Genomic DNA, 121896 nt, shown 5'->3' with positions numbered 1-121896 from the left:
AAAAGAGGGGATATATGTGCACACACGGCTGATTCAGTTTGTCTTACAGTAGAAGCTAACACAACACTCTAAAGCAAGCTGAGCGCCAAATAACCGATCCTTTTTGCACTGCGGTGTTGGAGAAGACTCTTGAAAGTCCCTTGGACTGCAAGGAGATCCAACCAGTCCGTCCTAAAGGAAGTCTGTCCTGAGTTCATGGGAAGGACTGATGCTGAAGCTGAAACTCCAATCCTTTGACCACCTGATGTGAAGAGCCGACTCACTGGAAAAGACCCTGATGCTGGGAAAGACTGAAGGCGGGAGGAGAAGGGGACGACAGAGGATGAGACGGTAACTCGGTCCTAAATGAGCGCATCGGCTGTCTATTTCAGGACGCGACCCAGCCAGCTGCAGAGCCGCCCCGAGAGGGGCCCCCAGGAAGAATCCTGGAGCGGGTTGCCATTTCCTTCTGCAGGGGATCTTCCCCACCCAGGGATTGAACCCAGGTCTCCTGCATTGGCAGGCACATTCTTGGCCATGGAGTCGCCCACGAAGCCTTTAGAATGACTTTTTTTTTTTTAAGTCTTTTATTTTATTTTATCTTTTTAAGTACAGTTTCCCAGGCAGCTCAGTGGTAAAGAATCCACCTGCCAATGAAGGAGACAGAGGTTTGATGCTGGGGAAGACCCCCTGGAGGAGGGCATGGCAGCCCACTCCAGTATCCTTGCCTGGAGAATCCCGTGGACGGAGGAGCCTGGCGGGCTGCAGTCCACGGGGTCGCAGAGAGTCGGACACAGCTCAGCGACTGAGCGCACGGCTGACTTAGAACACTGTCTGTTTCTGGTCTACGGCAAACTGATTCACTCATGTAGACACACATTTTTTTTCAGATCCCTTTTGATTATAGTGTCTGACATGATATCGAATATGATCATCTGACTCCCCGAGGTGTACCATAAATCTCTGTTGCTCATATATTCTACGTCTAGCACTTTATATCCATTAATCAATTTACATTTCACACTTTCAACCCCAAACATCTAAATTATCCCACCTCTCCCACCCACCCTACCTTCCTTTCCCCACTGGTTAACCATCCTTTTGGAATCTAAAAAAATAAAAGGAATTTGTGTACCAACAGAAACGGACCAACAGGCGCAAATAGCTCACATTTTTCCTGAGGTGTGTAAAATCCACGTGTTAAAAATGACACAGATGTGTCCAGATCATTTCTAGCCCCGATGCGTTTTTTTCAACTGGCTGGCTGTCAGTTTCCGGGTCATTTTCCAGTAGGAAAAACTGGCTCCCCAAGACTTCCGACCCCAGCCTCTTCAGACTTTGTGACCGCACAGACTTTTCAGACCCTTCCTGGGGTGGTCCCAGGCAGCCCAGACTTCTGACCGACCAGCTTATAAATCAGGCTTCCCAAGGCCCCCCTCCGTGGGGCTGGGTAATTGGCTAAAATGGCTCACGAAGCTCACGAAAAGACCGGAGTTAAAAAACAAAACAAAAGGCTTTGCCGGTTTGCGCAAAGAGCGTATGACTCAGCTGGTTTGGGTGGAGAATTCCAGGGGAATGGGAGGAATGCACACCACATGTATTAGGGGGTGGGAGAGTGGAGGGAAGGAGCCTTCGAATCTGCACGTCTGGGGATGGCTCCGGATTCCCATCACAGCCGCTCAGCGAAGCTCCTCTTTCTGGGCGCCGCGCGGTGGACCGAAACATGTCCCCAAGGACGTCTGCGTGCCCTCCCCGTGTGGTGGACAGAGTAACATCCCCAGTGACATCCTCAATCCCGGAACTCATAAACAGGTTGCCTCTGACACAAGGAGGTTAACAGCCGGGACGAGTGCCAGGATCCCGAGATGGAGCCTGGGTCGTGGACCACCCGCCCCGGGGATAAGGTCATCACAGAATCACACGGAGACCGTATGAACTGTTAGCGGAGAGATTCCTGCCACGCCAAGCCCATCATGGAGGTCCTGTTGCAGAAGCCTCTGGAAGCTCATTTCTTTCTAAACTGCAGCTGATACAGGAAAAAAAAAAGGAGGACGTATTCTGTCTGCCAGCAGCAGCAGAGGCAGGGGAGATGGTGTTCCAGTACCAGCGGCCAACGGCAGTCCAGACACGTGCCTGTGATGAAGGGATGGGGTTCCGGGAAGCGCTGAGAGGTGCATTAAGTGTTCAGAATTGCAGGCATCCAACCACCCCTCCAGCTACAAAAGCAGCTTTGGAAAACATGACGTTATCTTCTAGAGTAAAAAAAAAAATGTTGTTTAGTCGCTCATTCATGTTCGGCTCTTCATGACCCCATAGACTCCAGATGGCCAGGCTCCTCTGTCCATGGGATTCTCCAGGCAAGAACACTGGAGTGGGCTGCCATGCCCTCCTCCAGGGGATCTTCCCGACCCAGGAATCAAACCCGAGTCTCTTAGATTGGCAGGCAAATGCTTTACCACTGACTCCCTGGGAGGCCTCGTTAAAAGAACAAAAAGAATGCTATACAAATGCTCACAACAATTTAAAAAAGCTTCATTCGAAACAGTAAATAAAACATTTAAGAAATATTAAAAAAAAATATTAAAAAAAAAAGTCGACAGCTTGTAGAAAGTCCCGGGTATGGAGACGCCTGGAATTCACAGTTTCGCCGGGGCTTCCGAGACTTTCTCCACGGTTAAGACCTCTTCCTTGTCATCCTTTCCCGTCTCCTGTGTAAACTTCTCCCATAGTATCTGATGGGGGAGAAAGGCAGGGATGTCAACTCCCCAGGAGCCCCCGGGGGAGCCATGGATGTGGAGGGTTTAGACAGAAACAGGAGCTGGGTCTCCGAGCGGGAGCTCGTCGTTGGCCGATGAGCTGGGGGATGGACATCTGAGGCTCGGGTACCACACTCGCTGGGACCACACGGAGCTCAGAGCTTGGACAGAGAGTGTCGTGGGGCCCTAGACCTCCCTGGGAACCCACCGGGGTGTTGAGTCGGTGTCCGTAAGAGGGACGCTGGCTGGCTCAGAGACCCAGGTGAGCAAGCCGACACCCGGTTGATACGACGGCAGGCCGTGGAGGAGGCGGACACAGTCCCCGCCTCCAGAAGACAGGCTCGACAGGCGCACCCAAGTGGAGGGGAGGGTTTCCCTCCTTGGAAAGTGAAAGTGTCGGTCGCTCGGCTGTGTCCAGCTCTTTGTGACCCCGTGGAGTATATAACCCGCCAGGCTCCTCTGTCCACGGGATTCTCCAGGCGAGAATACCGGAGTGGGTTGCCATTCTCTCCTCCAGGGGATCTTCCCCACCCAGGGAATCGAACCCAGGGCTCCCTCATTGCATTCGGATTTTTTTTTTTTTAACCATCTGAGCCACAGGGGAAACCCAAGAATACTGGAGTGGGTTGCCATTCCCCTTCTCCAGGGGATCTTCCCAACCCGGAGACCGAACCGGGGTCTCCCGCATTGCGGGTGGGTTCTTTACTGTCTGAGCCACCAGGGAAGCCCTACATACGGGATTGGGGGTCGTCTCTTGTCTGCTATCCTTCTTCATCCTGTGTGCTGCCCCCCTGAAGATCTGGCTGGACCCCTTTCAGTCTATCCATGTCTCTCTCTGCCACCCCCATCTTCCACTTCTCTCCTCCCCCTTCTCCACGACCTGGCTAACTTCCCCGGACACAGCTTGCAGACAAAACCCCCAACCACCCCGCCGGAAGAAAGTCAGCAAGCAGGACACGGGTTTCCAGCCTCCTCCTGTGGACCCCGCTGGCCGAGCGCAGATGAGATCCTGGGCTCACCGTTCCCCACCTGTCCGTCCTGGCCCCCCGTCGCGCTCACCCCGGACATACCTCGTGGTCGATCGGAAGGTTATCGTTCAATTTATCTCTGATCTGTGGAACCGGGGGGAATAACCTGTGGGTCCTGACGAACCTGCGGAGATGAGACACGAGATGAAGAAAAGACCGACAGGCCCACGTTTTCGTCCTGGCTCCCAGAGGAGATGCACTGTCTTATTACGTGCAAACACGCCTCTGGACTCACATCTCCACAACAGTTTCCTTTCGGATTCTCAGAAAGGGAGACTTCCCCTGAAGTCCAAGAGTTAAGACGTCACCTTCTAAGGCAGGGGGTGTGGGTTCAGTCCCCGGGGTGCCGACGCGATCCCTGGTCAGGAAGCTACGATCCCACAATCCTCGCAGACAAAAAAAATAGATAAATAAAACGGAAGCACTACGGTAACCAATTCAGTAACGACTTTAAAAATGATCTACATGACGGAACATTAACACAATGGAATAGTACGCAACCGTGAAAAAGAATGAAATAATGCCATCTGCAGCAACCCCCGTGGACCGAGAGTGTCGTACTGACTGAAGTGACTCAGACAGAGAAGGAGAAATATCGTGTGACTTTCCTTACATGAGAAACCTAGAAAGAAATGATGCAAAGAGACTTAGAAAACAGAAAGAAGAGATTCACAGACTTACAAAACCAACTCATCGTTATGAGGGGGTGGGAAGATGGGGGAAGGGACAGTCAGGGAGTCTGGGATGGACATGGACACACGGCTGTGTTTACCATGGAGAACCAGCAAGGACCTGCTGGACAGCCCAGGGAACTCTGCTCAATGCTCTGTAATAACCTGATGGTCACCAGGGGGGAAGGATGGGGGAAGGGATAGTCAGGGAGTCTGAGATGGACATGGACACACGGCTGTGTTTACCATGGAGAACCAGCAAGGACCTGCTGGACAGCACAGGGAACTCTGCTCAATACTCTGTGATAACCTGATGGTCACCAGGGGGAAGGATGGGGGAAGGGATAGTCAGGGAGTCTGGGATGGACATGGACACACTGCTGTGTTTAACACGGAGAACCAGCAAGGACCTGCTGGACAGCACGGGGAACTCTGCTCAATACTCTGTGATAACCTGATGGTGCCCAGGGGGAAGGATGGGGGAAGGGACAGTCAGGGAGTCTGGGATGGACATGGACACACGGCTGTGTTTAACACGGAGAACCAGCAAGGACCTGCTGGACAGCCCAGGGAACTCTGCTCAATACTCTGTGATAACCTTATGGTTCCAGGGGGAAGGATGGGGGAAGGGATAGTCAGGGAGTCGGGGATGGACATGGACACACTGCTGTATTTAACATGGAGAACCAGCAAGGACCTGCTGGGCAGCCCAGGGAACTCTGCTCAATACTCTGTAATAACCTGATGGTCACCAGGGGGAAGGATGGGGGAAGGGACAGTCAGGGAGTCTGGGATGGACATGGACACACTGCTGTGTTTAACATGCAGAACCAGCAAGGACCTGCTGGACAGCACAGGGAACTCTGCTCAATACTCTGTAATAACCTGATGGTCACCAGGGGGAAGGATGGGGGAAGGGATAGTCAGGGAGTCTGGGATGGACGTGGACACATGGCTGTGTTTAACATGGAGAACCAGCAAGGAGCTGCTGGTCAGCACGGGGAACTCTGCTCCATGTCACGTGGCAGCCTGGATGGGAGGGGAGTTTGGGGGAGAAAGGATGCGTGTTTATTTATGGCTGAGTCCCTTTGTTGTCCACCTGAAGCCATCACCACATTGTTCATCAGCTATACTCCAATACAAAATAAAAATTTCAAAGTCCAAAAAAAAAAAAAACAAAACGGAGAGACATTAAAAAAAATATAATGATCCACCAAAAAAAAAAAAAATCTTAAAAAAAATCACAGAAGGACGGCTTGCAATCCTAGACTGTGGAGAATATAATAGACTGTGCGGACGTAATTAGGAAAAGCCCCGAAAAGTCTTTCTAGAACCTTCATTCACTGTCTTTGAAGAAAAACCACTGACGGAGGGAGAAGGGGACGACAGAGGATGAGATGGCTGGATGGCATCACTGACTCAATGGAGATGAGGTTGAGTAAACTCCGGGAGTTGGTGATGGACAAGGAGGCCTGGCTGCGGTCCACGGGGTCGCAAAGAGTCGGACGCGAGTAACCGACGGAACTGAACTGAACTGAACATTCGTTGTCTCAGGTGCAGAGACGGCAGTGGTGGTGTGTGCCCAGTCTTGAGCAGCTTGGAGGAATCCACACTCTCTGCTGTTAAAAGGCAGGGAGATTTATCCAGCCTTGAAAGCCACGATTCCAGACGGACCAGTTTTCTGCGGATGGCACGTATTTTCAGGGCTATTCCATGGTCCCCAAGTGTCTCAGTGGTGCTGAACGACCGCCCGGGCATTTATTTTCATTCTCAGAAGAAGGAGGCAACCCTGTGACATCACAAGACGCTGTGCTGAGCAGAACGGTGGCCCGAAGGATCCACGTGAGTCCTGAAGCCTGGGAAAGGGAGCTTGCTTTGAAACGGGGTCTCTGCAGAAGTGATGGAGTGAAGGGTCTGAGATGAGGCCCTCCTGGATGGGGGTGGCCCTAAACCCAGGGACAGGGTCCTCATAAGACACAGAAGAGGAGAGACATGGACACAGAGGAGAAGCCTCATGGAGATGGAGGCAGAGACGGGAGGGAGGCGGCCACCGGCTTAGGGATGGATGCCTGGAGTTCCCAGAAACTGGAAGAGGCAGGGAGGACCCTCCCCTGGAGCCTCCAGAGGGAATCGAGCCTGGGACACCTAGACCGCAGACATCTGGTGCCCGGGGGCTCTGGGAGGATGGATGTCTGTGGCTTTAAGTCCCCCAGCTTGTGGTCAGTGGTTCCGGCAGCCACGGGAAGTGACCCGGCTTTTGCTTAAGATCAGTCCTCGGTGTTAAAACGTGACATGTGTTCCCGTCCCCACAGCCCGTGGTCGCGTCCCGAGAACTGCGATGCCTTGCAGCGACTTGCAGCAGGCGCTCAGGGTCTCCCCTTGTCTCCGGGGCGGGCGGGGAGTCTGAGCCCAGGACGCCCCACTGGGGCGCGGGCGGGGGTCGCCTGGTGACAGAGACGTCGCGAGTGGACGCCCACACGCCCTGCGGGAGGGTCTCCCCGTGAGCCAGGTCTCCCCGTGGCCTTGCAGAGCACGCAAGCTTTATCCTGCACGTGCCGGGCTTCCTTCCGGGGCATCTGAGAGAGCCTGCCTGATTGCTGAGCTCACAGGACAGGAAAGACGCGGGCAGGGGTCCCCGTGGTGGGGGAGGCTGGCTGCAGCGGCCGGGGCTGAGAACACGCTGCGGGAATACAGAAGTCTGTCCAGCAGGGACATTCCGAGAATTCCAGAGGCTCCAAAAGACCAGAAGGCGGGCCTTGGAGCACAGCTGAACTGTAAGGGGGCTTTCCTGCTGACTCAGATGCTGAAGAATCCGCCTGCAGTGCAGGACAGTGGCTTCGACCCTGGGGTCGGGAAGATGCCCTGGAGGAGGGCACGGCAGTATTCTTACTGGAGGCCACTCCAGTATCCCTGCCTGGAGAATCCCACGGACAGAGGAGCCTGGCGGGCTCCAGTCCACGGGGTCTCAGAGCCGGGCACGACTGAGCGACTCACTCTAGCAAAACTTCATCTACCTCTACAAGCATTAAACCAGCTGCTTCTGCAGCTGCCGACCTTCAATCCTCTCCTCCAAGGAGTTCCGGGTGGAGAGCAGAGATGAGACACTCTGTGCTCTGGAGGAAATAAAAACCCAAAAAACTGGCAGGACAGATCTGCAGATAGTTAGATATTCTCAAGGGCCCATTTTATGAGCCCAATGCTTGCATCTCCTCATAGCTAGACAAGCACTGAGATGCTTCATGGTGATGTCCGCTCCCCGTGACTAGCAGAGACCTTCTGCATAAATATATATGCTTGATTGCGTGAACTCCCCCTTCAGCTGCTGCTGCTGCTGCTAAGTTGCTTCAGTCGTGTCCGACTCTGCAATCCCATAGACGGCAGCCCACCAGGCTCTGCCATCCCTGGGACTCTCCAGGCAAGAACACGGGAGTGGGTTGCCATTTTCTTCTCCAATGCATGAAAGTGAAAAGTGAAAGTGAAGTCGCTCAGTCGTGTCAGACTCTTAGCGACCCCATGGACTGCAGCCCACCAGGCTCCTCCGCCCATGGGATTCTCCAGGCAAGAGTACTGGAGTGGGGTGCCATTGCCTTTTCCGCCCCCTTCAGCAAAACCACACATATGCCAACCTGCCTTCCCTGCCTCTTTGCAGCAGCTGCTCAGAGTGATCTGAGGCTCTGTCTCCGGGGCCGCAATCATTCATTCGTTCCTTTGTCCATTCAGCCGCTCAGTCGTGTCAGACTCTCTGCGACCCCGTGGGCTGTCGCCCTCCAGGCTCCTCTGTCCATGGGATTCTTCAGGCAAGAATCCTGGAGTGGCCTCCAGTAAGAATACTGCCACGCCGTCCTCCAGGGGATCTTCCCGACCCGGGGACTGAACCCAGGTCTCCTGCATTGCAGGTGGATTCTTTACCATCTGAGCCAGCGGGGAGGCCTGCGGTCCTAATTTTGCCCCAGAATAAAACATAAAACTCACAACATTCACACTGTGCAATTTTTTTAAAAGTCAACACTGTTCTCCCCAGACACATTTTCTTCCAGAAAACCCACACGGCGGCTGGGACCGCCTGGGGGGTTTGCAGGCTGCCTTCTCATCTTTGTGAGCAGATCGGGGGTCGCGTGGGGGGGGTGACTCTAGAACGGGCACTGGCCCCTCCACTGACCATGGGGGTTAGCTGGCCCGGGACTCCCCGGGGTTACCTTTTGAAAAGGCAGCTGAGGGTCAGGCCACAGACGAGAGTCCCCAGGACCACCAGAATGTAGACGTGCACCAGGCTGGACTCAGGTTCTTCGGAGCCTGGGGAAGACAGAGGCAGGGGACATGCCGGGGACCCGCAGGGGAGTGGGAGGAGCCGGCATCACTCAGCCAGCTCACGGGCTCACGGGCTCGGAAAGACGCCCGGCGAAACCCAAAGTGTCAGTCCCTCTGCCACGTCTTACCCTTTGCGACCCCACGGACTGTAGCCCTCCAGGCTCCTCTGACCAGGGCATCGTCCAGGCAAGGATACTGGAGTGGGCTGCCATGCCCTCTTTCCAGGGGATCTTCCCGAAGCAGGGACCAGATCCAGGTCTCCCGCATGGCAGACGGATTCTTTACCGTCTGAGCCAGCAGAGAAGCCCCATAAGGAGAAGGGAAATCTACGAGAGTACCCTAACCCGGAGCTTTCACAGAAAATGTTTGTCAGACAATAGACTGCACATTGCCCACAAAGGTCCGTCTAATCAAAGCTACGGTTTCCCCAGTATTCATGTACGGATGTGAGAGCTGGACCATGCCAAAGAATAGACACTTTTGAACTGTGGTGCTGGAGAAGACTCTTGAGAGCCCCTTGGACTGCAAGGAGATCCAACCAGTCCATCCTAAAAGAAATCAGTCCTGAGTATTCATTGGAAGGACTGATGCTGAAGCTGAAACTCCAATCCTTTGGCCCCCTGATGTGAAGAACTGACTCATTGGAAAAGACCCTGATGCTGGGAAAGACGGAAGGCGGGAAGAGAAGGGGACGACAGAGGATGAGACGGGTGGATGGAATCACCGACTCGATGGACATGAGTTAAAGCAAACTCCAGCAGAACAGTGATGGACAGGGAGGCCTGGCGTGCTGCGGTCCATGGTGTTGCAAAGAGTCGGACACGACTGAGGGACTGGATGACAGATGAGACACGAGCCCAACACCACATTCAAAGCACCTAAAGCGCGCTTGGAACACAGCAACCTAAAGACCACTCAGTTTAAAAATGGACAGAAGAAAGGATGAATCGTTGAACAGGATGAACAGTTCTAGGCAAACAGCTGTAAGCCAAATTCCCTCCCATTTGGTGAATTTACTGCAATATTAATTCTTCTTTTAATATTTATTCCTTTATTTGACTGGGCTGGGGCTTAGCTGCGGCACGTGGGATCTAGTTCCATGACCAGGGATTAAACATTGGGAGCACAGCCTCTCAGCCGCTGCACCGCCAGGGAATTCCCTATGGCCTCTGTTTTATTTTTAGGTCTTTTTGCCTCAAGGCATGTGAGGTCTTAGCTCCCCAGCCAGGGATCCAACACACATCCCCTGCATTGGAAGGCAGATCTTACCTGCTGGACCACTAGAGAAGTCCTCTCCCATCTATCCTTAAGCTTTAATTTCACGTGTCATTTAGAATAGGTGCTTTTTTCAATAAACTATTTTCCTCTGTCTGTATTAGTCGCTCAGTCGTGTCTGACTCTCTGTGACCCCATGGACTGCAGACCACCGTTCCCTTCTCCAGGGGATCTTCCCAGGCCAGGAATCAAACCCAGGTCTCCTGCATTGCAGGCAGATTCTTTACCAGCTGAGCTACAATTCACAGCTAAGAATTCCTCTGTCCATGGGATTTCCCAGGCAAGAATACTGGAGTGGTTTGCCATTTTCTTCTCTAAAATTATTTTCCTAAATAGGGCACATGTTTCATCTGTGGATAGTCAAAAATACAGTGAGGAACTTCCACTCTATCAGAGTGATTATAACCTGATTGACACGTTCACTGTTGCAATATTTCTCACTATACACAGATAAAATGTGAGCTGTTAGGCAAAGCAGTATCTTTTCTTTTAAGCGACACATCAATTGTCAAAACTGCATGTTACAGATAGCAGGCGAAACAAACAAACAAAAAATCACGTGGAGGTGAGCCAAGTCTGTTTTAGAACTGTATTCTGGGAAAAGTCAATTTTTATTTATTTTTTTTGGCCCATAGTTTAAATTAAGGCTTCTCTGGTGGCTCAGACAGGAAAGAATCTGCCTGCAATGCAGGAGACCTGGGTTCGATCTCTGGGTGGGGAAGATCCCCTGGAGGAGGGCATGGCAGCCTACCCCAGTATTCTCGCCTGGAGAATGCCATGGACAGAGGAGCCTGGCGGGCTACAGTCCGTGGGGTCGCAAAGAGTCAGGCACGAGGGAGTAATTTTCACTTTCCCTGACTGGGTGTCGCTGATGCCAGGGGAAATGCCACCACGGGCTCGTGGACGGGAACGCTTCGCTCAATGGCTCAGAGAAGGACTCAGCACGCCGGGACCTGCCCGGGGATGCTCTCGGGACACCTACCGAACTCAACGGGCCGGCTCCAGGCACCCCAGCGGGCCTTCCGGGCGTCCGCCGTCCTTATCTTCACGGTGTGTTTTGCTTTGGGTCCCGGTTTCGGAAAGCTGTACCTATTCCCCGAGTCACCAAACACCACAATCTTTGGAGAAAGCAGAAAGTTAAGGGTTGTGACCTGTGTTGAGAAAAAGCCTGGGGAGGTGTCTTTTCAGTTGTCCAACTGGAGAGAAACATGCAAGCCCACACCCTCCCAACCTGGGTGTGAATGCTGTAATCTGAGTCCTGAATACTGCAAAGAGATGGGTAGACAAACAAAGAGAATGGGTGATTGTCCTGAATTTTCTGAGTGACTACTCATGGAGCTCCTGGGATCGCTCAGTACAGAAGAAGCGATAGTTGAGGAACTGCGGAGGATGTGGACAGAACCACAGACGGGTCATGGCCCCGCAAAGGATGTTCAGGGGACCAAGTTCAACTTCCTCATCAGACAGAGGAGGTTGCATGCAAGCCACTCAAGTGTTCTGGCCTGGAGAATCCCATGGACAGAGGAGGCTGGTGGGCTACAGTCCATGGCGTCACAGAGAGTCGGACACGAATGAAGCGACAGGGCATGCCTACAGACACACAGGACTGAACCACAAGGGGATATTTAGGGTAGGGACGTCACTCACCAGTTGATTTCTACCGCTGCTGGTACCATGCTAAAAAAAACAGAAACCAAAACAGAATGTTTACGTCTCTCCATCTTGAAAGTTTTTCGTATATCTCCTCCCATCTCCCATTTCCATGAAGTCAAAAGTAAATAAAACAGTCAGCGCACAAAAAACGGTTGAGCTTCTGATATTCCAAACCTACGTCGGAGATGGACCCACATAGAAGGAAGACACCTGACCATAGGACAGGGGGTGAATTTGGTTAATGGCTTCTATAAACGTGGCTGGTGGTGGACCATATGAAAAATGCACATGGGCTTCGATAAGAGGGTCCTCCTATCTAAACCAGGCAAGGGAGGAGGAGAGGAGAGGAGGTTACCGGCCTACACTGGGTCAGGGGATGTGAGGGTGAGTCACGTCTACACTGGGTCAGGGGGCGTGAGGAGGGTGAGTCACGCCTACACTGGGTCAGGGGATGTGAGGGTGAGTCACGTCTACACTGGGTCAGGGGGCGTGAGGGTGAGTCACGTCTACACTGGGTCAGGGGGCGTGAGGAGGGTGAGTCACGTCTACACTGGGTCAGGGGGCGTGAGGGTGAGTCACGTCTACACTGGGTCAGGGGACGTGAGGAGGGTGAGTCACGTCTACACTGGGTCAGGGGGCGTGAGGAGGGTGAGTCACGTCTACACTGGGTCAGGGGGCGTGAGGGTGAGTCACGTCTACACTGGGTCAGGGGGCGTGAGGAGGGTGAATCACGTCTACACTGGGTCAGGGGGCGTGAGGAGGGTGAGTCACGTCTACACTGGGTCAGGGGGCGTGAGGGTGAGTCACGTCTACACTGGGTAGGGGGCGTGAGGAGGGTGAGTCACGTCTACACTGGGTCAGGGGGCGTGAGGGTGAGTCACGTCTACACTGGGTCAGGGGGCGTGAGGGTGAGTCACGTCTACACTGGGTCAGGGGGCGTGAGGGTGAGTCACGTCTACACTGGGTCAGGGGGCGTGAGGGTGAGTCACGTCTACACTGGGTCAGGGGACGTGAGGAGGGTGAGTCACATCTACACTGGGTCAGGGGGCGTGAGGAGGGGTGAGTCACGTCTACACTGGGTCAGGGGGCGTGAGGAGGGTGAGTCACGTCTACACTGGGTCAGGGGGCGAGAGGGTGAGTCACGTCTACACTGGGTCAGGGAGCGTGAGGAGGGTGAGTCACGTCTACACTGGGTCAGGGGACGTGAGGAGGGTGAGTCACGTCTACACTGGGTCAGGGGGCGTGAGGAGGGTGAGTCACGTCTACACTGGGTCAGGGGACGTGAGGGTGAGTCACGTCTACACTGGGTCAGGGGGCGTGAGGAGGGTGAGTCACGTCTACACTGGGTCAGGGGGCGTGAGGGTGAGTCACGTCTACACTGGGTCAGGGGACGTGAGGAGGGTGAGTCACGTCTACACTGGGTCAGGGGCGTGAGGAGGGTGAGTCACGTCTACACTGGGTCAGGGGGCGTGAGGAGGGTGAGTCACGTCTACACTGGGTCAGGGGGCGTGAGGAGGGTGAGTCACGTCTACACTGGGTCAGGGGCGTGAGGAGGGTGAGTCATGTCTACACTGGGTCAGGGCGCGTGAGGAAGGTGAGTCACGTCTACACTGGGTCAGGGGGCGTGAGGAGGGTGAGTCACGTCTACACTGGGTCAGGGGGCGTGAGGGTGAGTCACGTCTACACTGGGTCAGGGGGCGTGAGGAGGGTGAGTCATGTCTACACTGGGTCAGGGGGCGTGAGGAGGGTGAGTCACGTCTACACTGGGTCAGGGGGCGTGAGGAGGGTGAGTCACGTCTACACTGGGTCAGGGGACGTGAGGGTGAGTCACGTCTACACTGGGTCAGGGGGCGTGAGGAGGGTGAGTCACGTCTACACTGGGTCAGGGGGAGTGAGGGTGAGTCACGTCTACACTGGGTCAGGGGGCGTGAGGAGGGTGAGTCACGTCTACACTGGGTCAGGGGGCGTGAGGAGGGTGAGTCACGTCTACACTGGGTCAGGGGGCGTGAGGAGGGTGAGTCACGTCTACACTGGGTCAGGGGGCGTGAGGGTGAGTCATGTCTACACTGGGTCAGGGGGCGTGAGGGTGAGTCATGTCTACACTGGGTCAGGGGGCGTGAGGGTGAGTCACGTCTACACTGGGTCAGGGGGCGTGAGGAGGGTGAGTCACGTCTACACTGGGTCAGGGGACGTGAGGAGGGTGAGTCACGTCTACACTGGGTCAGGGGGCGTGAGGAGGGTGAGTCACGTCTACACTGGGTCAGGGGGCGTGAGGAGGGTCAGTCACGTCTACACTGGGTCAGGGGACGTGAGGGTGAGTCACGTCTACACTGGGTCAGGGGACGTGAGGGTGAGTCACGTATACACTGGGTCAGGGGGCGTGAGGAGGGTGAGTCACGTCTACACTGGGTCAGGGGGCGTGAGGAGGGTGAGTCACGTCTACACTGGCTTGGGGGCGTGAGGGTGAGTCACGTCTACACTGGCTCAGGGGGCGTGAGGAGGGTGAGTCACGTCTACACTGGGTCAGGGGGCGTGAGGAGGGTGAGTCACGTCTACACTGGGTCAGGGGGCGTGAGGGTGAGTCACGTCTACACTGGGTCAGGGGGCGTGAGGGTGAGTCACGTCTACACTGGGTCAGGGGGCGTGAGGGTGAGTCACGTCTACACTGGGCCAGGGGGCGTGAGGAGGGTGAGTCACGTCTACACTGGGTCAGGGGGCGTGAGGGTGAGTCACGTCTACACTGGGTCAGGGGGCGTGAGGAGGGTGAGTCCCGTCTACACTGGGTCAGGGCACGTGAGGAGGGTGAGTCACGTCTACACTGGGCCAGGGGGCGTGAGGAGGGTGAGTCACGTCTACACTGGGTCAGGGGGCGTGAGGGTGAGTCACGTCTACAGTGGGTCAGGGGACGAGAGGGTGAGTCATGTCTACACTGGGTCACGGGGCGTGAGGGTGAGTCCCGTCTACACTGGGTCAGGGGGCGTGAGGAGGGTGAGTCACGTCTACACTGGGTCAGGGGGCGTGAGGGTGAGTCACGTCTACACTAGGTCAGGGGGCGTGAGGAGGGTGAGTCACGTCTACACTGGGTCAGGGTGCGTGAGGAGGGTGAGTCACGTCTACACTGGGTCAGGGGGCATGAGGAGGGTGAGTCACGTCTACACTGGGTCAGGGGGCGTGAGGAGGGTGAGTCACGTCTACACTGGGTCAGGGGGCGTGAGGGTGAGTCACGTCTACACTGGGTCAGGGGGCGGGAGGAGGGTGAGTCACGTCTACACTGGGTCAGGGCGCGTGAGGGTGAGTCACGTCTACACTGGGTCAGGGGGCGTGAGGAGGGTGAGTCACGTCTACACTGGGTCAGGGGGCGTGAGGAGGGTGAGTCACGTCTACACTGGGTCAGGGGGCGTGAGGGTGAGTCACGTCTACACTGGGTCAGGGGGCGTGAGGAGGGTGAGTCACGTCTACACTGGGTCAGGGGGCGGGAAGGTGAGTCACGTCTACACTGGGTCAGGGGGCGTGAGGGTGAGTCACGTCTACACTGGGTCAGGGGACGTGAGGAGGGTGAGTCACGTCTACACTGGGTCAGGGGGCGTGAGGAGGGTGAGTCACGTCTACACTGGGTCAGGGGGCGTGAGGGTGAGTCACGTCTACACTGGGTCAGGGGGCGTGAGGGTGAGTCACGTCTACACTGGGTCAGGGGGCGTGAGGAGGGTGAGTCACGTCTACACTGGGTCAGGGGGCGGGAGGGTGAGTCACGTCTACACTGGGTCAGGGGACGAGAGGGTGAGTCACGTCTACACTGGGTCAGGGGGCGTGAGGAGGGTGAATCACGTCTACACTGGGTCAGGGGGCGTGAGGAGGGTGAGTCACGTCTACACTGGGTCAGGGGGAGTGAGGGTGAGTCACGTCTACACTGGGTCAGGGGGCGTGAGGAGGGTGAGTCACGTCTACACTGGGTCAGGGGGCGTGAGGGTGAGTCACGTCTACACTGGGTCAGGGGGCGTGAGGGTGAGTCACGTCTACACTGGTTCAGGGGACGTGAGGAGGGTGAGTCACGTCTACACTGGGTCAGGGGGCGTGAGGGTGAGTCACGTCTACACTGGGTCAGGGGACGTGAGGAGGGTGAGTCACGTCTACACTGGGTCAGGGGGCGTGAGGGTGAGTCATGTCTACACTGGGTCAGGGGGCGTGAGGAGGGTGAGTCACGTCTACACTGGGTCAGGTGGCGTGAGGAGGGTGAGTCACGTCTACACTGGGTCAGGGGGCGTGAGGGTGAGTCACGTCTACACTGGGTCAGGGGGCGTGAGGAGGGTGAGTCACGTCTACACTGGTTCAGGGGACGTGAGGAGGGTGAGTCACGTCTACACTGGGTCAGGGGGCGTGAGGGTGAGTCACGTCTACACTGGGTCAGGGGACGTGAGGAGGGTGAGTCACGTCTACACTGGGTCAGGGGGCGTGAGGGTGAGTCATGTCTACACTGGGTCAGGGGGCGTGAGGGTGAGTCACGTCTACACTGGGTCAGGGGGCGTGAGGAGGGTGAGTCACGTCTACACTGGGTCAGGGGGCGTGAGGAGGGTGAGTCACGTCTACACTGGTTCAGGGGGCGTGAGGAGGGTGAGTCACGTCTACACTGGGTCAGGGGGCGTGAGGGTGAGTCATGTCTACACTGGGTCAGGGGGCGTGAGGAGGGTGAGTCACGTCTACACTGGGTCAGGGGGCGTGAGGAGGGTGAGTCACGTCTACACTGGGTCAGGGGGCGTGAGGAGGGTGAGTCACGTCTACACTGGGTCAGGGGGCGTGAGGGTGAGTCACGTCTACACTGGGTCAGGGGGCGTGAGGAGGGTGAGTCACGTCTACACTGGGTCAGGGGGCGTGAGGAGGGTGAGTCACGTCTACACTGGGTCAGGGGGCGTGAGGAGGGTGAGTCACGTCTACACTGGGTCAGGGGGCGTGAGGAGGGTGAGGCAGGTCTACACTGGGTCAGGGGGCGTGAGGAGGGTGAGTCACGTCTACACTGGGTCAGGGGGCGTGAGGAGGGTGAGTCACGTCTACACTGGGTCAGGGGGCGTGAGGGAGAGTCACGTCTACACTGGGTCAGGGGGCGTGAGGAGGGTGAGTCACGTCTACACTGGGTCAGGGGGCGTGAGGAGGGTGAGTCACGTCTACACTGGGTCAGGGGGCGTGAGGAGGGTGAGTCACGTCTACACTGGGTCAGGGGGCGTGAGGGTGAGTCACGTCTACACTGGGTCAGGGGGCGTGAGGAGGGTGAGTCACGTCTACACTGGGTCAGGGGGCGTGAGGGTGAGTCACGTCTACACTGGGTCAGGGGGCGTGAGGGTGAGTCATGTCTACACTGGGTCAGGGGGCGTGAGGGTGAGTCACGTCTACACTGGGACAGGGGGCGTGAGGAGGGTGAGTCATGTCTACACTGGGTCAGGGGGCGTGAGGGTGAGTCACGTCTACACTGGGTCAGGGGACGTGAGGAGGGTGAGTCACGTCTACACTGGGTCAGGGGGCGTGAGGGTGAGTCATGTCTACACTGGGTCAGGGGGCGTGAAGGTGAGTCACGTCTACACTGGGTCAGGGGGCGTGAGGAGGGTGAGTCACTTCTACACTGGGTCAGGGGTCGTGAGGGTGAGTCACGTCTACACTGGGTCAGGGGGCGTGAGGAGGGTGAGTCACATCTACACTGGGTCAGGGGGCGTGAGGAGGGTGAGTCACGTCTACACTGGGTCAGGGGGCGTGAGGGTGAGTCACGTCTACACTGGGTCAGGGGGCGTGAGGGTGAGTCACGTCTACACTGGGTCAGGGGGCGTGAGGGTGAGTCACGTCTACACTGGGTCAGGGGGCGTGAGGAGGGTGAGTCACGTCTACACTGGGTCAGGGGGAGTGAGGGTGAGTCACGTCTACACTGGGTCAGGGGGCGTGAGGAGGGTGAGGCAGGTCTACACTGGGTCAGGGGGCGTGAGGAGGGTGAGTCACGTCTACACTGGGTCAGGGGGCGTGAGGAGGGTGAGTCACGTCTACACTGGGTCAGGGGGCGTGAGGAGGGTGAGTCACGTCTACACTGGGTCAGGGGGCGTGAGGGTGAGTCACGTCTACACTGGGTCAGGGGGCGTGAGGGTGAGTCACGTCTACACTGGGTCAGGGGGCGTGAGGAGGGTGAGTCACGTCTACACTCGTCAGGGGGCGTGAGGGTGAGTCACGTCTACACTGGGTCAGGGGGCGTGAGGAGGGTGAGGCAGGTCTACACTGGGTCAGGGGGCGTGAGGAGGGTGAGTCACGTCTACACTGGGTCAGGGGGCGTGAGGAGGGTGAGTCACGTCTACACTGGGTCAGGGGGCGTGAGGAGGGTGAGTCACGTCTACACTGGGTCAGGGGGCGTGAGGGTGAGTCACGTCTACACTGGGTCAGGGGGCGTGAGGGTGAGTCACGTCTACACTGGGTCAGGGGGCGTGAGGAGGGTGAGGCAGGTCTACACTGGGTCAGGGGGCGTGAGGAGGGTGAGTCACGTCTACACTGGGTCAGGGGGCGTGAGGAGGGTGAGTCACGTCTACACTGGGTCAGGGGGCGTGAGGAGGGTGAGTCACGTCTACACTGGGTCAGGGGGCGTGAGGGTGAGTCACGTCTACACTGGGTCAGGGGACGTGAGGAGGGTGAGTCACGTCTACACTGGGTCAGGGGGCGTGAGGGTGAGTCACGTCTACACTGGGTCAGGGGGCGTGAGGAGGGTGAGGCAGGTCTACACTGGGTCAGGGGGCGTGAGGAGGGTGAGTCACGTCTACACTGGGTCAGGGGGCGTGAGGAGGGTGAGTCACGTCTACACTGGGTGAGGGGGCGTGAGGAGGGTGAGTCACGTCTACACTGGGTCAGGGGGCGTGAGGAGGGTGAGTCACGTCTACACTGGGTCAGGGGGCGTGAGGAGGGTGAGTCACGTCTACACTGGGTCAGGGGGCGTGAGGAGGGTGAGTCACGTCTACACTGGGTCAGGGGGCGTGAGGGTGAGTCACGTCTACACTGGGTCAGGGGACGTGAGGGTGAGTCACGTCTACACTGGGTCAGGGGGCGTGAGGGTGAGTCACGTCTACACTGGGTCAGGGGGCGTGAGGGTGAGTCACGTCTACACTGGGTCAGGGGGCGTGAGGAGGGTGAGTCACGTCTACACTGGGTCAGGGGGCGTGAGGAGGGTGAGTCACGTCTACAATGGGTCAGGGGGCGTGAGGAGGGTGAGGCAGGTCTACACTGGGTCAGGGGGCGTGAGGAGGGTGAGTCACGTCTACACTGGGTCAGGGGGCGTGAGGGTGAGTCACGTCTACACTGGGTCAGGGGGCGTGAGGAGGGTGAGTCACGTCTACACTGGGTCAGGGGGCGTGAGGAGGGTGAGTCACGTCTACACTGGGTCAGGGGGCGTGAGGGTGAGTCACGTCTACACTGGGTCAGGGGGCGTGAGGGTGAGTCACGTCTACACTGGGTCAGGGGGCGTGAGGAGGGTGAGTCACGTCTACACTGGGTCAGGGGGCGTGAGGAGGGTGAGTCACGTCTACAATGGGTCAGGGGGCGTGAGGAGGGTGAGGCAGGTCTACACTGGGTCAGGGGGCGTGAGGAGGGTGAGTCACGTCTACACTGGGTCAGGGGGCGTGAGGAGGGTGAGTCACGTCTACACTGGGTCAGGGGGCGTGAGGAGGGTGAGTCACGTCTACACTGGGTCAGGGGGCGTGAGGGAGAGTCACGTCTACACTGGGTCAGGGGGCGTGAGGAGGGTGAGTCACGTCTACACTGGGTCAGGGGGCGTGAGGAGGGTGAGTCACGTCTACACTGGGTCAGGGGGCGTGAGGAGGGTGAGTCACGTCTACACTGGGTCAGGGGGCGTGAGGGTGAGTCATGTCTACACTGGGTCAGGGGGCGTGAGGAGGGTGAGTCACGTCTACACTGGGTCAGGGGGCGTGAGGGTGAGTCACGTCTACACTGGTTCAGGGGACGTGAGGAGGGTGAGTCACGTCTACACTGGGTCAGGGGACGTGAGGAGGGTGAGTCACGTCTACACTGGGTCAGGGGGCGTGAGGAGGGTGAGTCACGTCTACACTGGGTCAGGGGGCGTGAGGAGGGTGAGTCACGTCTACACTGGGTCAGGGGGCGTGAGGGTGAGTCACGTCTACACTGGGTCAGGGGGCGTGAGGGTGAGTCACGTCTACACTGGGTCAGGGGGCGTGAGGGTGAGTCACGTCTACACTGGGTCAGGGGGCGTGAGGAGGGTGAGGCAGGTCTACACTGGGTCAGGGGGCGTGAGGAGGGTGAGTCACGTCTACACTGGGTCAGGGGGCGTGAGGAGGGTGAGTCACGTCTACACTGGGTCAGGAGGCGTGAGGAGGGTGAGTCACGTCTACACTGGGTCAGGGGGCGTGAGGAGGGTGAGTCACGTCTACACTGGGTCAGGGGGGCGTGAGGAGGGTGAGGCAGGTCTACACTGGGTTAGGGGGCGTGAGGAGGGTGAGTCACGTCTACACTGGGTCAGGGGGCGTGAGGAGGGTGAGTCACGTCTACACTGGGTCAGGGGGCGTGAGGAGGGTGAGTCACGTCTACACTGGGTCAGGGGGCGTGAGGAGGGTGAGTCACGTCTACACTGGGTCAGGGGGCGTGAGGGTGAGTCACGTCTACACTGGGTCAGGGGGCGTGAGGGTGAGTCACGTCTACACTGGGTCAGGGGGCGTGAGGGTGAGTCATGTCTACACTGGGTCAGGGGGCGTGAGGGTGAGTCACGTCTACACTGGGTCAGGGGGCGTGAGGAGGGTGAGTCACGTCTACACGGGGTCAGGGGGCGTGAGGAGGGTGAGTCACGTCTACACTGGGTCAGGGGGAGTGAGGGTGAGTCACGTCTACACTGGGTCAGGGCGCGTGAGGAGGGTGAGTCACGTCTACACTGGGTCAGGGGGCGTGAGGAGGGTGAGTCACGTCTACACTGGGTCAGGGGGCGTGAGGAGGGTGAGTCACGTCTACACTGGGTCAGGGGGCGTGAGGAGGGTGAGTCACGTCTACACTGGGTCAGGGGGCGTGAGGAGGGTGAGTCACGTCTACACTGGGTCAGGGGGCGTGAGGGTGAGTCACGTCTACACTGGGTCAGGGGGCGTGAGGGTGAGTCACGTCTACACTGGGTCAGGGGGCGTGAGGGTGAGTCACGTCTACACTGGGTCAGGGGGCGTGAGGGTGAGTCACGTCTACACTGGGTCAGGGGGCGTGAGGGTGAGTCACGTCTACACTGGGTCAGGGGGCGTGAGGGTGAGTCACGTCTACACTGGGTCAGGGGCGTGAGGGTGAGTCACGACTACACTGGGTCAGGGGGCGTGAGGAGGGTGAGTCACGTCTACACTGGGTCAGGGGGCGTGAGGAGGGTGAGTCACGTCTACACTGGGTCAGGGGGCGTGAGGAGGGTGAGTCACGTCTACACTGGGTCAGGGGGCGTGAGGGTGAGTCACGTCTACACTGGGTCAGGGGGCGTGAGGAGGGTGAGTCACGTCTACACTGGGTCAGGGGGCGTGAGGAGGGTGAGTCACGTCTACACTGGGTCAGGGGGCGTGAGGAGGGTGAGTCACGTCTACACTGGGTCAGGTGGCGTGAGGAGGGTGAGTCACGTCTACACTGGGTCAGGGGTCGTGAGGGTGAGTCACGTCTACACTGGGTCAGGGGGCGTGAGGAGGGTGAGTCACGTCTACACTGGGTCAGGGGGCGTGAGGAGGGTGAGTCACGTCTACACTGGGTCAGGGGGCGTGAGGAGGGTGAGTCACGTCTACACTGGGTCAGGGGGCGTGAGGGTGAGTCACGTCTACACTGGGTCAGGGGGCGTGAGGAGGGTGAGTCACGTCTACACTGGGTCAGGGGGCGTGAGGAGGGTGAGTCACGTCTACACTGGGTCAGGGGGCGTGAGGGTGAGTCACGTCTACACTGGGTCAGGGGGCGTGAGGGTGAGTCACGTCTACACTGGGTCAGGGGGCGTGAGGAGGGTGAGTCACGTCTACACTGGGTCAGGGGGCGTGAGGAGGGTGAGGCAGGTCTACACTGGGTCAGGGGGCGTGAGGAGGGTGAGTCATGTCTACACTGGGTCAGGGGGCGTGAGGGTGAGTCACGTCTACACTGGGTCAGGGGGCGTGAGGAGGGTGAGTCACGTCTACACTGGGTCAGGGGGCGTGAGGAGGGTGAGTCACGTCTACACTGGGTCAGGGGGCGTGAGGAGGGTGAGTCACGTCTACACTGGGTCAGGGGGCGTGAGGGTGAGTCACGTCTACACTGGGTCAGGGGACGTGAGGAGGGTGAGTCACGTCTACACTGGGTCAGGGGACGTGAAGAGGGTGAGTCACGTCTACACTGGGTCAGGGGGCGTGAGGAGGGTGAGTCACGTCTACACTGGGTCAGGGGGCGTGAGCAGGGTGAGTCATGTCTACACTGGGTCAGGGGGCGTGAGGGTGAGTCACGTCTACACTGGGTCAGGGGGCGTGAGGAGGGTGAGTCACATCTACACTGGGTCAGGGGGCGTGAGGAGGGTGAGTCACGTCTACACTGGGTCAGGGGGCGTGAGGAGGGTGAGTCACGTCTACACTGGGTCAGGGGGCGTGAGGGTGAGTCACGTCTACACTGGTTCAGGGGGCGTGAGGAGGGTGAGTCACGTCTACACTGGGTCAGGGGGCGTGAGGAGGGTGAGTCACGTCTACACTGGGTCAGGGGGACGTGAGGAGGGTGAGTCACGTCTACACTGGGTCAGGGGGAGTGAGGGTGAGTCACGTCTACACGGGGTCAGGGGGCGTGAGGGTGAGTCACGTCTACACTGGGTCAGGGGGCGTGAGGAGGGTGAGTCACGTCTACACTGGGTCAGGGGGCGTGAGGGTGAGTCACGTCTACACTGGGTCAGGGGGCGTGAGGAGGGTGAGTCACGTCTACACTGGGTCAGGGGGCGTGAGGGTGAGTCACGTCTACACTGGGTCAGGGGGCGTGAGGGTGAGTCACGTCTACACTGGTTCAGGGGACGTGAGGAGGGTGAGTCACGTCTACACTGGGTCAGGGGGCGTGAGGGTGAGTCACGTCTACACTGGGTCAGGGGACGTGAGGAGGGTGAGTCACGTCTACACTGGGTCAGGGGGCGTGAGGGTGAGTCATGTCTACACTGGGTCAGGGGGCGTGAGGAGGGTGAGTCACTTCTACACTGGGTCAGGGGGCGTGAGGAGGGTGAGTCACGTCTACACTGGGTCAGGGGGCGTGAGGAGGGTGAGTCACGTCTACACTGGGTCAGGGGGAGTGAGGGTGAGTCACGTCTACACTGGGTCAGGGGGCGTGAGGAGTGTGAGTCACGTCTACACTGGGTCAGGGGGCGTGAGGGTGAGTCACGTCTACACTGGGTCAGGGGGCGTGAGGGTGAGTCATGTCTACACTGGGTCAGGGGGCGTGAGGGTGAGTCACGTCTACACTGGGTCAGGGGTCGTGAGGAGGGTGAGTCACGTCTACACTGGGTCAGGGGGCGTGAGGAGTGTGAGTCACGTCTACACTGGGTCAGGGGGCGTGAGGGTGAGTCACGTCTACACTGGGTCAGGGGGCGTGAGGAGGGTGAGTCACGTCTACACTGGGTCAGGGGGCGTGAGGGTGAGTCACGTCTACACTGGGTCAGGGGGCGTGAGGGTGAGTCACGTCTACACTGGGTCAGAGGGCGTGAGGAGGGTGAGTCACGTCTACACTGGGTCAGGGGGCGTGAGGAGGGTGAGTCACGTCTACACTGGGTCAGGGGACGTGAAGAGGGTGAGTCACGTCTACACTGGGTCAGGGGGCGTGAGGGTGAGTCACGTCTACACTGGGTCAGGGGGCCTGAGGGTGAGTCACGTCTACACTGGGTCAGGGGGCGTGAGGGTGAGTCACGTCTACACTGGGTCAGGGGGCGTGAGGGTGAGTCACGTCTACACTGGGTCAGGGGGCGTGAGGGTGAGTCACGTCTACACTGGGTCAGGGGGCGTGAGGAGGGTGAGTCACGTCTACACTGGGTCAGGGGGCGTGAGGAGGGTGAGTCACGTCTACACTGGGTCAGGGGGCGTGAGGGTGAGTCACGTCTACACTGGGTCAGGGGGGGTGAGGAGGGTGAGTCACGTCTACACTGGGTCAGGGGGCGTGAGGAGGGTGAGTCACGTCTACACTGGGTCAGGGGGCGTGAGGAGGGTGAGTCACGTCTACACTGGGTGAGGGGGCGTGAGGAGGGTGAGTCACGTCTACACTGGGTCAGGGGGCGTGAGGAGGGTGAGTCACGTCTACACTGGGTCAGGGGGCGTGAGGAGGGTGAGTCACGTCTACACTGGGTCAGGGGGCGTGAGGGTGAGTCACGTCTACACTGGGTCAGGGGGCGTGAGGAGGGTGAGTCACGTCTACACTGGGTCAGGGGGAGTGAGGGGGAGTCACGTCTACACTGGGTCAGGGGACGTGAGGAGGGTGAGTCACGTCTACACTGGGTCAGGGGGCGTGAGGAGGGTGAGTCACGTCTACACTGGGTCAGGGGGCGTGAGGGTGAGTCACGTCTACACTGGGTCAGGGGGCGTGAGGAGGGTGAGTCACGTCTACACTGGGTCAGGGGGCGTGAGGAGGGTGAGTCATGTCTACACTGGGTCAGGGGGCGTGAGGAGGGTGAGTCACGTCTACACTGGGTCAGGGGGCGTGAGGGTGAGTCACGTCTACACTGGGTCAGGGGGCGTGAGGGTGAGTCACGTCTACCCTGGGTCAGGGGGCGTGAGGGTGAGTCACGTCTACACTGGGTCAGGGGGCGTGAGGGTGAGTCACATCTACACTGGGTCAGGGGGCGTGAGGAGGGTGAGTCACGTCTACACTGGGTCAGGGGGCGTGAGGAGGGTGAGTCACGTCTACACTGGGTCAGGGGGCGTGAGGAGGGTGAGTCACGTCTACACTGGGTCAGGGGGCGTGAGGAGGGTGAGTCACGTCTACACTGGGTCAGGGGGCGTGAGGAGGGTGAGTCACGTCTACACTGGGTCAGGGGGCGTGAGGAGGGTGAGTCACGTCTACACTGGGTCAGGGGGCGTGAGGGTGAGTCACGTCTACACTGGGTCAGGGGACGTGAGGAGGGTGAGTCACGTCTACACTGGGTCAGGGGGCGTGAGGAGGGTGAGTCACGTCTACACTGGGTCAGGGGACGTGAGGGTGAGTCACGTCTACACTGGGTCAGGGGGCGTGAGGGTGAGTCACGTCTGCACTGGGTCAGGGGACGTGAGGGTGAGTCACGTCTACACTGGGTCAGGGGGCATGAGGAGGGTGAGTCACGTCTACACTGGGTCAGGGGGCGTGAGGGTGAGTCACGTCTACACTGGGTCAGGGGGCGTGAGGAGAGTGAGTCACGTCTACACTGGGTCAGGGGGCGTGAGGGTGAGTCACGTCTACACTGGGTCAGGGGGCATGAGGAGGGTGAGTCACGTCTACACTGGGTCAGGGGGCGTGAGGAGTGTGAGTCACGTCTACACTGGGTCAGGGGGCGTGAGGAGGGTGAGTCACGTCTACACTGGGTCAGGGGGCGTGAGGGTGAGTCACGTCTACACTGGGTCAGGGGGCGTGAGGAGGGTGAGTCACGTCTACACTGGGTCAGGGGGCGTGAGGGTGAGTCACGTCTACACTGGGTCAGGGGGCGTGAGGGTGAGTCACGTCTACACTGGTTCAGGGGACGTGAGGAGGGTGAGTCACGTCTACACTGGGTCAGGGGGCGTGAGGGTGAGTCACGTCTACACTGGGTCAGGGGACGTGAGGAGGGTGAGTCACGTCTACACTGGGTCAGGGGGCGTGAGGGTGAGTCATGTCTACACTGGGTCAGGGGGCGTGAGGAGGGTGAGTCACGTCTACACTGGGTCAGGGGGCGTGAGGAGGGTGAGTCACGTCTACACTGGGTCAGGGGACGAGAGGGTGAGTCACGTCTACACTGGGTCAGGGGGCGTGAGGGTGAGTCACGTCTACACTGGGTCAGGGGGCGTGAGGAGGGTGAGTCACGTCTACACTGGGTCAGGGGGCGTGAGGAGGGTGAGTCACGTCTACACTGGGTCAGGGGGCGTGAGGAGGGTGAGTCACGTCTACACTGGGTCAGGGGGCGTGAGGAGGGTGAGTCACGTCTACACTGGGTCAGGGGGCGTGAGGGTGAGTCACGTCTACACTGGGTCAGGGGGCGTGAGGGTGAGTCACGTCTACACTGGGTCAGGGGACGTGAGGGTGAGTCACGTCTACACTGGGTCAGGGGGCGTGAGGAGGGTGAGTCACGTCTACACTGGGTCAGGGGGCGTGAGGAGGGTGAGTCACGTCTACACTGGGTCAGGGGGCGTGAGGAGGGTGACTCACGTCTACACTGGGTCAGGGGACGTGAGGAGGGTGAGTCACGTCTACACCCGGTCAGGGGGCGTGAGGAGGGTGAGTCACGTCTACACTGGGTCAGGGGGCGTGAGGAGTGTGAGTCACGTCTACACTGGGTCAGGGGGCGTGAGGAGGGTGAGTCACGTCTACACTGGGTCAGGGGATGTGAGGGTGAGTCACGTCTACACTGGGTCAGGGGGCGTGAGGAGGGTGAGTCACGTCTACACTGGGTCAGGGGACGTGAGGAGGGTGAGTCACGTCTACACTGGGTCAGGGGGCGTGAGGGTGAGTCACGTCTACACTGGGTCAGGGGGCGTGAGGAGGGTGAGTCACGTCTACACTGGGTCAGGGGGCGTGAGGAGGGTGAGTCACGTCTACACTGGGTCAGGGGACGAGAGGGTGAGTCACGTCTACACTGGGTCAGGGGGCGTGAGGATGAGTCACGTCTACACTGGGTCAGGGGGCGTGAGGAGGGTGAGTCACGTCTACACTGGGTCAGGGGACGTGAGGGTGAGTCACGTCTACACTGGGTCAGGGGGCGTGAGGAGGGTGAGTCACGTCTACACTGGGTCAGGGGGCGTGAGGAGGGTGAGTCACGTCTACACTGGGTCAGGGAGCGTGAGGAGGGTGACTCACGTCTACACTGGGTCACGGGGCGTGAGGGTGAGTCACGTCTACACTGGGTCAGGGGGCGTGAGGGTGAGTCACGTCTACACTGGGTCAGGGGGCGTGAGGAGGGTGAGTCACGTCTACAGTGGGTCAGGGGGCGTGAGGGTGAGTCACGTCTACAGTGGGTCAGGTGGCGTGAGGAGGGTGAGTCATGTCTACACTGGGTCAGGGGGCGTGAGGGTGAGTCACGTCTACACTGGGTCAGGGGGCGTGAGGAGGGTGAGTCACGTCTACACTGGGCCAGGGGGCGTGAGGAGGGTGAGTCACGTCTACACTGGGTCAGGGGGCGTGAGGAGGGTGAGTCACGTCTACACTGGGTCAGGGGGCGTGAGGAGGGTGAGTCACGTCTACACTGGGTCAGGGGACGTGAGGGTGAGTCACGTCTAAACTGGGTCAGGGGGCGTGAGGAGGGTGAGTCACGTCTACACTGGGTCAGGGGGCGTGAGCAGGGTGAGTCATGTCTACACTGGGTCAGGGGACGTGAGGAGGGTGAGTCACGTCTACACTGGGTCAGGGGGCGTGAGGAGGGTGAGTCACGTCTACACTGGGTCAGGGGACGTGAGGGTGAGTCACGTCTAAACTGGGTCAGGGGGCGTGAGGAGGGTGAGTCACGTCTACACTGGGTCAGGGGGCGTGAGCAGGGTGAGTCACGTCTACACTGGGTCAGGGCGCGTGAGGAGGGTGAGTCACGTCTACACTGGGTCAGGGGGCGTGAGGAGGGTGAGTCACGTCTACACTGGGTCAGGGGGCGTGAGGGTGAGTCACGTCTACACTGGGTCAGGGGGCTTGAGGAGGGTGAGTCACGTCTACACTGGGTCAGGGGGCGTGAGGGTGAGTCACGTCTACACTGGGTCAGGGGGCGTGAGGAGGGTGAGTCACGTCTACACTGGGTCAGGGGGCGTGAGGAGGGTGAGTCACGTCTACACTGGGTCAGGGGACGTGAGGAGGGTGAGTCACGTCTACACTGGGTCAGGGGGCGTGAGGAGCGTGAGTCACGTCTACACTGGGTCAGGGGGCGTGAGGAGGGTGAGTCACGTCTACACTGGGTCAGGGGGCGTGAGGAGGGTGAGTCACGTCTACACTGGGTCAGGGGGCGTGAGGAGGGTGAGTCACGTCTACACTGGGTCAGGGGGCGTGAGGAGGGTGAGCCACGTCTACACTGGGTCAGGGGGCGTGAGGGTGAGTCATGTCTACACTGGGTCAGGGGGCGTGAGGGTGAGTCACGTCTACACTGGGTCAGGGGGCGTGAGGAGGGTGAGTCACGTCTACACTGCGTCAGGGGGCGTGAGGAGGGTGAGTCACGTCTACACTGGGTCAGGGGGCGTGAGGAGGGTGAGTCACGTCTACACTGGGTCAGGGGGCGTGAGGAGGGTGAGTCACGTCTACACTGGGTCAGGGGGCGTGAGGGTGAGTCACGTCTACACTGGGTCAGGGGGAGTGAGGGTGAGTCACGTCTACACTGGGTCAGGGGACGTGAGGGTGAGTCACGTCTACACTGGGTCAGGGGGCGTGAGGAGGGTGAGTCACGTCTACACTGGGTCAGGGGGCGTGAGGAGGGTGAGTCACGTCTGCACTGGGTCAGGGGGGCGTGAGGAGGGTGAGTCACGTCTACACTGGGTGAGGGGACGAGAGGGTGAGTCACGTCTACACGGGGTCAGGAGGCGTGAGGGTGAGTCACGTCTACACTGGGTCAGGGCGCGTGAGGAGGGTGAGTCACGTCTACACTGGGTCAGGGAGCGTGAGGAGGGTGAGTCACGTCTACACTGGGTCAGGGGGCGTGAGGAGGGTAAGTCACGTCTACACTGGGTCAGGGGGCGTGAGGAGGGTGAATCACGTCTACACTGGGTCAGGGGGCGTGAGGAGGGTGAGTCACGTCTACACTGGGTCAGGGGGCGTGAGGAGGGTGAGTCACGTCTACACTGGGTCAGGGGGCGTGAGGAGGGTGAGTCACGTCTACACTGGGTCAGGGGGCGTGAGGAGGGTGAGTCACGTCTACACTGGGTCAGGGGGCGTGAGGAGGGTGAGTCACGTCTACACTGGGTCAGGGGGCGTGAGGAGGGTGAGTCACGTCTACACTGGGTCAGGGGGCGTGAGGGTGAGTCACGTCTACACTGGGTCAGGGGGAGTGAGGGTGAGTCACGTCTACACTGGGTCAGGGGGCGTGAGGAGGGTGAGTCACGTCTACACTGGGTCAGGGGGCGTGAGGAGAGTGAGTCACGTCTACACTGGGTCAGGGGGAGTGAGGGTGAGTCACGTCTACACTGGGTCAGGGGACGTGAGGGTGAGTCACGTCTACACTGGGTCAGGGGGCGTGAGGAGGGTGAGTCACGTCTGCACTGGGTCAGGGGGGCGTGAGGAGGGTGAGTCACGTCTACACTGGGTGAGGGGACGAGAGGGTGAGTCACGTCTACACTGGGTCAGGGGGCGTGAGGGTGAGTCACGTCTACACTGGGTCAGGGCGCGTGAGGAGGGTGAGTCACGTCTACAATGGGTCAGGGGGCGTGAGGAGGGTGAGTCACGTCTACACTGGGTCAGGGGGCGTGAGGAGGGTGAGTCACGTCTACACTGGGTCAGGGGGCGTGAGGAGGGTGAGTCACGTCTACACTGGGTCAGGGGGCGTGAGGAGTGTGAGTCACGTCTACACTGGGTCAGGGGGCGTGAGGGTGAGTCATGTCTACACTGGGTCAGGGGGCGTGAGGGTGAGTCACGTCTACACTGGGTCAGGGGGCGTGAGGAGGGTGAGTCACGTCTACACTGGGTCAGGGGGAGTGAGGGTGAGTCACGTCTACACTGGGTCAGGGCGCGTGAGGAGGGTGAGTCACGTCTACACTGGTCAGGGGGCGTGAGGAGGGTGAGTCGCGTCTACACTGGGTCAGGGGTCGTGAGGGTGAGTCACGTCTACACTGGGTCAGGGGGCGTGAGGAGGGTGAGTCACGTCTACACTGGGTCAGGGGGCGTGAGGAGGGTGAGTCACGTCTACACTGGGTCAGGGGGCGTGAGGAGGGTGAGTCACGTCTACACTGGGTCAGGGGGCGTGAGGAGGGTGAGTCACGTCTACACTGGGTCAGGGGGCGTGAGGAGGGTGAGTCACGTCTACACTGGGTCAGGGGGCGTGAGGAGGGTGAGTCACGTCTACACTGGGTCAGGGGGCGTGAGGGTGAGTCACGTCTACACTGGGTCAGGGGGCGTGAGGAGGGTGAGTCACGTCTACACTGGGTCAGGGGGCGTGAGGAGGGTGAGTCACGTCTACACTGCGTCAGGGGGCGTGAGGAGGGTGAGTCACGTCTACACTGGGTCAGGGGGCGTGAGGGTGAGTCACGTCTACACTGGGTCAGGGGGCGTGAGGAGGGTGAGTCACGTCTACACTGGGTCAGGGGGCGTGAGGGTGAGTCACGTCTACACTGGGTCAGGGGACGTGAGGAGGGTGAGTCACGTCTACACTGGGTCAGGGGGCGTGAGGAGGGTGAGTCACGTCTACACTGGGTCAGGGGGCGTGAGGGTGAGTCACGTCTACACTGGGTCAGGGGGCGTGAGGGTGAGTCACGTCTACACTGGGTCAGGGGGCGTGAGGAGGGTGAGTCACGTCTACACTGGGTCAGGGGGCGTGAGGAGGGTGAGTCACGTCTACACTGGGTCAGGGGGCGTGAGGAGGGTGAGTCACGTCTACACTGGGTCAGGGGGCCTGAGGAGGGTGAGTCACGTCTACACTGGGTCAGGGGGCGTGAGGGTGAGTCATGTCTACACTGGGTCAGGGGGCGTGAGGGTGAGTCACGTCTACACTGGGTCAGGGGGCGTGAGGAGGGTGAGTCACGTCTACACTGGGTCAGGGGGCGTGAGGAGGGTGAGTCACGTCTACACTGGGTCAGGGGGCCTGAGGAGGGTGAGTCACGTCTACACTGGGTCAGGGGGCGTGAGGGTGAGTCATGTCTACACTGGGTCAGGGGGCGTGAGGGTGAGTCACGTCTACACTGGGTCAGGGGGCGTGAGGAGGGTGAGTCACGTCTACACTGGGTCAGGGGGCGTGAGGGTGAGTCACGTCTACACTGGGTCAGGGGACGTGAGGAGGGTGAGTCACGTCTGCACTGGGTCAGGGGGGCGTGAGGGTGAGTCACGTCTACACTGGGTCAGGGGGCGTGAGGAGGGTGAGTCACGTCTACACTGGGTCAGGGGGCGTGAGGGTGAGTCACGTCTACACTGGGTCAGGGGGCGTGACGAGGGTTGGTCAGGTCTACACTGGGTCAGGGGGCGTGAGGGTGAGTCACGTCTACACTGGGTCAGGGGGCGTGAGGAGGGTGAGTCACGTCTACACTGGGTCAGGGGGCGTGAGGGTGAGTCACGTCTACACTGGGTCAGGGAGCGTGAGGGTGAGTCACGTCTACACTGGGTCAGGGGACGTGAGGAGGGTGAGTCACGTCTACACTGGGTCAGGGGGCGTGAGGAGGGTGAGTCACGTCTACACTGGGTCAGGGGGCGTGAGGGTGAGTCACGTCTACACTGGGTCAGGGGGCGTTAGGAGGGTGAGTCACGTCTACACTGGGTCAGGGGGCGTGAGGGTGAGTCACGTCTACACTGGGTCAGGGGACGTGAGGAGGGTGAGTCACGTCTACACTGGGTCAGGGGACGTGAGGAGGGTGAGTCACGTCTACACTGGTTCAGGGGGCGTGAGGGTGAGTCACGTCTACACTGGGTCAGGGGACGTGAGGAGGGTGAGTCACGTCTACACTGGGTCAGGGGGCGTGAGGGTGAGTCACGTCTACACTGGGTCAGGGGACGTGAGGAGGGTGAGTCACGTCTACACTGGGTCAGGGGGAGTGAGGGTGAGTCACGTCTACACTGGGTCAGGGCGCGTGAGGAGGGTGAGTCACGTCTACACTGGTCAGGGAGCGTGAGGAGGGTGAGTCACGTCTACACTGGGTCAGGGGTCGTGAGGAGGGTGAGTCACGTCTACACTGGGTCAGGGGGCGTGAGGGTGAGTCACGTCTACACTGGGTCAGGGGACGTGAGGAGGGTGAGTCACGTCTACACTGGGTCAGGGGGCGTGAGGAGGGTGAGTCACGTCTACACTGGGTCAGGGGGCCTGAGGGTGAGTCACGTCTACACTGGGTCAGGGGGCGTTAGGAGGGTGAGTCACGTCTACACTGGGTCAGGGGGCGTGAGGGTGAGTCACGTCTACACTGGGTCAGGGGGCGTGAGGAGGGTGAGTCACGTCTACACTGGGTCAGGGGGCGTGAGGGTGAGTCACGTCTACACTGGGTCAGGGAGCGTGAGGGTGAGTCACGTCTACACTGGGTCAGGGGACGTGAGGAGGGTGAGTCACGTCTACACTGGGTCAGGGGGCGTGAGGAGGGTGAGTCACGTCTACACTGGGTCAGGGGGCCTGAGGGTGAGTCACGTCTACACTGGGTCAGGGGGCGTTAGGAGGGTGAGTCACGTCTACACTGGGTCAGGGGGCGTGAGGGTGAGTCACGTCTACACTGGGTCAGGGGGCGTGAGGAGGGTGAGTCACGTCTACACTGGGTCAGGGGACGTGAGGAGGGTGAGTCACGTCTACACTGGGTCAGGGGACGTGAGGAGGGTGAGTCACGTCTACACTGGGTCAGGGGGCGTGAGGAGGGTGAGTCACGTCTACACTGGGTCAGGGGGCGTGAGGGTGAGTCACGTCTACACTGGGTCAGGGGACGTGAGGAGGGTGAGTCACGTCTACACTGGGTCAGGGGGCGTGAGGGTGAGTCACGTCTACACTGGGTCAGGGGACGTGAGGAGGGTGAGTCACGTCTACACTGGGTCAGGGGGCGTGAGGAGGGTGAGTCACGTCTACACTGGGTCAGGGGGCGTGAGGAGGGTGAGTCACGTCTATACTGGGTCAGGGGACGTGAGGAGGGTGAGTCACGTCTACACTGGGTCAGGGGGCGTGAGGGTGAGTCACGTCTACACTGGGTCAGGGGGCGTGAGGAGGGTGAGTCACGTCTACACTGGGTCAGGGGACGTGAGGAGGGTGAGTCACGTCTACACTGGGTCAGGGGGCGTGAGGGTGAGTCACGTCTACACTGGGTCAGGGGGCGTGAGGAGGGTGAGTCACGTCTACACTGGGTCAGGGGGCGTGAGGGTGAGTCACGTCTACACTGGGTCAGGGGGCGTGAGGAGGGTGAATCACGTCTACACTGGGTCAGGGGGCGTGAGGAGGGTGAGTCACGTCTACACTGGGTCAGGGGGACGTGAGGAGGGTGAGTCACGTCTACACTGGGTCAGAGGGCGTGAGGGTGAGTCACGTCTACACTGGGTCAGGGGGCGTGAGGAGGGTGAGTCACGTCTACACTGGGTCAGGGGGCGTGAGGAGGGTAAGTCACGTCTACACTGGGTCAGGGGGCGTGAGGGTGAGTCACGTCTACACTGGGTCAGGGGGCGTGAGGGTGAGTCACGTCTACACTGGGTCAGGGGGCGTGAGGAGGGTGAGTCACGTCTACACTGGGTAGGGGGCGTGAGGGTGAGTCACATCTACACTGGGTCAGGGGGCGTGAGGGTGAGTCACGTCTACACTGGGTCAGGGGGCGTGAGGAGGGTTAGTCACGTCTACACTGGGTAGGGGGCGTGAGGGTGAGTCACGTCTACACTGGGCCAGGGGGACGTGAGGAGTGTGAGTCACGTCTACACTGGGTCAGGGGGCGTGAGGGTGAGTCACGTCTACACTGGGTCAGGGCGCGTGAGGAGGGTGAGTCACGTCTACACTGGGTCAGGGGGCGTGAGGGTGAGTCACGTCTACACTGGGTCAGGGGGCGTGAGGAGGGTGAGTCACGTCTACACTGGGTCAGGGGACGTGAGGAGGGTGAGTCACGTCTACACTGGGTCAGGGGACGTGAGGAGGGTGAGTCACGTCTACACTGGGTCAGGGGGCGTGAGGAGGGGGAGTCACGTCTACACTGGGTCAGGGGGCGTGAGGAGGGTGAGTCACGTCTACACTGGGTCAGGGGGCGTGAGGGTGAGTCACGTCTACACTGGGTCAGGGGGCGTGAGGAGGGTGAGTCACGTCTACACTGGGTCAGGGGGCGTGAGGAGGGTTGGTCAGGTCTACACTGCGTCAGGGGACGTGAGGAGGGTGAATCACGTCTACACTGGGTCAGGGGGCGTGAGGAGGGGGAGTCACGTCTACACTGGGTCAGGGGGCGTGAGGAGGGTGAGTCACGTCTACACTGGGTCAGGGGGCGTGAGGAGCGTGAGTCACGTCTACACTGGGTCAGGGGGCGTGAGGGTGAGTCACGTCTACACTGGGTCAGGGGGCGTGAGGAGGGTGAGTCACGGCTACACTGGGTCAGGGGGCGTGAGGAGAGTGAGTCACGTCTACACTGGGTCAGGGGGCGTGAGGAGGGTGAGTCACGTCTACACTGGGTCAGGGGGCGTGAGGAGGGTGAGTCACGTCTACACGGGGTCAGGGGGCGTGAGGAGGGTGAGTCACGTCTACACTGGGTCAGGGGGCGTGAGGAGGGTGAGTCACGTCTACACTGGGTCAGGGGGCGTGAGGAGGGTGAATCACGTCTACACTGGGTCAGGGGGCGTGAGGAGGGTGAGTCACGTCTACACTGGGTCAGGGGGCGTGAGGGTGAGTCACGTCTACACTGGGTCAGGGGGCGTGAGGGTGAGTCACGTCTACACTGGGTCAGGGGGCGTGAGGAGGGTGAGTCACGTCTACACTGGGTCAGGGGGCGTGAGGGTGAGTCACGTCTACACTGGGTCAGGAGGCGTGAGGAGGGTGAGTCACGTCTACACTGGGTCAGGGGGCGTGAGGGTGAGTCACGTCTACACTGGGTCAGGAGGCGTGAGGAGGGTGAGTCACGTCTACACTGGGTCAGGGGGCGTGAGGGTGAGTCACGGCTACACTGGGTCAGGGGGCGTGAGGAGGGTGAGTCACGTCTACACTGGGTCAGGGGACGTGAGGAGGGTGAGTCACGTCTACACTGGGTCAGGGGGCGTGAGGAGGGTGAGTCACGTCTACACTGGGTCAGGGGACGTGAGGAGTGTGAGTCACGTCTACACTGGGTCAGGGGGCGTGAGGAGGGTGAGTCACGTCTACACTGGGTCAGGGGGCGTGAGGGTGAGTCACGTCTACACTGGGTCAGGGGGCGTGAGGGTGAGTCACGTCTACACTGGGTCAGGGGGCGTGAGGAGGGTGAGTCACGTCTACACTGGGTCAGGGGGCGTGAGGAGGGTGAGTCACGTCTACACTGGGTCAGGGGGCGTGAGGGTGAGTCACGTCTACACTGGGTCAGGGGGCGTGAGGGTGAGTCACGTCTACACTGGGTCAGGGGGCTTGAGGAGGGTGAGTCACGTCTACACTGGGTCAGGGGGCGTGAGTAGGGTGAGTCACGTCTACACTGGGTCAGGGGGCGTGTGGGTGAGTCACGTCTACACTGGGTCAGGGGGCGTGAGGAGGGTGAGTCACGTCTACACTGGGTCAGGGGGCGTGAGGGTGAGTCACGTCTACACTGGGTCAGGGGGCGTGAGGAGGGTGAGTCACGTCTACACTGGGTCAGGGCCGTGAGGGTGAGTCACGTCTACACTGGGTCAGGGGGCGTGAGGAGGGTGATTCACGTCTACACTGGGTCAGGGGACGTGAGGAGGGTGAGTCACGTCTACACTGGATCAGGGACGTGAGGAGGGTGAGTCACGTCTACAGTGGGTCAGGGGGCGTGAGGGTGAGTCACGTCTACACTGGGTCAGGGACGTGAGGAGGGCGAGTCACGTCTACACTGGGTCAGGGGGCGTGAGGAGGGCGAGTCACGTCTACACTGGGTCAGGGGGCGTGAGGGTGAGTCACGGCTACACTGGGTCAGGGGGCGTGAGGGTGAGTCACGGATACACTCGTCAGGGGGCGTGAGGAGGGTGAGTCACGACTACACTGGGTCAGGGGGCGTGAGGAGGGTGAGTCACGTCTACACTGGGTCAGGGGGCGTGAGGAGGGTGAGTCACGTCTACACTGGGTCAGGGGGCGTGAGGAGGGTGAGTCACGTCTACACTGGGTCAGGGGGCGTGAGGGTGAGTCACGTCTACACTGGGTCAGGGGGCGTGAGGGTGAGTCACGGATACACTCGTCAGGGGGCGTGAGGAGGGTGAGTCACGTCTACACTGGGTCAGGGGGCGTGAGGAGGGTGAGTCACGTCTACACTGGGTCAGGGGGCGTGAGGGTGAGTCACGTCTACACTGGGTCAGGGGGCGTGAGGGTGAGTCATGTCTACACTGGGTCAGGGGGCGTGAGGGTGAGTCACGTCTACACTGGGTCAGGGGGCGTGAGGAGGGTGAGTCACGTCTACACTGGGTCAGGGGGCGTGAGGGTGAGTCACGGCTACACTGGGTCAGGGGGCGTGAGGGTGAGTCACGGATACACTCGTCAGGGGGCGTGAGGAGGGTGAGTCACGTCTACACTGGGTCAGGGGGCGTGAGGGTGAGTCACGTCTACACTGGGTCAGGGGGCGTGAGGAGGGTGAGTCACGTCTACACTGGGTCAGGGGGCGTGAGGGTGAGTCACGTCTACACTGGGTCAGGGGGCGTGAGGAGGGTGAGTCACGTCTACACTGGGTCAGGGGGCGTGAGGGTGAGTCACGTCTACACTGGGTCAGGGGACGTGAGGAGGGTGAGTCATGTCTACACTGGGTCAGGGGGCGTGAGGAGGGTGAGTCACGTCTACACTGGGTCAGGGGGCGTGAGGGTGAGTCACGTCTACACTGGGTCAGGGGGCGTGAGGGTGAGTCACGTCTACACTGGGTCAGGGGGCGTGAGGGTGAGTCACGTCTACACTGGGTCAGGGGGCGTGAGGAGGGTGAGTCACGTCTACACTGGGTCAGGGGGAGTGAGGGTGAGTCACGTCTACACTGGGTCAGGGGGCGTGAGGGTGAGTCACGTCTACACTGGGTCAGGGGGCGTGAGGAGGGTGAGTCACGTCTACACTGGGTCAGGGGGCGTGAGGGTGAGTCACGTCTACACTGGGTCAGGGGGCGAGAGGGTGAGTCACGTCTACACTGGGTCAGGGGGTGTGAGGAGGGTGAGTCACGTCTACACTGGGTCAGGGGGCGTGAGGGTGAGTCACGTCTACACTGGGTCAGGGGGCGAGAGGGTGAGTCACGTCTACACTGGGTCAGGGGGTGTGAGGAGGGTGAGTCACGTCTACACTGGGTCAGGGGGCGTGAGGAGGGTGAGTCACGTCTACACTGGGTCAGGGGGCGTGAGGGTGAGTCACGTCTACACTGGGTCAGGGGGCGAGAGGGTGAGTCACGTCTACACTGGGTCAGGGGGTGTGAGGAGGGTGAGTCACGTCTACACTGGCTCAGGGGGCGTGAGGAGGGTGAGTCACGTCTACACGGGGTCAGGGGACGTGAGGGTGAGTCACGTCTACACTGGGTCAGGGGTCGTGAGGAGGGTGAGTCACGTCTACACTGGGTCAGGGGGCGTGAGGGTGAGTCACGTCTACACTGGGTCAGGGGACGTGAGGGTGAGTCACGTCTACACTGGGTCAGGGGGCGTGAGGAGGGTGAGTCACGACTACACTGGGTCAGGGGGCGTGAGGAGGGTGAGTCACGTCTACACTGGGTCAGGGGGCGTGAGGAGGGTGAGTCACGTCTATACTGGGTCAGGGGACGTGAGGAGGGTGAGTCACGTCTATACTGGGTCAGGGGGCGTGAGGGTGAGTCACGTCTACACTGGGTCAGGGGGCGTGAGGAGGGTGAGTCACGTCTACCTTGGGTCAGGGGGCGTGAGGGTGAGTCACGTCTACACTGGGTCAGGGGGCGTGAGGAGGGTGAGTCACGTCTACACTGGGTCAGGGGGCGTGAGGAGGGTGAATCACGTCTACACTGGGTCAGGGGGCGTGAGGAGGGTGAGTCACGTCTACACTGGGTCAGGGGGCGTGAGGAGTGTGAGTCACGTCTACACTGGGTCAGGGGGCGTGAGGGTGAGTCACGTCTACACTGGGTCAGGGGACGTGAGGAGGGTGAGTCACGTCTACACTGGGTCAGGGGGCGTGAGGAGGGTGAGTCACGTCTACACTGGGTCAGGGGGCGTGAGGGTGAGTCACGTCTACACTGGGTCAGGGGGCGTGAGGAGGGTGAGTCACGTCTACACTGTGTCAGGGGGCGTGAGGAGGGTGAGTCACGTCTACACTGGGTCAGGGGGCGTGAGGAGGGTGAGTCACGTCTACACTGGGTCAGGGGGCGTGAGGAGGGTGAGTCACGTCTACACTGGGTCAGGGGGCGTGAGGAGGGTGAGTCACGTCTACACTGGGTCAGGGGGCGTGAGGGTGAGTCACGTCTACACTGGGTCAGGGGGCTTGAGGAGGGTGAGTCACGTCTACACTGGGTCAGGGGGCGTGAGGGTGAGTCACGTCTACACTGGGTCAGGGGGCGTGAGGGTGAGTCACGTCTACACTGGGTCAGGGGGCGTGAGGAGGGTGAGTCACGTCTACACTGGGTCAGGGCGCGTGAGGAGGGTGAGTCATGTCTACACTGGGTCAGGGGGAGTGAGGAGGGTGAGTCACGTCTACACTGGGTCAGGGGGCGTGAGGGTGAGTCACGTCTACACTGGGTCAGGGGGCGTGAGGGTGAGTCACGTCTACACTGGGTCAGGGGACGTGAGGAGGGTGAGTCACGTCTACACTGGGTCAGGGGGCGTGAGGAGGGTGAGTCACGTCTACACTGGGTCAGGGGCGTGAGGAGGGTGAGTCACGTCTACACTGGGTCAGGGGGCGTGAGGAGGGTGAGTCATGTCTACACTGGGTCAGGGGGCGTGAGGGTGAGTCATGTCTACACTGGGTCAGGGGGCGTGAGGGTGAGTCACGTCTACACTGGGTCAGGGGGCGTGAGGGTGAGTCACGTCTACACTGGGTCAGGGGGCGTGAGGGTGAGTCACGTCTACACTGGGTCAGGGGGCGTGAGGAGGGTGAGTCATGTCTACACTGGGTCAGGGGGCGTGAGGGTGAGTCATGTCTACACTGGGTCAGGGGGCGTGAGGGTGAGTCACGTCTACACTGGGTCAGGGGGCGTGAGGGTGAGTCACGTCTACACTGGGTCAGGGGGCGTGAGGGTGAGTCACGTCTACACTGGGTCAGGGGGCGTGAGGAGGGTGAGTCACGTCTACACTGGGTTAGGGGGCGTGAGGGTGAGTCACGTCTACACTGGGTCAGGGGGCGTGAGGAGGGTGAGTCTCGTCTACACTGGGTCAGGGGACGTGAGGAGGGTGAGTCACGTCTACACTGGGTCAGGGGGCGTTAGGAGGGTGAGTCACGTCTACACTGGGTCAGGGGACGTGAGGAGGGTGAGTCACGTCTACACTGGGTCAGGGGACGTGAGGAGGGTGAGTCACGTCTACACTGGGTCAGGGGGCGTGAGGGTGAGTCACGTCTACACTGGGTCAGGGGGCGTGAGGAGGGTGAGTCACGTCTACACTGGGTCAGGGGACGTGAGGAGGGTGAGTCACGTCTACACTGGGTCAGGGGACGTGAGGAGGGTGAGTCACGTCTACACTGGGTCAGGGGGCGTGAGGAGGGTGAGTCACGTCTACACTGGGTCAGGGGGCGTGAGGGTGAGTCACGTCTACACTGGGTCAGGGGGCGTGAGGGTGAGTCACGTCTACACTGGGTCAGGGCGCGTGAGGAGGGCGAGTCACGTCTACACTGGGTCAGGGGGCGTGAGGAGGGTGAGTCACGTCTACACTGGGTCAGGGGGCGTGAGGAGGGTGAGTCACGTCTACACTGGGTCAGGGGGCGTGAGGGTGAGTCACGTCTACACTGGGTCAGGGGGCGTGAGGAGGGTGAGTCACGTCTACACTGGGTCAGGGGGCGTGAGGAGGGTGAGTCACGTCTACACTGGGTCAGGGGGCGTGAGGAGGGTGAGTCACGTCTACACGGGGTCAGGGGGCGTGAGGGTGAGTCATGTCTACACTGGGTCAGGGGGCGTGAGGGTGAGTCACGTCTACACTGGGTCAGGGGGCGTGAGGAGGGTGAGTCACGTCTACACTGGGTCAGGGGGCGTGAGGAGGGTGAGTCACGTCTACACTGGGTCAGGGGGCGTGAGGAGGGTGAGTCACGTCTACACTGGGTCAGGGGGCGTGAGGGTGAGTCACGTCTACACTGGGTCAGGGGGCGTGAGGAGGGTGAGTCACGTCTACACTGGGTCAGGGGGCGTGAGGAGGGTGAGTCACGTCTACACGGGGTCAGGGGGCGTGAGGGTGAGTCATGTCTACACTGGGTCAGGGGGCGTGAGGGTGAGTCACGTCTACACTGGGTCAGGGGGCGTGAGGAGGGTGAGTCACGTCTACACTGGGCCAGGGTGCGTGAGGAGGGTGAGTCACGTCTACACTGGGTCAGGGGGCGTGAGGAGGGTGAGTCACGTCTACACTGGGTCAGGGGGCGTGAGGAGGGTGAGTCACGTCTACACTGGGTCAGGGGACGTGAGGGTGAGTCACGTCTAAACTGGGTCAGGGGGCGTGAGGGTGAGTCACGGATACACTCGTCAGGGGGCGTGAGGAGGGTGAGTCACGTCTACACTGGGTCAGGGGGCGTGAGGAGGGTGAGTCACGTCTACACTGGGTCAGGGGGCGTGAGGGTGAGTCACGTCTACACTGGGTCAGGGGGCGTGAGGGTGAGTCATGTCTACACTGGGTCAGGGGGCGTGAGGGTGAGTCACGTCTACACTGGGTCAGGGGGCGTGAGGAGGGTGAGTCACGTCTACACTGGGTCAGGGGGCGTGAGGGTGAGTCACGGCTACACTGGGTCAGGGGGCGTGAGGGTGAGTCACGGATACACTCGTCAGGGGGCGTGAGGAGGGTGAGTCACGTCTACACTGGGTCAGGGGGCGTGAGGGTGAGTCACGTCTACACTGGGTCAGGGGGCGTGAGGAGGGTGAGTCACGTCTACACTGGGTCAGGGGGCATGAGGAGGGTGAGTCACGTCTACACTGGGTCAGGGGGCGTGAGGGTGAGTCACGTCTACACTGGGTCAGGGGGCGTGAGGGTGAGTCACGTCTACACTGGGTCAGGGGGCGTGAGGGTGAGTCACGTCTACACTGGGTCAGGGGGCGTGAGGAGGGTGAGTCACGTCTACACTGGGTCAGGGGGAGTGAGGGTGAGTCACGTCTACACTGGGCAGGGGGCGTGAGGAGGGGGAGTCACGTCTACACTGGGTCAGGGGGCGTGAGGAGGGTGAGTCACGTCTACACTGGGTCAGGGAGCGTGAGGAGGGTGAGTCACGTCTACACTGGGTCAGGGGGCGTGAGGAGGGTGAGTCACGTCTACACTGGGTCAGGGGGCGTGAGGGTGAGTCACGTCTACACTGGGTCAGGGGACGTGAGGGTGAGTCACGTCTACACTGGGTCAGGGGTCGTGAGGAGGGTGAGTCACGTCTACACTGGGTCAGGGGGCGTGAGGGTGAGTCACGTCTACACTGGGTCAGGGGACGTGAGGGTGAGTCACGTCTACACTGGGTCAGGGGGCGTGAGGAGGGTGAGTCACGACTACACTGGGTCAGGGGGCGTGAGGAGGGTGAGTCACGTCTACACTGGGTCAGGGGGCGTGAGGAGGGTGAGTCACGTCTATACTGGGTCAGGGGACGTGAGGAGGGTGAGTCACGTCTATACTGGGTCAGGGGGCGTGAGGGTGAGTCACGTCTACACTGGGTCAGGGGGCGTGAGGAGGGTGAGTCACGTCTACACTGGGTCAGGGGGCGTGAGGAGGGTGAATCACGTCTACACTGGGTCAGGGGGCGTGAGGAGGGTGAGTCACGTCTACACTGGGTCAGGGGGCGTGAGGGTGAGTCACGTCTACACTGGGTCAGGGGACGTGAGGAGGGTGAGTCACGTCTACACTGGGTCAGGGGGCGTGAGGAGGGTGAGTCACGTCTACACTGGGTCAGGGGGCGTGAGGGTGAGTCACGTCTACACTGGGTCAGGGGGCGTGAGGAGGGTGAGTCACGTCTACACTGTGTCAGGGGGCGTGAGGAGGGTGAGTCACGTCTACACTGGGTCAGGGGGCGTGAGGAGGGTGAGTCACGTCTACACTGGGTCAGGGGGCGTGAGGGTGAGTCACGTCTACACTGGGTCAGGGGGCGTGAGGGTGAGTCACGTCTACACTGGGTCAGGGGACGTGAGGAGGGTGAGTCACGTCTACACTGGGTCAGGGGGCGTGAGGAGGGTGAGTCACGTCTACACTGGGTCAGGGGCGTGAGGAGGGTGAGTCACGTCTACACTGGGTCAGGGGGCGTGAGGGTGAGTCATGTCTACACTGGGTCAGGGGGCGTGAGGGTGAGTCACGTCTACACTGGGTCAGGGGGCGTGAGGGTGAGTCACGTCTACACTGGGTCAGGGGGCGTGAGGAGGGTGAGTCATGTCTACACTGGGTCAGGGGGCGTGAGGGTGAGTCATGTCTACACTGGGTCAGGGGGCGTGAGGGTGAGTCACGTCTACACTGGGTCAGGGGGCGTGAGGGTGAGTCACGTCTACACTGGGTCAGGGGGCGTGAGGGTGAGTCACGTCTACACTGGGTCAGGGGGCGTGAGGAGGGTGAGTCACGTCTACACTGGGTAGGGGGCGTGAGGGTGAGTCACGTCTACACTGGGCCAGGGGGACGTTAGGAGTGTGAGTCACGTCTACACTGGGTCAGGGGGCGTGAGGGTGAGTCACGTCTACACTGGGTCAGGGCGCGTGAGGAGGGTGAGTCACGTCTACACTGGGTTAGGGGGCGTGAGGGTGAGTCACGTCTACACTGGGTCAGGGGGCGTGAGGAGGGTGAGTCACGTCTACACTGGGTCAGGGGACGTGAGGAGGGTGAGTCACGTCTACACTGGGTCAGGGGGCGTTAGGAGGGTGAGTCACGTCTACACTGGGTCAAGGGACGTGAGGAGGGTGAGTCACGTCTACACTGGGTCAGGGGACGTGAGGAGGGTGAGTCACGTCTACACTGGGTCAGGGGGCGTGAGGGTGAGTCACGTCTACACTGGGTCAGGGGGCGTGAGGAGGGTGAGTCACGTCTACACTGGGTCAGGGGACGTGAGGAGGGTGAGTCACGTCTACACTGGGTCAGGGGACGTGAGGAGGGTGAGTCACGTCTACACTGGGTCAGGGGGCGTGAGGAGGGTGAGTCACGTCTACACTGGGTCAGGGGGCGTGAGGGTGAGTCACGTCTACACTGGGTCAGGGGGCGTGAGGGTGAGTCACGTCTACACTGGGTCAGGGCGCGTGAGGAGGGCGAGTCACGTCTACACTGGGTCAGGGGGCGTGAGGAGGGTGAGTCACGTCTACACTGGGTCAGGGGGCGTGAGGAGGGTGAGTCACGTCTACACTGGGTCAGGGGGCGTGAGGGTGAGTCACGTCTACACTGGGTCAGGGGGCGTGAGGAGGGTGAGTCACGTCTACACTGGGTCAGGGGGCGTGAGGAGGGTGAGTCACGTCTACACTGGGTCAGGGGGCGTGAGGAGGGTGAGTCACGTCTACACGGGGTCAGGGGGCGTGAGGGTGAGTCATGTCTACACTGGGTCAGGGGGCGTGAGGGTGAGTCACGTCTACACTGGGTCAGGGGGCGTGAGGAGGGTGAGTCACGTCTACACTGGGTCAGGGGGCGTGAGGAGGGTGAGTCACGTCTACACTGGGTCAGGGGGCGTGAGGAGGGTGAGTCACGTCTACACGGGGTCAGGGGGCGTGAGGGTGAGTCACGTCTACACTGGGTCAGGGGGCGTGAGGAGGGTGAGTCACGTCTACACTGGGTCAGGGGGCGTGAGGAGGGTGAGTCACGTCTACACGGGGTCAGGGGGCGTGAGGGTGAGTCACGTCTACACTGGGTCAGGGGGCGTGAGGGTGAGTCACGTCTACACTGGGTCAGGGGGCGTGAGGAGGGTGAGTCACGTCTACACTGGGCCAGGGTGCGTGAGGAGGGTGAGTCACGTCTACACTGGGTCAGGGGGCGTGAGGAGGGTGAGTCACGTCTACACTGGGTCAGGGGACGTGAGGAGGGTAAGTCACGTCTACACTGGGTCAGGGGGCGTGAGGAGGGTGAGTCACGTCTACACTGGGTCAGGGGGCGTGAGGAGGGTGAGTCACGTCTACACTGGGTCAGGGGACGTGAGGGTGAGTCACGTCTAAACTGGGTCAGGGGGCGTGAGGAGGGTGAGTCACGTCTACACTGGGTCAGGGGGCGTGAGGGTGAGTCACGTCTACACTGGGTCAGGGCGCGTGAGGAGGGTGAGTCACGTCTACACTGGGTCAGGGGGCGTGAGGAGGGTGAGTCACGTCTACACTGGGTCAGGGGGCGTGAGGGTGAGTCACGTCTACACTGGGTCAGGGGGCGTGAGGGTGAGTCACGTCTACACTGGGTCAGGGGGCGTGAGGAGGGTGAGTCACGTCTACACTGGGTCAGGGGGCGTGAGGAGGGTGAGTCACGTCTACACTGGGTCAGGGGACGTGAGGAGGGTGAGTCACGTCTACACTGGGTCAGGGGGCGTGAGGAGGGTGAGTCACGTCTACACTGGGTCAGGGGGCGTGAGGAGGGTGAGTCACGTCTACACTGGGTCAGGGGGCGTGAGGAGGGTGAGTCACGTCTACACTGGGTCAGGGGGCGTGAGGGTGAGTCACGTCTACACTGGGTCAGGGGGCGTGAGGGTGAGTCACGTCTACACTGGGTCAGGGGGCGTGAGGAGGGTGAGTCACGTCTACACTGCGTCAGGGGGCGTGAGGAGGGTGAGTCACGTCTACACTGGGTCAGGGGGCGTGAGGAGGGTGAGTCACGTCTACACTGGGTCAGGGGGCGTGAGGAGGGTGAGTCACGTCTACACTGGGTCAGGGGGCGTGAGGGTGAGTCACGTCTACACTGGGTCAGGGGGAGTGAGGGTGAGTCACGTCTACACTGGGTCAGGGGACGTGAGGGTGAGTCACGTCTACACTGGGTCAGGGGGCGTGAGGAGGGTGAGTCACGTCTACACTGGGTCAGGGGGCGTGAGGAGGGTGAGTCACGTCTGCACTGGGTCAGGGGGGCGTGAGGAGGGTGAGTCACGTCTACACTGGGTGAGGGGACGAGAGGGTGAGTCACGTCTACACGGGGTCAGGGGGCGTGAGGGTGAGTCACGTCTACACTGGGTCAGGGCGCGTGAGGAGGGTGAGTCACGTCTACACTGGGTCAGGGAGCGTGAGGAGGGTGAGTCACGTCTACACTGGGTCAGGGGGCGTGAGGAGGGTGAGTCACGTCTACACTGGGTCAGGGGGCGTGAGGAGGGTGAGTCACGTCTACACTGGGTCAGGGGGCGTGAGGAGTGTGAGTCACGTCTACACTGGGTCAGGGGGCGTGAGGAGGGTGAGTCACGTCTACACTGGGTCAGGGGGCGTGAGGAGGGTGAGTCACGTCTACACTGGGTCAGGGGGCGTGAGGAGGGTGAGTCACGTCTACACTGGGTCAGGGGGCGTGAGGGTGAGTCACGTCTACACTGGGTCAGGGGGAGTGAGGGTGAGTCACGTCTACACTGGGTCAGGGGACGTGAGGGTGAGTCACGTCTACACTGGGTCAGGGGGCGTGAGGAGGGTGAGTCACGTCTACACTGGGTCAGGGGGCGTGAGGAGGGTGAGTCACGTCTACACTGGGTCAGGGGGCGTGAGGGTGAGTCACGTCTACACTGGGTCAGGGGGCGTGAGGAGGGTGAGTCACGTCTACACTGGGTCAGGGGGCGTGAGGGTGAGTCATGTCTACACTGGGTCAGGGGGTGTGAGGGTGAGTCACGTCTACACTGGGTCAGGGGGCGTGAGGAGGGTGAGTCACGTCTACACTGGGTCAGGGGGCGTGAGGGTGAGTCACGTCTACACTGGGTCAGGGGGCGTGAGGAGGGTGAGTCACGTCTACACTGGGTCAGGGGGAGTGAGGGTGAGTCACGTCTACACTGGGTCAGGGCGCGTGAGGAGGGTGAGTCACGTCTACACTGGTCAGGGGGCGTGAGGAGGGTGAGTCACGTCTACACTGGGTCAGGGGTCGTGAGGGTGAGTCACGTCTACACTGGGTCAGGGGGCGTGAGGAGGGTGAGTCACGTCTACACTGGGTCAGGGGGCGTGAGGAGGGTGAGTCACGTCTACACTGGGTCAGGGGGCGTGAGGAGGGTGAGTCACGTCTACACTGGGTCAGGGGGCCTGAGGGTGAGTCACGTCTACACTGGGTCAGGGGGCGTGAGGAGGGTGAGTCACGTCTACACTGGGTCAGGGGGCGTGAGGAGGGTGAGTCACGTCTACACTGGGTCAGGGGGCGTGAGGAGGGTGAGTCACGTCTACACTGGGTCAGGGGGCGTGAGGAGGGTTGGTCAGGTCTACACTGGGTCAGGGGACGTGAGGGTGAGTCACGTCTACACTGGGTCAGGGGGCGAGAGGAGGGTGAGTCATGTCTACACTGGGTCAGGGGACGTGAGGGTGAGTCACGTCTACACTGGGTCAGGGGACGTGAGGAGGGTGAGTCACGTCTACACTGGGTCAGGGGGCGTGAGGAGGGTAAGTCACGTCTACACCGGGTCAGGGGGCGTGAGGAGGGTGAGTCACGTCTACACTGGGTCAGGGGGCGTGAGGAGGGTTGGTCAGGTCTACACTGGGTCAGGGGACGTGAGGGTGAGTCATGTCTACACTGGGTCACGGGGCGTGAGGGAGAGTCACGTCTACACTGGGTCAGGGGGCGTGAGGGTGAGTCATGTCTACACTGGGTCAGGAGGCGTGAGGAGGGTGAGTCACGTCTACACTGGGTCAGGGGCGTGAGGAGGGTGAGTCACGTCTACACTGGGTCAGGGGGCGTGAGGAGGGTGAGTCACGTCTACACTGGGTCACGGGGCGTGAGGGTGAGTCACGTCTACACTGGGTCAGGGGGCGTGAGGAGGGTGAGTCACGTCTACACTGGGTCAGGGGGTGTGAGGAGGGTGAGTCACGTCTACACTGTGTCAGGGGGCGTGAGGAGGGTGAGTCACGTCTACACTGGGTCAGGGGGCGTGAGGAGGGTGAGTCACGTCTACACTGGGTCAGGGGGCGTGAGGGTGAGTCACGTCTACACTGGGTCAGGGGGCGTGAGGAGGGTGAGTCCCGTCTACACTGGGTCAGGGGGCGTGAGGGTGAGTCACGTCTACACTGGGTCAGGGGGCGTGAGGGTGAGTCACGTCTACACTGGGTCAGGGGGCGTGAGGGTGAGTCACGTCTACACTGGGTCAGGGGGCGTGAGGGTGAGTCACGTCTACACTGGGTCAGGGGGCGTGAGGGTGAGTCACGTCTACACTGGGTCAGGGGGCGTGAGGAGGGTTGGTCAGGTCTACACTGGGTCAGGGGACGTGAGGAGGGTGAGTCACGTCTACACTGGGTCAGGGGGCGTGAGGAGGGTTGGTCAGGTCTACACTGGGTCAGGGGGCGTGAGGAGGGTGAGTCACGTCTACACTGGGTCAGGGGGCGTGAGGGTGAGTCACGTCTACCCTGGGTCAGGGGGCGTGAGGGTGAGTCACGTCTACACTGGGTCAGGGGGCGTGAGGGTGAGTCACGTCTACACTGGTCATGGGGGCGTGAGGAGGGTGAGTCATGTCTACACTGGTCATGGGGCGTGAGGAGGGTGAGTCATGTCTACACTGGGTCAGGTGGCGTAAGGAGGGTGAGTCACGTCTACACTGGGTCAGGGGGCGTGAGGGTGAGTCACGTCTACACTGGGTCAGGGGGCGTGAGGGTGAGTCACGTCTACACTGGGTCAGGGGGCGTGAGGAGGGTGAGTCACGTCTACACTGGGTCAGGGGGCGTGAGGAGGGTGAGTCACGTCTACACTGGGTCAGGGGGCGTGAGGGTGAGTCACGTCTACACTGGGTCAGGGGACGTGAGGAGGGTGAGTCACGTCTACACTGGGTCAGGGGGCGTGAGGAGGGTGAGTCACGTCTACACTGGGTCAGGGGGCGTGAGGGTGAGTCATGTCTACACTGGGTCAGGGGGCGTGAGGGTGAGTCAGGTCTACACTGGGTCAGGGGGCGTGAGGGTGAGTCACGTCTACACTGGGTCAGGGGGCGTGAGGAGGGTGAGTCACGTCTACACTGGGTCAGGGGGCGTGAGGGTGAGTCACGGATACACTCGTCAGGGGGCGTGAGGAGGGTGAGTCACGTCTACACTGGGTCAGGGGGCGTGAGGAGGGTGAGTCACGGCTACACTGGGTCAGGGGGCGTGAGGGTGAGTCACGGATACACTCGTCAGGGGGCGTGAGGAGGGTGAGTCACGTCTACACTGGGTCAGGGGGCGTGAGGGTGAGTCACGTCTACACTGGGTCAGGGGGCGTGAGGGTGAGTCACGTCTACACTGGGTCAGGGGGCGTGAGGGTGAGTCACGTCTACACTGGGTCAGGGGGCGTGAGGAGGGTGAGTCACGTCTACACTGGGTCAGGGGGCGTGAGGGTGAGTCACGTCTACACTGGGTCAGGGGGCGTGAGGGTGAGTCACGTCTACACTGGGTCAGGGGGCGTGAGGGTGAGTCATGTCTACACTGGGTCAGGGGGCGTGAGGGTGAGTCACGTCTACACTGGGTCAGGGGGCGTGAGGGTGAGTCACGTCTACACTGGGTCAGGGGGCGTGAGGAGGGTGAGTCACGTCTACACTGGGTCAGGGGGCGTGAGGGGGGTGAGTCACGTCTACACTGGGTCAGCGGGCGTGAGGGTGAGTCACGTCTACACTGGGTCAGGGGGCGTGAGGAGGGTGAGTCACGTCTACACTGGGTCAGGGGGCGTGAGGGTGAGTCACGTCTACACTGGGTCAGGGGACGTGAGGGTGAGTCACGTCTACACTGGGTCAGGGGTCGTGAGGGTGAGTCACGTCTACACTGGGTCAGGGGGCGTGAGGAGGGTGAGTCACGTCTACACTGGGTCAGGGGGCGTGAGGAGGGTGAGTCACGTCTACACTGGGTCAGGGGACGTGAGGAGGGTGAGTCACGTCTACACTGGGTCAGGGGGCGTGAGGGTGAGTCACGTCTACACTGGGTCAGGGGGCGTGAGGAGGGTGAGTCACGTCTACACTGGGTCAGGGGGCGTGAGGAGGGTGAGTCACGTCTATACTGGGTCAGGGGGCGTGAGGAGGGTGAGTCACGTCTACACTGGGTCAGGGGGCGTGAGGAGGGTGAGTCACGTCTACACTGGGTCAGGGGCGTGAGGGTGAGTCACGTCTACACTGGGTCAGGGGGCGTGAGGGTGAGTCACGTCTACACTGGGTCAGGGGGCGTGAGGAGGGTGAGTCACGTCTACACTGGGTCAGGGGGCGTGAGGAGGGTGAGTCACGTCTACACTGGGTCAGGGGGCGTGAGGAGGGTGAGTCACGTCTACACTGGGTCAGGGGGCGTGAGGAGGGTGAGTCACGTCTACACTGGGTCAGGGGGCGTGAGGGTGAGTCACGTCTACACTGGGTCAGGGGACGTGAGGAGGGTGAGTCACGTCTACACTGGGTCAGGGGGCGTGAGGAGGGTGAGTCACGTCTACACTGGGTCAGGGGGCGTGAGGGTGAGTCACGTCTCCACTGGGTCAGGGGGCGTGAGGAGGGTGAGTCACGTCTACACTGGGTCAGGGGGCGTGAGGGTGAGTCACGTCTCCACTGGGTCAGGGGACGTGAGGGTGAGTCACGTCTACACTGGGTCAGGGGGCGTGAGGAGGGTGAGTCACGACTACACTGGGTCAGGGGGCGTGAGGAGGGTGAGTCACGTCTACACTGGGTCAGGGGGCGTGAGGAGGGTGAGTCACGTCTATACTGGGTCAGGGGACGTGAGGAGGGTGAGTCACGTCTACACTGGGTCAGGGGGCGTGAGGGTGAGTCACGTCTACACTGGGTCAGGGGGCGTGAGGAGGGTGAGTCACGTCTACACTGGGTCAGGGGACGTGAGGAGGGTGAGTCACGTCTACACTGGGTCAGGGGGCGTGAGGAGGGTGAGTCACGTCTACACTGGGTCAGGGGGCGTGAGGGTGAGTCACGTCTACACTGGGTCAGGGGGCGTGAGGAGGGTGAGTCACGTCTACACTGGGTCAGGGGGCGTGAGGAGGGTGAGTCACGTCTACACTGGGTCAGGGGGCGTGAGGAGGGTGAGTCACGTCTACACTGTGTCAGGGGGCGTGAGGAGGGTGAGTCACGTCTACACTGGGTCAGGGGGCGTGAGGAGGGTGAGTCACGTCTACACTGGGTCAGGGGGCGTGAGGAGGGTGAGTCACGTCTACACGGGGTCAGGGGGCGTGAGGAGGGTGAGTCACGTCTATACTGGGTCAGGGGACGTGAGGAGGGTGAGTCACGTCTACACTGGGTCAGGGGGCGTGAGGGTGAGTCACGTCTACACTGGGTCAGGGGGCGTGAGGAGGGTGAATCACGTCTACACTGGGTCAGGGGGCGTGAGGAGGGTGAGTCACGTCTACACTGGGTCAGGGGGACGTGAGGAGGGTGAGTCACGTCTACACTGGGTCAGGGGGCGTGAGGGTGACTCACGTCTACACTGGGTCAGAGGGCGTGAGGGTGAGTCACGTCTACACTGGGTCAGGGGGCGTGAGGAGGGTGAGTCACGTCTACACTGGGTCAGGGGGCGTGAGGAGGGTAAGTCACGTCTACACTGGGTCAGGGGGCGTGAGGGTGAGTCACGTCTACACTGGGTCAGGGGGCGTGAGGGTGAGTCACGTCTACACTGGGTCAGGGGGCGTGAGGAGGGTGAGTCACGTCTACACTGGGTAGGGGGCGTGAGGGTGAGTCACATCTACACTGGGTCAGGGGGCGTGAGGGTGAGTCACGTCTACACTGGGTCAGGGGGCGTGAGGAGGGTGAGTCACGTCTACACTGGGTAGGGGGCGTGAGGGTGAGACACGTCTACACTGGGCCAGGGGGACGTGAGGAGTGTGAGTCACGTCTACACTGGGTCAGGGGGCGTGAGGGTGAGTCACGTCTACACTGGGTCAGGGCGCGTGAGGAGGGTGAGTCACGTCTACACTGGGTCAGGGGACGTGAGGAGGGTGAGTCACGTCTACACTGGGTCAGGGGACGTGAGGAGGGTGAGTCACGTCTACACTGGGTCAGGGGGCGTGAGGAGGGGGAGTCACGTCTACACTGGGTCAGGGGGCGTGAGGAGGGTGAGTCACGTCTACACTGGGTCAGGGGGCGTGAGGTGGGTGAGTCACGTCTACACTGGGTCAGGGGGCGTGAGGGTGAGTCACGTCTACACTGGGTCAGGGGGCGTGAGGAGGGTGAGTCACGGCTACACTGGGTCAGGGGGCGTGAGGAGGGTGAGTCACGTCTACACTGGCTCAGGGGGCGTGAGGGTGAGTCACGTCTACACTCGGTCAGGGGGCGTGAGGAGGGTAAGTCACGTCTACACTGGGTCAGGGGGCGTGAGGGTGAGTCACGTCTACACTGGGTCAGGGGGCGTGAGGAGGGTGAGTCACGTCTACACTGGGTCAGGGGACGTGAGGAGGGTGAGTCACGTCTACACTGGGTCAGGGGGCGTGAGGAGGGTGAGTCACGTCTACACTGGGTCAGGGGACGTGAGGAGGGTGAGTCACGTCTACACTGGGTCAGGGGGCGTGAGGAGTGTGAGTCACGTCTACACTGGGTCAGGGGGCGTGAGGAGGGTGAGTCACGTCTACACTGGGTCAGGGGGCGTGAGGGTGAGTCACGTCTACACTGGGTCAGGGGGCTTGAGGAGGGTGAGTCACGTCTACACTGGGTCAGGGGGCGTGAGGGTGAGTCACGGATACACTCGTCAGGGGGCGTGAGGAGGGTGAGTCACGTCTACACTGGGTCAGGGGGCGTGAGGAGGGTGAGTCACGTCTACACTGGGTCAGGGGGCGTGAGGGTGAGTCACGTCTACACTGGGTCAGGGGGAGTGAGGGTGAGTCACGTCTACACTGGGTCAGGGGGCGTGAGGGTGAGTCACGTCTACACTGGGTCAGGGGGCGTGAGGGGGGTGAGTCACGTCTACACTGGGTCAGGGGGCGTGAGGGTGAGTCACGTCTACACTGGGTCAGGGGGCGTGAGGAGGGTGATTCACGTCTACACTGGGTCAGGGGACGTGAGGAGGGTGAGTCACGTCTACACTGGATCAGGGACGTGAGGAGGGTGAGTCACGTCTACACTGGGTCAGGGACGTGAGGAGGGTGAGTCACGTCTACACTGGGTCAGGGGGCGTGAGGAGGGTGAGTCACGTCTACACTGGGTCAGGGGGCGTGAGGGTGAGTCACGTCTACACTGGGTCAGGGGGCGTGAGGAGGGTGAGTCACGTCTACACTGGGTCAGGGGGCGTGAGGAGGGTGAGTCACGTCTACACTGGGTCAGGGGGCGTGAGGAGGGTGAGTCACGTCTACACTGGGTCAGGGGGCGTGAGGAGGGTGAGTCACGTCTACACTGGGTCAGGGGGTGTGAGGAGGGTGAGTCACGTCTACACTGGGTCAGGGGGCGTGAGGGTGAGTCACGTCTACACTGGGTCAGGGGGCGTGAGGAGGGCGAGTCACGTCTACACTGGGTCAGGGGGCGTGAGGGTGAGTCACGGCTACACTCGTCAGGGGGCGTGAGGAGGGTGAGTCACGACTACACTGGGTCAGGGGGCGTGAGGAGGGTGAGTCACGTCTACACTGGGTCAGGGGGCGTGAGGAGGGTGAGTCACGTCTACACTGGGTCAGGGGGCGTGAGGAGGGTGAGTCACGTCTACACTGGGTCAGGGGGCGTGAGGAGGGTGAGTCACGTCTACACTGGGTCAGGGGCGTGAGGAGGGTGAGTCACGTCTACACTGGGTCAGGGGGCGTGAGGGTGAGTCATGTCTACACTGGGTCAGGGGGCGTGAGGGTGAGTCACGTCTACACTGGGTCAGGGGGCGTGAGGAGGGTGAGTCACGTCTACACTGGGTCAGGGGGCGTGAGGGTGAGTCACGTCTACACTGGGTCAGGGGGCGTGAGGGTGAGTCACGGATACACTCGTCAGGGGGCGTGAGGAGGGTGAGTCACGTCTACACTGGGTCAGGGGGCGTGAGGAGGGTGAGTCACGTCTACACTGGGTCAGGGGGCGTGAGGAGGGTGAGTCACGTCTACACTGGGTCAGGGGGCGTGAGGAGGGTGAGTCACGTCTACACTGGGTCAGGGGGCGTGAGGAGGGTGAGTCACGTCTACACTGGGTCAGGGGGCGTGAGGGTGAGTCACGTCTACACTGGGTCAGGGGGCGTGAGGGTGAGTCATGTCTACACTGGGTCAGGGGGCGTGAGGGTGAGTCACGTCTACACTGGGTCAGGGGGCGTGAGGAGGGTGAGTCACGTCTACACTGGGTCAGGGGGCGTGAGGGTGAGTCACGGCTACACTGGGTCAGGGGGCGTGAGGGTGAGTCACGGATACACTCGTCAGGGGGCGTGAGGAGGGTGAGTCACGTCTACACTGGGTCAGGGGTGCGTGAGGAGGGTGAGTCACGTCTACACTGGGTGAGGGGACGAGAGGGTGAGTCACGTCTACACTGGGTCAGGGGGCGTGAGGAGGGTGAGTCACGTCTACACTGGGTCAGGGGGCGTGAGGGTGAGTCACGTCTACACTGGGTCAGGGGGCGTGAGGAGGTTGAGTCACGTCTACACTGGGTCAGGGGGCGTGAGGAGGGTGAGTCACGTCTACACTGGGTCAGGGCGCGTGAGGAAGGTGAGTCACGTCTACACTGGGTCAGGGGGCGTGAGGAGGGTGAGTCACGTCTACACTGGGTCAGGGGGCGTGAGGAGGGTGAGTCACGTCTACACTGGGTCAGGGGGCGTGAGGAGGGTGAGTCACGTCTACACTGGGTCAGGGGGCGTGAGGGTGAGTCATGTCTACACTGGGTCAGGGGGCGTGAGGGTGAGTCACGTCTACACTGGGTCAGGGGGCGTGAGGAGGGTGAGTCACGTCTACACTGGGTCAGGGGGAGTGAGGGTGAGTCACGTCTACACTGGGTCAGGGCGCGTGAGGAGGGTGAGTCACGTCTACACTGGTCAGGGGGCGTGAGGAGGGTGAGTCACGTCTACACTGGGTCAGGGGGCGTGAGGAGGGTGAGTCACGTCTACACTGGGTCAGGGGGCGTGAGGAGGGTGAGTCACGTCTACACTGGGTCGGGGGGCGTGAGGAGGGTGAGTCACGTCTACACTGGGTCAGGGGGCGTGAGGAGGGTGAGTCACGTCTACACTGGGTCAGGGGGCGTGAGGAGGGTGAGTCACGTCTACACTGGGTCAGGGGGCGTGAGGGTGAGTCACGTCTACACTGGGTCAGGGGGCGTGAGGAGGGTGAGTCACGTCTACACTGGGTCAGGGGGCGTGAGGAGGGTGAGTCACGTCTACACTGCGTCAGGGGGCGTGAGGAGGGTGAGTCACGTCTACACTGGGTCAGGGGGCGTGAGGAGGGTGAGTCACGTCTACACTGGGTCAGGGGGCGTGAGGGTGAGTCACGTCTACACTGGGTCAGGGGACATGAGGAGGGTGAGTCACGTCTACACTGGGTCAGGGGGCGTGAGGGTGAGTCACGTCTACACTGGGTCAGGGGACGTGAGGAGGGTGAGTCACGTCTACACTGGGTCAGGGGGCGTGAGGAGGGTGAGTCACGTCTACACTGGGTCAGGGGGCGTGAGGGTGAGTCACGTCTACACTGGGTCAGGGGGCGTGAGGGTGAGTCACGTCTACACTGGGTCAGGGGACGTGAGGAGGGTGAGTCACGTCTACACTGGGTCAGGGGGCGTGAGGGAGAGTCACGTCTACACTGGGTCAGGGGGCGTGAGGAGGGTGAGTCACGTCTGCACTGGGTCAGGGGGGCGTGAGGAGGGTGAGTCACGTCTACACTGGGTCAGGGGGCGTGAGGAGGGTGAGTCACGTCTACACTGGGTCAGGGGGCGTGAGGGTGAGTCACGTCTACACTGGGTCAGAGGGCGTGAGGAGGGTGAGTCACGTCTACACTGGGTCAGGGGGCGTGAGGAGGGTGAGTCACGTCTACACTGGGTCAGGGGGCGTGAGGAGGGTGAGTCACGTCTACACTGGGTCAGGGGGCGTGAGGGTGAGTCACGTCTACACTGGGTCAGGGGGCGTGAGGAGGGTGAGTCACGTCTGCACTGGGTCAGGGGGGCGTGAGGAGGGTGAGTCACGTCTACACTGGGTCAGGGGGCGTGAGGGTGACTCACGTCTACACTGGGTCAGGGGGTGTGAGGAGGGTGAGTCACGTCTACACTGGGTCAGGGGGCGTGAGGGTGAGTCACGTCTACACTGGGTCAGGGATCGTGAGGAGGGTGAGTCACGTCTACACTGGGTCAGGGGGCGTGAGGGTGAGTCACGTCTCCACTGGGTCAGGGGACGTGAGGAGAGTGAGTCACGTCTACACTGGGTCAGGGGGCGTGAGGGTGAGTCACGTCTACACTGGGTCAGGGGGTGTGAGGAGGGTGAGTCACGTCTACACTGGGTCAGGGGGCGTGAGGGTGAGTCACGTCTACACTGGGTCAGGGATCGTGAGGAGGGTGAGTCACGTCTACACTGGGTCAGGGGGCGTGAGGGTGAGTCACGTCTACACTGGGTCAGGGGACGTGAGGAGGGTGAGTCACGTCTACACTGGGTCAGGGGGCCTGAGGGTGAGTCACGTCTACACTGGGTCAGGGGGCGTGAGGGTGAGTCACGTCTACACTGGGTCAGGGGGCGTGAGGAGGGTGAGTCACGTCTACACTGGGTCAGGGGACGTGAGGGTGAGTCACGTCTACACTGGGTCAGGGGGCGTGAGGGTGAGTCACGTCTACACTGGGTCAGGGGACGTGAGGAGGGTGAGTCACGTCTACACTGGGTCAGGGGGCGTGAGGGTGAGTCACGTCTACACTGGGTCAGGGGGCGTGAGGAGGGGGAGTCACGTCTACACTGGGTCTGGGGGCGTGAGGAGGGTGAGTCACGTCTACACTGGGTCAGGGAGCCTGAGGGTGAGTCACGTCTACACTGGGTCAGGGGGCGTGAGGGTGAGTCACGTCTACACTGGGTCAGGGACGTGAGGAGGGTGAGTCACGTCTACACTGGGTCAGGGGGCGTGAGGAGGGTGAGTCACGTCTACACTGGGTCAGGGGGCGTGAGGGTGAGTCACGTCTACACTGGGTCAGGGGGCGTGAGGAGGGTGAGTCACGTCTACACTGGGTCAGGGGGCGTGAGGGTGAGTCACGTCTACACTGGGTCAGGGGGCGTGAGGAGGGTGAGTCACGTCTACACTGGGTCAGGGGGCGTGAGGGTGAGTCACGTCTACACTGGGTCAGGGGGCGTGAGGAGGGTGAGTCACGTCTACACTGGGTCAGGGGGCGTGAGGGTGAGTCACGTCTACACTGGGTCAGGGGGCGAGAGGGTGAGTCACGTCTACACTGGGTCAGGGGGCGTGAGGGTAAGTCACGTCTACACTGGGTCAGGGGGCGTGAGGGTGAGTCACGTCTACACTGGGTCAGGGGACGTGAGGAGGGTGAGTCACGTCTACACTGGGTCAGGGGGCGTGAGGGTGAGTCACGTCTACACTGGGTCAGGGGGCGAGAGGGTGAGTCACGTCTACACTGGGTCAGGGGGCGTGAGGGTGAGTCACGTCTACACTGGGTCAGGGGACGTGAGGGTGAGTCACGTCTACACTGGGTCAGGGGGCGTGAGGGTGAGTCACGTCTACACTGGGTCAGGGGGCGTGAGGGTGAGTCACGTCTACACTGGTTCAGGGGACGTGAGGAGGGTGAGTCACGTCTACACTGGGTCAGGGGTCGTGAGGAGGGTGAGTCACGTCTACACTGGGTCAGGGGGCGTGAGGGTGAGTCACGTCTACACTGGGTCAGGGGGCGTGAGGAGGGTGAGTCACTTCTACACTGGGTCAGGGGGCGTGAGGGTGAGTCACGTCTACACTGGGTCAGGGGCGTGAGGAGGGTGAGTCACGTCTACACTGGGTCAGGGGGCGTGAGGAGGGTGAGTCACGTCTACACTGGGTCAGGGGGCGTGAGGAGGGTGAGTCACGTCTACACTGGGTCAGGGGGCGTGAGGGTGAGTCACGTCTACACTGGGTCAGGGGGCGTGAGGAGGGTGAGTCACGTCTACACTGGGTCAGGGGACGTGAGGAGGGTGAGTCACGTCTACACTGGGTCAGGGGGCGTGAGGGTGAGTCACGTCTACACTGGTTCAGGGGGCGTGAGGAGGGTGAGTCACGTCTACACTGGGTCAGGGGGCGTGAGGAGGGTGAGTCACGTCTACACTGGGTCAGGGGGCGTGAGGAGGGTGAGTCACGTCTACACTGGGTCAGGGGGCGTGAGGAGGGTGAGTCACGTCTACACTGGGTCAGGGGGCGTGAGGGTGAGTCACGTCTACACTGGGTCAGGGGGCGTGAGGAGGGTGAGTCACGTCTACACTGGGTCAGGGGGCGTGAGGGTGAGTCACGTCTACACTGGGTCAGGGGACGTGAGGGTGAGTCACGTCTACACTGGGTCAGGGGGCGTGAGGAGGGTGAGTCACGTCTACACTGTGTCAGGGGGCGTGAGGAGGGTGAGTCACGTCTACACTGGGTCAGGGGGCGTGAGGAGGGTGAGTCACGTCTACACTGGGTCAGGGGGCGTGAGGAGGGTGAGTCACGTCTACACTGGGTCAGGGGGCGTGAGGGTGAGTCACGTCTACACTGGGTCAGGGGGCGTGAGGGTGAGTCACGTCTACACTGGGTCAGGGGGCGTGAGGAGGGTGAGTCACGTCTACACTGGGTCAGGGGGCGTGAGGGTGAGTCACGTCTACACTGGGTCAGGGGCGTGAGGAGGGTGAGTCACGTCTACACTGGGTCAGGGGGCGTGAGGGTGAGTCACGTCTACACTGGGTCAGGGGGCGTGAGGAGGGTGAGTCACGTCTACACTGGGTCAGGGGACGTGAGGAGGGTGAGTCACGTCTACACTGGGTCAGGGGACGTGAGGTTGAGTCACGTCTACAATGGGTCAGGGGGCGTGAGGAGGGTGAGTCACGTCTACACTGGGTCAGGGCGCGTGAGGAGGGTGAGTCACGTCTACACTGGTCAGGGGGCGTGAGGAGGGTGAGTCACGTCTACACTAGGTCAGGGGTCGTGAGGGTGAGTCACGTCTACACTGGGTCAGGGGGCGTGAGGGTGAGTCACGTCTACACTGGGTCAGGGTGCGTGAGGGTGAGTCACGTCTACACTGGGTCAGGGACGTGAGGAGGGTGAGTCATGTCTACACTGGGTCAGGGGGCGTGAGGAGGGTGAGTCACGTCTACACTGGGTCAGGGGACGTGAGGAGGGTGAGTCACGTCTACACTGGGTCAGGGGGCGTGAGGGTGAGTCACGTCTACACTGGGTCAGGGGGCGTGAGGGTGAGTCACGTCTACACTGGGTCAGGGGGCGTGAGGAGGGTGAGTCACGTCTACACTGGGTCAGGGTGCGTGAGGGTGAGTCACGTCTACACTGGGTCAGGGACGTGAGGAGGGTGAGTCATGTCTACACTGGGTCAGGGGGCGTGAGGAGGGTGAGTCACGTCTACACTGGGTCAGGGGACGTGAGGAGGGTGAGTCACGTCTACACTGGGTCAGGGGGCGTGAGGAGGGTGAGTCACGTCTACACTGGGTCAGGGGGCGTGAGGAGGGTGAGTCACGTCTACACTGGGTAGGGGGCGTGAGGGTGAGTCACGTCTACACTGGGTCAGGGGGCGTGAGGGTGAGTCACGTCTACACTGGGTCAGGGGGCGTGAGGGTGAGTCACGTCTACACTGGGTCAGGGGGCGTGAGGGTGAGTCACGTCTACACTGGGTCAGGGGGCGTGAGGAGGGTGAGTCACGTCTACACTGGGTCAGGGGGCGTGAGGAGGGTGAGTCACGTCTACACTGGGTCAGGGGGCGTGAGGGTGAGTCACGTCTACACTGGGTCAGGGGACGTGAGGAGGGTGAGTCACGTCTACACTGGGTCAGGGGGCGTGAGGGTGAGTCACGTCTACACTGGGTCAGGGGGCATGAGGAGGGTGATTCACGTCTACACTGGGTCAGGGGGCGTGAGGGTGAGTCACGTCTACACTGGGTCAGGGGGCGTGAGGGTGAGTCACGTCTACACTGGGTCAGGGGGCGTGAGGGTGAGTCACGTCTACACTGGGTCAGGGGGCGTGAGGAGGGTGAGTCATGTCTACACTGGGTCAGGGGGCGTGAGGGTGAGTCACGTCTACACTGGGTCAGGGGGCGTGAGGGTGAGTCACGTCTACACTGGGTCAGGGGGCGTGAGGAGGGTGAGTCACGTCTACACTGGGTCAGGGGGCGTGAGGAGGGTGAGTCACGTCTACACTGGGTCAGGGGGCGTGAGGGTGAGTCACGTCTACACTGGGTCAGGGGGCGTGAGGAGGGTGAGTCACGTCTACACTGGGTCAGGGGGCGTGAGGAGGGTGAGTCACGTCTACACTGGGTCAGGGGGCGTGAGGGTGAGTCACGTCTACACTGGGTCAGGGGACGTGAGGAGGGTGAGTCACGTCTACACTGGGTCAGGGGGCGTGAGGGTGAGTCACGTCTACACTGGGTCAGGGGGCGTGAGGAGGGTGATTCACGTCTACACTGGGTCAGGGGGCGTGAGGGTGAGTCACGTCTACACTGGGTCAGGGGGCGTGAGGGTGAGTCACGTCTACACTGGGTCAGGGGGCGTGAGGGTGAGTCACGTCTACACTGGGTCAGGGACGTGAGGAGGGTGAGTCATGTCTACACTGGGTCAGGGGGCGTGAGGAGGGTGAGTCACGTCTACACTGGGTCAGGGGGCGTGAGGAGGGTGAGTCACGTCTACACTGGGTCAGGGGGCGTGAGGAGGGTGAGTCACGTCTACACTGGGTCAGGGGGCCTGAGGGTGAGTCACGTCTACACTGGGTCAGGGGGCGTGAGGGTGAGTCACGTCTACACTGGGTCAGGGTGCGTGAGGGTGAGTCACGTCTACACTGGGTCAGGGACGTGAGGAGGGTGAGTCATGTCTACACTGGGTCAGGGGGCGTGAGGAGGGTGAGTCACGTCTACACTGGGTCAGGGGGCGTGAGGAGGGTGAGTCACGTCTACACTGGGTCAGGGGGCGTGAGGAGGGTGAGTCACGTCTACACTGGGTCAGGGGGCCTGAGGGTGAGTCATGTCTACACTGGGTCAGGGGGCGTGAGGGTGAGTCACGTCTACACTGGGTCAGGGGACGTGAGGAGGGTGAGTCATGTCTACACTGGGCAGGGGGACGTGAGGAGGGTGAGTCACGTCTACACTGGGTCAGGGGGCGTGAGGAGGGTGAGTCACGTCTACACTGGGTCAGGGGGCGTGAGGAGGGTGAGTCACGTCTACACTGGGTCAGGGGGCGTGAGGAGGGTGAGTCACGTCTACACTGGGTCAGGGGGCGTGAGGAGGGTGAGTCACGTCTACACTGGGTAGGGGACGTGAGGAGGGTGAGTCACGTCTACACTGGGTCAGGGTGCGTGAGGGTGAGTCACGTCTACACTGGGTCAGGGACGTGAGGAGGGTGAGTCATGTCTACACTGGGTCAGGGGGCGTGAGGAGGGTGAGTCACGTCTACACTGGGTCAGGGGGCGTGAGGGTGAGTCACGTCTACACTGGGTCAGGGGGCGTGAGGAGGGTGAGTCACGTCTACACTGGGTCAGGGGACGTGAGGAGGGTGAGTCACATCTACACTGGGTCAGGGGGCGTGAGGGTGAGTCACGTCTACACTGGGTCAGGGGACGTGAGGAGGGTGAGTCACATCTACACTGGGTCAGGGGGCGTGAGGGTGAGTCACGTCTACACTGGGTCAGGGGGCGTGAGGGTGAGTCATGTCTACACTGGGTCAGGGGGCGTGAGGGTGAGTCACGTCTACACTGGGTCAGGGGGTGTGAGGAGGGTGAGTCACGTCTACACTGGCTCAGGGGGCGTGAGGGTGAGTCACGTCTACACTGGGTCAGGGGGCGTGAGGGTGAGTCACGGCTACACTGGGTCAGGGGGCGTGAGGGTGAGTCACGTCTACACTGGGTCAGGGGGGGTGAGGGTGAGTCACGTCTACACTGGGTCAGGGGGCGTGAGGGTGAGTCACGTCTACACTGGGTCAGGGGGCGTGAGGAGGGTGAGTCACGTCTACACTGGGTCAGGGGGCGTGAGGAGGGTGAGTCACGTCTACACTGGGTCAGGGGACGTGAGGAGGGTGAGTCACGTCTACACTGGGTCAGGGGGCGTGAGGAGGGTGAGTCACGTCTACACTGGCTCAGGGGGCGTGAGGAGGGTGAGTCACGTCTACACTGGGTCAGGGGGCGTGAGGAGGGTGAGTCATGTCTACACTGGGTCAGGGGGCGTGAGGGTGAGTCACGTCTACACTGGGTCAGGGGGCGTGAGGAGGGTGAGTCACGTCTACACTGGGTCAGGGGGCGTGAGGGTGAGTCACGTCTACACTGGGTCAGGGACGTGAGGAGGGTGAGTCATGTCTACACTGGGTCAGGGGGCGTGAGGGTGAGTCACGTCTACACTGGGTCAGGGGGCGTGAGGAGGGTGAGTCACGTCTACACTGGGTCAGGGGGCGTGAGGGTGAGTCACGTCTACACTGGGTCAGGGGGCGTGAGGAGGGTGAGTCACGTCTACACTGGGTCAGGGGGCGTGAGGAGGGTGAGTCACGTCTACACTGGGTCAGGGGGCGTGAGGGTGAGTCACGTCTACACTGGGTCAGGGGGCGTGAGGAGGGTGAGTCACGTCTACACTGGGTCAGGGGGCGTGAGGAGGGTGAGTCACGTCTACACTGGGTCAGGGGGCGTGAGGAGGGTGAGTCACGTCTACACTGGGTCAGGGGGCGTGAGGAGGGTGAGTCACGTCTACACTGGGTCAGGGGGCGTGAGGGTGAGTCACGTCTACACTGGGTCAGGGGGCGTGAGGAGGGTGAGTCACGTCTACACTGGGTCAGGGGGCGTGAGGAGGGTGAGTCATGTCTACACTGGGCAGGGGGACGTGAGGAGCATGGTGTCAGGTCTACACTGGGTCAGGGGAACTTGTGGAGGTGATTCATGTCTACACTGCGTCCAGGTGGAAGAGAATGAGCGTTGTTTCTTGTCTATACTGGATTCAGGTACAGAAGGAGAGCCTCTTCGTCGCCCCCGTGGGTCCAGGAGGTCATAGGAAAAGGCTTCCCTCTTGTCTACACTGGGTCCGCATGGACATGAGTAGCGGGCTCTTGTCTAACCTGGGTCCCCATGGACATGCATTAGATGGATCCTGCTTCTTATCTACACTGGGCTGGGCAGACAGGCTTCCGTGGCCTCACCCGTGTCCACGCTGGCTCCAGTTGGACATGAACTAGAGGCCTCTAGTCCAATGGGTCCCAGGGGGCATATATAGAGGAATCCTGCTTCTTCTCTACGTTGGATCTGGGCAGACAGGTTTCCGAGGGCTCACCCGTGTCTACACGGGGTCCAGCTGGCCCTGGCGCAGACCCCGGATCTCCCCCGACGCCCACCCCTTCCGCACCCTCTTTGGAGTCGGGTGGCGGGGCTGCCTGCCAGGCTCCCCGAGGCCTTCGGCCCTGCTCGGAGCCGAGTCCGCTCACCCATCGCTGGATGTCCAGCTGGTACTGGAACTCCCTGTTGGACCGAGCCTGCCGGGTCCTGGGCTGCTCCCAGCGGATGAGGCAGTGGGACTCGTTGCAGTGGACGGTGATATTGTCGGGAGCGTTGTACCGCTCTGTAAGAGACCCCACCACCCCCCGGAGACCCCTGTGATGTGGAATGCCGCCCCTGGACCACGGAGGGGAGACCCGTTTCTGCCATCCCCACACGAACAGGAGCTCCCGATTTCACCAGGAGGAGGGAGCAGGTTCCGAGCCTGCAATAACTCGTCTGGAAGCAAGGGCTGCTGGCTCTCACCAGGAGCGAGCATTCAGACGTGGGAGCGGGTGTTCTTTCAGATGCTCCAAAAAGGGACCGTGATTTCTGACCTCCAGAACCCTGGGATAAAACATTTCCGTTCTTTGCAGCCTCCCAGTCTGTGGTCATAAGTTATAGCATCTCTGGGAACCTCAACGCAGATGCCTACACAAATTCTGTCACATCTAACTAAGGAGCACTTTTAAATTCCGGGTGGTTGTTCTCACCTATTTCCTTTAGCAGCAAAAACGAGTCGAAGAACTGGATTCCCGTTTCTTGGCTGGTGCCGTTAACCAGGAAGTAAGTGTACGACGTTAACCCCGAGAGGTCTCGGAGGTGACATCCCACGTGGGTCCCCAAGTCTTTCAGGTAATGAGGACATTCCATTTCGATTCTTTTCCTGTGAGATCCCCAAAACGTTCAGAGAACCGTCAGGGCAGTTTTCGCTTCCGCATAGCACCTGTCTCTCAGGGTGGTCTACGTGAGGTCGACACTTACTTTGATCGCGTGTACAAAAAATACTGGACGTCGTCGGGGGCCGCTCGGCCCTTGGCCCAGCTGCAGTTCATGAAGTCCGCGTCGTAGATGACACAGGAGAAGTTTCGGGCAGCTGTGCCCTCCCTGCCTGGGAAGGGACAGAAACAAAACAATGACGTTTAAACGGGATGGACCCGATGTCTTCACGGTTCAAAGAAGAATCAGTACCGGTCCTTTTCAGGCTCTTCCCGAAAAACAGAAGAATAAGTTCCAGGGATCTAACACATAAGGTGATGGATACAGTTGACAAGACTGCATTGTCCACTTGAAACTCCCTAAGAGAAAAGAAACGAAATGAAAAGATGCTTGCTCAAAGGAAGAAAAGCTATGACCAACCTAGATAGCATTTTAAAAGGCAGAGACATTACTTTGGCGACAAAGGTCTGTCTGGTCAAAGCTATGGTTTTTCCAGGAGTCACGTATAGATATGAGAGTTGGACTGTGAAGAGAGCTGAGCGCCGAAGAATTGATGCTTTTGAACTGTGATGTTGGAGAAGACTCTTGAGAGTCCCTTGGACTGCAAGGAGATCCAACCAGCCCATCCTAAAGGAGATCAGTCCTGGGTGTTCACTGGAAGGACTGATGCTGAAGCTAAAACCTCAATCCTTTGGCCACCTGATGCAAAGAACTGACTCACTGGAAAAGCCCCTGATGCTGGGAAAGATTGAAGGCGGGAGGAGAAGGGGACGACAGAGGATGAGATGGCTGGATGGCATCACGGACTCGATGGACATGAGTCTGAGCAAACTCCGGGAGATGGTGAAGGACAGAGAGGCCTGGCGTGCTGCAGTCCATGGGGTCGCAGAATCAGACCAAACTGAACTGAAGAGGGAAGATCCCTTCAGGGTTCTCACCACACACACACACACAAAACCAACCAAGCAACCAACAAGAACAGACGCGACAGAATAGATGCATTAACAGCTCGTTTGCGGTCATCGTTTCACGGAGCACGTACACATTGAAACGGCACATGTGGGAATTCCCTGGCGGCCCAGTGGCTAGGGCTCCGCAGTTTCACTGCTGTGGGCCTGGGTTCAATCCCCGGTCAGGGATGTCAGATTCCACAAGCCGCAGAGGATCGCCAAAACCAAAAACACCGAAATGACAAAGCCCAAAAAATCCCCAGAGATACACAACTGCTGTGCGTCAAACATATCTCCGTGAAGCTGAGAAAGGCGGGACGGCGGACTCTGAATGCTCGTGGGGAGCAGAAGGGTCACCCGCCGCGTCTTCCCTACCTGGGTTACTGTAGACCAGCCTTTCTGAAAGCCGCCTCTGGTTGACATTTACTTGGACGGTGAGCGTGACTCCCCCGTGGAGAGAACAGTCCGGAAATGTGCAGTGACATTCGTTGTCTTTGACCTGAAGAGATGCAACCAGCCAGTGGGTTAAGGAGGACCTGTCTTCTTTCGTCGCATGCTCAAACGCTATCTGCTCCTACACTGACCCCCGTCACGATGTTCTCCTCTCTGTGTGAAATCTCGCCCCAGGTACCTTCTTTGAGAAGAGGCCCACTAACCAGCAAGGTTCAGAAAGTCAGCGTTCAGAGCTCACCTTTTTAAGAAAAAAAAAATTTATTTTTAATTGGAGTTATAATTGCTTTGGGCTTCCCAGGTGGCTCAGTGGGTAAAGAATTTACCTGCAAAGCAGGTGATGCAAGAGACCTGGGTTCCATCCCTCGGATTGGAAAGATCCCCTGGAGGAGGGCATGGCAACCCACTCCAGTATTCTTGCCTGGAGAATCCCATGGACAGAGGAGCCTGGCGGGGCTGCAGTCCATAGCATCTCAAACAGTCAGGCACAACTGAGGGGATATGCACGTAATGGCTTTACAAGGTTCTGTTAGTTCTTGCTGCAACAACGTGAATCAGCTAGAAGTATACCTATGTCCCCTCCCTCATAAACCTCCCTCCGAACCCACCTGGAGCTCACCAGGGATCTTGTAAAAACGCACAGTCTGTTTACACATGTCCCAGATGAGGTCTGGGAGCCTCTGTTTCTCACAAAACTCCCAAGGGACGCAGGCTGGACCACTCTCTGCGCCCTCACCGCTTTACCTTTCTCTGGAACCTCATGCTCCCCGCGTGTATTTTTGGCCACAGCATGCAGCCTGTGGGAATCTTAGTTCCCTGACCAGGGACTGAACCCACAACCCCTGCACTGGAAGCTCAAAGTCTTAAACCGGCAGGCAAGTCCCCACACCCTCTTCTGCGGGATTGATTTTTCTTGTCTCAGCTCATAGTCATCATTCCCTCCCACGAATGGCATCCTGACACTGTATCCAAGTCAGTCTGTTCAGTTTGTTTCCACGCAACAGGCGGAGCGAATGCTGTTTCTTTCTCAGGATCAAGTCTAGCATGTGGACCAACGAAGCCAAAGAACGTGGCTCTCCCCCCAAGGAATACATCTTGGACATGAGGGTCACTTCGCTGGTGCACCTCGAACCATGACTTCCTCGATGCATCCCCAGCCACGCTTGTGTTTTTGTCTCCCACGGGAATAAATTGTAGAATATCCTTTTCTACAAAGGATAGCAACGGGGCCCATCCAATCTACCTCCTTGCAACTGTTCAGCCCCTCAGTCCGACTCTTTGCGACCCCATGGATGGCAGCACGTCAGGCTCCCCTTGTCCTTCACCATCTCCCCGAGTTTCCTCGTTGCCCACACCACCTCACCTTTTTCTTGATCAGCCCCTTCTCCTTGTGAATCAACACGCATTCCCCGTAGGTAGTGTTCTGCTTGCAGTCCCAAGTCAGCCTCGTCGTCTTTGGGTCGAACTTCACATTGAGGCTGGAGTCTGGCTTCACGGTTGGAAGATCTGGAAGACGTGACCTCGGGAATCAAAAAAAACTCCCCCTTTCCCAACTCCATGCCCACTTAAGCAATTCCTCTCAGGTCTTGCAAGCAAGGATCGGCGTTGGGGATCAACTTTCAACCAATCACCTCTTGTCAAATCCTCTTTGTCCCCTACTGTCTGTCCCGTCTCTGCTTCCTGCCCCTTTCTCCAAGTGGAAGGATGTTTCTGTTGTTGTTGTTCAATCTCTATAAGCCATGTCCGACTCTCTGTGGCCCCCTGGACTGTAGCCCGCCAGGCTCCTCTGTCCGTGGGACGCTCCAGGCAAGAACACGGCAGTGGGTTGCCATTTCCTCCTCTGGGGCCGGGGGGGAGGGTCTTCCCAACCCAAGGATGGAACCCGTGACTCCTGCACTGCAGACAGATTCTTCACCTCTGAGCCACCAGGGCAGGCTAAGGGGAGACGTCTACTACGAAAATAAGTGAAGACCAACCAAGTGAGAAGGAGCGGAGGCTATCTATCTATTCCCATCTCGTCACGGGCACCATCACCTGTGTCTGCAGGATGGATGGGGGACTATTCACGTAACCACAATGGGTGAACACAACAGGAGGTATAACGCTGGCAGACTGCGGAATAGAAGGAAAATCATGAAACTAGACACAGCCATAGGCATGGCCATGCCCACAGCCACGCCAACAAAGGTTCGTCTAGTCAAAGCTACGGCTTTCCTAGTGGACATGTATGGATGTGAGAGTTGGACCATACAGAAAGCTGAGCTCCAAACAATTGATGCTTTTGAGCTAAGGTGTTGCAAAAGACTCTTAAGGGTGCCTTGGACTGCGAGGAGATCAGACAAGTCCATCCTAAAGGAGAACAGTCCTGAATATTCATTGGAAGGACCGATGCTGAAGCTGAAACTCCAATCCTTTGGCCACCTGATGCGGATAATCGACTCACTAGGAAAGACCCTGATGCTGGGAAAGATTCAAGGCAGGAGGAGAAGGGGACGGCAAAGGATGAGATGGTTGGATGGCATCACCCACTCCATGGACACGAATCTGAGCAAGCTCCGGGAGTTGGTGATGGACAAGGAGGCCTGGCGTGCTGCAGTCCACGGGGTCGCAAAGAATCAGCCACGACTGAGCGACTGAGCTGAACTGATAGGCACGTGTCTCAGAAGCTGGGGTCTGGGGAACGGGGGAGGCAGAAAGAGGTCAGGCACGTTCACATACTCACCCTGCTGCTCCTGGGTGAGGAGCCAGGCAGAGTCGAGCACCATGGAGAGGAGGACAACCACGGCCAGGAGACTCGCGGGGCTTCCCGGACGGCGCAGAAGCTCTGCAGGGAGAGAAAGACCAGCCTTCGTGGGAGTCTTGATGCGGACACCAGTGATGTTTCCCCAGGGAGATGGGGAAATTAAAAAAAAACACAAAACCACAGGACCCTCTCCAGGGTGGTGGTCGGCATCGACAATGTGCCTGGCCAGCATCCTGGGTCACTGGCTTGCAGTGGTTAGGACTCCACCCTCCCAACGCCGGAGGCCGTGGTTTCGATCCTTGGTCTGTGTGTTAAGATCCCCCATGGTACACGGCGCAGCCAAAAAAGTAAATTAATTAAATAGACAATTTGAAAGAGGGTTCAAAGTGCATGGGCTTCCCAGGCGGCAGAGAATCTGCCTGCCAACACAGGAGACTTAAGAGAGCCTGGTTTGATCCCTGGGTTGGGAAGATTCCCTGGAGGAGGGAATGGCAACGCACTCCACTATCCTTGCCCGGAGAATCCCATGGACGGAGGAGTCTGGCGGGCTATAGCCCATGGTCCCAAAGAGTCGGGCATGACTGAGCGATTTAGCACACACACAGTGCATGATTCCAGTTCTATGACTTTCTGGAAAAGGTAAAACTGTAGCTGAGCGCAGAAGAATCGATGCTTTCAAACTGTGGTGGTGGAGAACCCTATTGAGAGTCCCTTGGACTGCAAGGAGATCCAACCAGTCCATCCTAAAGGAAATCAGTCCTGAATATTCACTGGAAGGACTGAAGCTGAAGCTGAAACTCCAATACTTTGGCCACCGGATGCAAAGAGCTGACTCACTGGAAAAGACCCTGATGCTGGGAAAGATTGAGGGCAGGAGAAGAAGGGGACGAAAGAGGATGAGATGGTTGGACGGCATCACTGACTCAATGGACATGAATTTGAACAAACTCCAGAAGACGGTGGAGATGAGTCTGAACAAACTCCAGGAGATGGTGAAGGACAGGGAGGCCTGGCGGGCTTCAGCCCACGGAGTCTCAAAGAGTCAGACACGAGTAAGTGAGTGAACAGCAACAATAAAGACAAAAAAAGTATCAGTGGTTGTCAGGGCTTATGAGAACAGGAGGGATGAACAGGTGCAGGACAGGAAACTTTTAGGGCAGTGGAAATATTCTGCTCTAATGACGGATACACGCCATCACACATTTGTCCAAACCGCCAGAACGTCCAACAGCCAGTTCAGTTCCGCTCAGTCCAGTCGCTCACTCGTGTCCGACTCTTTGCGACCCCATGAACTGCAGCACGCTGGGCCTCCCTGTCCATCACCAACTCCCGGAGTTTGCTCAAACTCATGCCCATCGGGTCAGTGATGCCATCCAACCATCTCATCCTCTGTCGTCCCCTTCTCCTCCTGCCTTCAATCTTTCCCAGCATCAGGGTGTTTTCCAATGACTCAGCTCTTCGCATCCGGCAGCCAAAGTATTGGAGTGACCCCCTAATGCAAATTATGACTTTGAGTCAAGAATACAGCGTCAAACTTGCTCCATCAATTGCAAGAGACGTTCCACACTGACGCTTGGTGTCCACCGTTGCGGAACTAACTCTAGGGGGAAGTGGGTAGACAGGAATTCCCAACACTTTCCAAACCTCGTGTTTCTGCAAACCTACACTCGCCCCAGACAAATAAACTCGAATAACATTAAACAAAAAATGTAGGGACTTCCCTGGTGTTAAGACAGAGAGCTTCCCATGCAGGAGGCTCGGGTTCCACCGCTGGCTGGGGAACTAAGATCTCACATGCTGCACATCTCGGGCAAAAAATATAAAATTAAAAGATTAAACTTAAAAAAAAAACTACAAAGGTGCCGTGCTCAATCCCCCGCAAAGGCACACTCCACAGAAAACAGCTGATCGTCCAGCTGGGTTTGGGGTGGCATCTGCGGACGTGCCACCACGCTTCCCCAGCGGTGTTTTCTAGTTGAGCTTCCCCGGTGGCTCAGATGGTGAAGGGCCTGCCTGCCAACGCGGGAGACTCGGTTTCGATTCCCGGGCCGGGAAGATCCCCTGGAGGAGGGCGCGGCAACCCGCTCCGGCGTTCTCGTCTGGAGAATCCCTCCCACGGACAGAGGAGCCTGGCGGGGCTATGGTCCACGGGGCCACCAAAAATCAGACCCGGCTGGCTCTGGTCGGGGTGATTCCGGTATTGCTGTCACTTGCAATGTGCCTTTACATTTGTGTACGGCGCAAATCTCCATTTGTCTCGAGCTGCGTTCTTGCAGACCCCCCTCCTCATCTCCTCCTGCTCCCGGGAATCCCATCCTCTGGGCCCTGTATCTTTACCCAGAGGGATCCCCCCTACCTGTCTCTATTTTACCAGTCCCGGTCGAATTTCCGATCATGTGTTTGGGTTTTTGGAGCCTACCGGTCTCAAGGTGGCTTTCTGTCTCTTGGGGAATTCCTTTCCTGGGGGTTGCCGTGGGAAATGACACGCTTTTATTTTTTCTCTGATCTTTTTTTCCTCCTTGCCTGTTTCCCTGTATCCCTCCCTTCCTTTTCTCCCCCTCCCTGCATCCCTGCATCGTTCCTGTTTCCTTCCATCTTCCTCTTCCTCCCTCTGGTCCTCGCAGACCATCTTCCACCTCTCCACTCAGCCGTAGCTCCGCTCCGCTCCGCGGACCTTGCATCTCGGACGCACGTCCAGTTCAGAGCCTTCAGGCTCCAGTCCCCACCCGGGGGGCTTCGTCCACCCTCCACCCAGGCGCTCGGACCCCCTTGAGGGACCCACCACCCGCAGATGGCCGGCGCACATTCGGCACGGCATCCCATTCTCGGCCCGCGTCTCCCCTCTGGCGACACGGGGGGATCCCCCTGGCTCCCGTGGGCATCTCCACTGGGAAAGACGCCCCCAAGTCCCCACACCCCAGCTGCCCTCGCTCACCCAGTCCCCCTGGGTCACGTCTCGGAGACCCGTTCATGACGGTCACAGTCCACTGACCCTGCACACACTGCAGACCAGGCCCTCCTCCTGGTCAGTCGCGAGTCTGACTTTGCGACCCCATGGACTGCAGCCCGCCAGGCTCCTCTGTCCGTGGCATTCTCCAGGCAAGAATGCTGGAGTGGGTTGCCAAGCCCTCCTCGAAGGCATCCTCCCAACCCAGGGATCGAACCTACGGCGTTTCCTGCATCTTCTGTCTTGCAGGCAGATTTTTTTTTTTGTGACCGCTGAGCCACGCGATAAGCTCCCACCCACCCCGCACCCCGACACCCTCAGCGTCTCTGCTAACAAGTCCCCTGGGTCTCCTATGTTTAACTCTCTGCTGTTTCCAGATACCCACCCTCCTCTGCCCACTTCCCCGCCTTCTCTCCTCAGACTCACTCAGACCGTCTGCATTTTCACCAGGTCCTCCGGGCCGGATGCCGAGGATGCAGGACCGCAAGCACCCTCCCCCCTTAAGGACAGGGACACCTGCCCGCCAGCACGCCTGGGGACAAGCACCCAGCCTCAGACTCCTGCCCCCCGCCCCAACACCTTCTACCCCGTTCCCCCCAGGGAACCTCACTTGCCATCACAGATGGGGAAAAAACCAAACCAAACCAAACCAAACCACCCACCAGAACCGTTCCAGCTTTCCCACCTGACCGTCATCTCCTGTTCCGCCGCCTCAGGGGCCCACCCCATGACCCCGCCCCCCGCAGACTTCATCTTTCTCGGGGGGTCTGATGTCTGAGCTCCTCCGGGGGAGGCTCTTTTCCTGCAGTGGGGAGGGGGTGTGGTGGCCTGCCCACTGCACCCTGGAACCTCTCAGAGAGGACCTTCCTCAATCAACACACACCCACGGCTCTTGCTGCGCGCCTGGATTTTCACATCTGCAATTTGCGAAATGTCTGTGGCCTGAGCTTTGCTTAACGGGAGACGGGGCCGGGGTGGGGGGAGGAGACCACAGCCTGACCCATCTCCCCATCTCCTCGGTGATGGCAGCACCTGTCTTATCAAGCTCCCTGAGTCCTGCTTTCTCCTCCGCGGGGCATACCGTTGTACTGGCCTCTGGGTCGGCACGGGGGGTGGATACGCAGAGGGGATTACCCACGCATCATCCCCCCACACCGGACTCATCAACACCCTTCACCCCAACTTCCCCAATAACTTCCTGTCCATTGAACTCCCGTCGGCTTCCTACTCATCGTGATGGAGCAGAAACCAGAAACTGCTGTAGCCTTGACTGAAAAAAAGAGTTCTCATGTACCACAAAGGGACTCAGAAATCCAGCCCCAGAAGCTGCTCACTTCAAATAACCAGTTCATCGCAGACCCCGGCTCTTGGTCAAGGATTGTGAGGAAATCTCCGAAGGAGACTCTGCAATGAGCGTGAAGTATCCTACCACTGGAGTAGGCTCTTGAGAGTCCCTTGGACTGCAAGGAGATCCAACCAGTCCATCCTAAAGGAAGCCAGTCCTGAGTTTGATGCTGAAGCTGAAGCTCTAATTCTCTGACCACCCGATGCAAAGAGCTGACTCACTGGGAAAGACCCGGATGCCGGGAAAGATTGAGGGCAGGAGGAGAAGGGGACGGCAGAGGATGAGATGGTTGGGTGGCATCACCGACTCGATGGACATGGGTTTGAGCAAAGTCTGGGAGATGGTGATGGACAGAGAAGCCTGGCATGCTGCAGTCCACGGGGTTGCAAAGACTCAGACATGACTGAGCAACTGAATAACGACATGATGTATCTCATTCAGCCAATCCCTGGTTTAACTGTCACTCCCATCCTGCGTAGCACTTCCAGGAGCCTCACAGAAGTGGTCAGAAGACCGAAACCCACAGAAATCTTATTGCTGTTTCACTTAATTTTGCCTTTTTTTTTTTTTTGAATTCAGGCTAAATTCACACGAGATGCAAGCCTGTACGCTCAGTGGCCAAGTCATGTCCAACTCTCTGCGACCCCATGGACCATAGCCCACCAGGCTCCTCTATCCACGGGGATTCTCCAGGCAAGAACACTGGAGTGGGTTGCCATTTCCTGCCCCAGGGGGTCTTCCCGAACCAGGGATGGAACCCGCATCTACTGCATCGGCAGACTGATTCTTTACCAGCTGAGCCACCTGGTAAGCCCCCTCGTGCAAAGCAGTGACACCCCGCACATCCTCCAAGCCTGGTTGCAGAACTTTCCCGTCTCCTCGAGGGAGACCTGTCCCCGTGAGCCATCAGCCTCCACCCCCTCCGACCACGCACCCACTTTCTGCCTCCGTGGACTCCCCTCTGCTGCTTCGCTGCCTATAAATGGAGTCGAGTCGTCCTTTGCTTCTTCATGCCCGCTTTCCCTTCTTGTTTTGGTAGTCACCAGGCCGCGCTTCCTTTCCTCATTTAAAGACTTCAGTTTTGAGACCATGTAGGCTGGGCGGAGGGGACCGCCGCCGTGTCTCAGATTCAGGACACGCCCTGCGGAGGGGGCTTGGTAACCGGGAGGCCGGTCCAAGGGGGACCCTGGCCCGAGCTTGCCCGTGGAGCTCACCGTGGTTTTAGGCGTGCCAGGGAGTGCGTGAGTGGAAGTCGCTCAGTCGTGTCCGACTCTGTGCGACCCCATGGACTGCATGGGATTCTCCAGGCCAGAATACTGGAGTGGGTAGCCTTTCCCATCTCCAGGGGAAGCTTCCCAACCTAGGGATTGAACCCAGGTCTCCCACACTGCAGCCAGATTGTTTAGCAGTTGAGCCACCAGGGAAGCCCAAGAATGCTGGAGTGGGTAGCCTACCCCTTCTCCAGCGGATCTTCCCCACCCAGGAATCGAACCGGGGTCTCCTGCATTGCAGGCGGATTCTTGACCAACTGAGCCACACAAAACGCAAGGCCGGCGTCCCAGGCAAGACCTGTAACCCCGACGGGCCCCCATCACCGCAGCACACACACAGCTCGCAAAGCCAAGTCTGCTTTCCAGTCCCGACAGGCACGGGCTGGCCCCGGGGAACTCCGAAATCTCCCACCCCGACCTGGCCAACTCCCCCGGGGGCTCATCCGGACCTAAGAACGCGGCGCCCACACGCTACCCCTCGGCGGTCACGCCGTCTGCCTGGGCGCCCTGCATCGGAAAGGTGTTTCCACTGCACACCCTCAGGTTACCGGGGCCTCCCAGCTCGTGCGCACGGAACAGAGCTCGCCCGCCCATGCAGGAGACCCAGCTTTGACCCCTGGGTCGGGAAGGTCCCCTGGAGGTAGGGCACGGCCACCCACTCCAGAATTCCTGCCTGGAGAATCCCCACGGACAGAGCAGCCCGGCGGGGCTACAGTCCACGGGGTCGCGGAGAGTTGGACACGGCTGAAGTGAGTTAGCAGCCGGCGCGGCAGAGCAACTTTTGTCTGACCCACCTGGAGTGCCAGCCGCCCGGGGCAGCAACAGAAGCAGGAAAATGACACTTTCGGGGACCCCGGGGGTCAAGGGGGACCGGGTCACACCCCACCCCTCCGACACACACACCCCGCGCTCGCGTCTGCCGACCTGCGATCCCCATCGCTGTCCCGCGAGGCTGGCCCGTCTGAGCGCCCCGACGCCTCTCTTCCTCATCCGACAGAGATGGGCCGGACGCCTTCAGCTGTGTTCCTGTTTTCTTCCCCTCGATTCCCTCCCCTCCCCTTGCCACGCCCGCCGCCAGGAGGAACTGGGACAGGTGGGTCCTCTGCTCTCCTCCATACCCGCTCCCATCCACTCGCGTGGAGAAGGTCGTCTTTCTTAGAGTCAGACGCTTCACCAAGTCTTCTCAGAGCAGGGACCAGGTGGGGCTGGTCCCACTGATCATTTTAATTTATTAGATGTTTTGGGCCGTGCTGTGGTTTTCTCCAGCTGGGGCACACAGGCTTGTCACTGCAGTGGCTTCTCTTATGCAGCGTGGGCTCCAGGGCCCCCCGGGTTTCGGCAGTTGTGACGCATGGGCTTACTTGCTCCAGGGAACGTGGGATTTTTTTCCCCCCGATCGGGGATGGAACCCCTGTCTGCTCCACTGGCAGGAGGATTCCTTACCACTGGGCCCGCCAGGGAAGCCCCTCAGTGACCATTTTCATCACAGACGTGGAGAGGGTCGTCTTCCCAAGGACGGGACCCGGAGGTTCCCCAAGTCGACTCAGGTCAGTTACCAGGTTAGTCCCCTCATCTCAGTTCAATCGCTCAGTCGTGTCCAACTCTTTGCGACCCCGTGGACTGCAGCACGCCAGGCCTCCCTGTCCATCACCAGCTCCTGGAGTTTACTCAAACTCATGTCCATGGAGTCGGTGATGCCATCCAACCATCTCATCCTCTGTCGTCCCCTTCTCCTCCCGCCTTCAATCTTTCTGAGCATCAGGGTCTTTTCCAATGAGTTGGCGCTTCGCAGCAGGTGGCCAAAGGATTGGAGCTTCAGCAGGTGTATTCCCTCTTTATTGGATTTCCCTCCTATTAGGTCTCCACGGAGCCCTAAGTAGAGCTCCCTGTGACGTACAGTAGGTTCTCATTATCTACTACATTCATAGTATCAACATGCAAACTTATTGATATATTGTATCTGTCAATGTGTATAATGACGTATCACCTACATCGTATCCATATCAATACGGGCTTCCCAGGTGGCGCTAGTGGGAAAGAATCTGCATGCCAACGCAGGAGGCGTTCAGAGACCCGAGTCTGATCTCTGGATCAGGAAGATTCCCCTGGAGGAGGACATGGCATCCCACTCCACTGTTCTTGCCCGGAGACTCCCACCGACAGAGGAGCCCGGCGGGGCTACAGCCCGTGGGGCCGCAGAGAGTCAGACACGACTGCAGCGACTTAGCACGCACGCCTCAATTGAGATGCACGTCCATCTCAATTTCCCAAGCCATCCCACCCCCACCGTCCCCCGAGTCCCTATGTCTGTGTCTATTTCTGCTTTGCAAGCGGGAGCATCTCTGCCTGTTTCTAGATGCCTCATAAACCTGTCACGATGCGACCCTTGTCTTTCTCTTCCCGACGCCCTTCAGTCTGTGCGACAGTCTCTGCGTTTTCACCCTCAGCGCATTTTTTCATCTTTATCACCCTGGCGTGTTCTCAGACCAGCTCAGACCTCCCAGGAGGGTCTGTGGACAAGGCAAACGAGAGTAAAGGGGATGATGCTGGGTCCTGGGTGGCAGCCAAGAGTCCTTCGGGACAGTGTGCAGAGAGGGTGGAAGATGGGGCAGAGGGCCTGGGGGACAGAGGCCTCCAGAGTGACCGCCGACTTACAAGGGCTGCTGGCCAGTGGACGGTCCCTTTAACCCAGCGCATGCGGGTTCCCGTTTTCACTGTCTCTCTTTGAGGCTTGGGTTTCCCCCGTCACAACACACAATACCTTTTACCCTTTATTAAAGGTTAACTGTTAGATTCCTTAAAAACTGGAAATAGAACTGCCATATGACCCAGCAATACCACTTCTGGGCATACACACTGAGGAAACCCGATCTGAAAGAGACACGTGCACCCCAATGTTCATCGCAGCACTGTTTATAATAGCCAGGACACGGAAGCAGCCTAGATGCCCATCAGCAGACGAATGGATAAGGAAGCCCTGGTACATATACACCATGGAATATTACTCAGCCATTAAAAAGAATTCATTTGAATCAGTTCTAATGAGATGGACGAAACTGGAGCCCATTATACAGAGTGAAGTAAGCCAGAAAGAAAAAGACCAATACAGTATACTAACACGTTTATATGGAATTTAGAAAGATGGTAACGATAACCCTGTATGCAACATAGCAAAAGACACACGGATGTACAGAACAGACTTTTGGACTCTGTGGGAGAAGGCGAGGGTGGGATGATTTGAGGGAAGGCACTGAAACATGTATATGATCATATGTGAAACAGATCGCCAGCCCAGGTTGGATGCATGAGACAAGCGCTCAGGGCTGGGGCACTGGGAAGACCCGGAGGTCATGACCCAGATGGGATGGGGAGGGAGGTGGGATAGTGGATCGGGATGGGGAACACATGTGCACCGTGGCTGATTCTTGTCAATGTGTGGCAAAACCAATACAATATTATAAAATAATTAGCCTCCAATTAAACTAAAAAAAAAAGACTTGGCAACTGAACAACAACAAATGGACATATTTCAATCTTTTGGATGCTACTGCAAATAGACTTGTTTTCTGTATTTCATTTTTCGGATGGTCCACAGCACTTGCGTTTGTCTCTGAATCTTATGCCTTGCCGCCAGGCCAAATCTGGGTATTAGTTCGAAGATTTTTTTTTCTAGTGGAGCCTCGTCAAGATTTTCTATATATAGCAGTCATCTGCAGATGGATACAGTTTTACTTCTCTTTTCTGATCTGCATGCTAAAAAAATTTTTTTTTTTTCATTGAAGTAGAGTTCATACGCTGGGTTGTGTTAGTTTGAGGCGCACAGCAGAGTGATTCACTTATACGTATGTGTGTATGTGCGTGCAAGCATGCTAAGTTGCTCAGTCACGTCAGACTCTTTGTGACCCCGTGGGCTATGGCCCGCCAGGCTCCTCTGTCCACGGGATTCTCCAGGCAGGAATGCTGGAGTGGGTCGCCATGCCCTTCTCCAGGGGATCTTCCCCACCCAGGGATGGAACCTGAGTCTCTTATGTCTTTTATGTATGTGGTTTCTTTACCACGAAAGTACCTGGGAAGCACAGAGTACTATACTCAATACTTGTAATAACCTATAGTGGAAAAGAACCCAAAAAAGAATATATGTCTGTGACTCTGAACGAAAGTACAGTACCGTGTATTATACAGTACATCCTTGTTGGTTACTGCATATTTTTTAAAATAATATTATTTTAAACCATCATATATTTTTAAAATTTGCTTACATTTTCATACATCTTCTGTCTGACTGGCCTTGGCTTCTGCTCCACAGCCCGGAGTGCAGAGGACGCCCCACGTCGGAGACACGTCCGGCCCCAGGTGTCAGCAGCGCTGAGGCTGAGGAACCCTGAGCAGGCGAGAGAGAGTCTGTCGCCTAGCGATTTCTCAGTCCACTTTTCTATCCGTCTCTATTCTCTATGATTAGTATAATTATGCAATCACTTACCTATCATCTATCATGTATATGTACGTATCTATCCATCCATCCATCCATTTACCGATCCATCCATTCATCCATCTATCTACCGATCCATCCATCTACCCATCCATTCATCCATCCACCCATCTATCTATCCATCCATCCATGCGTCTATCCATCCACCCAAACATTTACCCATCCATCCACCCATCCATCCATCCATCCAAATATACATACATACATGTATCCATCCATCCATGTATCTATCCATGCATCCATTCATCCATCTATCTATCCATACATCTATCCATCCATCCAACCCTCTACGTATCCATCCATCCATTCATTGATCCATATATCTACCTGTCCATCCATCCATCCATCCATCCATCATCCATCTATCTCAACTATTCACCCATCCCTCCACCCACCCACCCACGTATGCACCTATGGCTGTGGTTCACAGACTGGGAGGACTTTACCCTCCGAGGGGACATAAGACCACGTCAGGAGACTTTCTGGCTGTGACAGCGATGGGGGCAGGGGCTGCCCCTGGCATGCGGTGGGGGAGCCCAGGGAGTCTGCTCCACACCCCGCACAGGGCCCAGGACGCCCCCATCAGAGACTCGTCGGAGGCTGAGGCGGACCAGCTCAGCGCAGACACTTGGTGACAGCCTCTCCTGGCCCTTTCTGCCGACGCAGCTCCTCCCAACCCCCTCATCCGCCAGAATTCCACGTTTCCGCCCTTCCCAGACTCTCCTCGGGGTCAGAGAGGAAAAGGAGTCTTGGGGAGGCGGGGGTCAGCGCCTCTTCCACAGAAAAACGGAGGTGTGGGAGGCAGGGCCTCAGTGAGCCGGCGTTCGGGGGGAGGGTGCAGCCCCCGAAGTTATAACATCGATTTTCCCAGAAAAGAAACCAGAGGCCAGGAGACGCATTTCCAAACGACCTCACAGAATTTCTCAACTTCCTGGTGCGCTGAGCCGGGCTTCACACTCAAGGGCGGGGGGAGGCGAGAGCTGGCTTCACTTCCTCCCAGACTCCAGGACAAAGATCTCCAGGCAGCAGGAAGGCGGGGCTGTGTTGTTTGTTTTCTTTCCTTTTCTTAAGTTTCATTTTATTCAAATTATTATTACTGGCCATAGAAGAGGGCTGCGGGATCTTAGTCCCCTGATCAAGAATGAAACCCGGAACCCCCCCTAAAGTGCAAGCTCGCAGGCTTAACCAGTGGACCCCCAGGGAAGTCCCATTTTAGAATTTTTTCACTGGAGTATGGAAGTGCAGGGAAAATATTCGTCGCTCAGTCGTGTCTGACTCTCTGCGACCCCAGGGACTGTTAGCCCCGCCAGGCTCCTCTGTCCGTGGGATTCTCCAGGCAAGAGCACTGGAGTGGGTTGCCATTTCCTCCTCCAGGGGATCTTCCCGACCCAGGGATCAAACCCAGGTCTCCCACACTGCAGGCAAATTCTTTACTGTCTGAGCCAGCAGGGAAGCCCTAAGTTGGCAACCATAAGGGTTTTTTCTTTTTTTTTTAAGTCTGTGAGTCTATTTTATAAATAAATTTATTTGCATCAATTTCTTTTTAGATTCCACATATAAGCGATAGCATATGATATCTTTGTCTGACTTACTTCACTCAGTATGATAACCTCTATAGATACATCCCTGTTGTTGCAAATGGCACTATTCCATTCTTTTTTATGGCTGAGGAGTATTCCCAGGTGGCTCAGGGGTAAAGCATCTGCCTGCCAATGCGGGAGACCCAAGTTAGATCCCTGGGTTGGGAAGATCCCCTGGAGAAGGGAATGGCAACCCACTCTAGTACTCTTGCCTAGACAATCCCATGGACAGAAGAGCCTGGAGGGCTACCATCCACGGGGTCGCAGAGTCGGACACGACCAAGCTACTAAGCAAGAACAACAACGACTCGGAAGCAATCTTGGAGTCCATCGACCGATGGGTACATGCACAAGATGTGGTCTGTGTATACAACGGAGTATTACTCAGCCATGAAAAAGAACGAAAGGATGCCACTGGCAGCAATACGAACGTAACCAGAGGATCACGCTAGTGGAATACATCGGACAGAAAAAGACACATATCGTATGCTATAGCTTATTTGTGGAATCAAAAAAAAAAAAGAGAGAGAGAGAGAGAACCAGTGAACTTATCTGCAAAGCAGGAATAGACTCACAGACATACAGAACACACTTATGGTTGCCAAGGGTGGATAAGCCGGGAGTGTGGAATGAACAGATACACACTGCTAGATGCAAAATAGATAAAACGCATGGACCTACTGTTCGGCGCCGGGAAGCATACACGATACTTTATATAAAATATATAGAAGCGGCGATTTACTGTATAGTCCAGGGAACTATATTAGAACCTCACAACGAGGTGTAAGAGAAGTCGCTCAGTCGTGTCCGACTCTTTGCAACCCCATGGCCTATACACCCTGCCAGGCTCCTCCATCCATGGGATTCTCTAGGCAAGAGTACTGGAGTGGGCTGCCACTTCCTTTTCCAGGGGATCTTCCCGACCCAGGGATCGAACCGGGTCTCCCACATTGCAGGCAGACTCCTGACCGTCTGAGCCACCGGGGAAGCCTATAATGGAAAATAATCTGAAAAACATATATATATGCGCATATATATATAAAGTCTAAGGTCAGAAGACTTAAGGAAGACCTAGTGTTAAAAATGAAAGAGTGAGGCCTTCTGGGTGGCTCAGTGGTAAAGAAACCGCCTGCTCACTCAGGGGACACAGATTGAATCCCTGGTCCGGGAAGATCCCACATGCCACAGAGCAACCAAACATGCAGGCCCCAAGTTCCCAGCCTGCTCTCTAAGGCCTGGGAACTGCACCTAGGAGAAACTGCACCCAGCGACACAGACCCAGCACAGCCAGAAGAATTAATTAATTAAAAAAAAAAACCCCACCCTCGGAAGCAACCTCACCGTTCATCAACAGAGAAATGGATAAAGAAGATGCGGCCCACGCACACCGTGGAATATTACTCAGCCATGAAAAAGAATGAAATAATGATGGACGTATACACACCACTGTACGTAACATAGACAGCCAACGAGGACCTGCGGTAGCCCACACGGACTTCTATTCAATGTCTCGTGTGGTGATGGAGGTTTAGTGTCTCGGTCATGCCGACTCTTTGCGACCCCACGGACTGTAGCCCACCAGGCTCCTCTGTCCGTGGGATTCTCCAGGTGGGAATACCGGAGTGGGTAGCCTATCCCTTCTCCGGGGGATCTTCCCCAGCCAGGGATCGAACAGGGTCTCCTGCGTTGCAGGCAGATTCCTCTCCGACTGAACTACAAGGGAAGCACAGTTATGTTATATAAAATACGCGAAGGCAAGGATTTACCCTGTAACACAGGGAAATATGTTCACACCTTGTCATAACCTCTAAGGGAAAGCTATTTGAGAAAATTGCATTATCGATATAAAGTTGAAGGTCAGCAGACATCAGTAAGAAACCATTCTTAGAAAGAGAAGAGCTGGGACTCCCCTCGTGGTCCAGTGGCTAAAACGCAGAGTTCCCAGGGCAGGGGGCCTGGGTTCCATCCCTGGTTCAGGGAACTGGACCCGAGACGTAGCAACTAAAGATCAAAGAGCCTTCCTGCCACAACTCAGGCTTGGCACGGCCAAATAAACAAACACTGCAAAAAAAAAAAAGAAAGTAAGACTCTTGCTGCCTCACCTTCTGCCCTATTTTGCAGAAAGAACTGAAAAAGCCTCCACAGACATTAAAGATGACATGAAGACACAGAAAACACAGCGAGAGCCGCACGGCGGGTGAGAGTCAAACATCACCTGGAGTAAACGCTGGGCAGAAGATAGGCCGGGGAGGATGCACAGAACACCGCCCACTGCCTAGCTTGTGATGACAACCCTCTGCACACATGGTCAGAAATCCCCAAACCATGGCAGGTCCCTGGCGGTCCAGGGGTCACGACTGACCTTCCACCACAGGGTGGGACACAGATTCGATCCCTGCTCGGGGAAACTAAGATCCCACAGGCTGCAAAGTCGCCAAAAAAAAAAAAAAAGAAGACAAAAAGCAATCCCCAAACAAACCCCCCCTGGGACCCGCACCTTCAGTGATAGCCGATGGAAAACGTGACCTCCTTGGGGCTTCGCTGGTGGCTCAGTGGTAAAGAATCCGCCGGCAGATGCAGGAGGCACCGATTCAATCCCTGGTCCAGGAGAAAAAAACAAAACAAAACCTCACTCCGTGAACCCCAAGGAAGCCCGCACACCCCAACAAAGAGGTTGCACCTCCCCCCCAACCACCCCACGCTGCTCGCCTCAACTAGAGAAAAAGCCCAGCATGCCGCAAGGAAGACCCAGCCAGGGCCAAACATACACATAGAAATAAAAGGATTAAATGCACAGTGCGCCGCGCCCTCCTTACCTGCAGCTGCAGACGCAGATGCCAGGGCTTCAGTCTGGTGCTGGACCATCACTCCACGGGAGCCTGGTGGGCGCGGCCTGACCACCTCCGAGCTGCACCCCCGGGAGACATGCCTGGCCCATCATCTCATCGCTGCACCCCGGGAGACATGCCTGGCCCATCATCTCATCGCTGCACCCCGGGAGACATGCCTGGCCCATCATCTCATCGCTGCACCCCCGGGAGACATGCCTGGCCCATCATCTCATCGCTGCACCCCCGGGAGACATGCCTGGCCCATCATCTCATCGCTGCACCCCCGGGAGACATGCCTGGCCCATCATCTCATCGCTGCACCCCCGGGAGACATGCCTGGCCCATCATCTCATCGCTGCACCCCCTGGAGACATGCCTGGCCCAGCATCTCACCGCCCCGGGGTCTCCCGGGTGTTAGACTGCGGTCCCCGCCCCCCGGGCTCACATCTCTGCATCCTCTGTCCCCCCAGCGCCCCGCACCCACAACGCCCAGTTCCACTTTCACTTTCTCTTCGTGGAGTCCAGCTCTCCCGGAAGAAGACGTGGCCCGAGGGCCCCAGGATTCCCGCCGGGCACGCCCCACGGCCAGAGGAGCCCGGCGGGGCCCAGTCCTCCGAGGGGGTCACAAAGACCCGGACGCGCCGGAGCAGGCCTGCGCGCCCGCGCTGCGCCTGCAAGGAGCGCGACTGGCCCCTAGTGACCGAAACTTCCAGATTCCGTCCTGGCAGCTGCCTTCACTGGGGGGACTGCTGCTGAAGCTGCAGCTCCAGGACTCTGGCCACCTGATGCAAAGAACTGACGCGCTGGAAAAGCCCCTGATGCTGGGAGGGATGGAGGGCGGGAGGAGAAGGGGGCGACAGAGGATGAGATGGCTGGATGGCATCCCCGACGCAGTGGACGTGAGGTTGAGCAAACTCCGGGAGTTGATGGACAGGGAGGCCTGGCGGGCTGCAGTCCATGGGGTCGCAAAGAGTCAGACACCACTGAGCCACTGAACGGGAACAGTTTTACCCACACAGACTAAACCACCCTCCACCTTCGGACTTGGCAAGCCCTGAGCTGTCCCCAAAGCCTGTGCACTCGGGTCCCGCCGGGTGGAGCGGGGGAGGGTCGGTCCCCACTCCAGGCTCTTTAAGCTGCTGGGTGGTCCGGGGTGGGGGTGGGGGTGGGGTGGGTGGCCTTGGCGCGGTTTGGAAGTTTTCGTCACTAGAGGTCAGTAGCGCTCTCTGCAAGCCCGATCCAAGCCAGCTGGCGTCGGAGGAGCTTTGCTGCCCTTGAAAGGGGCCGCCCGTTGGCACTGATATCAGGAGCTCATCTTTGGCCAAGCAAGAGTGTTCTCATGGCTGGGTGTAAGGAGTTTGGAAACTACGATCTTGGCGTCTGGTCCCATCACCTCATGGGAAATAGATGGGGAGACACTGGAAACAGTGGCTGACTTTATTTTCTGGGTCTCCAAAATCACTGCAGGTGGCGACTGCAGTCATGAAATTAAAAGACGCTCACTCCTTGGAAGGAAAGTTATGACCAACCTAGACAGCATATTAAAAAGCAGAGACGTTACTTTGCCAACAAAGGTCCGTCTGGTCAAGGCTGTGGTTTTTCCAGTGGTCATGTATGGATGGGAGAGTTGGACTGCGAAGAAAGCTGAGCGCTGAAGAATGGATGCTTTTGAGCTGTGGTGTTGGAGAAGAATTTTGAGAGTCCCTTGGGCTGCAAGGAGATGCAACCAGTCCATCCTGAAGGAGATCAGTCCTGGGTGTTCATTGGAAGGACTGATGCTGAAGCTGAAACTCCAATCCTTTGGCCACCTCATACAAAGTGTTGACTCATTGGAAAAGACCCTGATGCTGGGAGGGATTGGGGGCAGGAGGAGAAGGGGACGACAGAGGAGGAGATGGCTGGATGCCATCACCGACTCAATGGGCATGAGTTTGAGTAAGCTCTGGGAGATGGTGATGGACAGGGAGGCCTGGGGTGCTGCAATTCATGGGGTTGCAAAGAGTCAGACACGACTGAGCGACTGAACTGAACTGAACTGAAGGAGTTTGGGATTTCTATGAGCCCACTCACCCTGCTCGGACAGCAAAGAACCCACCTGTCAATGCAGGAGACTGGGGTTCCATTCCTGGGTCGGGAAGATCCCCTGGAAGAGGGCATAGCTACCCACTCCAGTGTTCTTGCTGGAGAATCCCACGGACAGAGGAGCCTGGTGGGGCTACAGTCCACGGGGTTGCAAAGAGTCGGACATGAATAAACAGTACACCCCCCACCAACCCCACCCACCCCCGCTTGTGGGAGAGGTGTCCTTGGGCACAGGGGTCATGCTGGAATGGGGGGCGTGTTGGTTCTCAAAACGCCCCCACCCCAGATTCTCCTTTAAATGCAAAAGATATTATTCCCTGCTTTGAGCAAGCTCTGGGAGTTGGTGATGGACAGGGAGGTCTGGCATGCTGCAGTCCACGGGGTCGCAAAGAGTCGGACACGGCTGAGCGACTGGACTGATTCTTCCCTGGGATGCACCGTGATGCAAACACAGGGGACAAACCATTGGCTGTTGGGTCCTGGGGTTTCCAACGTCAGCCAGAGACCACCCCCCAGCCCCCCAGGGACCGGTGTGAGACCACCTGAGATCACAGACTGTGAAAGTGAAACTGTTAGTTTCTCAGTCGTGTCTGACTCTTTGCGACCCCATGGACTGTAGCCCACCGGGCTCCTCTATCCGTGGGATTCTCCAGGCAAGAATACTGGGGTGGGTTGCCACTCCTCCAGGGGATCTCCCCCATCCAGGGATCGAACCCAGATCTCCTGCATTGCATGCAGAGTTTCCCCTGAGCCACCAGGGAAACCAGAGTCAGTCACAAAAAACTCCCGCCCAAATGGAGCCGGGGATACCAACTGTAGCACCCCCTTCCCCCAAGGAGGCCGCCTTCTTTAAAAAAAAAATTATTTTTTTAATTGAAGGATAATAGTTTTACAGAATTTTGCTGTTTTCCGTCAAACATCAACATAAATCAGCCACAGGTGTACCTATGTCCCCTCCTGCTCCTATTCAGATGTATTTTTCTTCCACACCAGGCAACTCATCCCCGCCTGTCCACGCTGAAGGTAGAAATAACTGCAGATATTTTTTTTCCCCAGGTGGTTGCAGAACCAGCTCACTCATATTTTCTTTTTTTTTTAAACAGGAGATTAGTGTGCTTATCTGCTGGGCTTATCTCTATTGTTGCAGCAGTTTCGGAAACCCCCTCCCAGCCCCCAGGAGCTTCTGTTCCTGGAAAAATTTTTTAAATAAAAGGTAATTGGTGGGGAGAGGTTAGATGCAGGAGAGATTGGGGTGCGGGGCGCGGGGCATCGCTCTCTGCAGTGGGAGGTGAGAGGGCATCTGAAAGCGCCCGGCTGCGCCCGGGGTCTTCGTGACCCCCACGGCCCCGGCTTTATCTCTCTGGCTTTGATGTGTGTTTGCTGTTGTTCTTCCCCCCGTGGGTGTTTCTTGTTCCTGCATCTTGTCCAAGGATTAGGACATGAGTCTGAGCGAGCTCCGGGAGCTGGTGATGGAGCGGAAGGCCTGGCGTGCTTCTGTCCTCGGGGTCTCGGAGAGTCCGGCATGGCTGAGCGATGGGACTGTGTCTCTCTCTCTCTCAGGATGGGGAGAAGAGATAAGTGTTCACTGTTCTTGCACTTTCGTGCTCAGATCTCTTGTGCGCTGGCAGGTTTAGGGTTAGGGGACTTCTGACGACACGCAGGCTCACTCCAGAGACACTCCCCTCCCACTCACCCCAGCGTCCCACCTCTCACCCCAGAGAGCCTCTATTCACCCCTGACTGTCTACACTCACCCCCCGAGACCTCCACTCTCTTCAGATTTCTATCTCTGATCCCAGAGACCCTCGGGCTCACCCCCACACTTCCACCAATCACCTCGGACATGCCCGTTCACCCCAGATTTCCATCTCACCCTAGAGATCCTCACTCACCCCCGCTTTCCACCACTCACCCTAAAGAGCCCCATTCACCCCACGTTGGTATCCATCACCCCGGCAGTAACCCCACTCGCTCCAGATTCCTTTTGGTGGGCTAGTTGCTAAGTCATGTCCGACTCCGTGTGACCCCAGGGACTGTAGCCCGCCAGGCTCCTCTATCCTCGGGACTCTCCAGGCAAGAATCCTGGAGTGGGTAGCCATGCCCTTCTCCATTCCTTCACCCAGACACCCTGCACTCACTCCAAATGTCCATCATTCATTGCAGAGACCCAGCCCCTCCCTGTTCACCCTAAATTTCCATCCATCACTCCAGAGACTCCCCTCCGTCACCCCAAATTTCCATCCCTCATCCCTCAAGACTCTTATAGTCATTCCAGATTTTCCCCCACTCTGCCCAAAGACTTCCGCAAGACCATCCCCGATTTCCTCCAACCACCCCAGAGACCCCAGAATCGCCCCCCGATTTTTGCACCCCTCAGACACAGTCCCCGAGACTCGCTGAGGAGTCCCAGGACAGGGTCCCTCACGGGGAGGGGGTCTGTGTCGACAACTCAGCGTCTGCTGGAGCAACCTGCCTCTATCTCAGGGCTTCCTTAAACACCCCCGGGGTTTGCAGAGGAGCCTGGCGGGCTGCCGTCCAGGGGACGCGAGGAATCGGACAGGACTGAGCGGGTAACCACACACACACACACAGGTCAGAGAGGGCCTGCGTGATGGAATCTCTTCATCCGTAGGTGAATTCGGCCGCCTTTGCAAGGGCTTTGTTGCTGTTTTCGTAGCTAAGTCGTGTCTGACTCTTGTGCGACCCCGTGGACTGTAGACCACCAGGCTCTTCCAGCCATGGGATTCTCCAGGCAAGAACACTGGAGTGGAAATTCCCACTGGAGTGGGTTGCCACGCCCTCCCCCAGGGCGTCTTCCCAACCCAGGAATCGAGCCCGAGCTTCTTGCATTGCAGCAGATTCTTCACCGTCTGGGTCACCTGCTTCAGGTGCTTCACTGTGGTGAGTAACCAAGGCCTTTAGCGCTTCATTTCTGCCTAACCGTCGTCTGCAGGGAGCTTGAGAGGGGCTGGCAGCTCACTAGCCCTGCAGACTCCCAGGACCAAGCCAGACGGGGCTGTGTTTCGGTTGGGGGCGGGGAGCAGGTGATGGAGTCTTGGGGGGAAGGGAAGGACACAGTCACCCAATTTTTTTTTTCAAGTGCAAAAGTTCCAAGGGTCGCCCGGGGAATTCCTGAAAACCCTCTTTCGGTCCACAGACGACGCGCTCTCTGAATGCCTTTAAAGATTACAAAAGCCAGTTTCCCTAAAAGTCAGCCTCAGTCAGGAGCGATTCCCTGGAGGGCTGTTTCCTGGGGTAAAATATCCACTTTCAGGGTAAAAAAAAAATTCGGGGTCATGAGGCGGGCGCTTATTTTATAGTTCCCTCATCTCGGGCTGGAATTTCAATCAGTGATACACGAGAAAATGGAAATGTATTCTGCAGTATATGTCTCGTGAAGAAGGGCTTATGTTGTTGTTTTTTTAATTTGTCCACGCTTATAATGCTAATGAAGCAGGCAGGAAGGCAGAGGCCTAACTGGGCTCTTGGAGCTGCTAGGAGTGTGCTTCATGCTGCCGGAGGAATACTGTGGGTGTCCCAGCCGCCCACTCGGGGAGAAGAAAAGATCACAGCAACAGCAAAGAAAAAAAGTGTGACTTTCTGGGAAAAGGAGCGTGGAATTTTCAGGCAGTTTACAACATCAGAATTTTCACTTGTGGGGGCAGGCCCGAGTTGGTGTCAACAATTCGGTGATGGGTGTCTTTTTTTTAATTTTTCTTTAAATTATAGCTGAGAGTCCCTTTGGACTGCAAGGAGATCCAACCAGTCCATCCTAAAGGAAATCAACCCTGAATTTTCACTGGAAGGACTGATACTGAAGCTGAAACCAGTACTCCGGCCATCTGATGGGAAAAACTGACTCATCTGAAGAGACCCTGATGCTGGGAAAGATTGAGGGCAGGAGGAGAAGGGGCCGACAGAGGAGGAGATGGCTGGATGGCATCACCGACCCAATGGGCATGAGTCTGAGCAAATTCCAGGAGTCGGTGATGGACAGGGAGGCCTGGCGGGCTGCAGTCCACGGGATCACAGATTCGGACGCGACTGAACGACAGCTACGTAGTAGGTTTACAATGTTGTGTTAATGTCTGCTGTTTAACAAACTGATTCATATATACATATATATATACTTTTCATATTCTTTTCCTTTGTGGTTTATCATAGGATGTTAAATATAGGTCCCCTGGGCTCTACAGTAAGACCTGGTTGTTTATCCATCATATATATATATTTACATAATATTCTGACCCATTCCCTTCTCCAGGGCATCTTCCCGACCCAGGGATCGAACCCAGGCCTCCCGCATTGCAGGTGGATTCTTCACCGCCTGAGCCGCCAGGGAAGCCCCGGTTTGTGGCTGCTAACCCCAAACTCCCAATACGTCCCTCTCCCTTCTCCCGGGGAGGTGATATCTTTCAGGAGAGGAGCGGACACTGTGCAGGAAAAGTGAGCATGAGGCTGAAGCGGAGCAGCAAGCAGGGGCACGTTTTGAAAAGCCCACGGGTTCGCAGATAGGCCACCGCCCTGGGAACGCGGTCCGAAGCTCTGATGGATGGGCTGCTGATGGGCTTGACTCTGCTGTATCTTCCCACCCCGACCAGCTTTGGGCTCCTGTCTCTGCCACCTCACGCGGGCGCCTGGTGCAATGCCCACCCCGGCCCCCGGCCCTGTGCCCGTGAGTCAGGACCGTGGGTGGCAGGGGATGTTTGCACAAAACACACCGCTGGGGATGGTCGGTGACCATGGAGTTACACGCGGCCGTGACTCCTGAGCCGGTGACACGCCCACCGCGGCGCACGGAGGCATCCCCGCCCAGCGCCCCACGGCCGGTCCTCAGGGGCGTGTCTGCTGCAAAGGGGAAGCAGGGGACATGGACAGTGAGCTGCAAAGACCCCGTGGCTGACGCAGGACATGTGCGTGCTGAGTCATTTCAGGCGTGTCCGACTCTCTGCGACCCCGTGGACTGCAGCCCGCCAGGCTCCTCTGTCCGAGGGATGCTCCAGGCAAGGATACTGGAGTAGGTTGCCACGCCCTCCTCCAGGGGATCTTCCCAACCCAGGGATCAAACCCGCGTCTCTTGTGTCTCCTGCATCGGCAGCTGGGTTCTTTACCACGAGCGCCTCCTGGGAAGCCGACGTAAGCTCGATGCCAGAAAAAAAGAACCAGCTTTAGCCACAGCACGCCGTGTAAGGTCACCCTTCTGCTGTTTTATAGGACTTCCCTGGCGGCTCAGACGGTAAAGCGTCTGCCTACAATGTGGGAGACCTGGGTTCCCATCCCTGGGTTGGGAAGATCCCCTGGAGAAGGAAATGGCAACCCACTCCAGTGCGCTTGCCTGTAAAATCCCATGGACGGAGGAGCTTGGCAGGCTACAGTCCAGGGGGTCACAAGGAGTCGGACACGACTGAGCGACTTCACTTTCTTTCACTTTCTGCTGTCTTATAAACTATGGAGACGTTCGAGTTGCCGGTCTTTCCTGCTGTTGATCTTTTCCTGCTGTTGATCTTTTCCTTCTGCTTGTGGATCCTTTGCCTAAAACGGGCTTACCAGTCCGCTCAGTGGTAAAGATACCCCCCTGCCAATGCAGGAGACGCAGTTTCCATCCCTGGGTCGGGAAGATCCCCTGGAGAAGGGCGTGGGAACCCACTCCAGTATCCTTGCCTGGAGAATCCCACGGACAGAGGAGCCTGGCGGGCTACAGTCCATGGGGTTGTCCAGAGTCGGACACGGCTTGGAGACTGAACGACGAGATTGATCACGTCAGGCTCAAAGGCTCCTGTGGATTCACAGCATCACGTTCATCACACGCTGATAGCCATCAATGTGTCAGTGACCGTGTCTCGATATCGATCTAACAGACCTAGCACATACGACCAAGGGTGGCTGCGGATACCAGGGGAACTCTCCGTGTGGGGGAATGGGCGCCTCTGGGAAAGCCCTGTACTTCCCTCTCAAGCTGGCTGCCAACGTAAAAAGGCTCTAAAAATAAAGTCTCTGCTGAAGAGAAAGACGCCACCTCTGGGGGCTCCCTCCGCCCCCTTCCCCTTGTGACCGTGAATCCGCTGTGGTTCATCTGCAGCGTGTCCAGACGTGCGTGTTCCTCCTCCGTGTTACCGCATGGGCAGATCTGCGAGCCTGGTTCCTTCCAGAGGAAGAACATGTGTTGTTTCTGCTGTCGAGTCACCACATCCCGAGTCAGTCTCTGCGACCCCGTGGATCGCAGCACGCCAGGCCTCCCTGTCCATCACCAACCCCCAGAGCTTGCTCAAACTCATGTCCATCGAGTCGGTGGTGGCCTCCAACCATCTCATCCTCTGTCGTCCCCTTCTCCTCCCGCCTTCCATCTTTCCCAGCGTCAGGGTCTTCTCCAATGAATCAGTTCTTCACATCAGGTGGCCAAAGGATTGGCGCTTCAGCATCAGTCCTTCCAGTGAATACTCAGGGTTGATTTCCTCTAGGACGGACTGGCTGGATCTCCTTACAGTTCAAGTGAAGGAGCCCAAATTTGAGGTGGCGTGAGGTGACTTAGGACGCCACATCTAGACAGCATCGCAGAAAGAAAAGAGATGCTGCATCTTGACCGCCACCCCTCCACACCTGGAACCGCTCTTTCCCTCTTTCTCTTTGCCAGTTCTGCTCTTGGCTAACCCAGAACTCTAAAAGTGAGTGAAGTCGCTCACTCGTGTCCGACTCTTTGGGACCCCGTGGACTGTAGCCCACCAGGCTCCTCCTTCCGTGGGATTCTCCAGGCAGGAATACTGGAGTGGGTTGCCATTTCGTCATCCACGGGATCTTTCCGTCCCGGGGATCAAGCCTGGGTCTCCCGCATTGCAGGTAGATGCCTTACCATCTGAGCCACCAGGGAAGCCCAGACTCTAAAGATCATGCTTAATATAGCTTGTTCTTTTTTTTTTTTTTTGGTACTTGTTTATTGTTGGTGTTTGACAGAAAGCAAGAAAAGTCTGTAAAGCAGTTTAAAAGTGAAGTGAAGGTCGCTTAGTCGTGTCCGACTCTTTGTGACCCCGTGGACTATACACTCCCTGGAATTCTCCAGGCCAGAATACTGGAGCAGGTGGCCGTTCCCTTCTTCAGGGGAATCTTCCCAACCCAGGGATGGAACCCAGGTCTCCCGCATTGCAGGCAGATTCTTTACCAGCTGAGCTACCAGGGAAGCCCAAGAATACTGGAGTGGGTAGCCTATCCCTTCTCCAGGGGATCTTTCCAACCCAGGGATGGAACCCAGGTCTCCCGCATTGCAGGCGGATTCTTTACCAGCTGAACCTCCAGGGAAGCGCAAAGCAGTTAATCTTCAATTAAAACAATCAATCTTAAAAAAACGATTGGGTTATATTTAGTTGTCTGCGTTGCAGCTGCGCTGAGTTGGAGCTCAACACGGATGGTCTTCACTCTGGCGCACGTGGAGTTCTGTCGTCGCGTTTGTGCAGGCTGCCTTGCTCCAACACGTGGGGTCCCGGTTCCCCGCCCAGGGATGGAGTTAGTCGGGAGAGAGACGTGTTCTGTGACTGCAGAGCGGGTGACGCACCCACACACGCCCTGCAGCTGCCGCCCCGCCCGGCTCCCCACGGCCGGTCCCGAGAGCTGCCTGCCACAAAGGGGAAGCAGGGGTCAGGGAGAGTGAGGTGCGTCCCCTGCGTGGCAAGGCGGGTTCTTAACCACCGGACCACCAGGGACATTCCAGTATACAGATTTCTTGGGGAGAAGGGCGGTGCGGAAAATAACAGATTCCCTTTCAAGGTATTCTCATCGAATAGTGCTGGCTGGTCAACCCCTCTTCAGGCCCGCTCACTGGGTTGATGCATTCAGGAGCTGGTGTGACTCCTTCTATATTGCTGGGTATCCATCTCTCACCTCCCACCTGCTTCTTCGAAGCCTCACGAATTACTCGGGTTCCTCCAGGCAAAAGGGGCTCCACGCACTACTCCTCAGCTGTGAGATTTGAACACACCACACCCAAAAGATGACATTTTTGTGTGTGTGTCAAGATGATTTTAAGCTGAAGACCTTTGAACGGCAACAGATGCAGGGGAAAAAAAAAAAGTCTTCTTGGAGCTTCCCTATCTGATCAAAAGCAGCAATTTCTGAGAAACAGGGCTCCATAAATACCTCTCCTCCGGGGTGGATCTACTCCCTAGTGGGAGAACACAGTAAAAGCCCCCACCCCCATCCCGCAAATTCCATCTCCAGGGCAGTTTTGCAGCTTTGAAGGAGGTGGAAAATTCACTCTTATCTGTGTAAACACTGTCCCACTCTCTCATCTCTTGTTTGTTCTCCTGAAAACCCACTTACGTATCTCAAAGCCATTTTTTTTCCCCTAACTGAGCTTTATCCACCTCCCCATCACCTGCTGAGTTAGGCACGTTTTTGCTGTTGTTCAGTCGCTCATTTGTGTCTGACTCTTTTGCGACCCCATGGACTGCAGCCCACCAGGCTCCTCTGTCCGTGGGATTTCTCACCCGAGAATCCTGGAGTGGGTTGCCATTGCCTTCTCCAGGGGAATCTTCCCAACACACGGATCAAACCTGCGTGTCCTCACTGGCAGGCAGATTCGTCACCACTGAGCCTCCTGGGAAGCCCAAGTTAGGTACATAAACCCCAAACTCTAACCATTCCCTGGAAACACTCATCACTGAGTTTCTCCCCCATGTATGCATGCTGAACATGTAAACTCTGCTTTCTTCTTTCCTACAAACCGATCGTCTGTCAATTTAATTTGCAGGGGCACCGGGACAGAACTTAAGAGGATAGAGGGGAAAAGATTTTTTTTTTTTTTTCATTTTTTCCCCTCCTTCCCCCTCTTGGATGCTTCCGTCTCTGAGAGAGTCAATCCTGTTTCTTAGCCCAGAATCTTAGAGAACCGTGTTCCACTAGTGCCAGCCCAGGTAGTATCGTTTCTCCGACACACTTGTTCCCTTTCCATCACTACTGTTTGGGGATGTGAAGGAAGTCTACGGAGGGTCGCCCAGCATCTTGAATCTGACATGATACCAGGCAACTGAGGAGTCTTGGAGCTCATCAAAGAAGGAGGCTCCTTTGACCTGGAAATCAAGGTAATATTTGCCATCCTCAGCTATCTGAACGGGGCTCCCACGGAGATGGGTTTTTCCGTGGGGTCAGAGGACAGGCCAGGTGGCGGGGAGCAGGTGGACTTTCTGTCCACTGCAGCCGTTTGGACACCAGATGGAAGGTCCAAGCTTACTGCCCCTACTAGACTTAGGGTGAGTTTCTGGGGTTGGTTGTAACAGCACCACAGACACGGTGGCTGAAAACAGCAGAGATGTATCATCTGGCAGTTCTGGGAGCCAGGAGTCCAAAAGCAAAGCGTCAGCAGGGTGGGTTCCATGCACTTAAGAGGTTGTGTGCTCGGCGGAGGGAGGCCTCAGTGCTCAACGGTGCAATTGTATGGCCAAGACAGTCAAGAGGTTGTCTTTTCTCTGCCTTGAGACGTAGGCATTGTGCACTGGTCCGGGTTCGATCCCTGGGTCGGGAAGATGCCCTGGAGAAGGAAATGGCAACCCACTCCAGTATTCTTCCCTGGAAGATGGCATGGACAGAGGAGCCTGTTGGGCTGCAGTCCACGGGGTCACAAAAGAGTTTGACATGAATGACGGACTAACACACACCATGGTCTTCATGGTCTACCCGTCAGTCTTAAAAGAAATCAACCCTGGATACTCATTGGAAGGACTGATGCTGAAGCGGAAATTCCAATACTTTGGCCACGTGATGCGAAAAGCTGACTCATTGGAAAACACTGTGATGCTGGGGAAGATTGAAGGCGGGAGGAGAAGAGGAAGACAGAGGATGAGATGGTTGGATGGCATCACTGACTCAACGGACGTGAGTTTGAGTACACTCTGGGAGTTGGTGATGGACAAGGGAGGCCTGGCGTGCTGTGGCTCATGGGATCACACAGAGTCAGACACAGCTTGGCGACTCAAAAGCAACAACAACCTTGGTCTACGTGGCGCAGACCCCCTATGCCCCCCGAGTTCCACTCTCACACCGCCTGAAGCCAATCGTTCCTTTTCCAAGTTTCTTGATCATCACCTCTGTGCGTCTTCAAGTCTCTCTCCAAACAGATGAAACAGCAGACAGCTTCCCACCGTCTCTGTGCCATACAGACTGGCCTCTGCTCTCTGCTTCTGGGGCGGGGAAACCCTTTTGTTATGTAACAGTTCTCACCAGAGTGTCAAAGCCGACAGATGGATCTGATAGCAAACCACGCGGGGCTCACGGCGTGGGGCTGCTCTGTGATAGTTGGCCGTGACAACCTGGCGGGCCGGAGGAGAGATAAGAGGTCGTGTCACGCGGCGCGTTCCGACCGATCGACGTGCGGGCTGGAGGCTGTGACGTGCAAGGTGGTGGAACCACCCTTGCAGTCAGCGTGAGCCCGTCTTATCTTGAATTCATGCAAGACCCGAGTGTCTTTTTTTGGAAGGCATGCTGAGTCTTGTCAAGCAGACATCCGTATGGGTGTGGATTCATTTTTTTATGTATTTCTTTTTATCTTTTTTGACTGCACTGGATCTTCCTTGCTGCTTGCAAGGTTTCTCTACTTGCAATGAATGGGGTTAGGGGGGCTACTCTCTAGTTGTGGTGAGAGGGCTTCTAATATTAGGTGGAAGCTTCTCTTATTTCCAAAAACAGGCTCTAGGGTGTGTGGGCTTCAGTCGTAGTGGAACAGGGGCTCAGTAATTGTAGCACAGGGGCTGAGGAGTTGCAGCTTCAATGCTTAGTTGCTCTGCTGTGTGTGGTATCTCCTCCGAGACCGGGAGATCGACGGAATATCCCTGCATTGAAAGGCAAATTTTTCTTTTTTTTTTCAGGGAGAGGAAACACTATTTTATTTAGGCAAAGAGCAAGTGTGAAAGCTGTTAGTTGCTCAGTCGCGTCTGACTCTTTGGGACCCTGGTGAATGGTAGCCCCACCAGGCTGCTCTGTTCACGGGATTCTCCAGGCAAGAAGAGCGGAGCGGGCTGCCATTGCCTCCTCCGGGAAGGCAGATTCTTAACCATGGACCGCCAGGGAATGCCAGCTGTGAGTTCTTCACAGCTCCTCACAAGGATGCTCCGTGTGTCTGCAGTCTGGGCTGGCCCGTGATTGGCTCTGGCCAGCGGGTGATAGCCGAAGTGACCAGACCCTTGGGAAGGCTGACCGTCAAATCAAGTCTCTCCCAGCCGGGGAAGAGAGACCATTCAAGCTGTCGGATTACTTTTCAAGCCCAGCGGCCGTGTGTGTGTGTGTGTGTGTGTGTGTGTGTGTGTGTGTAGGTGCTCGAACATTCAAGTGCCCTGCACTCAAGCCTCCCATTGAGACTGGTCCCCCCGACCTCGAGCAGAACTTCACAGGTGCACCCACCCTGTCAATCAGGACGCATGACCCGCCACTATGCCACCAAGTGTTGTGGCCTCACAAGATGCATCCGTAGCCCACCCAAGTCATTCCCACATGTGCAGGAGGGCAGCCAGACCCACAAGACAGAACGGCAGACGTTTCTAGCTCCGCTGGGACCGCCACGCCTTCCCACCTCCATCCTGTTGCCTTTCTTGGCTTGCTGACTCAGTCCCAGCGCCTGACCGGTTGAAGAAACGCACGGTATGTACCCTATCGGTTTGTGGTTTTGTGTGCAACGCAGGGGGCGTGGGGAGGAGGTTCCCGAGAAGGGCGGTGTGTTATTCATGTGAGAGGTGACGCCAGTGGTCTTCGGGATTCGCCGTGGAGGGAGTGTTTCTATCCTGGAATCTGGAAGGAAGCCGGGGACATTCGGGGGGTGGAGGGTGGGGAGGTTTGCTTCATTATTTCCCGACCCCGTCTCCACCACGTTTATGTCCCCTTGAAGGCCAAGACCGGAGAACCAAAGAGGTTCCTGGGTAGCCCGCCGAGACTGCAGAAGGTCAGTGGGTACCGCCTCTCAGAGCTGTTAACATGTCCAGGATGCGGTCTCTCTCTCACCGTTTCCCAGGAGACGCTGGAGGACATGGTGAATTCTGATGCCCCTTGGGTTCCCTCAAACAACAAACGGATCCCAGGGAGGCCGGGAGACCCTGCCTTTGGGAGCCACACATCTCCGGTCCCGTGAAATGCTCATCTCCCCGGACGCCCAGTCCCGCCCAGGAAAGCAGCACCTGTGACCTCAGCCCGCCCCATCACCGCCCCAGCCACCTCTGCCTGGGCATTTGTTCCCTTTTCAGGTTAAAATGTCTGAAATGCAAAGTTCCCGTAGGGTGAGGTGGAGCCTCAGAGGAGGGCTCGAAGCTCCGGCTTCTCTGCAGGAGGCGTGAGGCAGGGAGGAGGGAGGTGGGGTGGTGGGCAGAGACGTCCAGGCATGTTTCAGGGTCACGGCTGGTGGCGGAGGGGGTGCTCCCGGCGTGCGGTGGGTGGGACCCCAGGGACGCTGCTCCATACCCCGCAGGGCCCGGGACCCGGGACGCTGTGCCTCAGAGAGATGTCCAGCCCTAGGCGTTAGCCCTGCTGAGGCTGAGAAACCCTGGACCGGCATCACTGTGTAATCATATATTTATCCTCTCTACTCATCCATCCATCCATCCATCCATCCATCCATCCATCCTTCCATCCATCTATCCATCCATCCAGGCATCCGTGAGAGTGAGCCTGGGGAATCCTGACCTACGTGAGGATGCTGTGACTATCCATCTAGTTATGCTGTCTCTCTATCTACTTATTCTAGCTATCTCCTTATTATACCTGTCTTCTTATTCTATTTATCTGTCTAGTTATTCTGTCTACTTAGCCTATTCATCTACTTATTCTTTGTATCTACTTATTCTATCTACTTATTCTATCTAGTTACTTATTCTGTCTAGCTACTTATTCTATCTTCTTATTCTATTTATCTGTCTAGTTATTCTATTTACTTAGTCTATTCATCTACTTATTCTATCTAGCTACTTAGTCTGTCTACTTATTCTATTTATTCTGTCTAGTTACTTATTCTATCTAGCTACTTATTCTATTTATTTATCTGCTTATTTATTCTATCTAGCTACTTATCCTATTTATCTATCTAGCTATTCTAGCTACTTATTCTATTTATCTGTCTAGTTATTCTATTTAGTCTATTCATCCACTTATTCTACGTATCTACTTCTTCTGTCTACTTATTCTATTTATTCTGTCTATATACTTATTCTATCTAGCTGCTTATTCTATTTCTCTACTTCTTCTTTCTATTTACTTATTCAATTTATCTGCCTACTTATTCTATCTGTCTATCTATCTACTTACTCTGCCCCTGGATTTTAGCCCAGAGACCACAGTGTTGAGCCTTTGACCTCCAGAAGGATGGTCGTGGCCGAAGCACCCCTAGTCTGGCACCAGGAAGGCCTGAATCTCAGCCTGCACTGCAATGAACAATTTGAGGTCCATCAGCCAAGGATCTATCCCTGGGTCGGGAAGATCCCCCTGGAGGAGGGCATGGCAACCCACTCCAGCATTCTTGCCTGGAGACTCCCGCGGACAGAGGAGCCTGGCGGGCTACAGTCCACGGGGTCGAAAAAGAGTAGGACACGACTGGGATGACTTAGCACGCATACAGCCCCTGTCAGCTTCTGGAAAACTCAGGTCCTGCCTCTAAAACAGAGCAATTTATGATCTCTTTGCCCGTGGCTCACAGATTCCGCCAGTGGATATCTGTGAAAGGGGTTGGTAGTTTTCTTGTGTGTGCTTTTTTTAAAAAATTTGTCTTAAACTTGTTTCTTTGGCTGCATCGGGTCTGTTTCAACATGCTGGGTCTTTCACTGTGGTCCACAGCATCTTTGTCTGTGGTACACTGGTTTAGTTGCCCCGAGGCACATGGGAGGTTTGTTCCCCAACCAGGGATTGAACCCGTGTCCCCTGCATTGGAAGGAAGATGGATTCTTAACCCCTGGACCGCCAGGGAGGTCCTAGAGCTTTGTAGTTTTTCAAACATGATTTTACAAGGATGAGTATCACGGTGGGTGTTATATTTAGTAAGAATCGAAGAGAGTCGGACACGACTTGTGGACCGAACAGCAACACCGACTCCCAGGGGTGCTTTTGGAGGCAGGTGTGAGTTCTTGTTCAGCGGCTCAGTCGTGTCTGACTCTGTGACCCCAGGGACTGCAGCACGCCAGGCTTCCCTGTCCTTCACCAACTCCCAGAGCTTGCTCAAACTCATGTCCATCGAGTGAGTGATGCCATCCAACCGTCTCATCCTCTGTCGTCCCCTTCTCCTCCCGCCCTCAGTCTTTCCCAGCATCAGGGTCTTTTCCAATGAGTCAGCTCTTTGCATCAGGTGGCCAGAGTATTCGAGCTTCAGCATCAGTCCTTCTGATGAATGTTCAGGTTTGATTGCCTTTAGGATGGACTGGTTTTGTGACTGGACAGGGGAAGGGTAAGTTGGCTCCTGATGGTCAACTCAGGCTTTGTCCTGCAGGACAAAGCCTACTGAGAGGACAAATCCCACTGACAAATCTCCCTGATAGCCTCTGGGAAGTGAGTCTCCATTGAGACCCTGCAGAAATACCAGCCAACTTTGTCCCTTACACAAACATCATCCTGTCTCCTGCTTTCCTTGATGCCATCAGGAACTGAACCAAATCTCCCTGATCCTGGATGAGCAGCCAGAAAGCATCAGCTAGATGAGACCTGTCTGGGCCTCCGTCTCCAAACACAGGACTCTCACGACCCACCAGAGGCTGAGAACCCTGGCTGGACAAGATCCATTATCAGATCAGCCTCTCTAGACCGTTGTATCCGGCGGGGCTGCACAAATGATCGGCGAGGCTGAAGAAATGATTCTGCATTTTTTTTTTTTCCTTTCTGACCAGAGTCATCTTTTAAAATAAAAGCATGACTGTTTCCTGTAGTCATTTCCCCAGTTTCTTTTCCGCCTTTTAAAAAAAGGGGTGACCTTCGTACGTTAGTCATGAGCCGAAGTCCCCTTGGAGGAGTCGACCTTCTGCTCGCTGCCTCCACCTCCGGCTTCCACCATGAGGCGTGTCTTTCTGCCCTGGGCGGCCGCCACTGTCTTCTTGCTGGGACACGCGAACGCGTCAGGGAAAACCAAGCCGGGTAAGTGCTGTTTGCAGCTGTAGCCTCCTGTCTGCGTGAAATGCCCTTGCTTTCAACATCTCTGCTTCTTTTTTTTTTTTTCTTTTTACGATGTCTTTTGCAAACTCATGGTTTTCTTTGTGAAACTGACAACAGCTTTCATATGTCCCCCTCCCTGAGCTGGGAAGATGCCCCCGAAGGAGGACATGGCAGCCCACTCCAGTCTTCTTGCCTGGAGCATCCCCATGGACAGAGGAGCCTGAAGGGGTGCAGTCCATGGGGTCTCAAAGGATTGGTTACGGCTGAATTCTCTTCAAACCTGAGTCTGCCTGTTGTAAAGCCCCCTTTTTCTTGAGTTCAGGATTAGTTTCAGCTGCAAAAAAATGAAATACGGGAGCCCGTGTCTACAAAACTGAGAATCTGGGTGGTTGCACTGTGCTGCCTGTCTGCAAAGAGGTGCAAGCCTTTTGCTTAAATTAATACTTACCTTTCTGTGGTGGGGCTTCCCTGATGGTTCAGGCAGTAAAGGACCCACCTGCCAATGCAGGAGACCCAGGTTTGGTCTCTGGGTCGGGAAGATCCCCTGGAGAAGGGAATGACAGCCCACTCCAGCATGCTTGCCTGGAGAATCCCCATGGGCAGAGGAGCCTGGCGGGCTACAGTCCGTGGGGTCACAGAGAGTTGGTGCGACCGAGTGACTGCCACTTTCACGCCCAGGTGGGAGCTGGCGATGGCACGTTCCTGACGTTCTTCTTCTGAACTGTCCGCGGGCATCACCCCACGCTGGACCGCTCCTGTCCGAGGCGGCCTCTTGCCCGGCTGGTTCAGACGGGTCCTGGGGTCCTTCTGGGCTACAGCCCTGGGGTGGGAAACGGTGCTTCCAGCAGAGCAGGGGGGAGAGGGAGGGAGCCTGGACGTGGGGTGTCCCCCGGCCTGTCCCTCGGAAATTACACTCATGTAATTTCCCAAGCTGCGTGCGGTGGCCACAGCCTGTCTTCACAAGTTCAGGTCCGGCCTCCCGTCTTCCAGCGACAGGCGTGAGTGGGGGAGGACCTGGCTAAATTGGTGCGCCCATGGCCACAGACTCCTTGAGAGTTGTGGCTTCTTCCTGACTGCCACTCCTGCACCTGGAGTTTGGGTGGAAAAGTGCAGTTTAGACCAGCTCTGGAATCTGAACCACTTGAAGCACAAATACAATAGGAAGGTTTTGCTGCTGTTCAGTCGCTCAGCCGTGTCCGATGCTTTGTGACCCCATGGACTGCAGCACGCCAGGCCTCCCTGTCCATGACCAACTCCCGGAGCTTGCTCAGACTCACGTCCATCGCGCTGGTGATGCCATCCAACCATCTCATCCTCTGTCGTCTCCTTCTCCTCCCGCCTTCAATCTTTCCCAGCATCAGGGTTTTTTCCAATGAGTCAGCTCTTCACATCAGGTGGCCAGAGGTTTGGAGTTTCAGCTTCAGCATCAGTCCTTCCAATGAATATTCAGGTCTGATTTCCTTTAGGATGGACTGGTTGGATCTCCTTGCAGTCCAAGGGACTCTCAAGCGTCTTCTCCAACACCACACTTCAAAAGCATCGGTTCTTCGGGGCTCAACCTTCTTTATGGTCCAACTCTCACATCCATACATGACCCCTGGAAAAACCTTAGCTTTGACTAGATTCACCTTTGCCGGCAAAGTGATGTCTCTGCTTTTCAATACGCTGTCTAGGTTTGCCTCTCGAGGACTTGGGGATATGGAGAGATCTTGAAAGGGCGGAGGGCTCATCCCCCTGTGAAGCTGGGCTCACTCAGAACCTTGGTAGGAACTTCCTGGGAAATGCAGACTCACTTTATGAATGGCCTTTGTTTGCCTGAGGTCATTACAGGTGTGAGACCCTAAGAACTCCCCGGGCGGGGGTCTTAATAAAGCAACCCCTCTTCCCACCCAAGGCCACAGAGTTGTGTCAAGAGACACCTCAGGGGCCATTTCCACTTAATCGATCCATTTTTAAACAAGAGTCAGACTTAACGGCTGCAGTGGACTACCAGTATTTCCATCCGAGGCCATCATGTGTTGATGGCAAGGCTACTGGGCTCTTGATGAGGCACCTTTGCCTCCCAAAAATGCCCTTGAATTTGCAAGGAAAACGTATGCATCTCGAGCCCTGGAGACCAGATGTCTGAAGTCAGGGTGTCCCAGGGCTGAGCTCCATCTCTTTCTACCTCTTGAAGCTTCCGGGGGCTCCAGGCGTCCGTCCCTGGGCTGGTGGCCGCCTCCCTCCCGTCTCTGCCTCCGTCTCCACGTGGCTTCTCCTCTGTGTCCGTGTTTCTCCTCTTCTCTGTCTTATAAGGACCCTGTCCCTGGGTTTAGGGCCACCCCCATCCAGGAGGGACCCTTCATCTCAGCCACTTCACTCCATCACGTCTGCAGAGACCCCATTTCTTAATAAGGTCCTGTTCCCAGGTTCCGGGTTAGCGGGGTAGGCATGCCATTTGGAGCGCCACCGTTCAAACGCTACAGGATCTATTCAAGGGGTGCCAGCATTTGGGAGGGGGGTCCTTTTCTGTTTGGACAGGCCTTGCTGTAGTCGTAAGGGGAGGGAGGTCATTGAGGCAGATGACCTGGCACCTAATCTGAGCCCGTGGCAGAGACGAGGGACACAGGAACGACCCTCAAGATGCTGTATTTTTTATTTTATCTCTGTATTTACTTCTGGCCGTTGCTGGGTCTCTGCTGCTGTGGCCTTGAGCGCATGAGCTGCTCTGGAAATAAGAAGGTGGTGCGGGCGGGAGCCGGAGTGTGTGTGAGCAGTGTGTGTGTGTGAGCTCAGTCGCTCGGGCGTGTCCGAGTCTTGGCGACCCCGTGGACTGTAGCCCGCCAGGCTCCTCTGTCCGCGGGATTCTCCGGGCAAGGATACTGGGAGCGGGTGCCACGCCTTCCCCCAGGGGATCTTGTTCTCAACCCCGAGATCAAACCCACATCTCTTACGTCTCCTGCACTGGCAGGTGGATTCTTTACCACTAGCGCCACCTGGGAAGCTAGCGAGATGAGATTTTATATATATGTATAGATATGGAGACAGGCATGGCAACCCACTCCAGCGTTCTTGCCTGGAGAATCCCAGGGACGGCGGAGCCTGGTGGGCTGCCGTCTATGGGGTCGCACAGAGTCGGACCCGACCAAAGCGGCTTAGCAGCAGCGTGTGTAGATGAAAAACCCGTGTGGTATCTGTAGTAATAGCCAAGGCTGCTTGAACCACCCCAGCCTGCGGGGATGGAAAAAGACCCCAGGACTCTACATGAAACGATGCAATGAGTACCGATTCTGTCCCCCCCACGACCTGCCAGCCCTGGATGACCTTATTCACACTCCCCCGGAAATACCCAGCGGGGCTGGGCTCAAAGTCCGTCTGAGCTCCCGAGCTCGCTTGGAACTAATGCCTCTGGTTCATGTGCATGTTTTTCTATACGCTCTCCAAACTGGGAAGCAGGTTGTACCTCTAGGGAGGGCGGGGAATTCTTGGTATTTACACGACGTGTCTGCCTATCGGAGACCCGCAGCGGGTCCGTTTGTTCACCTGCAGATTGCTCATGACCTTGGTGGTTTTCTGAGAAAAAGTTAAAAAAAATAACAGAGGTTCCAGAACCAAAGTCGTGTTTGCAAAAGCCCCCAGGCCTTTCAGAACCGTCTGGGTCCATGAGATAGGAGGCTCCATTTTCAAGACCATCTCCGTGGGGTTCCCTGCTAACCCCACTGTCAGTCAAACGTGAGGAGGATCTGGGGGAAATGAAACTCGGCTAAAAAGGTGGATGGGGGGGCGGGCGGTGGGGGCAGGGGGTGCTGTTCTGGCTAACAGTTTGGTTGGGGTGTTAATTCACACGCCAGATGACTCAGCTCTTTTCAGCACACAACTCAGCCCTTTTTTTTTTTTTTTTTTTTTAAAGATTGTTTCTTTTTTAATAGAAGGATAATTGCTTCACAGATTTTTTAGTTGACATAAAGCTGATGCATGAGCTTCCCCGGTGGCTGAGCGGTCAAGACGCCGCCTGCAAAGCGGCAGCCACAGAAAATTCGGGTTCAGTTTCTGGGTGGGGAAGATCCCCTGGCGGAGGGCACGGCGACCGACTCCAGGATTCTCGCCTGGAGAATCCCCCGGACAGAGGAGCCCGGCGGGCTGTACTCCATAGCGTCGCAAAGAGTCGAACACGGCTGAGCACTCGTGCCCGCACGCACAGACGATGCATCGCATTTTCATATAAGTTACAGATGTACAGCATAGCGATTCTCATGTTTGGAAAGCGATGCCCCCTTTACAGTTATTAAAAAATGTTTTCCATACTCCCTTTGAAGAATGTATCATTCTTGTGTTATAATTGGGAAACACACACCAACTCTGGACATATAGTAAAAATGTAACATGTCTTGATAATTATAGACAGCTAGATAGATAGCTATACATAGTTACATAGATAAGTTACCTAGATAGATGACACAGATGATAGTTGATTGATAGATGCATCAATACAGAGAGTCGACAGATAATAACTTGATGATAGAATGATGATGATGATCGGTAACATGTTGAAATGATGATATTCTGGTTGCACGCGTGCTCAGTGACTTAGCCGTGTCTGACTCTTTGTGAACCCATGGACTGTAGCCCCACCAGGCTCCTCCATCCATGGGATTCTCCAGGCAAGAACACTGAAGTCAGTTGCCACTTCCTCCTCCAGGGGATCTTCCCGGCCCAGGGATCGAACCCACGTCTCCTGTGACTTCTGTCTGCATTGCGGGTGGCTTCTTAACCCACCAAGCCATCGTGGAAGACCAACATTCTGGGTATACCGGGCTAAAAAAAATGCATCATTTTTTTTTTTTAAAGCACTGTGTCATTCTTACGAGTGCTGACATCATTTTACAAATCTCAAAGTCTTTCCAGCGTCGCCTCAGAGTCCTCTCTGCTTATCTTTTTTTTTTTTTTTCTGCACAGGAAATGCATTGGAACTTCAGGTGATCAACTTTAATTTCGAAACTGTGCAGATTACGTGGAACACAGATGCGTACGCTGGGATCAACTTCACGTTCATTTACAAGTGAGTGCCGGCACTGGGATTAATGTCAGGTCCGTCTGCAAGGAAGGGTCCCTCCCTGGAAAACCATGCCTTTGGCCAAAACATTTCCGCTCGGAAGACATCACGGATGGGGGGCGGCCGGGAAGTGAAGGTGTGAAGAACCGTAAGTGCAAGTGTGACTGTTCGCGTGTGCCCTCAACCTCCCAGTATCGCCACAAGCACAACCACAGCTCCCAGACCTTGTAACCGAGGGATGAGTGAGTCTCCCTCGAATCTGCCTGGATTCGCCCAGGAGAGGCAGGGCGGTCTGACCCCACGGCGCCCTCTGCAACGCCCCAGCATCTGCCTCTGCCTGCGTCTCTGTCACCTTCAGCTTCATTCCCTGCTTACCAGGGGCCGCCTTCCAAAAAAAACCCCTTTCCCCCTTTCTCAGGGCACTCTGCCTTGCCTGACTCAACGACCTGAGTGGCCACGTGGGAGGCAGGGTGTTTTCCTCCAACGAATTTGGTCTCAGTTCTGTAAAGAGTGGGGTGTTCTGACAGGGCTTGAGTCGTGGCCATCTGATAAAGCACGAGATAGGCGGGAAGGCGAACAGAAGAGGGAAATTTTTAAGATGAACTTGTTAGGAAAATAAGACTCACGGGGCAAAGAAAAAAGTGTCGGATGGTGTAAGTGGTCTCCCAGATAGCTTCATTTTATTTCATTTTTTATTTCTCTTCCTGAGCAGCTGTTTGTTCTGTCATACAGGAGATCATTCTTGATCTCATCACAGATTGGGGTTGAGGGCTTAAGGATGGAGTGTAAACCCATCTCTAGGCTTCGGTTTATCCCATTTCGGCACATCCATATTAAAAGTGCATCCTTGAATCAAGGGCTTGGTTGCTCTGGAGGTCAATTGTTTATTGATCCCTATTTATCGATTGCTCATGATATTGATACGTGACAGCAATGATTGTTATTGATACTGTAAATAGTATCCTAGATGGTCTCAACAAACTACAACAAGCTGGGTAATTTGGAACAACAGAAAAAACAAAATGTATCTTCCCCCAGTCCTGAGAACCAGACGTCTGAGGTCAAGGGGTCCCAGGGCTGGGCTCCCTGCAGAGGCTCCAGGGGAGGGTCCTTCCCGCCTCTTCCAGCTTCTGGGGCTCCAGGCATCCGTCCCTGGGCTGGTGGCCGCCTCCCTCCCGTCTCTGCCTCCGTCTGCACTTGGCTTCTCCTCTGTGTCCGTGTCTCTCCCCTTCTGTGTCTTATGAGGACCCTGTCCCTGGGTTGAGGGCCACCCCCATCCAGAAGGACCCTCACCTCAGACCCTTCACTCCATCACAGCCGCAGAGACCCCGCTTCTTAATAAGGTCTTGTTCCCAGGTTCTGGGTTAGCGGGTAGGCATGCCGTTTACAGAGCCGCCGTTCCACCTCTACGGGATCTCTCGAAGCAGTATCAACATTTGAGAGAGAGGGGGGCCCTTTTCTGTTTTGACAGGCCCTGCTGTAGTCGCAAGGGGGGGGAGGTCATCCAGGCAGATGGCCTGGCACCCGATCTGAGTCCGTGGCAGAGACGCGGGACAGAGGAACGGCCCTCGAGATGCTGTGTATTTTTCACTTTGTTGGCGTGTATGACCTTTGGCTGCGCTGGGGCTTTGGGGCTGTGTGGTCTTGTCTCTAGCTGGGTGGCCTTCTAGGTCGTGGGTGGCCTTCTCCTGTCATGGAGCACACACTCTAGGGTGCACGGGCCTCACCACTCGCAGCTTGCAGGCTCTAGAGCCTAGGGTCCGTCGTTGCGGTTCACGGGCTTAGCTGCTCCGCGACTCGTGGGGTCCTCCTGGCCGAGGGGTCGAACCCGAGTCTCCTGCATCGGCAGGCGGATCCTTACCACTGAGCCGCCAGGGAAGCCCTAGGACGGTATTCCCAAGGGCGCTACGTGACTGAGTGATTCTCTTTTTAAAATTACAGATTCAAGACAAAGGAGGAATACAGACCCTGCTCCCGCTACGTCCTTCAACAAGGTTACAGGGCCGGGTGCCTCCTGGATGTTCGAGGCGATGGACCTCTGTATTTTTCCATCCGGAATGGAACAGAGCCTCTGCTCACCAAGGGCCTAGAGATTAGCGCTTACCGTACGTATTAAGTACCTTGAAGGCTGACTGTGCATCTTGGGTTAGGAGCCATCGTACAAATGGAGTGAAGCAGTCTCTCCAGAGGTTCCTGCTTGGATCTACAGTTCTGTGACGCAATGGTCCTCTCTTTCTTTTTTGTTGACGGTTGGAATGTCAGAGGTCCATGTTAGAATCCAATGAGAGGTTCGGCCCTTGGGTCGGGAAGATTCCCCTGGAGGAGGGAATGGCAACCCACTCCAGTATTCTTGCCTGGAGAATCCCACGGACAGAGGAGGCTGCAGTGCACAGGATCGCAAAGAGTCACACATGACTTTCCGACTAAACAACAACAACATAGCCGATTAACAATGTTGTGATGGTTTTAGGTGGACAGCAAAGGAACCCAGGCATGCATACACACGTATCCATTCTCCCCCAAACTGCCCTCCCATCCCGGCTGCCACGTGACATTGAGCAGACTTCCCTGGGCTGGCAGCAGGTCCTTGCTGGTTCTCCATGTTAAACACAGCCGTGTGTCCATGTCCATCCCAGACTCCCTGACTGTCCCTTCCCCCATCCTTCCCCCTGGTGACCATCAGGTTATTACAGAGTATTGAGCAGAGTTCCCTGTGCTGTCCAGCAGGTCCTTGCTGGTTCTCCATGCTAAACACAGCCGTGTGTCCATGTCCATCCCAGACTCCCTGACTGTCCCTTCCCCCATCCTTCCCCCTGGGAACCATCAGGTTATTACAGAGTATTGAGCAGAGTTCCCCGTGCTGTCCAGCAGGTCCTTGCTGGTTCTCCATGGTAAACACAGCAGTGTGTCCACGTCCATCCCAGACTCCCTGACTATCCCTTCCCCCATCCTTCCCCCTGGTGACCATAAGGTTATCACAGAGTATTGAGCAGAGTTCCCCGTGCTGTCCAGCAGGTCCTTGCTGGTTCTGCATGTTAAACACAGCCGGGTGTCCATGTCCACCCCAGACTCCCTGACTATCCCTTCCCCATCCTTCCCCCTGGGAACCATCAGGTTATTACAGAGTATTGAGCAGAGTTCCCCGTGCTGCCCAGCAGGTCCTTGCTGGTTCTCCATGTTAAACACAGCAGTGTGTCCATGTCCATCCCAGACTCCCTGACTGTCCCTTCCCCCATCCTTCCCCCTGGGAACCATAAGGTTATTACAGAGTATTGAGCAGAGTTCCCCGTGCTGTCCAGCAGGTCCTTGCTGGTTCTCCATGGTAAACACAGCCGTGTGTCCATGTCCATCCCAGACTCCCTGACTATCCTTCCCCCATCCTTCCCCCTGGTGACCATCAGGTTATTACAGAGTATTGAGCAGAGGTCCCCGTGCTGTCCAGCAGGTCCTTGCTGGTTCTCCATGTTAAACACAGCAGTGTGTCCATGTCCATGCCAGACTCCCTGACTATCCCTTCCCCCATCCTTCCCCCTGGTGACCATCAGGTTATTACAGAGTATTGAGCAGAGTTCCCTGTGCTGTCCAGCAGGCCCTTGCTGGTTCTCCATGTTAAATACAGCCGTGTGTCCATGTCCATCCCAGACTCCCTGACTGTCCCTTCCCCCATCCTTCCCCCTGGGAACCATAAGGTTATTACAGAGTATTGAGCAGAGGTCCCTGAGCTGTCCAGCAGGTCCTTGCTGGTTCTCCATGTTAAACACAGCAGTGTGTCCATGTCCAACCCAGACTCCCTGACTATCCCTTCCCCCATCCTTCCCCCTGGTGACCATCAGGTTATTACAGAGTATTGAGCAGAGTTCCCTGGGCTGTCCAGCAGGTCCTTGCTGGTTCTCCATGTTAAACACAGCAGTGTGTCCATGTCCATCCCAGACTCCCTGACTGTCCCTTCCCCCATCCTTCCCCCTGGTGACCATCAGGTTATTAGAGAGTATTGAGCAGAGTTCCCTGTGCTATTCAGCAGGTCCTTGCTGGTTCTCCACATTAAACACAGCCGTGTGTCCATGTCCATCCCAGACTCCCTGACTATCCCTTCCCCCATCCTTCCCCCTGGGGACCATAAGTTTGTTCTCTAAGACCGTCTCTCTCTGTTTTGTAACTACATTCATTTGTATCATGTCTTTTTAGATTCTGCACATAACGGATGTCATAGGATGTTTTTGCCTCTCTGTCTAACTGACGTGGTTCAATTTCACAGTCTCCACAACCTCATCTTGTCTGAAACGCTTACCTCTATAATGATCGTCTTTCCAGAGATCGTGAGGGGCTAGGCGCCAGGAGTTCAAGGTGGTCTTTTTCTGGTGGGAACACAATTCGTCTCATGACACATCCCGAAAACTTTCTCGACCCGTTTCGGGGGGAGCTCCTTTTCACGAGACCCCCCCCCCCCCATGGGTCCTTGGAGAGCTGGCTAACCCTTCTGACTGTCCATGCGCTAAAGACGAGGAAACCTCACGTCTCATGAAGTATTCGGGAAAGGATGGGGATCAGGTGGAGAGGAGAGTGAATCGAAGCCCAGGGACCGCTGCGGGCTGAGAGATGGGCCATGTTTGTCTTTGCAGAGCTGTTAGTCACTGTGCTCTTTCTTGTTCTAAGTGAAACCCAGATCCCCCGGCGACCTGAATTTCCAGTGGCAGGAGGAAGCCGTGACGGTGACCTGCTCCAACCTGGGATACAACGATCTCCAGTATGAAATCCAGCACAAGACCATCTTTGACTCCGAATGGCAGGTGAGGGGACATCGTCTCGGGTCGGGGGTGAGTAGGCATCCCCCGGGATGGAGAGACCGAGAGACACAGATATCCAGACTTGTTTTATGCACTTGCTCACGTGACTGTGGGCTTCCCCACTGGCTCAGATGCTGCACGATCTGCCTGCAATGCAGGACACCCGGGTTGTATCCCTGCGTCGGGAAGATCCCCTGGAGGCGGGCATGGCAAACCCACTCCAGTTTTCTTGCCTGGAGAATCCCATAGACAGAGGAGCCTGGAGGGCTGCAGTCCACGGGGTCGCAGAGAGTCGGGCACGACTGAGTGGCTAACACTTTGTTTTTCACTTTCCTTGGTGGTCCCGTGGTTAGGAATCCGCCTTGCAAAGCAGGCCACATGGGTGTGTTCCATCCCTGATCCGGGAACCCAGGATTCCATGTGCGTCAGGGAAACTCAGCCTGGGAGGCAATGACTGAGCCCGTGTTCTGTAATGAAGATCCCATGCGTTGCAACTGAAATCTGATGTAGCCAAATAAATAAATACATTGTTTTTTTTTTTTAATTACTTTTGTGAAAAGGAAGACCTTAAAAAGCCTTCAAAAGCATCTTTCATCATATTTGTTATGGTGGATTTATTTCCTTTGTGGAGGGAAGGGCAGAACTGTCTCCACATTTTCTTTTTTTTTTTTTTGCTGTTGTTTTGAGGATAAACAACAGAGAGAAGTGAAACAGGAGAAGGAAGCCCTGAAAGCAGGAATCTGCTGCAAAATCTCTGGCACAAGATGAATGCGTCAGGGTAAAGCGTCAGCCAGGGGTCACCGTGTGCATTTTGTCCGCTCCAGTCCACAGAGGCAGAAACCTGCAACGTCACCATCAACGGTCTGGATGCTGAGAAGTGTTACTCCTTCCGGGCCAGGGTGAAAGCTCTGGAGTTTGCCTACGGCTCAGAAACGTACCCCAGTGATTGGTCAGAGGTGACGCACCAACAGAGGGGTGTGCTTCGAGGTAACGCTTGTCACGCAGCATCGCTGCGCGATACAGGCCAGCAGGCTACGTGCAGGGAGGGCAGAGCGGGGTGCCTGAAAACGTGGATGGTCCCCAGGCCTTCTGCGGAGGTGACTGTGGAAGCAATGCCTCCTCCTGTGGCCGTTGTCATCGGACTCAGCTTCACTTTTATTTCTGTGGACCCAGCAAGAATGATAAGTGTTATTTATGAATGGTGTCGGGCTTCCGAGGTGGCTCAGCTGGTAAAGAATCCACCTGCAATGTGGGAGATCTGGGTTAGATCCCTGGGTTGGGAAGATTCCCCTGGAGAAGGAAAAGGCTACCCACTCCGGTGTCCTGGCTCACAGAATTCCATGGACTGTATAGCCCCTGGGCTTGCAAAGAGTTGGACATGACTGAAGTGACTTAGGAAGCAGATGTAGATAAGTTGATGCTAGATGGGTGGCAGAGACAGATAGATGAGGTATATAGATGGATAAAGATGCATGACAGGTGATAGACAAGTAGATGGATAACAGATAGGTAATAGAGAGATGATGGATGGGTGGATGTCTGCTTATTCATTTCAGTGGTGTCCGACTCTGTGACCCCATGGACTGTAGCCCGCCAGGCTCCTCCATTCACAGGATTTTCCAGGCAAGAATGCTGGCTGGAGTGGGTTGCCACGTCCTCCTCCAGGGGGATCTTTCTGATCAAGGGGCCAAACTCAGGTCTCTTGTGTCTCCTGCACTGGCAGATGGATTCTTTACCACTGGGCCCGTGGGGGAAGTCCCAGGTAGACAGATAGATAGATGATAGATGGATGGATAGATAGACAGGTAGATGATAGGTAGAGAGACAGACAGATGAATAGACAGACAGATGGACAGAGACAGAGATAGATAGACAGCTGGACAGATAGACAGATGGGCGGATAGACAGACCAAATCAAGCCCTGATACCCTCAGACACCGCTGGCAGTAAGGTGAGTCTGTGCTCCCTTCTCCCCGACGTTTGCCTTTCCAGCATACCCACCTCTCCTCCCAGGCTGTTTCACACCAAAATCAAGATCTGCCGACCCTGACAATTCTGGAGGGAAAGAAAAACAGAGTGGAGGGGGATTAGCGCGCAATCCGGTATCATGTTGCAAGCCTAACAGCCCTCATCCTGTTTCCCTTTAGATTCGTGCTGGGAAAACAGCTTTTTCCCCAAATTTATTTTAATTGCTGGCATGGTCTCCTTCCTGACAGTCTTCCTTCTGCTTCTGTCTCTATGGAAACTACACAGGTAAGGATGTCCCCGCCGGAATCCTCAGACACACGGGCTTTGGTTCCCATATGTAGTGAGCTGGAGAAAAAAATAATTGTGTGGTGTGGTTATTTAGCTAGACATCACTTTCTCTCTGATGCATATGGTATATGACAAGAAATCGGAGAGATGAATAGTGCCAAAGGTGTGGAGATACCTGCAGAACTTGTTGAGAAATATTCTCGTGAAGACCATAAGATGCAGGAATGTTCATTCCTATGAGTGTTATTGCTGTTCCATCACTAAGTTGTGTCTGACCCCATGGACCGCAGCACGCCAGGCCTCCCTGTCCATCACCAACTCCCAGAGTCCACCCAAACTCATGTCCATCCAGTCGGTGATGCCATCCAGTCATCTCATCCTCTGTCATCCCCTTCTCCTCCTGCCCTCAATCCCTCCCAGCATCAGGGTTTTTTCCAGTGAGTCAGCTCTCCACATCAGGTGACCAAAGTATTGGAGTTTCAGCTTCAGCATCAGTCCTTCCAATGAACATTCAAGACTGATTTCCTTTAGGATTGACTTGATCCTTTCTGTCCAAGGATTCTCAAGAGTCTTCTCAAACACCACAGTTTGAAAGCATCTGTTCTTCAGCACTCAGCCTTCTTTTCTGTCCAGTTCTCACATCTATACATGACTTACTGGGAAAAAATATAGCTCTGACTATACGGACCTTTGCCAGCAAAGTGATGTCTCTGCTTTTTAATAGTTGGTCCAAGTTTATTGTCGTTGCCTTGCTTCAAATGCACACCCCACTGAGCTCTGTCCTCCTATCATGTTAGAATGACAAGCATGTAGAACATCTTTTAATTTTTACGGATGTTTATTAAACTGGGCAACTTGGTGAGTGACGTGAGGAGAAGTGGACAAGCAAAGCCTGTCCGGTTTGTAAATCCAGTTACAGATACAGCAAAACATGATTCTTGGAAACCATAGAAAGCCTTTCAAAAATATGATATCAAATAGTTCACTCTGTTATCCTTCCAGGCAGTAACTTAACTGCTGCCATTTCCAACTTTCTTCAAGTGTAGTTGTGCCCAGGCATTTGATTGTTGATGATGTTTGACGGGGCTGATGCCCAGGACTGTGGGCGCCATCTTTATTTCTTTAGGTTGACGTTTCCATAGCAACAACAGGAGTGACGCGTAGAAAAAGATGGAGTGCCACTCTGGACCACTCACGCTGGCTCTGAGCCAGGCTGAGCTAGACAGTTTCAAGGACATTCCATCATGGTTGGATACAGCATGGGGATAATTCTCTTAATTCTTGCAAATTGCCCGTTAATTCTTCAGTCTAGATTTCCCGCGTTCACCAGCTCAGACAGATGCCACCTTTATCATTCTCTGTTTGGGAACAGAGGAAGTCGGGAGGAGATGAAGCAATCAGATAGGGGTGTTGACTAGTGACAGGTCTGATTTTTCTTTTGCTTTTGTTGTTGTTTTGTTTTGGTCTGGTGTTTTTAATTCAAAACTGAAATCAACCCAAAGGGAATCTGAGGAATACACTTCTTGGGGGGAAAAAACCACTCCTCCTGTCTTTAAGAAAACTTCTGTTACAATGAGTGGTCTAAACAACTGTATTATTTTCCTGGAGCTGCCATAACGAAGGACCAAACTCTGGGGGCTCAAACAACAGACATTTATTTCTTCCAGTCCTGGAGGCTGGAGCCTGAGGTCCTGGTGTGGGCAGGGCTGGTTGCTCCTGAGGCCTCTCTGCTGGCCGTCTCCTCCGAGTCCTCACCTGCTCCTCCCTCTGTGTGTGCGTCTGTCCTGACCTCTTATTATAAGGATCCCACTCCCATCGGATTAGCATCCTACCAGATGAGAACCTCTCTTAGCTTCTCTTCCTAGGGGGCAAATTAAACTGACCAACCAAAGACAGTAACAGAAGAATATGTCTATATATTCTTTTTTGGTGTAATATTTTAAAGTGCATAAGTCATTCACAGAAAGCATGTGAACGCCTAACCAGGCAGTTCCTCTGGGGATTTTTATAGCATTTTAACAAAGGGCAATAATCTGTGGAGGAGTCACTAGACAAGGGGAAAGGGAGTCTGGATGGGCGTAAATTGTGGGGACGTGATTAAGAGATGTGTGAGACCAACTGCAAGGAGATGAAGGTTGTCTGAATGGAATCATCCTGACACCATCTTGGTGATATGACTCATTCTCCATTTCCTGCTACAGGAGAGAGTGCACTTTTATGAATGGAATTATTGCTTTTTTTTTTTTTTAATCAGGAGGGAAACTGATGTTCTGCTTTCAGGCAGATGGGAGAGAGCAGAGAGAGTCTCCTGGCTCTGCTTTTTCTCAAGCGGACGCAGTTCCACCAAGGTGCTGAGTCCCCGAGATGCAGATGCAGCTGCCCTGGGTCCCTGATGGGGGTCCCTCCACGCGGATGCCCGGCTCAGGGGCTGCCAGCCCATCTGACCAGACTGTCCATGTCCGTTTCAGGATTAAGAAGGTCCTCATGCCCAGCGTTCCTGATCCCAAGTTCTCTTTCTTGGGGCTCTTTGAATCCCACCAAGGTAACTTCCAGGTAAGCAGCATCTCCTTGTGCGAGCTCGCTCTGGGCGGCCCTAATGTCACCCCTCTGCAATATTTTATTTTTTCTGCTCAGAGGTATTTTTTTAAATCGACTTTTTATTTTGCATTGAGGTATAGCCTATCAATAACAGCTTCAGCTGGACAGCAAAGGGACTCAGCCACACATACACATGTATCCCTTCTCCCCCAAACTGCCCTCCCATCCAAGCTGCCACGTGATACTGAGCAGAGTTCCCCGTGCTGGCCAGCAGGTCCTTGCTGGTTCTCCATGGTAAACACAGCCGTGTGTCCATGTCCATCCCAGACTCCCTGACTATCCTTCCCCATCCTTCCCCCTGGTGACCATCAGGTTATTACAGAGTATTGAGCAGAGTTCCCCGTGCTGTCCAGCAGGTCCTTGCTGGTTCTCCATGGTAAACACAGCAGTGTGTCCATGTCCATCCCAGACTCCCTGACTATCCCTTCCCCCATCCTTCCCCCTGGTGACCATCAGGTTATTACAGAGTATTGAGCAGAGTTCCCTGTGCTGTCCAGCAGGTCCTTGCTGGTTCTCCATGTTAAACACAGCCGTGTGTCCATGTCCATCCCAGACTCCCTGACTATCCCTTCCCTCATCCTTCCCCCTGGTGACCATCAGGTTATTACAGAGTATTGAGCAGAGTTCCCTGAGCTGGCCAGCAGGTCCTTGCTGGTTCTCCATGGTAAACACAGCAGTGTGTCCATGTCCATCCCAGACTCCCTGACTATCCCTTCCCCCATCCTTCCCCCTGGTGACCATCAGGTTATTACAGAGTATTGAGCAGAGTTCCCTGTGCTGTCCAGCAGGTCCTTGCTGGTTCTCCATGTTAAACACAGCAGTGTGTCCATGTCCATCCCAGACTCCCTGACTATCCCTTCCCCCATCCTTCCCCCTGGGAACCATCAGGTTATTACAGAGTATTGAGCAGAGTTCCCCGTGCTGGCCAGCAGGTCCTTGCTGGTTCTCCATGTTAAACACAGCCGTGTGTCCATGTCCATCCCAGACTCCCTGACTATCCTTCCCCCATCCTTCCCCCTGGTGACCATCAGGTTATTACAGAGTATTGAGCAGAGTTCCCCATGCTGGCCAGCAGGTCCTTGCTGGTTCTCCATGTTAAACACAGCAGTGTGTCCATGTCCATCCCAGACTCCCTGACTATCCCTTCCCCCATCCTTCCCTTCTAGCAACCATAAATTCATTCTCTGGGCCTGTGAGCCTGCTTCTGTTTTGTCTATAAGCCCACTCGTATCATTTCTCTTTAGATTCTGTGTATAAGGGATGTCATATGACAGTTCTCCTCTGTGTGACTGACTTCACTGAGCATGAGAATCTCTAGATCCATGTCTGTTGCCACAAGTGGCATTTCATCCTTTCTATGAGTAAGCAACAGTCCAGGGTGTGTATATATACACTCCACATGTCCTTTATCAGGGGCTTTCCCGGTGGCTCAGATGGTAAAGAATTCACCTGCAAAGCGGGAGGCCTGGGATGGATGCCTGGATCGAGAAGATCCCCCTGGAGGAGGAAATGTGTGCTCATTGCTGTGTCGGACACTCAGGTCGCATCTGTGTCTGGGCCATTGTAAACAGAATTGCAATAAACATTGGGGCTGATACACTATTAATGAAAAAAAAAAAAAAAACAACACCCCGACACATGGCTTTTATTCCTCTTTAAACGCCTGCAAGCCTCTTCGAATCTGAAAGCAGCGGTTTTGCTGTTTTTCTCTTTCTCGGTCAGAGAAAGTGGATCCCAGAGTCTCCGAGGGCGGGCGGCTTCTCTTGAAATTAGTCTCAGCTGGGTGTCCCCTCTGCCCCAGGACCATGGGATTTTCCAGCCTCCTGGCCTTCTGATCTTATCAGGAGGTCCCCTTCTTAGTCTGTTCCCACTGCAGGGGGCCGACAGCGAAACCTGCGTTTCCGCTTTTCAACGTTTGTGGTCGTTAACTTCGTTCCTGTGATAAGCGCTTACGGGTGTGGGGGGGGGTGTGGGTGGGCGAAGAGGAACTGGGGAGGACAGAGCGAGGTGGGGTCCGGCTCCCCGCGTCACCAGGCGTGGATTTTATAGGACGCCGGGATCAGAGCGCCGTGCATTCCTTGGGGCTGCCACAAACCTGGGGTGCAAACCATCACACAGTCATCCTTGCCCGGGTCCCGGGGGCCACACGCCTGAGGTCAGGGTGCCTCAGGGCTGGGCTCCCTGCAGAGGCTCCAGGGGAGGGTCCTCCCGCCTCTTCCAGCTTCTGGGGGCTCCGGGCGTCCGTCCCTGGGCTGGGCTCCCTGCAGAGGCTCCAGGGGAGGGTCCTCCCCGCCTCTCCCAGCTTCTGGGGGCTCCGGGCATCTGTCCCTGGGCTGGGCTCCTTGCAGAGGCTCCAGGGGAGGGTCCTCCCCGCCTCTCCCAGCTTCTGGGGGCTCCGGGAGTCCGTCCCTGGGCTGGTGGCCGCCTCCCTCCCGTCTCTGCCTTCGTCTCCACGTGTCTCTCCTCTTCTGAGTCTTATAAGGACCCTGTCCCTGGGTTTAGGGCCAGCCCCGTCCAGGAGGGCCTCATCTCAGACCCTTCCCTCCATCACCTCGGCAGAGACCTTGTTTCCAAATTAGGTCCTGTTCCCAGGTTCTAGGGGGTAGCCCATGGGTCTATCATTATTTTGGAAAGAGAGTGCCGTGTTCAGCTTCTTTCTTTTTTATTTTTTGGTTTTTTTTCTTGCTCACTTGCTTCAGTTGTATCCAACTCTTTGCGACCACATCGACTGCAGCCCCTGAGGCTCCTCTGTCCATGGGATTCTCCAGGCAAGGATACTAGAGTGGGTTGCCGTTTCCTTCTCCAGGGGATCTTCCCAACTCAGGGATTGAACCCATGTCTCTTAGGTCCTTTGCATTGGCAGGCGCTTTGTGTGTGTGTGTGTGTGTGTGTGTGTGTGTGTGTGTGTGTGTGTACCTCTAGCGCCACCTGGGAAGTCCATTCAGTTTCCTAGGGGGGCAAAGTGAATTGTAAAACTAATTAGGTGTAGGAGATGAAACGAAAAAAAGAAAACAATTTTTTTTTCTTCTACCCTCTTACGTTCTGTCCCTGGGGTCCTGCAAATTAAACAGACCAGAAAGATTAAAGAGGGAGACGTGAACACCCCCAGGAAGTAGTGAGACCTTGGGGCCGATTTGCCATTTTCACAAAGGATGATAGAGTGTTCGGAAGAGATTAGCTAAAGGAAAAAGGGTTGGGGCCCTGTGAGGGGCAGGTGAGACGTGAGGAGGTGACTAGGAAATGCATCAGAAATGAGGGTTGTGTTTCGTAAGATCTTATGCAGACTCAAGCTCTCTCAGATGATAAGCGCTGTCTCTGGAGTTGGAAGGGACCCGGTGACTTCCAAACGCACATTTACTTTCCCAGAGCGGCATCAATTAGTACCAGTTTTAGGGAGGGTAAGTGGAGAGCAGAGAACACGCGCTGAGACCCTCCATACTCACCTGCCTTCAGGTCAGTATCCTCTGGACGTTAAAGGGGCGTGCTGGGGACTGGCGTCCCGGTCCCCTCAAGGGAGGGGAAAGGGCTATACAACAGAATTTAGGACAGGGAATCTCACTTCTTTCCCCAAAATTGAGGCTAGAGGAAGGAGCCGGGAGGGATGTAGAAGGGAGCGAGGAGTCCCCTTGGGGAGGGCCGTCCCATGGAGCGCCCAACCTCAGGAAATCTTGGGTCACCGGTTAGAAATTCAGCGTCCGCCCCCTCGGACCTGCTGGCGGGGGGTCCTCCTTCTGACACGTCCGTCGTCACGCCCATCTCAGACAGCATCCCTGGGGGTGGAGAACGGATCTGGGTTTCTGAAAAGACGTTTAGGCGCCCTCGTGTGTCTGGAGTGACCACAGGCCGGCGCTGTGAGGCTGGTGACAAAAGGCAGGTGCGAAAACCACAGGATTCCGGACCGAGACGCTAGACACCAGACCCGGGGAAAGTGTCCCCGCTGGGGGACGTGTGTGAAGATGCACCAGCTCCGAAGGCAGGGCTTTATGACATAGAGTCTGAGCCACAGTAACTTTTATTTAATTTTAATTTTTTTTTAACACCAAAAATGTTTTGTGCTGGGGTGTAGATGATTAACAGTGTGAACTGCAAGTGGACTCAGCCATCCATGTACATGTATCCCTTCTCCCCCAGACTCCCCTCCCATCCCGGCTGCCACGTGACATTGAGCAGAGGTCCCTGAGCTGGCCAGCAGCTCCTTGCTGGTTCTCCATGTGAAATTCAGCCATGTGTCCATGACCTTCCCAAATTCCCTTACCCCAGCAACCGTACGTTCGTTTTCCACGACTTTGAGTCTCTTTCTGTTTCGCCAGTAAGTTTCTGTGTATCATTTCTCCTTAGATGCCACAGGAAAGGGATATCATGTGATATTTCTCCTCTGACTTACTTCATTGAGTATGACGCCCTTTACGTCCACCCGTGTTGGCGCAAACGGCTTTATTTCACGCTTTGTAAAGTGAGCCGCGACCTTTCCTCCTTGCAGGAGTGGATCAAGGACACGCAGAACGTGGCCCCCTTGAACAAAATGGAAGACGGGGAGCTGGAGTGCGCCCCCGAGGACGCCGTGGTGGTCCAGCCGGCCGAGGCCGAGACGCCCAAGACCGTGGTGATGGCGAGCCCGCTGTACCCGCAGACGGGGGAGGAAGAGGCCGCCGGGGACTCTGGCCAGCTCCCTGGCCAACAGCCCCAGGGCCGTGGGGTGATCTCTCTTGGGGATTTCACGTTTGTGATGAGCGACAACTCTTACATGATGTTATGAGGGGGTGCAAACTCACAAGCCAACATCCCACTCTACGGTGATGCTTGACGACCTGGGAGAACATCTTGGGGGCCAAAAAAAACAAGGATGAAGGGGACTCCCCGGAACCAAGGATGCTGACGTCTAAGGTCACACAGTGCCCCAACGCCCCAACCCGTGTCGGAGGTCACCCAGCGCCCCGACATCCTCAACCCATGCTTCGCATTCTTGCTGACATCCAAGGGCTTGAAGGTGGACTGCCTGTAGGCGGCAGACGCTTGGTCTGGCTGGTTCTTGCTGTCACCTGGCTCTCATAAACCATAAGGGAAGATGACCAAGACCACCCTGCTTTGCACGTGCCCACCCGCCCACTCCTGTCCTTCCCACATTCCCACTCGCAAGTGGGTCCTGGATCAATTGTCACTCATCACACGTACCCAGCAGGCGACGTGCAGAACACCTGTTTTACTGACACCGAACAGCGACCTGCCTCCCGCCCTGGAGAGAGGAAAAAAAACTTCTACAATCACCGAGGCATCTTACAAACCAGGGTTCCGTTTAACTAGTGACTCAGGAGCTTGCTCCTGAGAGATACTTGAATGTAAAGGTGCTCTGCGGAACAAAGCGTCCCAGGTTGAATGTACACGATTGTTTCTTTTTTGATACTGAAAATTTTTTAAAAAGCGTGTGCATGAGAATGATGGTTAGAATGTAAGCGGGTGGCTGCTATTTGTGGAGACAGGAGCAGTTTGATCCCCTTAGACTTCAGGTTCAGGAGCTTTCTAGACGTCTAGAGTATTGATATCTCTGTGGGGTTTTTTTTTTTTTTTTTTTTTTTTTTTTTTTTTTCAGGCTGGTACTGACTTTATCTTGTCTGTGTCTGTAGGATGCAGTAAACAAGCTTGATCAGATATACCTGGAGTCTGTGTGTGTGTGTGTGTCTGTGTGGTCTCAAGGATGTCTAATTTAGCAGAATGTCTCCCCACCCTAGAAAACTCCACAAAGGTAGAAATGGAAAGAGGTCACCTTTATCAGTGAACAAACAGCAAGCCAGTGTCAAGTGTAAATACCTCCCGCCGTGTCAAATAAACCAGACGTGTCACAGCCATCGGCGATTTCTCCCCTCCGCATGCGAATGTTGGTCAGTCACCAATTGGCGTCTGACTCTGCAGCCTCACAGACCGCAGCCCGCCAGGCCTCCCTGTCCGTCACCAACTCCCGGAGTCCACCCAAACCCATGTCCATCGAGTCGGTGATGCCATCCAACCGTCTCATCCTCTGTCGTCCCCTTCTCCTCCCACTTTCAGTCTTTCCCAGCATCAGGGTCTTTTCCAGTAAGTCAGCTCTTTCCATCAGGTGGCCAAAGGATTGGAGTTTCAGCTTCAGCATCAGTCCTTCCAGTGAATATTCAGAAGTGATTTCCTTTAGGATGGACTGGTTGAATATCCTTGCAGTCCGAGGGACAAATATGAATGTGAGCTCCCAAAACTGTGATCCAGAAGACGCCACCCCCTACCCCACGGTGGTCGCTAAGGAGCTGAGGAGCTGGGGAAAATGCAAGAATCAGCCATCTGTGATGTCTTTCACAATTTAAGGTGAACAAGGAAACAGGCTTGGCTCCAGACAGCAGAGGTGCGTTTGAGAGGAATGAATTCAGTGAGCCCAGAAGCTTGCGTCCTCCCTTACACAGAATGCTAAATTCCTTCACTTGATACCTGATCTTTGATGTTCAGACCTGCCTGCTCCCTCTGTTGCAAACTTGCACACAGCCTGACTCCCCCTCCCGCCTACTCGGAGCTGTATTCTCAGAGCTCAGGAGATGCTGTCCCCCGTGGGGCGCGCACTCCCACACACACTCCCATGGAATAAAATAACTCTCTTCCTTCCGGCGCTCACTGATTTTCAGTTGACACCAGAATGCAGCACCCATCGCGGGAAGCCCGCTTGACAGGGTATTGCAATCAGAGAAAGACTCTCACCCCATTTTTTTTTTTTCAGCTCACCCACCCATTCCCCGGGCCTTTTCCAGAAAACACCATCACGTGTCTTGTATCTGTGGGACGTGGGTTTTGCAGCTGGGGCCAAGGGTTCCAGCTGCAGTCAGTCCCCCCACCCCGCCTGCCCCGGAGGCTGGGCGCTCCTCGTATGGAAGGGTCATTCCTCCTGGGTCAGAGTTGGTGTGTGGGGTCTCCAGTCGGAGTGCGGGGACCCCAAAAGTCACCGCTCCGCGAGGCAGATCCCAAGATGGGTGGTGGCGTCAGGCCAGGGACTTTTGTGAGCCGAGAGAAAGTTTAGAACATCCTGTTTGAGAAAAACTGCTTTGTTCTGAAACCACTGCATCCCACGGCCCCCTGAATAGTTCAGAGAAAGGAGGATGTGGATGCATTTGCGCCGTCCTGCTCAGAGCTCTCACGGGCACCCTGGGTTTGACCCTGGTTTGCCTGCTTGGTCTCTAGACAGGCATCGATGAAATGAGGGAGGCAGGACGTTACTCTCCATCCCTCTGTGCGATGGCTTTCAACACTCCACCACTTTTTTTTTCTAATTGATTTATGTTTCACTGAAGGATAACGACAGCATCGTGTTGGTCTCTGGCCTGCATCAACATGGATCAGCCATGTGCTGTGCTGAGCTAAGTCGCATCAGTCGTGTCCGACTTTTCGACCCCTAGAACTGTGGCCCGCCAGGCTCCTCTGTGCATGGGATTCTCCAGACAAGAATGCTGGAGTGGGTTGCCTTGCCCTCCTCCAGGGGATCTTCCCAGCCCAGGGACTGAACTCGCGTCCCAGACTCCCTAACTATCCCTTCCCCCATCCTTCCCCCCCTGGGAACCGTAAGGGACCCTGTGATACCAGACCTGATTTACGCTCAGGGCTGAGGTCCGCTGTGTCAGAAACCTTAACATTTAAGGTGTAAGATAAAGCTGCACTTTAAGTTCCAGGACGGAGGTTTAGGCGCTGATGGCTCAGTGGGTAAAGAATCCGCCTGCAATGGGGAGATCCAGGTTCGACCCCTGGGTGGGGAAGAACCCCTGGAGGAGGGCGTGGCAACCCACTCCAGTGTTCTTGCCCGGAGCATCCCATGGATGGGGGAGCCTTGCCGCCTGTGGTCCACGGGTTCACAAAGAGTCGGATATGACCAGGCAACCAAGCGTGTGGCTGAAACCCTGGAGAGCGGACCGGGGGTCCTGTCCTTGGTGGACTGTGGAGTGAGGGGGCCCGGGCCCCTCTCCAGGGAGCTACAGTGCCCATCTTCATGCAGAGGGTCAGCCGTGGGGTGCTGGGGACCTCCCTGAGGTTTAGAATTCCTGCTCCTTAAAGACACCAGCACCCTCCCTGGCTGGGTGGAAGGGGGGTTTGAGCTCTGAGGCTTGGGGGTCTCAGGAAGGGGTCCAGTAGATGGCCCTGCCTGTTTGTCAACGAGCTGCAGGCCAAAGGCTCTGCTGGAACAAAGTCTGGTCTCTCCCGGGGTGGGGGGGGGTGCATGGTCTCCCGTCCTCATTCACCATGTGCACGCCCGCCATGAGAACACAACTCTGCTAAACCTCCGCTGCGCCCCACGTCGGAGCTCCGTGACCATCAGTTCCAAAGAGGTAAGTCAGGTCAAGGGACTCTACCCCCTACTCCCCCGCACTCCGACCCAGCACCGGAGCGATTCTCCTCACGTTTTTGCTTCTTTGAGAGGGTGGATGTCCGTGACGCTAAGCCCCTAACACACCCCAAGATATCAGCCATTGTACAGGACGGCGGTGAG

General features: G+C 57.2%; 2 protein-coding genes and 1 long non-coding RNA gene across 7 annotated transcripts; 2 read left to right on the top strand and 1 right to left on the bottom strand.

Annotated features, from left to right (window-relative positions):
* Positions 1-1160: 1160 nt before the first annotated feature.
* CSF2RA (colony stimulating factor 2 receptor subunit alpha) lies at positions 1161-82271 on the bottom strand. 5 transcript variants are annotated; one of them, XM_065915632.1, is made up of 14 exons: positions 81550-82271; positions 81231-81331; positions 80178-80446; positions 67081-67182; positions 65722-65864; positions 64284-64407; positions 63004-63130; positions 62733-62905; positions 62190-62323; positions 11665-11694; positions 11000-11135; positions 8631-8727; positions 3806-3887; positions 1161-2711 (listed from the first exon to the last, which is right to left on the bottom strand). In XM_065915632.1, exons 4-14 carry the CDS (start codon positions 67121-67123, stop codon positions 2616-2618), a joined length of 1185 nt encoding a protein of 394 aa, XP_065771704.1. In that variant the 5' UTR covers positions 67124-67182; positions 80178-80446; positions 81231-81331; positions 81550-82271; the 3' UTR covers positions 1161-2615. The 5 variants fall into 5 exon arrangements, with proteins under 5 accessions (XP_065771704.1, XP_065771705.1, XP_065771706.1 ...); XM_065915633.1 differs by lacking the exon at positions 80178-80446; XM_065915634.1 differs by lacking the exons at positions 80178-80446; positions 81231-81331; positions 81550-82271 and adding an exon at positions 72328-72390.
* Positions 82272-84748: 2477 nt separating this feature from the next.
* LOC136153215 (uncharacterized) lies at positions 84749-87691 on the top strand. Its single transcript, XR_010660374.1, has 3 exons — positions 84749-84859; positions 86501-86546; positions 87375-87691. It is a non-coding gene; the product is annotated as an uncharacterized lncRNA (long non-coding RNA).
* A 10908-nt stretch (positions 87692-98599) lies between these two features.
* On the top strand, positions 98600-119197 carry CRLF2 (cytokine receptor like factor 2). Its single transcript, XM_065915846.1, has 8 exons — positions 98600-98720; positions 103674-103776; positions 105712-105875; positions 108424-108557; positions 109379-109541; positions 110702-110807; positions 113279-113363; positions 117889-119197. Exons 1-8 carry the CDS (start codon positions 98639-98641, stop codon positions 118162-118164), a joined length of 1113 nt encoding a protein of 370 aa, XP_065771918.1. The 5' UTR covers positions 98600-98638; the 3' UTR covers positions 118165-119197.
* The last annotated feature ends 2699 nt before the right edge of the window (positions 119198-121896 follow it).

This window comes from Muntiacus reevesi, chromosome X (genome assembly GCF_963930625.1).
Source record: "Muntiacus reevesi chromosome X, mMunRee1.1, whole genome shotgun sequence".
Classification (NCBI taxonomy): Eukaryota; Metazoa; Chordata; class Mammalia; order Artiodactyla; family Cervidae; genus Muntiacus; species Muntiacus reevesi.
The sequence above is the reverse complement of the archived record's forward strand: the minus strand, read 5'-3'. Positions and strand labels throughout refer to the sequence as shown.

What these genes read in the sequence shown, in the direction of transcription:
- CSF2RA (XM_065915631.1), bottom strand. An exon ending in GAGCCGGCCCGTTGAGTTCG is followed by an intron (nt 8,728 to 10,999) that starts GTAGGTGTCCCG and finishes TGTCTTCCCCAG; the next exon opens with GCTCCGAAGAACCTGAGTCC. An exon ending in CTCAGCTGCCTTTTCAAAAG is followed by an intron (nt 3,888 to 8,630) that starts GTAACCCCGGGG and finishes TCATCTCCGCAG; the next exon opens with GTTCGTCAGGACCCACAGGT.
- CRLF2 (XM_065915846.1), top strand. Translation starts at nt 98,639, where the DNA reads ATGAGGCGTGTCTTTCTGCCCTGGGCGGCCGCCACTGTCTTCTTGCTG. An exon ending in TCTTTGACTCCGAATGGCAG is followed by an intron (nt 108,558 to 109,378) that starts GTGAGGGGACAT and finishes TGTCCGCTCCAG; the next exon opens with TCCACAGAGGCAGAAACCTG. An exon ending in TCTCTATGGAAACTACACAG is followed by an intron (nt 110,808 to 113,278) that starts GTAAGGATGTCC and finishes TGTCCGTTTCAG; the next exon opens with GATTAAGAAGGTCCTCATGC.